Source organism: Mesoplodon densirostris, chromosome 11 (genome assembly GCF_025265405.1).
Source record: "Mesoplodon densirostris isolate mMesDen1 chromosome 11, mMesDen1 primary haplotype, whole genome shotgun sequence".
NCBI lineage: Eukaryota > Metazoa > Chordata > Mammalia > Artiodactyla > Ziphiidae > Mesoplodon > Mesoplodon densirostris.
Window position 1 is genome coordinate 81,746,344 of NC_082671.1, and position 124,632 is coordinate 81,870,975.

The window sequence follows — 124,632 nt, forward strand, 5'->3', positions numbered from 1 at the left end:
TAAAGAAAGCAAAGCAATTAGAGCCGTTTGTGGAGCAAATTCTGACACGGAAATGAAAAAGAGAAGATGTGTATGAAGAACTCAGTGATGGAGACGGGAACATGACTAGAGCGTGGGGACAGAGGTCTAAAACCCAAGAAGCTTCTGGGGTTGGGAGTCAAATCACCCAACAGCGTCAGGGTAGCAGACGACCAGCGCACTAGTCCCAGCGAGGGAGGCGGGGCAGCAAGAGCCTGTCAGGAGCCTGCGTTGCCCCGCCCCGCCCCGAGCCCGCCCCGCTCCGGCCCTCCCCCAGATCTCTTAGGTGATGCTGCAGCCAAGATGGCGCCGGCGGCGGCCGCGGCTGCCTGAGCGGAATGCTCCCGGTCCCTGGCGGCAGCGGTGGCAGCTGTGGCCTCGGCCGGGGCCTCAGGTCTGTCCCGGGCGTGAGTGCTCACGCGCCTCTCCTCCGGCCGGGTTAACCCAGACAAAGAGGAGACGGCCACGAAGAGAGGAGGCAGTGAGGAACGGGGAGAGAGCGCGGCGCCCCCCGCTTCGGCACCATGGCTGGGCTCATCAAGAAACAGATCTTGAAGCATCTCTCCAGGTCAGTCAGAGCCTCGGGCGTGGGCGCCAGTCCGCTTCCGCCCTAGTCGGTTATCAGAGGCAACCTGCGGCTTCGGGGGCGGCGGGGACTGGCAGCCGAGCGGGAGGCGACCCTCGGGCTCCCCGCTCCAGTCCGGGCAGAGGTCGCTGCCCCGGACCTCCCGTCGCCTGTGGCGTCCAAGACTGGCCTCACGAGTCAGTCCCCTGACGTGTTCGCCCCCGGACGGGTTCGTCCCTGGATGGGTTCGCCTCTGGATGGGTTCGCCCCTAGACGGGTTCTCTCTCCCGGCTGGCTCGCGGAGGAGCGTGTTGGGCTGCCGGGGGAGGCTGCGGACTGGGATCGTTGCCGACACGGCGTCTGGGGGCGTTTGGAGGACCCCTCTCGGGCGGTCCTGTTCGGAGGCTGCAGATGGTCTGTCACCTAGGTGCCCGGTGTCTGCTCCCCTCCATTCGGAGCTGAGTGGTTCCGTTAACCGAGGGCGTCTGGCGCAGTGTGGACTGTTAGGACTGAGAATTGTTTTCTCACTGAAATGTTAACCTTGTTATTGTTCTGAATTCACCTTACCTCGCTGTTCCCAGTCTGATGCATTAGAGGGTGTGCCTGTTTGCACAGTTAGGATTTGTTTTAGGTAAATAATCAGAGTTACCAGCTTTGGCGAGTTCTTTCTGGAGTCGTTTTAGCCCCACATCATTCGTACAAAGCAGTTTTTTTTGGTTTTGTTCTGTTTTTTGTTTGTTTTTTGCTTTATTTTAATTTAAGACCCATAAATTCAGGGAGTCAACATCTGTGGTAATAAACCCAAGACTTGTCATTCTTTCCATTTCGTAACGCGGTTTTAGTCAGAATCATGACTCAGTAAGGCTGGCAGTTTGTTACTGCCCCTGACTTCTCCATATTTGTCTCAAGACACAGGCTAAATGTAGGATCTTCTTTGCAAGTTGTTAACAGCGAATTCAAAGTGCTTAGTTATGGCCCTTTTCTCTGTTGTTTGTCTGTAAGTTAATGATTAATTTTAACTGATTTTAGGAAAACACTTGGGTGTGATGATATACTTTCGTAGTACAGACAATTCTTGATTTTCCAAATCGTTGTATACCACAGGTTATATAGGGAACCTATACATAGGTTATATATATTAGGGAACAAAATCATTATTTCTGTGATTCAGCAAATATTTTTCTCACTTATAACATTGAATAAGATATATTTTTTTAAAGTAACAAATTATAGCAGCATTTATGAATCTACATTTCTTAACATTATCACTAATTGGAAAGTTTCTTTTAAAATTGTCCGTATAGTACAATAATGAATTATCTCACTTTGGAAGATTTTATCTTTATTATTATTTTTTATGATTTAAATAAGATCTGACTTATCAGATGTCCTCCAGCCTTTCTCATACACAGTTCCCACAAGAAAATTCAGACCTATAGAAAATGATTTGAATTTCTATTTTCTCACTCTCCCTAGGATGATAGTACTTAGCTAGTTCCATCCTAGATGCATAGGAGAAAAGTTTGTTCAGTCATTGAGTGCCTTAGGGCATTAGAGTTTAATTCTCTTGTAGAACTCCAGTTTGGAAGGACTCTTAAAAATTAGTTGTAAAGGTAATGGTTAACTTCACAAAACAGACACATTCAGAATTGAGCCTTGAGGATTACTTTTTTGTTTGTTTGTTTTATTTTTTTAAAATCTTTATTGGAATATAATTGCTTTACAATGGTGTGTTGGTTTCTGCTGTATAACAAAGTGAATCAGCTATACGTATACCTATATCCCCATATCCCCTCCCTCTTGCATCTCCCTCCCACCCTCCCTATCCCACCCCTCTAGGTGGTCACAAAGCACCCAGCTGGTCTCCCTGTGCTATGCGGCTGCTTCCCACTAGCTATCTGTTTTACATTTGGTAGTGTATATATGTCAGTGCTACTCTCGAGGATTACTTTTTAATCTGTATGATTTTCAATAGCTGTGTTGTAAATAACAATGATTTTTTTGAGATGAGTTTTTGAAGCACTTGAGTTTTCAGTTATTTCACATTTAAGTCAGATGAACTGAAGAGCATCAAATTCATATTCTTGGTTAAAATATTAATCTTACTGCTGTTGCTGTCATTTGTCATCTCCTAAGAAAAATACAGTTATTTATAAACATAAAGGATGACAGTAGAAGAAACGAGGTGGATGTTGTGATAAATTATAGTTACTCAAACAGGAATGAACTTTTGAAATTACCTGGGTCAAGCTTAATTTTACAGGTTATTCAGTAATGAAGATGTCACTATACTGATCTAATCATCTGGAACACAGTTTGATAGGAAATACTTAGAACATATTACCTTCCAATACCTTTCTTATGGCTAGTGAATGGAACTCATGGCACCTTCTTTTTTTTTTTTTTTTTGCGGTATGCGGGCCTCTCACTGTTGTGGCCTCTCCCGTTGCGGAGCACAGGCGCCGGACGCGCAGTCCCAGCGGCCATGGCTCACGGGCCCAGCCGCTCCGCGGCATGTGGGATCCTCCCAGACCGGGGCACGAACCCGTGTCCCCTGCATCGGCAGGCGGACTCCCAACCACTGCGCCACGAGGGAAGCCCCACGGCACCTTCTTAACGGAGGACTTCCCTGACCATACTCTTCTCTGTAGCGCTCATTCTCATCTGTCATGATATATGCTTATTTATTTGCAGTTCGTTTGTCTTCTCCACTGTATGTAAATTCCATGAGGACAGGGATTTTTGTTGTTGTTGTTGTTGTTGTTTTACCAGTACGTGGGCCTCTCATGTGGCCTCTCCGGTTGCGGAGCACAGGCTCCAGACGCGCAGGCTCAGCGGCCATGGTTCACGGGCCCAGCCGCTCCGCGGCATGTGGGATCTTCCCGAACCGGGGCACGAACCTGTGTCCCCTGCATCGGCAGGCGGACTCTCAACCACTGCGCCACCAGGGAAGCCCTGTTGTTTTTTGGAGTCTAGAATAATGTAGGCACTCAACGACTATTTTTTGAATGAATGCATGAATGACAACAATGAACTGCCTCTCCCTCACATTGCTGTTTTTTTTTAACTAAGGCAAGACTATAAGCCACCAATATTATTGCAGATATTTGGCATGACCTATTTTCCTGTGGTTTTAGGGAATAATGGGCAATTGAATCATTGAATAAATGTGGTGCCGGTGTCCTGGAAAGGAAGGACTAGGAAAATGACCCTTTATATAAGGGGTCTTCCAGTAAGGAAGACTATCTAGGAAGCAACGGGAGAAAGAGAGTGCTTACTGTGAGCCTTGAGATTGAAGTATGGTGAAATTGTAAGGTTAAAACCAGGTTTACTTAGATATAGGGGCTTAAGAAACTGGTGTATTGGAAAAGTATGAAAGGGGAATTATTCTTAAGAGATTAACAAATGCTTTAAGCAAATGCTGAACTATTTGAGAAGTGTAAATCTATATACTTGTTCCCTGCCTAATTGTTTAGTTTGAATTCCAAACATCTCCTTCATTGTTAATGAAAACAGTACTGAAGAGGGAGAGTTAGTGTGTGTGTGTGTTGGATGTGGGGGTTGGAGTAGCTGCATTTTAAGAGAAGTGAAACAGGAAAAGCCTTTGAAGGAGAATTTACCCTGATCTTTCATACTATCACCAGCATAAAATATGTTTTGGAGGCTTCTCTAGGAGAGTATTTTTTTCAGAAGGAAATGGAAACTTCTAAAGAAAAGTTAGAACAAGTGTAAGAAAAGAAGTAAGAGCAGGAGCTACCTTTCAGCTCAAGGCCTCATTACCTGTTACTGTGGTATGTGTACATGCGTGCTCCAGCAAAGGCAGCGGGGGGGATTAGAAGCTCGAAGATGGGGTATATTTAAGCCAGGACCTGAAAAGGGGTGGGGAAGATTTAGATACAAATGCTCCCCACTACTCCTTTGGCTCAAGGCATATTATGCTGGGCACAAGGTTTACTGGGGGGTTGGCAGGACAGACATACACCACACCTGGGTACAGTCTTTGTATAGTTTTAAGTAGTAGTTATCAAATATGGGTGTTTTTACCCCTCAGGGGACATTTGGCAATGTCTGGAGACATTTCTGATTCTCACAACTTGGCAGGGGTGGGGGTGGGGCGGTGACTAGTGGGTAGAGGCCAGGGACACTGCTAAACATCCTACAGTACACAGCCCAGTCCCCCACAGAAAGAATTATTTGGCCTATGTGTCAATAGTTTTGAGGTTGAGAAACTGGTTTAAAGTATACACATGTATGTCAGATTATTAAACTAGGGTACCATGCCAGTTAAGATTATATTGTCTGCAGACAACAAAAACCTGTTCTGTTTAACTTAGGCTGAAAAAGGAAATGTAACAGAAAGCTCTTCGGGTGGGTCACAGAATCTGGAACTAGACAACTCCTAGGGCCTAATTGGAAGCGTTCTTGAACCTCAGCACTATTGACATTTGGACAAGACAATTTTTTGTTGTAAAGGGCTGCTCTGTGCATTGTAGGATGTTTAGCAGCATCTCTGGTCTCTACCCACTAGATGCCAATAGCACTCCCACAGTCTTGACAATGAAAAAATGTCTCCAGACGTTGCCAGATGTGCCCCTGGAAGGCAAAATTGCTCCTGATTGAGAACCACTGCTTTAGGGTGCTGTCCCATCTCTCATAACTCCCAATCTGATCTCCTGTCAAGTTTCAGATTCCTGGGAGAGAGAATCTGTTTGGCCCAGTTCTGTTTATCCATGGATCAATTAGCAATGGCAAAGGGTTATAGAGCAAAAATATGGTCATGGGGAGAACTATTTTGAGTCAGGCTTTGCTGCTCCATTTGGTGTCTTTAATAGGCACTGAACTTAATTAGATTTCAGAGGGCCTCATTTGCTATGTTAAGGAAATTGAAATTGAACTTCATCCCAGGAGGTGACTGCTAATAAAGAGTTCCTGACAAAAGAGGGACATGATCACTAAAGGTGCATGGTTATCAGTTTGGTTTGGAGTCCAGGGTTCAGGAGCAGTTGTCTGGGGTGGAAACATAGAGTCTCTAGAGGGGCTCTGATTAACTTAAGTTGAAAAGTAATGTAGAAGGATATCAGTATACCACAGAGGTTATGGGAAGGTTAGAGAAACAGACTTGCGAAGGGCTTGGATACAGGTCAGCTCCAAGGATCTAGGTAAGAGAAACTACTTGACAGTCTCAACAAGACTTGCTCCCTAAACAAAGGGGAAGGAACAAGTAGAAAGGGAGGGTGGCCTGAGAAGATTGTTAAATATTTGGAATATTTGTTAAGGAGATTAGGAAGGGTTGAGGGCTTGCATGATCTTGTGACTGAATGGCAAAGTGAAGCAAGGTTCGAGTGCCTCACAGTGTATTGATGGGATGGCTTAGGCTGTATAAGGATAGAAGCGGGGTGGGGCAGCCGATGATAGCCTGGGGAGAAAAGGAAAAAAACCCTCAAAAGATTGGAAATTTTATCTACTAGAAGAGCAGTTGAGAAGAACAAATGAGAAAACTGGAAGGATTAGATGTTTTGTCTGAAAGTGTCATATATGTTAAAGCTTAAGATTTTAGAGTAAGCCTAGTTTAGGGCAAGGTATCAGAAAAGGCCATGGAAGTGCATCACTGAAGAGAAGTTAAGGTGCATGCAATTGGAGATGAATACTACTGTGTCTATAATTGTTCTGGTATCGGACATTCTTAAAAAGGAATACAACATAGATTATTTAGACTGTTGGAAATTACTTTCTCAGGACTTCCCTGGTGGCGCAGTGGTTAAGAATCCGCTTGCCAATGCAGGGGACACGGGTCCGATCCCGGTCCGGGGAGATGCCACATGCCGCGGAGCAACTAAGCGGGTGCGCCACAACTACTGAGACGGTGCCCTAGAGCCAGTGAGCCACAGCTACTGAGCCCACGTGCTGCAAGTACTGAAGCCCACGCACCTAGAGCCCGTGCTCCTCAACAAGAGAGGCTACCCCAATGAGAAGCCTGCACACCGCAATGAAGAGTAGCCCCTGCTCGCCACAACTAGAGAAAGCCCGTGCGCAGCAACAAAGACCCACTGCAGCCAAAAATAAATAAAATAAATAAATAAATAAATATTTTAAAAATAAAAAGCTTTAAAAAAAGAAATTATTTTCTCAAATTATAATTTCATATAATTATTGACAGGCTAATTATTTACATTTTTCACTTTTAAAGTTCAATAAATAATTTTTGAGAGTTTATATGTACCAGGTTATTGAGAACTGGGCATTAGAGATACATGGTCTCAGCTCTTGGAAAATTTCAGTGATTCCTCTTCTGGCGTAAGAAGCATGAATAGGATCACTAAATGTAACCTATTTCTAGAACTGTACTGCCATATCAAATTTGTGAGATTTGGTTTACTTGGATGAGGCAGCTGGGAGAAGAGTGAGTTAAATATTACCTTTTAGGATTATAAATAAATTTACTTTTATAAGTTTGGGGATTTTTTGAAGTAGTGTTTGGTTACTTAAATTGTATTGTTTTAAAAATAATCTCCAATAATGCTGATTTACTCCAATAATGCTATATATACTAGTTGTTTATTTAGCAAATATTTACTGAGTGCTACTTTGTACCAGGTACTGGTCCATAGTGCTGGGCAAAAATCCCTGCCCTCAATGGAGTTTACATTTTAATCAGAGAAGACTGAGAGTAATTAAGTGAATAAGTGAAGTACATTATATCAAGTTGTGGTAAGTGCTGTTGAAAAAAATAACACAGAAAGGGGATAGGAAGTGCAAGGACGCGGGGACAGAGTTTGTGATTTTAAATCTAGTGGTGGAGAAGGCTTAATTGAGAAGATGTTACTTGAGAAGAGACCTGAAAGTGGGGGTGGGAACAAGTGCAAAGATCCAGAAGTGGAAGCTTACCTGTCATTTTTTGGCAAATATATCGAGGCCACCAATATAGGTGAAGTGAGGTAAGGAGTGAGGTGAGTAGAGGAAGACGAGATCAAAGAGAAAACAAGGGCCAGATCTTGTGGGACCTTGTAGTGACTTTGGCTTTTACCCTGAGTGAGATTGGAAGCCACTGGAAGGCTTTGAGCCATTGATCACTGCAGCCAAGTGGGAAATAAATAATAGGAGGGCAAGGGCAGAAGAAGGAGCCCAATGAAAAGTGATAACTATCCAGATGAGAAAAACATTGGCTTGGAGCTAGGTGGATGCGGTAGAGTTGTTGGGATACATAGATTCTAGATGTGTTTTGAAGGCAGAGCCACAGGATTTGCTGATAAGATGTGCATTGAGAAAGAGAACAGTTATGGATGACTTTGACATAAGCAACTGCCAAGATGGAGTTGCTGTTAATTAAGCTGGAGAAGATATGCAGGAGGAGCAGGCTTATGGAAGAAGATCGGGAGTTTGGCTCTGGATACATTAATTTGGATGCCTATTAAATATCTTAATGGAGGTCCCTTTTATTTGTAAGCTAATTTAGACTGCACCTCTTATAGTCGGGCAACAACAATGTCAGTGTTTTTTGTGTGTGGTTATCCTTTGGCTTATGCAATGGATAATTACAGAAAAGTGAATTGTGAGTTGAATTTTAGGGGGTGGATTTTTCTTTTTTTCTATTATGTACACTATGTGGAAGCATCTGAAATTGAGCAAGGTGCCCATTTCTTTCACATTAATTTACAACTATAACCAGATATTGATTCTTGGAAAAGTTACTTTTAGGAGATTGATTTGAAAACTTCAGGTGAAATGGAGATTGGATGCTTGGTCCATTGGATGTTGTAGTATTATAATCCTAGAATCAGAAGGTATTTGTTCCTGTCTCCTAGAAGGAGGCTATTAAAACATTGAGGTTTTTGACTTTCCCAAGGTTTAACAGATAGTGTTGAGTGGTTAAGTCACTGATCCAGCACCCTTATAATTTGATTATTCTATACTACCTGTTCAGGCTGTTGTTCCCACCTAACAGTTTGCTTTTCTTTTAGTTTTTGGCATTTCCCTTATTACTCTTTTATGGTACTTTATCATCCTCCTGCAATATCCCTTAGGAGATTCTCTTATTACTTGGGAATACTTTGACTTTGCAGTCCTTTGAAGCTTGGGAAACATAGTCTTTTTTTTTTTTTTTTTTTTTTTTCTTTTTGCTGTATGCGGGCCTCTCACTGTTGTGGCCTCTCCCGTTGCGGAGCACAGGCTCCGGATGCGCAGGCTCAGCGGCCATGGCTCACGGGCCCAGTCGCTCCGCGGCATATGGGATCCTCCCAGACCGGGGCACGAACCCGTATCCCCTGCATCGGCAGGCGGACTCCCAACCACCGCGCCACCAGGGAGGCCCAACATAGTCTTTTGACTCAGCAATTCTTTAAAGTTGGGGAAGGACAATTTCTCCATTTATTTCTTTTTACTTGCATAATTTTTTGCAATATCACTTTTTTGCAATATTGCACTTTGCCTTAATATACAGTTTCCAGTCTAAACGTTTCCTTAGTAAGTTGATCTCTTATCAGTTTATATGCTTTAAAGTCTGCATATTATGTTACTTAGGATACATAATTTAATATTTATTAAATATTGGTATTTACAAGTTGGTATTAGCTCACATTGAACGTAAGTTACAAGTGAAAGGCTTTATGACTATTTCCACAAGTAAAATATGAGCAGTTATCATATCAATACCAAGTTATTAAAACAAAATTAAGAGCTGAGCAAATTTGACTCAGGATATGGTAATTTATTGTTTGTTTGGGTTTTTTTTTCAGGCATTAGGCTTACTATTGATCTGTCTCATAATTCACTGACTTATTTTGAGACTTCTCCCAGCCAAAGAGAATGTTGTGTATAAATTTTGAATCTCTATATTAGTCTATCCTTTAAGACTTCATTTTAGCTATATGTATAATGTACTCTTTTTCTACCCCAAAATACCATTAAGAGAGGAATCTCTGGCTCCTTTTTGCCATTGCTATCATAGCATCGTGTTGTTTTCCTCTACTGTTGTCTATTTATTAAAACAAAAGCTTCATGTTTATTAGTTCCATAGACTGTCATCTCTTTAAGGGTAGAATAACCCTGATAGGCTTTGAATTCTGAGTGCAGTAACTATGCTTGTGTTATTCACCATTGTATCTTTAGCATCTGCCACAGTACTGTGGTACATAGTAGTTGTTCAGAAACATTTTTAGCTGACTGGAGAAATAGATTTATAGTACTTAGGCCTTCATAGAACACATAGGGTATAAATACATGTATTCATAAAACTGAATACATTTTTGGCAGGATTAAAAAGTTGATTCATATCCAAAAAATTTAAATTAAAACTTTTTTCTAATACTTTAGTTCTCCAATTTACTTTTGAGTATATAGATGTAGTTTATTGCTGGATCTCTTGGTTTTGTGGGTTATTTTTCATAGGTAACTTTACTCTTTAGTATTCTCTGTGAAATGAAAGGATTATAGTTTTAACTGGGCCTTTTGGCAGTTAAAATTTTGACAATTTGTATTTATAGGTTGCTTGTCTTTTAGAGTGCTTGTGCTAATTGGTTTCATTTAATGTTGAATTGTACAGTTCAGTCTTTTTATAACTTTTGTACAATATAGCTATCTCATTTTTGTTAAATATCATTTTTAATATAAAAATTTTAAAATACTGATTTAATAGAGTAGTAGTGCTACCAGTGGTAGAGAGAATGAAGAAAATCATAAATGATAATTTATCTTAGAATTTAACCAGCATTTGCCTTTAGTTAATCCAGTGTGAAATACAATTGTATTTTCTTTAAAGTGCATCAGAGCTAAATATTTTTATCATATCATTCCTTTCATCTTCCTTCCCTTAAACTTGCTCCCTTCTGTGTCCCCTGTGTACCCATTCCCTGCAGCGATCCCTGCTGGCTGTGGTGGAGATTGGTGTGCTGTGAATTTCATAATCACCCAAATGAGTACCAGAGGAGTCTAAGAAACCCTGGCAACTGACTACTTGCTTTCACCACGAGTAGGGACCTTTTGTCTGAATTTCCTGCCCTCAGGTAATTCTTCTATTCCCCATTTTTTTTTTCTTTCTGTAGATGCAAGCACTTACTATGCCCCACATAAAGATACTTGGAGAATATTTTCTGATTCTTCTTCTTTCCGTCAGGCACCGACTTCATGTTTTTTTTTTTAATTTCTTTTAATTTTTTAATTTTTTTTACCATGTAGCTACAGGCTCATGCAATTCTCTTAGAATGTCTTCTAGTATATAAGGTTTGGCAATGCACTTAAAACTATAACCAGTTTTTTCTGATGTTGCATGAGTGAGTTTTATTACTTACAGGCAGCTATTTAAATATAGTAATTAGCATTATTTACTCTTCAATGGGTTAGGCATCATAGTCTAATTTAATTAATGAGGTATGAAGGCTCTTTTGATAAAGAGGATGTTTTGATCAATTCACTGAAGGACTTAAAGAGTTTATTTTGTGTACTTAATGTTAAGTATAATATTTTTAAAATTAATTAATAAATTAAGTTTTGGCTGTGTTGGGTCTTCGTTGCTGCACACGGGCTTTCTCTAGTTGCGGTGAGTGGGGGCTACTCTTCGTTGTGGTGCTCTGGCTTCTCTTTGCGGTGGCTTCTCTTGTTGCCAAGCACAGCTCTAGGCGCGCAGGCTTCAGTAGTTGTGGCACGCAGGCTCAGTAGTTGTGGCTCGGGGGCTCTAGAGGGCAGGCTCAGTAGTTGTGGTGCACGGGCTTAGTTGCTCCCTGGCATGTGGGATCTTCCTGGACCAGGGCTCGAACCCGTTTCCCCTTCATTGGCAGACAGATTCTTAACCACTGCGCCACCGGGGAAGCCCTGTGTGTTCTCTTTTTTTTTAATTACATTTTTTATTGAGAAAAATTCACGTAACATAAATTTCGCCATTTAACCATTTTAAGGTGTTTCTTTAGTAAATTCATGATGTGATGCAACCTTCATTCCTAATTCTAAACCAGCACTGACTTTTCAGGTTATTGCTCCTGAACGGGTGGGGTGCTCCTGACACCTAGTGGGCAGGGGCCAGAAATGCTGCTAAAGTCCCAGACGAGAGAATTAATTTTCTGTCTCCAAAGTGTTGAGGCTGAGAGACCCCACTCTACACCATTAGAGCACCACACATCACATCCAAGGAAATAAACAGCCATTCAGTCGTGTCATCCCTACTGGTCTCAAGAATGTCTTTACAGCATTTTTATTTCAGTTCAGGAGGCAAAGTTCACATGTTTGGTTGTTAGGTCTTTTTAGTCTCTTTTAATATAGAGGAGTATTCTCTGCCCCACACTCAGACTTTCTGTCTGATTACTTTTTGTAAGAGTTCAGACCAGTTTTAGCACTGCATTCTCTTTCCATATTTTATTATTACCTTTTTTTATTGAAGTGTAGTTGATTTACAGTGTTGTGCCAATCTCTGCTGTACAGCAGAATAACTCAGTTTTACATTTACATATAGACATTCTATTTTTAATTTTTAAATTTTATTTTATTTATTTTTTGTACATCAGGTTCTTATTAGTTATCTATTTTACACGCATCAGTGTATACATGTCAATCCCAACCTCCCAATTCATCTCCCCCACCCCCAGCCACTTTCCCTGCTTGGTGTCCATATGTTTGTTCTCTACATCTGTGTCTCAATTTCTGCCCTGCAAACCAGTTCATCTGTACCATTTTTCTAGATTGCACATATATGCATTATATACGATATTTGTTTTTCCCTTTCTGACGTACTTCAATTTGTATGACAGTCTCTGTACTTCAATTTGTATGACAGTCTCTGAATCCATCCACGTCTCTACAAATGACCCAATTTCATTCCTTTTTATGACTCAGTAATATTCCACTGTATATATGTACCACATCTTCTTTATCCATTTGCCTGTCAGTGGGCATTTAGGTTGCTTCCATGACCTGGCTATTGTAAATAGTGCTGCAGTGAACATTGGGGTGTATGTGTCTTTTTGAATTATGGTTTTATCTGGGTATATGGCCAGTAGTGGGATTGCTGGGTGGTATGGTAGTTCTATTTTTAGTTTTCTAAGGAACCTCCATATTGTTCTCCATAGTGGTTGTATCAATTTACATTCCCACCAACAGTGCAAAAGGGTTCCCTTTTCTCCACACCCTCTCCAGCATTTATTGTTTCTAGATTTTCTGATGATGCCCATTCTAACTGGTGTGAGGTGATACCTCATTGCAGTTTGATTTGCATTTCCCTAATGATTAGTGATGTTGAGCATCCTTTCATTTGTTTGTTGGCCATCTGTATGTCTTCTTTGGAGCAATGTCTATTTAGGTCTTCTGCCCATTTTTGGATTGGGTTGTTTGTTTTTTAAATATTGAGCTGCATGAGCTGTTTATGTATTTTGGAGATTAATCCTTTGTCCATTGATCTCTTTGCAAATATTTTCTCCCATTCTGAGGGTTGTCTTTTTGTCTTGTTTGTAGTTTCCTTTGCTTTGCAAAAGCTTTTAAGTTTCATTAGAACCCATTTGTTTATTTTGTTTTTATTTCCATTACTCTAGGAGGTGGATCAAAAAAGATCTTGCTGTGTTTTATGTCAAAGAGTGTTCTTCCTATGTTTTCCTCTAAGAGTTTTATAGTGTCCGGTCTTACATTTAGGTCTCTAATCCATTTTGAGTTTATTTTTGTGTATTGTCTTAGGGAGTGTTCTAATTTCATTCTTTTACATGTAGCTGTCCAGTTTTCCCAGCACCACTTATTGAAGAGACTGTCTTTTCTCCGTTGTATACCCTTGCCTCCTTTGTCATAGATTAGTTGACCATAGGTATGTGGGTTTATCTCTTTCTATCCTGTTCCATTGATCTATATTTCTGTTTTTGTGCCAGTACCATACTGTCTTGATTACTGTAGCTTGTAGTATAGTCTGAAGTCCAGGAGCCTGATTCCTCCAGCTCCGTTTTTCTTTCTCAAGATTGCTTTGGCTATTCGGGGTCTTTTGTGTTTCCATACAAATTGTGACACTTTTGTTCTAGCTCTGTGAAAATTTTCATTAGCAGTTTCTTAGGGCTTGAATTGAATCTGTGCATTGCTTTGGGTAATATAGTCATTTTCACAATATTGATTCTTCCAATCGAAGAACATGGTATATGTCTCCATCTGTTGGTATCATCTTTAATTTCTTTCATCAGTGTCTTATAGTTTTCTGCATACAAGTCTTTTGTCTCCCTAGGAAGGTTTATTCCTAGGTATTTCATTCTTTTTGTTGCAATGGTAAATGGCAGTGTTTCCTTAATTTCTCTTTCAGATTTTTCATCATTAATGTATAGGAATGCAAGAGATTTCTGTGCATTAATTTTGTATCCTGCAACTTTACCAAATTAATTGATTAGCTCTAGTAGTTTTCTGGTGGCATCTTTAGGATTCTCTATGTATAGTATCATGTCATCTGCAAACAGTGACAGTTTTACTTCTTCTTTTCCAATTTGTATTCCTTTTATTTCTTTGTCTTCTCTGATTGCCATAGCTAGGACTTCCAAAGCTATGTTGAATAATAGTGGTGAGAGTGGACATCCTTGTCTTGTTTCTGATCTTAGAGGAAATGCTTTCAGTTTTTCACCATTGAGAATGATGTTTGCTGTGGGTTTGTATATACGGCCTTTATTATATTGAGGTAGGGTCCCTCTATGCCCACTTTCTGGAGAGTTGTTTTTTTTTTTTTTTTTTTTAATCTTTGCAGTACGCAGGCCTCTCACTGTTGTGGCCTCTCCCGTTGCGGAGCACAGGCTCCGGACGCGCAGGCTCAGCGGCCATGGCTCACGGGCCCAGCCGCTCCGCGGCATGTGGGATCTTCCCGGCCCGGGGCACGAACCTGTATCCCCTGCATCGGCAGGCGGACTCTCAACTACTGCGCCACCAGGGAAGCCCTCTGGAGAGTTTTTATCATAAGTGGGTGTTGAATTTTGTCAAAACCTTTTTCTGCATCTATTGAGATGATCATATGGATTTTCTTCTTCAATTTTTAAATATGGTGTATCACATTGATTGATTTGCATATATTGAAGAATCTTTGCATCCTTGGGATAAATCCCACTTGATCATGGTGTATGTTCCTGTTAATGTGCTGTTGGATTCTGTTTGCTAGTATTTTGTTGAGGATTTTTGCATCTATATTCGTCAGTGATATTGGTCTGTAATTTTCTCTTTTGGTAGTATCTTTGTATGGTTTTGGTTTCAGGGTGATGGTGGCCTCATAGAATCGGTTTTAGAGTGTTCCTTCCTCTGAAATTTTTTTGGAAGAGTTTGAGAGGGATGGGTGTTAGCTCTTCTCTAAATGTTTCATAGAATTCACCTGTGAAGCCATCTGGTCCTGGAAGTTTGTTTGTTGGAAGATTTTTAATCACAGTTCCAATTTCATTACTTGGGATTCATCTGTTCATATTTTCTATTTCTTCCTGGTTCAGTCTTGGAAGGTTATACCTTTCTAAGAATTTGTGCATTTCTTCCAGGTTGTCCATTTTATTGGCATAGAGTTGCTTGTAGTAGTCTCTTAGGATGCTTTGTATTTCTGCGGTGTCTGTTTTAATTTCTCCTTTTTCATTTCTAATTTTATTGATTTGAGACCTCTCCCTCTGTTTCTTGAAGAGTCTGGCCAAAGTTTTATCAATTTTGTTTACCTTCTCAAAGAACCAGCTTTTATTTTATTGATCTTTGTTATTGTTTTCTTTGTTTCTATTTCATTTATTTCTGCTCTGATCTTTATGATTTCTTTCCTTTTACTAACTTTGGGTTTTGTTTGTTCTTCTTTCTCTAGTTCCTTTAGATATAAGGTTAGATTGTTTATTTGAGATTTTTCTTGTTTCTTGATGTAGTCTTGTATAGCTATAAACTTTCCTCTTAGAAGTGCTTTCGCTGCATCACATAGGTTTTGGATTGTCATGTTTTCACTGTAATTTGTCTCTAGGTATTTTTTGATTTCCTCTTTGATTTCCTCAGTGATCTCTTGGTTTTTTAGTAATGTATTGTTTAGCCTCCATGTGTTTGTGTTTTTTACATTTTTTTCCCTGTAATTCATTTCTAATCTCATAGCGTTGTGATGGAAAAGATGTTTGATATGATTTCAATTTTCTTAAATTTACCGTGGCTTGATTTGTGACCCAAGATATGATCTATCCTGGGGAATGTTCCGTGTGCACTTGAGAATAAAGTGTAATCTGTGGTTTTGGGATGGAATGTCTTATAAATATCAATCAATTAAATCTATCTGGTCTGTTGTGTCATTGAAACCTTGTGTTTCCTTATTAATTTTCTGTCTCGATGATCTGTCCATTGGTGAAAGTGGAGTGTTGAAGTCCCCTACTATGAGTGTGTTACTGTCGATTTCCCCTTTTATGGCTGTTAGTATTTGCCTTATGTATTGAGGTGCTCCTATGTTGGGTGCATAAATATTTACAATTGTTATATCTTCTTCTTGGATCGATCCCTTGATCATTATGTAGTGTCCTTCTTTGTCTCTTCTAATATTCTTTATTTTAAAGTCTATTTTGTCTGATATAAGAATTGCTACTCCAGCTTTCTTTTTTTATTATTATTATTAGTTTCTGCTTTATAACAAAGTGAATCAGTCATACATATACATCTGTTCCCGCATCCCTTCCCTCATGCATCTCCCTCCCTCCCACCCTCCCCATCCCACCCCTCCAGGCAGTCACAAAGCACCGAGCTGATCTCCCCGTGCTCTGTGGCTGCTTCCCACTATCTATCTACCTCACGTTTGGTAGTGTATACATGTCCATGCCACTCTTTCGCTTTGTCACAGCTTACACTTCCCCCTCCCCATATCCTCAAGTCCATTCTCAAGTAGGTCTGTGTCTTTATTCCCATTTTACCCCTAGGTTCTTCATGACATTTTTTTTTTAAATTCCATATATATGTGTTAGCATACGGTATTTGTCTTTCTCTTTCTGACTTACTTCACTCTGTATGACAGACTCTAGGTCTATCCACCTCATTACAAATAGCTCAGTTTAGTTTCTTTTTATGGCTGAGTAATATTCCATTGTATATATGTGCCACATCTTCTTTATCCATTCATCCGATAATGGACATTTAGGTTGTTTCCAGCTCCGGGCTATTGTGAATAGAGCTGCAATGAACATTTTGGTACATGTCTCTTTTTGTTTTGTTTTTTTTAGTTTCTGATATTTATTTATTTATTTATTTATTATTAGTTTCTGCTTTATAACAAAGTGAATCAGTCATACATATACATCTGTTCCCACATCCCTTCCCTCATGCATCTCCTCCCTCCCACCCTCCCCATCCCACCCCTCCAGGCGGTCACAAAGCACCGAGCTGATCTCCCTGTGCTCTGCGGCTGCTTCCCACTATCTATCTACCTTACATTTGGTAGTGTATATATGTCCATGCCTCTCTTTCGCTTTGTCACAGCTTACCCTTCCCCCTCCCCATATCCTCAAGTCCATTCTCAAGTAGGTCTGTGTCTTTATTCCCGTTTTACCCCTAGGTTCTTCATGACATTTTTTTTTTAATTCCGTATATATGTGTTAGCATACGGTATTTGTCTTTCTCTTTCTGACTTACTTCACTCTGTATGACAGACTCTAGGTCTATCTACCTCATTACAAATTGCTCAGTTTCGTTTCTTTTTATGGCTGAGTAATATTCCATTGTATATATGTGCCACATCTTCTTTATCCATTCATCCGATGATGGACACTTAGGTTGTTTCCAGCTCCGGGCTATTGTGAATAGAGCTGCAATGAACATTTTGGTACATGTCTCTTTTTGAATTATGGTTTTCTCAGGGTATATGCCTAGTAGTGGGATTGCTGGGTCATATGGTAGTTCTATTTGTAGTTTTTTAAGGAACCTCCATACTGTTCTCCATAGTGGCTGTACCAATTCACATTCCCACCAACAATGCAAGAGTGTTCCCTTTTCTCCACACCCTCTCCAGCATTTATTGTTTCTAGATTTCTTGACGATGGCCATTCTGACTGGTGTGAGATGATATCTCATTGTAGTTTTGATTTGCATTTCTCTAATGATTAATGATGTTGAGCATTCTTTCATGTGTTTGTTGGCAGTCTGTATATCTTCTTTGGAGAAATGCCTATTTAAGTCTTCTGCCCATTTTTAGATTGGGTTGTTTGTTTTTTTGCTATTGAGCTCCATGAGCTGTTTATAAATTTTGGAGATTAATCCTTTGTCAGTTGCTTCATTTGAAAATATTTTCTCCCATTCTGAGGGTTCTCTTTTGGTCTTGTTTATGGTTTCCTTTGCTGTGCAAAAGCTTTTAAGTTTCATTAGGTCCCATTTGTTTATCTTTGTTTTTATTTCCATTTCTCTAGGAGGTGGGTCCAAAAGGATCTTGCTGTGATTTATGTCATAGAGTGTTCTGCCTATGTTTTCCTCTAAGAGTTTGATAGTTTCTGGCCTTACATTTAGGTCTTTAATCCATTTTGAGCTTATTTTTGTGTATGGTGTTAGGGAGTGTTCTAATTTCATACTTTTACATGTCCCTGTCCAGTTTTCCCAGCACCACTTTTGAAGAGGCTGTCCTTTCTCCACTGTACATTCCTGCCTCCTTTATCAAAGATAAGTTGACCATATGTGCGTGGGTTTATCTCTGGGCTTTCTATCCTGTTCCATTGATCTATCTTTCTGTTTTTATGCCAGTACCACACTGTCTTGATTACTGTAGCTTTGTAGTATAGTCTGAAGTCAGGGAGCCTGATTCCTCCAGCTCCGTTTTTTGTTCTCAAGATTGCTTTGGCTATTTGGGGTCTTTTGTTTTTCCAAACAAATTTTGAAATTTTTTGTTCTAGTTCTGTGAAAAATGCCAGTGGTAGTTTGATAGGGATTGCATTGAATCTGTAGATTGCTTTGGGTAGTAGAGTCATTTTCACAATATTGATTCTTCCAATCCAGGAGCATGGTATATTTCTCCATCTATTTGTATCATCTTTAATTTCTTTCATCAGTGCCTTATAATTTTCTGCATACAGGTCTTTTGTCTCCTTAGGTAGGTTTATTCCTAGATATTTTATTCTTTTTGTTGCAATGGTAAATGGGAGTGTTTTCTTGATTTCATTTTCAGATTTTTCATCATTAGTGTAGAGGAATGCCAGAGATTTCTGTGCATTAATTTTGTATCCTGCTACTTTACCAAATTCATTGATTAGCTCTAGTAGTTTTCTGGTAGCATCTTTAGGATTCTCTATGTATAGTATCATGTCATCTGCAGTGACAGCTTTACTTCTTCTTTTCCAATTTGGATTCCTTTTATTTCTTTTTCTTCTCTGATTGCTGTGGCTAGAACTTCCAAAACTAGGTTGAATAAGAGTGGTGAGAGTGGGCAGCCTTGTCTTGTTCCTGATCTTAGTGGAAATGGTTTCAGTTTTTCACCATTGAGGACAATGTTGGTTGTGGGTTTGTCATATATGGCCTTTATTATGTTGAGGAAAGTTCCCTCTATGCCTACTTTCTGCAGGGTTTTTATCATAAATGGGTGTTGAATTTTGTCGAAAGCTTTTTCTGCATCCATTGAGATGATCATATGGTTTTTATTCTTCAATTTGTTAATATGGTGTATCACATTGATTGATTTGCGTATATTGAAGAATCCTTGCATTCCTGGGATAAACCCCACTTGATCATGGTGTATGATCCTTTTAATGTGCTGTTGGATTCTGTTTGCTAGTATTTTGTTGAGGATTTTTGCATCTATGTTCATCAGTGATATTGGCCTATAGTTTTCTTTCTTTGTGACATCCTTGCCTGGTTTTGGTATCAAGGTGATGGTGGCCTCGTAGAATGAGTTTGGGAGTGTTCCTTCCTCTGATATTGTTTGGAAGAGTTTGAGAAGGATGGGTGTTAGCTCTTCTCTAAATGTTTGATAGAATTTGCCTGTGAAGCCATCTGGTCCTGGGCTTTTGTTTGTTGGAAGGTTTTTAATCACAGTTTCAATTTCACTGCTTGTGATTGGTCTATTCATATTTTCTATTTCTTCCTGATTCAGTCTTGGCAGGTTGTACATTTCTAAGAATTTGTCCATTTCTTCCAGGTTGTCCATTTTATTGGCATAGAGTTGCTTGTAGTAATCTCTCATGATCTTTTGTATTTCTGCAGTGTCAGTTGTTACTTCTCCTTTTTCATTTCTAATTCTATTGATTTGAGTCTTCTCCCTTCTTTTCTTGATGAGTCTGGCTAATGGTTTGTCAATTTTGTTTATCTTCTCAAAGAACCAGCTTTTAGTTTGGTTGATCTTTGCTGTAATTTCCTTCATTTCTTTTTCATTTATTTCTGATCTGATCTTTATGATTTCTTTCCTTCTGCTAACTTTGGGGGTTTTTTGTTCTTCTTTCTCTAATTGCTTTAGGTGCAGGGTCAGGTTGTTTACTCGAGATGTTTCCTGTTTCTTAAGGTGGGATTGTATTGCTATAAACTTCCCCCTTAGAACTGCTTTTGCTGCGTCCCATAGGTTTTGGGTCATCGTGTCTCCATTGTCATTTGTTTCTAGGTATTTTTTAATTTCCTCTTTGATTTCTTCAGTGATCACTTCGTTATTGAGTAGTGTATTGTTTAGCCTCCATGTGTTTGTATTTTTTACAGATCTTTTCCTGTAATTGATGTCTAGTCTCATAGCATTGTGGTCAGAAAAGATACTTGATACAATTTCAATTTTCTTAAATTTACCAAGGCTTGATTTGTGACCCAAGATATGATCTATCCTGGAGAATGTTCCATGAGCACTTGAGAAAAATGTGTATTCTGTTGTTTTTGGATGGAATGTCCTATAAATATCAACTAAGTCCATCTTGTTTAATGTATCATTTAAAGCTTGTGTTTCCTTATTTATTTTCATTTTGGATGATCTGTCCATTGGTGAAAGTGGGGTGTTAAAGTCTACTACTATGATTGTGTTACTGTCGATTTCCCCTTTTATGGCTGTTAGTATTTGCCTTATGTATTGAGGTGCTCCTATGTTGGGTGCATAAATATTTACAATTGTTATATCTTCTTCTTGGATCGATCCCTTGATCATTATGTAGTGTCCTTCTTTGTCTCTTCTAATATTCTTTATTTTAAAGTCTATTTTGTCTGATATAAGAATTGCTACTCCAGCTTTCTTTTGATTTCCATTTGCATGGAATATCTTTTTCCATCCCCTTACTTTCAATCTGTATGTGTCTCTAGGTCTGAAGTGGGTCTCTTGTAGACAGCATATATATGGGTCTTGTTTTTGTATCCATTCAGCCACTCTGTGTCTTTTGGTGGAAGCATTTAGTCCATTTACATTTAAGGTAATTATTGATATGTATGTTCCTATTCCCATTTCCTTAATTGCTTTGGGTTCGTTATTGTAGGTATATTCCTTCTGCTGTGTTTCTTGCCTAGAGAAGTTCCTTTAGCATTTGTTGTAAAGCTGGTTTGGTGGTGCTGAACTCTCTCAGCTTTTGCTTATCTGTAAAGGTTTTAATTTCTCCATCAAATCTGAATGAGATCCTTGCTGGGTAGAGTAATCTTGGTTGCAGGTTTCTCTCCTTCATCACTTTAATTATGTCCTGCCACTGCCTTCTGGCTTGTAGAGTTTCTGCTGAGAGATCAGCTGTTAACCTGATGGGGATTCCCTTGTGTGTTATTTGTTGTTTTTCCCTTGCTGCTTTTAATATGTTTTCTTTGTGTTTAATTTTTGACAGTTTGATTAATATGTGTCTTGGCGTATTTCTCCTTGGATTTATTCTGTATGGGACTGTCTGTGCCTCCTGGACTTGATTAACTATTTCCTTTCCCATATTAGGGAAGTTTTCAACTATAATCTCTTCAAATATTTTCTCAGTCCCTTTCTTTTTCTCTTCTTCTTCTGGAACCCCTATAATTCGAATGTTGGTGTGTTTAATGTTGTCCCAGAGGTCTCTGAGACTGTCCTCTGTTCTTTTCATTCTTTTTTCTTTCTTCTGCTCTGCATCAGTTATTTCCACTATTTTATCTTCCACGTCACTTATCCGTTCTTCTGCTTCAGTTATTCTGCTATTGATCCCATCTAGAGTATTTTTCATTTCATTTATTGTGTTTTTTTTTTTTTTTTTTTTTTTTGCGGTATGCGGGCCTCTCACCGTTGTGGCCTCCCCCGTTGCGGAGCACAGGCTCCGGACGCGCAGGCTCCGGACGCGCAGGCTCAGCGGCCATGGCTCACGGGCCCAGCCGCTCCGCGGCATATGGGATCCTCCCAGACCGGGGCACGAACCCGTATCCCCTGCATCGGCAGGCGGACTCCCAACCACTTGCGCCACCAGGGAGGCCCCATTTATTGTGTTTTTAATCGATGCTTGATTCATCTTTAGTTCTTCTAGGTCCTTGCTAACTGTTTCTTACATTTTGTGTATTCTATTTCCAAGATTTTGAATCATCTTTACTATCATTATTCTGAATTCTTTTTCAGGTAGACTGCCTATTTCCTCTTCATTTGTTAGGTCTGGTGGGTTTTTATCTTGCTCCTTCACCTGCTGTGTGTTTTTCTGTCTTCTCATTTTGCTTATCTTACTGTGTTTGGGGTCTCCTTTTTGCAGGCTGCAGATTCGTAGTTCCCGTTGTTTTTGGTGTCTGTCCCCAGTGTCTAAAGTTTTTTCAGTGGGTTGTGTAGGCTTCCTGGTGGAGGGGACTAGTGCCTGTGTTCTGGTGGATGAAGCTCGATCTTGTCTTTCTGGTGGGCAGGTCCACGTCTGGTAGTGTGTTTTGGGGTGTCTGCGGACTTATTATGTTTTTAGGCTGCCTCTCTGCTAATGGGTGGGGTTGTGTCCCTGTCTTGCTAGTTCCTTGGCATAGGGTGACCAGCACTGTAGCTTGCTGGTCGTTGAGTGAAGCTGGGTGCTGGTGTTGAGATGGAGATCTCTGGGAGATTTTCGCCGCTTTATATTATGTGGAGCTGGGAGGTCTTTTGTGGACCCGTGTTCTGAAGTTGGCTCTCCCACTTCAGAGGCACAGCACTGACTCCTGGCTGCAGCACCCAGAGCCTTTCATCTACCCAGATCAGAATAAAAGGGAGAAAAAGTAGAAAGAAAGAATTAGTAGAAGAAAGAGAGGAAGAAAGAAGGAAAGAAAAGAAGGAAGGAAGGAAGAAAGAAAGGAGGGAGGGAGGGAGGAAAGAAAGAAAAGAAGAAAGAAGGGAGGGAGGAAGGAAAGAAAGAAAGAAAGGAGGGAGGGAGGAAGGAAAGAAAGAAAGAAAGGAGGGAGGAGGGAGGGAGGGAGGAAGGGAAGGTAGGAAAAAGAGAAAGAGAGAAGATAAAGTAAAATAGAATAAAGTATGATAAAATATATAGCATTATTAAAATAAAAAAAGTAATTCTTAAAAAAAAATTGAAAAAAAAAAACCGGACGGATAGAACCCTGGGACAAATGGTGGAAGCAAAGCTATACAGAGAAAATCTCACACAGAAGCATACACATACACATTCACCAAAAGAGAACAACGGGAAAAAAATCGTAAATCTTGCTCTCAAAGTCCACCTTCTCCATTTGGGATAATTTTTTGTAAAAAGAGGAAAAGGGGAAAAAGTCTTAAATCTTGCTCTCAAAGTCCACCTCCTCAATTTGGGATAATTCGTTGTAAAAAGAGGAAAAGGGGGAAAAATCTTAAATCTTGTTCTCAAAGTCCACCTCCTCAATTTGGGATGATTCGTTGTCTATTCATGTATTCCACAGATGCAGGGTACATCAAGTTGATTGTGGAGCTTTAATCCGCTGCTTCTGAGGCTGCACAGAGAGATTTCCCTTTCTCTTCTTTGTTCTCACAGCTCCCGGGTCTCGCCTTTGGATTTGGCCCTGCCTCTCCGTGTAGGTCGCCGGAGGGCGTCTGTTCTTCGCTCAGACAGGACGGGTTTAAAGGAGCCGCTGATTTGGGGGCTCTGGCTCACTGAGGCCGAGGGAGGGAGGGGCACGGAGCGCGGGGCGAGCCTGCGGCGGCAGAGGCCAGCGTGACGTTGCACCAGCGCGAGGCGTGCAGTGCGCTCTCCCGGGGAAGCCGTCCCTGGATCCCGGGACCTCGGCAGTGGGGGGCTGCACACGCTCCCCGGAAAGGGGGCGTGGACAGTGTCCTGCGCTCGCACACAGGCCCGTCTCCGGGGTCCACGCCTTTAGCCACGGTTCACGCCTGTCTCTGGAGCTCCTTTAAGCAGCGCTCTTAATCCCTTCTCCTCGTGTACCAGGAAAGAAAAAGGGAAGAAAAAGTCTCTTGCCTCTTCAGCAGCTTCAGACTTTTTCCCCGGACTCCCTCCAGGCTAGCCGTGGTGCACTAACCCCTTCAGGCTCTCTTACTGCCGCCAGCCCCAGTCCTCTCCCTGCGCTTCCAGGATATAACTTTTTAAACTACAATATCAGTCTTCCCGCCCTCACAGTCTCCTCGCCCATCCCACCTCTCAACACTTTTATTGCAGTAACTTTTTATTGAGATAAACCTTCCATATGCAGCTCAATGATTTTTAAATAAGATTTTTATTTTAGAATACTTTTAGATTTGTAGAAAAGTTGTAAAGATAGTACAGAGTTTTCATACATCCCATATTCCATCTCCTGTATTATTATTTTTTTTTTTTGCCATACGCGGGCCTCTCACTGTTGTGGCCTCTCCCGTTGCGGAGCACAGGCTCCGGATGCGCAAGGCTCAGCGGCCATGGCTCACGGGCCCAGCCGCTCCGCGGCATATGGGATCCTCCCAGACCGGGGCACGAACCCGTATCCCCTGCATCGGCAGGCGGACTCTCAACCACTGCGCCACCAGGGAGGCCCTATCTCCTGTATTATTAACATCTTACATTAGTATGGTACATTTATTGCAATTAATGAATCAATATTTATAAATTATTATTTACTATAGGGCATATTTTATTCAAATTTCCTTAGTTTTTTACCTAATGTCCTTTTTCTGTTCCAGGAACCCATTGTGAATACCACATTGTATATAGTCATCATTTCTTCTTAGGCTCCTCCTGGCTGTGACAGTTTCTCAGACTTTCCTTGTGTTTGATGATCTTGAGAGTTTTGAGTAGTATTGGTCAGAGATTTTGCTCAGTGTCTCTCAAACAGGATTTGTATAATCTTTTTCTCTTAATTTGAATGGGTTATGGGTTTTTGGCAAGAGGACCACAAAGGTAAAGTGGCATTTTTATTGTCATTTCAAGGGTATATCTTATCAGCATATTTTATCATTTTTTATTCCAGTTTTATTGAGAAATAATTGTGCTGAAGTCATACAGCACTGTATAAGTTTAAAGTGTATAGCATAATAATTTGACTTACATACATCATGAAATGGTTACCACAATAAGTTTAGTGGACATCCATTATATTACATGCATATAAAATTAAAGAAATGAAAAATAATTTTTTCTTTGTGATGAGAAATCTTAGGATTTACTCTCTTAACACCTTTCATATATAACATACAACAATGTTAATTATATTTATCATGTTGTAAATTGCATTCCTAGTGTTATATATCTTATAAATGGAGGTTTGTACCTTTTGACTGCGTTCATCCAATTCCCCCTCCCTCCACCCTCTGGTAACCACAAATCTGGTCTCTTTTCTGTGAGTTTGTTTTTGAAGTATAATTGACCTACAGCACTATGTTAGTTCCTGTTACACAACATAATGATTCAATATTTTTATATATCTCAAAATGATCACCACAATAAGTCTAGTTAACCATCTGTCCCCATGCAATGATATTACATAATTATTGACTATATTCCCCACACTGTATATTTCATACCCATGACTCATTTATTTTGCAAATGGAAGTTTGTACCGCTTAATTCCCCTCACCTATTTTCTTCTTCCTTACCCCTCTCCCCTCTGGCAACCACCTGTTTATTCTCAGTATCTGTTTTATGGCTGAGTAATTTTCCATTGATGAGCAGGTAGGTTGCTTCCATATCTTGGCTATTGTAAATAATGCTGCAACGAACATGCATGTATCTTTTATAATTAGTGTTTATGTATCTTTTATAATTAGTGTTTCAGTTTTCTTTGGGTAAATACCCAGGAGTGGAATTGCTGGATTGTATGGTAGTTCTGTTTTTAATTTTTTTGAGGAGCCTCCCTACTGTTTTCCATTGCAACCGCACCCATTTACAGTCCCACCAGCAGTGCATGGGGGTTCCCTTTTCTACACATCCTTTCTAATACTTGTTATTTGTGGTCTTTCTGATAATAGCCATTCTTACAGGTATTAGGTGATATCTCATTGTGGTTTTGATTTGTACCTCCCCCATAATTAGTGATGTTGAGCATCTTTTCAGGTGCCTTCTGGCCATCTGTCTGCCTTCTTTGGGAGAATATCTATTCAGCCCTTCTGACTGGTTTTTAATTGGTTTTTGTTTTTGTTTTTGATGTTGAGTTGTATGAGTTCTTTGTTTTCTGTTTTAACCCTTTGTTGGATATATCATTTACAGGTACCTTCTCTTGTTCAGTAGGTGGCCTTTTCATTTTGTTGATAGTTCCCTTCACTTTGTAAAAGCTTTTTAGTTTGATGTAGTCTCATTGTTTATTTTTGCTTTAGTTTCCCTTGCCTGAGGAGGCATATCCAAAACATATTACTAAGACCAATGTCAAAGAGCATACTGCCTATGTTTTCTTATAGAAGTTTTATTTATGGTTTCCGTTCTTACATTTAAGTCTTTATTAATCCATTTTAAATTAATTTTTGTGCATGGTGTGAGGAATTAGTACAGTTTGATTCTTTTGCATGCAGCTGTCCAGTTTTACCAACATCATTTATTGAAGAGGCTGTCTTTTCCCCATTGTATATTCTTGTCTCCTTTGTTGTAGATGAATTGCCCATGTAAGTGTGGGTTCATTCCTGGACTCTGCTCTGTTCCATTGATCTATGTGTCTGTGTTTGTGCCAATACTGTACTGTTTTGATTACTGTAGCTTTGTAGTGTAGTTTGAAATCAGTGAATGTGATACCTCCAACTTTGTTCTTCTTTCTTAAGATTGTTTTGGCTATTCGGAGCCTTTTATGTTTTCTTACGGATTTTAAAATTATTTGTTCTAGTTCTGTGAAAAATGCCATTGGTAATTTGATAGGGATTGCATTGAATCTGTCGATTACCTTGGGTAGTGTGGTCATTTCAACAATATTGATTCTTCCAATCCAAGAACACAGTATATCTTTCCATCTGTTTGTGTTGTCTTCAGTTTCTTTCATCATTGTCTTTTAGTTTTTGGAGGACAAATCTTTTGCCTTCTTAGGTAGGTTTATTTCTAAGTATTTTATTATTTTTTATGCGATGGTAAATGGGATTGTTTCCTTAATTTCTCTTTCTGATATATGTGTATAGAAATGCAGTAAATTTCTGTATATTATTTTGTATCCTGCAACTTTCCTGAATCCATCAATGAGTTCTAGTATTTTTTTCTTGGTGTCTTTAGGATTTTTTTATGTATGGTATCATGCCATTTGCAAACTGACAGTTTTACTTCTTCCTCTCCAATTTTATTCCTTTTATTTTTTTTCTCTTGTCTGATTGCTGTGGCTAGGACTTCCAATACTGTGCTGAATAAAAGTGGGGAGAGTGGGCATCCTTGTCTTGTTCCTGATCTTAGAGGAAATACTTTCAGCTTTTCACCACTGAGTATGATGTTAGCTGTGGGTTCATCATATTTGGCCTTTATTATGTTGAGGTCTGTTCCATCTATACCCACTTTGTTGAGAGTTTTTATCATAAACACATGTTGAATTTTATCAAAAGCTTTTTCTTTATCTGTTGAGATGATCTTATGGTTTTATTCTTTGGTTTGTTAATATGGTTTATCACATTGATTGATTTGTGGACTTTTGAGCCATTCTTGCATCCCTGGGACAGATCCCACTCAATCATGATGTGTGATACATTTAATGTATTGTTGAATTTGGTTTGCTAATATTTTCTTGAGGATTTTTGCATCTATGTTCATCAGTGATATTGGCCTGGAATTTTCTTTTTTCTTTTTTTTTGCGGTATCTTTGTCTGGTTTTTGTATCAGGGTGATGCTGGTCTTGTAGAATGAGTTTGAAAGTATTTCTTCCTCTGCAATTTTTGGGAATAATTTGGAGGGATAGGTGTTAACTCTTCTCTAACTGTTTGGTAGAATTCATCTTTGAAGCCCTCTGGTTCTGGACTTCTGTTTGTTGGGAGTTTTTAAAATTACTTACTCAGTTTCACTACTGGTAATTGATCTGTTCATATTTTCCATTTCTTCCTGATTCAGTCTTGGGAGATTGTACATTTCTAGGGATTTGTCCATTTCTTCTAGGTTGTCCATTTTATTGATGTATAATTGTTTGTAGTAATCTGTTTTGATCTTTTGTATTTCTGTGGTGTCAGTTGTAACTTCTTTTTTGTTTCTGATTTTATTGATTTGGGCCCTCTTTTTTTCCTTGAAGAGTCTGGCTAAAGGTTTATCAATTTTGTTTAAATTTTCAAATGACCAGCTCTTTGTTTCATTTATCTTTTCTATTTTTTTTCTCTATTTCATTTATTTCTGCTTTGATCTTTATAATTTCTTTCCTTCTACTAACTTTGGGTTTTGTTTGTTCTACTTTTTCTAGTTTCTTTAGGTTGTTTATTTGAGATTTTCCTGTTTCCTGAGGTAAGCTTGTATAGCTGTAAACTTCCCTCTTATTACTGCTTTTGCTGAGTCCCATAGATTTTGGATCATTTTGTTTTCATTTGTCTCCAGGTTTTTTTCAATTTCCTTTTTGACTTCTTCAGTGATTCATTGGTGTTTAGAACATATTGTTTACCCTCCACGTTTGTGCTTTTTTTTTTTTTTCTTGTAGTTGATGTCTAGTCTCATAGCATTGTGGTTGGAAATGATGCTTGATATGTTTTCAGTCTTCTCAAATTTAATGAACTTGTTTTGTAGTCTATCATGTTATCTGTCCTGAAGAATGTTCCATGTGCACTTGAAAAGAATGTGCATTCTGCTGCTTTCAGTTGGAATGCTCTCTAAATATCAATCAAGTTCGCCTGGTCTAATGTGTCATTTAATGACAGTGTTTCCTTATTGATTTTCTATCCGGATAGTCTGTCCATTGATGTAAGTGGGGTGTTAAAGTCCCCTACTATTATTGTGTTACTGTAAATTTATTCCTCTATGTCTGTTAATATTTGCTTATATATTTAGGTTTTCCTATGTTGGGTGCATATATATATTTATAGTTGTTATGTCTTCTACTTGGATTGATCCCTTGATCACTATGTAATGTCCTTCTTTGTCTCTTGTTTCAGTCTTTGTTTTAAAGTCTATTTTTTCTGTTATAGTTATTGCTACTCTGACTTTCTTTTGAAAATCATATGCATAGAATACCTTCTTTAATCCTCTCACTTTCAGTCTGTATGTGTCTTTAGATCTCTTATTGTTGACATTGACCTTGATCACCTGGCTGATGTAGTGTTTGTCAGGTTATCCACTGTAAAATTACTCTCTTCCCCACTTTCATACTGTACATTTTGGAAGGAAGGAAGTACTATGTGCAGCACACACAAAATGACTGAGGAGTTCTGCAGTTCCCTAAGGTTTGAATATCTTATTAAGTTATTTAAAAATTTTCTGTGTGGAAGATTAATCTGTTTTCTCCCAATTATTTACTTATTCAATCATTTTTTTAAATCTGTGTAGACTCATGTATATTTATTTTATACTTTGAGTTATAATCCAATAATATTTAATTTATTTTGTTGCCCAGATTTTTCCAGCTTTGGCCATTGGGAGCTCTTTCCTATGGCTCTTGTGTCTTTAATTAATTTTATTTTTTATGTTGGTCTTATATCTTGTCACCTCGCTAAACTCATTTATTAGTTCTGGTAGTTTGGTTTTTTTTTTAAGTTTTGTAGGATTTTCTACATAGATGATAATGTCATCTGGGAAATAACACAGTTTTATTTCATTTCTAAACTGGATGCCTTTTATTTTTATTATTTTATTTTTTGCCTTACTGTGTCAGGTAGAACCTCCAGTACAATGTTGAATAGAAGTGGTGAGAGCAGACATCCTTGCCTTGTCTCTGTCTTAGGGGAAAAACATTTTAGTCTTTCATCATTAAAAGTATGATCGCAACTGTAGGGTTTTTGTACAAGTCCCTGTAGTTTTGGGGAAGTTCCCTTCTGTTCCTAGTTTATTGAGAATTATTTTTCCATGCATGGTGTTAACTTTTGTCCAGTGCTTTTTTATGCCTCTATTGAGATCATGATGTGATTTTACTTTTCATATGGTGAATTACATTAGTTTATTTTTGAATGTTAAACCAACCTTCATTACTGGAATAAATACTTGGTCATGATGTATGTACTTCTTATGTATTGTTTCTTAAACTGTGGGTCATAGCTTGCTTTGTGAAAATAGTGTAGTCAATCACCATTTTGAAAGGAGGAAATAGAATGGAAAATATCAGAGTATATTAAGCTATCACTTCGAGAAATTTTTGTTTTGTGTGTGTGTACTGGATTGTAAAGTCTATTTCTTGATCTCATATCCAAAATTTTGAAAATAACTAATTCACTTCTTGAACCTGAAGACAATGAGGCATAGAGTGGGGCAAGAAGGCAACTAGCCTTAAGAGGAGGTTGCCAGGTTAAAGGAGATACAACTCGGGTGAGAAAATGGTGTTGGGTAAGGCAGAAAGGAAATAGGAGTTTCTTTAGAAAAACCTCATTTGTTTCTTAGTTTTAAGTAGAGGAATCTTTATGGCTGCATGATGAAGCCCATGGTCTGTAAAAGGGTGTAATTAGGTGCAGATTAATAACTTAATGTTTTTAGCCAAAGGACTTGGCAGACTATCAGATTTTGGGAACATGCTCCAGTAACATGTTCTCTTGTACAACTTTACCATATGGTCTTTAGGTATTTTCTCTTCTAGAAATGTTGTTTTTAATAAACTGAAGCTGAAGCTGTTGTTAGATTTGCTTACATAAAGATTTTGGTTCTTTTCATATCTTTTCATTGCAGTAAGAACATAATCCTTGTAGGGGTGCACAGTCTTGAGATACTAGCTAGTGATTTCAATTACCAGTTCATTTCAACGGTTTTAGTTAGGCCCAACTGGAGAGAATGGAACAATGACGGGTTAAGAATCTTTATGGTATCTTTAAGTTCTTAAATGTTGGATTTGTGTTTTTCAGTTCTGCTCCTTTATTGTTTGTCAGTTGATCCTAAGGTAGTGTTCTAGTTTTAAATTTCTGAAGGAAGAAATCTGATTGAAGAGTCTAAATGCCTTGTTATTCTCTAGATCAAATCAGCTGTAACCAAGGATGTATATAACATGTCTTAGGTATGCACCTTTCCCCTATGTTTATAGCCTTTCTCTGGGAAGACAGAATCAGTGGTAACTGGGTAGGCACCCTGAGAGGTGTTTGTTTATAATAAGTTAATTAAATCAAACAACAATGATATTAATAATCAAATTACAGTATTGAAGTAATTTATTTTCTGGATGGTTACAATTAATCCTATTACATTAAAGCAATGGTTCTTAGCCTTTTCAGTGTCCAAAAACCCACTTTGAAAATATTATGAAGTATCTTGGACCCCTTGAAGCCCATCCAAGAACTTCAGATTAAGTGTGCCTACTTTAAACTTTTAAATTCAACAATTTAACATGCATTTTAAAATTCCCTGTAAAATCTAGTTTTTCATGCTATAGCATGAAATATCAGAATGAGAATGATTATTTCTAATTACAACTGTTATTTGAGGAAAATATTATCAAGTAGCATAGCTACTTTTTCCTTCTTTCTTCTTCTTTTTTTTTTTTGCCACTTCTTAAGTTTAGAAGAATAGTAGGCATTGATGTGAATCTCTAACAACCTGTACAATAATAGGAACCATAAATACTTTCAGGACAAGGTGAATAATTCAAGAAATGCATATTAGCTGATGAAGTTTTAAAAGAATGTCCCAGGGAGGGGCTGTTATCTGAATACAAAGAAGTAATTGTGGAAGAAGGTAAGTAGGTCAGAAAAGGGTTTATAAGCTATGTTCTAAGATTGTTTTTAGCACTAAGATTTTATGATTCTACCCCCAAATACTGTATTTAATCTAGAGATAGTTCATTTCACAAATCTGTTGCAGTTTGCTTTAGCAAATAAAACAACTTTATGATCTTTGTTTTTATGATACAGCTATAAAATGATCTGATGAAAGTTCAAATAAATCATGACTAAAATTTACAGTAACATCAGATATATAATTTATACCTTTCTGATTTATGATCTACTGTATACTTAGTGATTTATCAAGCCAGAAATCTTTTTTAGAAAATTTTGATCACTGGTTATGTAATGTCTCTGTGTTGTTCATATTCTTATTTAACCTGAATCTTCATATTAATAGTAGGTAACACTCACTGAATTTTCTTTTCTGTTTTTTTTTTTTTAAACAAGTCTGTTTATTAGAAAGGCTCTGGTTTTGGGGGGGGTGTTTGTTTTGTTTTGTTTTTAAACAGTGAATTTTCTGTGTTAGAGACAATTCCTGGCATTTTCCATGTTCTAACTCAGTTAATCCTCAGAACAGCCCCATGAGGCAGGTATTATTATTATCACCATTTTACAGATGAGGAAACTGAGCCATAGAGAGGTTTTTTTTTTTTTTAATAAAAATTTATTTTGGCTTTCCCTGGTGGTGCAGTGGTTGAGAATCCGCCTGCCAGTGCAGGGAATGAGGGTTTGAGCCCTAGTCCAGGAGGATCCCACATGCCGTGGAGTGGCTGGGCCTGGGCACCCCAACTACTGAGCCTGAGCTCTAGAGCCCGCAAGCCACAACTACTGAGCCTGGGTGCCAAAACTACTGAAGCCTGTGCGCCTGGGACCCATGCTCCGCAGTGGGAGAGGCCACTGCAGTGAGAAGCCTGCGCACCGCGACGAGGAGCAGCCCCTGCTCGCTGCAACTGGGGAGAGCCCACACGCAGCAACAAGACCCAACACAGCCATAAATAAATAAATAAATAAATATTTTATTTATTTTATGTTTGGCTGCATTGGGTTTTCATTGCTTCACGCAGGCTTTCTCTAGTTGCGGCAAGTGGGGGCTGCCCTTCGTTGTGGTGCACGGGCTTCTCATTGGGGTGGCTTCTCTTGTTGCGGGCTCTAGGCTCTAGGCGCGTGGGCTTCAGTGGTTGTGGCACGCGGGCTCAGTAGTTGTGGCTTGCAGGCTTTAGAGCGCAGGCTCAGTAGTTGTGGTGCACAGGCTTAGTAGCTCTGCAGCATGTGGGATCTTCCTGGACCAGGGATCAAGCCTGTGTCCCCTGCATTGGCAGGCAGATTCTTAACCGCTGTGCCACCAGGGAAGTCTGAGAGGTTAAGTATTTTTTTTGAGGGGGGGTGTAATTTTTTTTTTAACATCTTTATTGGAGTATAATTGCTTTACATTACTGTGTTAGTTTCCGCTATATAACAAAGTGAATCAGCTATACATATGCATATATTCCCATATCTCTTCCCTCTTGCGTCTCCCTCCCTCCCACCCTCCCTACCCACCCCCCTAGATGGTCACAAAGCACCAAGCTGATCTCCCTGTGCTATGCGGCTGCTTCCCACTAGCTATCTATTTTACATTTGGTAGTGTATATAAGTCCATGCCACTCTCTCACTTCGTCCCAGCTTACCCTTCCCCCTCCCTGTGTCTTCAAGTCCATTCTCTATGTCTGCGTCTTTATTCCTGTCCTGCCCCTAGGTTCTACAGAACCATTTTGTTTAATTTATTTTTTTTAGATTCCATATATATTTGTTAGCCTACAGTACTTGTTTTTCTCTTTCTGACTTACTTCACTCTGTATGACAGACTCTAGGTCCATCCACGAGAGGTTAAGTGTTAAGCGGCATTTTTCTTCTTGCAGAGCTGCGATTCTTGACTTTTCGTGCATTTGTGCTGTGTTCCCTTAAGCAAATTATAAATCTTGATTATATGGACTGACTTACTTTGTTTTGCCCTAAATTTTACCATGTACAGTCCTCTGCACATAATTTAGACTCTAATTATGTATTAACTGTAAAATGTGTCATCTAAATCAAACCTTTCCTTTCCATTTGCCTGGAAATTTTATTCCTCTACTTAGCTATTTTGTTGTTACTAATGAAAAACCTAGTAAATTTATTTTCATGTATTACATGTAATTAAAGAAGATTTTGGAAAAATGGAAGCCTGTTTGCATGTTTTAAGTTAGCTTTAAAATTGTTACATTGTTAAAAATATAGTTAACCAATAAAATATATACATCCACATTTAAAACTTATTTCATATAATACTAATGTTAAAATAAAGAACACATGTTTATTTTAAAATAATCCTCTTTACATGCCATAATGTACATAGTAATGGAACATTATTGTGTGTTCTGAATTTTAAAAATAAAAAATTCAGTAAGAATTGTGCCAATTTTATCTTTATTATGTGTTATGACTTTCTTCTGTACAATTGTTATGACTTTGACATATTCAAGTCAATCAGCTTTCTTTTTTATCTTCATTTTCAGTCTTTAACATGTCTATTTTGGTTTTATATAGGTTTCATGCTTCCATTCTCCCACCCCACTCCTATCTCCACCAAATAATTAATTACTTAGAAGTTTAATTCATTGACCTAGATTTCTACCATTTTTTTAAAAGTTTGTTTTAAAATGTTTATATAACTTTTAGAGCTTTAAATGAGTCTTTAGTGAACTGAAGAGGTTTACTTCGGATAATTATTTATTCTCTTTAGGATCAGGCCCAGTATTATAACACTTCTCAATTATAATATTTAGTAGAATAATACAATTATCTGGAGATTTCACGTGGCAATTTAGTCCAAAGAGCCTATAGCAACACTTGGACAAAGCATAGGTAGACACATAGCTAGTCCATGCCTTAATGTTATTTTGTGGATTTTATTCCCTTTGTTTACCTAGTGTACACTTATTGAAAGTGTGCTTTTCCTCTATCAGTTAAGTTAACAAATGTGACTGAAAAACCATCCTCCTGTCTCTGTTTTTGGAAGGAACATAATTATATTAATGAATGATTGGGAAATATTTGTGCAAAACTGAAATATATGTTAAATGAAAGCCTCATGTATGAATAATAGAAGATAAATAATTTGACATGTCCACGGCCTACCCAGTATAAGAAACCAACTTTCTAATAGCTGTGGATGTGACAGTTACCAATATATCTTCAGCTTCCTCTTTAAAATATTTTAATAGATGAGCAGTATTAATATGTTTTCAAGATTAGCTCCACAGCTCTGCCATTTTAAAGTCCTGTTTGGATAAGCTTGAACTTTTTTTGGGTTTTTTTGGCTGCACCCCTTGCGGGATCTTAGTTCCCTGAGCAGGGATTGATCCCACACCCTCAGTGGTGAAAGTGCAGAGTCCTAACCACTGGCTTATAAGGGAATTCCAAAGCGTGAACTTTTTTTTTTGTTAATATTTATTTATTTATTTTTTTGGTTGCGCTGGGTCTTAGTTGCAACAGGCAGGCTTCTTAGCAGCGGCTCCAGGGCTCCTTTTTTTTTTTTTTTTTTTTTTGCGGTACGCGGGCCTCTCACTGTTGTGGCCTCTCCTGTTGCGGAGCACAGGCTCCGGACGCACAGGCTCAGCGACCATGGCTCACAGGCTCAGCCACTCCGTGGCATGTGGGATCTTCCCAGACCGGGGCACGAACCCGTGTCCCCTGCATCGGCAGGCAGACTCAACCACTGCGCCACCAGGGAAGCCCTCCAGGGCTCCTTAATTGCGGCTTGCTGGTTCCTTGCACGTGGGCTCCTTAGTTGTGGCATGCAAACTCTTCGTTGCGGCATGCATGTGGGATCTAGTTCCTTGACCAGAGATCGAACCCGGGCCCCCTGCACTGGGAGCACGGAGTCTTATCCACTGTGCCGCCAGGGAAGTCCCCCCAAGCTTGAACTTTTGATATTGCTCCTGTTAAAACTATAATCAATGCCTTCATAATTTAAACTCAATAAAAAGCAGGTCAGGAGAAAGAGAACTCTTGATTGGATATCTGTTTTGTATCAGATACTTTACATATTATCTTTAATCCTCACTAAAATTTTTTGAGTTGGTATTATTTTCTCCATTTTACAGATGAGGAAATTGAGGCAGAGGGGTGTCACAGTAGGTGGCTAAACTAGAATTCAGATTTGTTTGTCTGACTTTAATTAAGGTCCATGCTCCTTGCACATGTTGTCCCTTTGGTATGAACTAAATTGAAGATAGAATTTCTTGTGAATAACATTTTAATCTTTCCGTCTTCCACTTTTGCGTATTGAAATCACAGTATATAATTTTGAACCTTGAATTTTCACCAGGCACTATAGTATAACCATTTCTTTATAATTCTCAACACGTATTGCTTGATATATATGTAGGCATAATGTATCATAATTAAAGGGATTATTGTGGACATTTAGGTGTTTTCACTTTTTTCCTTTTGTAAATATCATTGAGGTGAACATTCTTGTACCATAGCCCGTTAAGATGTTGCGTGATTTCTCCACTAATCACCCCTCCTTGTCCAACACTAAGGATATATACTCAAATGTTGTATTCATGAGTTAATCAGATTAGTTTTTGTCCATCTGTCCCTCTGTCCTTTCTTCCTATCTTCCCCTTGAATGTGGTTACAGTATTTTTTAATACAATTAGGTTCATTTGTTTCAGGTCGCTTTCAGTTTTAGGTATTTCCCCTCTTCACATTCTTTCTTATTTTATTTTTTGCATATATAGAGTATTAATATGCTTTCCAAAATCAAAACTGTTCAAAGCCAGTCCCTCTTCTTGTGTACTCTATGTGCTTCTAATCAAGGATTTTATTCCATCTGTGTCTGTCCATCAGTAGTTTTCTTTTCTCTGCATCATGGTCGTCAACATAAAAGCCTGCTGAATTTCCTCTCACCCAAAAAAGGAAAAAAACAAAAACGATTTCTCTCCTACCTCACTGGCCCTTCCTTCTTAATCGCCTTTATTGGTTACTTGGCCCCTTAGTGGTCCTTGACCACAGTCCTTGAGCCATTTCATTTTTTGTCTCCATCTTGCAATTGTAAATACCATATATAACATTGGTGATTATTAAATTTGTATCTGCAACTACTGAATAAGATTTGAATATCCAGCTACCTAATTGGTATCTCCTCTTGGATATCTAATAAGCATCTCTTAATTAAACTATTCCAAGCCTAAATTCTGATCCTTAATCCCAAGCTTATTTCTCCCTATGTCTCTGTACCCCAATAAATGGTGGTTCTATCCTTCTGTTTGCTTAGATCAAAAACCTTGGAGCCATCCTTGACTTCAGTCTGTACTATCAAATCCCGTTGGCTTTACCTTCAGAATATGTCTAGAACTGTTCCCTTCTCACCACTTCCTACTCTTCCATCTTGGTCCAAGGCAACATCTCCTCTTACCTGTCTTATTGCAGTAACCTGTCTGGGCTCCCTGCTTCTGTCCATGGCCTTCTTTCATCGATTCTCAATAGAGCGATCCTTTAAAAATCCCTGTTCTTGTCAAAAACCATCTCCAAGCACTCTCATTTTTACTCAGAGTAAAAGCCAGAGAGTTCTTAGAGTGGCTTAAAAGGCCTCACATGATCTGGCCCTTGTTATTTCTCTAACCTCATCTCCTTTCATTTTTGCCCTTGTTCATTTCCTCCACTCACATTGGCCTTGCTATTCCTCAGACCTGCCAAGCATGTTCCTACCTCAGTTTTTGCCCTTAGCTTTTCCTCTGCCTAGAGCATTCTTCCTCCAGATATTTGCATAGCTAGCTCCTTGGCTTTCTTCAGATCTTTGCCCAAATGTCATCTTTTTTTTTTTTTCTTTTTTTTTTTTTTTTTTTTTCTTTTTGCGGTATGCGGGCCTCTCACTGCTGTGGCCTCTCCCGTTGCGGAGCACAGGCTCCGGATGCGCAGGCCCAGCGGCCATGGCTCACGGGCCCAGCCGCTCCGCGGCATATGGGATCCTCCCAGATCGGGGCACAAACCCGTATCCCCTGCATTGGCAGGCGGACTCTCAACCACTGCGCCACCAGGGAGGCCCCAAATGTCATCTTTTTAATGAGGCTTTTCCTGTCTACTCTTTTCAAAATTAAAAGGTCCTCTGCTTGCACCTCCTATCTTACTTTTGCTTTGTTTTTTCCATAGTTATCAGAATCTGACTTTTTTTTTTTTCAAGAAAGAAATGAAAAATTTTATTCAAGCCAATCTGAAAATTATAACTAGGGAGATAGTCTTTCAGAAAGCTCTGAGGACTGTTCTGCCCATTAGAGGTCAAAGCACAGTTATATAAGTTTTTGAGACAAAGGGTTATACATCAAAGGGTTAAACATCAAGGTGACATTGACAGTTTACATAGTTCAACAAAGTGAGTAGTGGGTCATCATAACCCCTTACATGATTAAGGAAGGAATGCTATCTCCTAAGGAGTTTCCTTGCTGGTGCCAGCAGGAAATTGGTGTGTGTGTGTGTGTGTGTAGACATTCCTGCATCTTCTTAGGGAATATAGTTAATATATAATGCAGATGCACAATGCACACTAAGGAGAAGGTATAGTGGCTCAAACAGCAGAGAAAATTTCACGTTAAATTTTTTTTCCTGCCTTAAAATAATTTTGTTTCATCAGCAGCCTCATTGAGGAGGTAATATTTGAGTAGACTCTAAGGTGGTGAGGGACTTAGCCTTATGGATATGGTGGAAATAGTGTTGCATGCAGTAGGAGCAGCCAATGAAAAATTCTAAGGAAGAGAGCTTGCCTGGTATGTTTGGAGAACAGCATGGGGACACTGAGGGTAAGAGGTGAGATTAGAACTGTAAAACTAGTATGTTTGTTGGTGGAGGGGGGACCTTTTGACCACAGAATTAACCTTATTCATGAAATAAAAGCTACACATTTCCTATTTACACTATAACTATGTATTATAAAGTCAAGGAAGTCAGTGTTGTTCTTTCTTGGACTTTATATTATGAATATTAGAAGGAAAAGTGGTTTGAAGCTCTAATTTTTTAACTCAATCAATTGTGCAGAAATCACTTATGAACTGTATGTTAATGATTTGAATCATGTGCCTGAGGTCCCTTTGCCAGAGACTTTTTAATTTAATTGGTAGTGGTGGGGGTGGGAAGGGAGGGGGTTGTGCCTGGGCATTGAGTTTTTTAAGCGCTCCCAGGTGGTTCTATATGCACTACTCTGGTACCTGAATACATAAAAAAAGAGACAGCTTTTCTCATTCTGGCTCCAAAGTAGTCTGCTCAGTATGCTTATCATCCTTGCTGCTTCAGCTCACTGCAGTGTCTCATAACTACCTGGAACTCAACAACCACAAACCCCCTCCACAGAAATCCTGGGACCTCTCCTAGCCATGCCATTGGAGGGGAAAGGTAGGACAGGTAAGAGTTCTCCTTTACTGCCCCATTCATAAGTTCCCCACAACACCAAAAAACAAGACTGCGTGTGGGTACCAGATGACTGAAAAGTTTGTGTTACAGAATGACAATGTAAGAGGAAGGGTAAGAGAAGAGGGGAGCAAAATGTTGGCATCAATTGCCTAATAAAAAATTTTAAGAACAAGACTGCCTAATATTCAGTTTCAATTTTTGGCATTGTTGTGGTAGAAAATACCCTGTCTCCCCCACTAATCTGTTTCATTTATGTGTCTGGCACATTTTTGGCACACAACAAATATTTGTTATATAAATGAATGAATGAATTAAAGGGAGCTGAACACAAAAAGCAACAAGCCTCCAACCCATGCTTTCCTGATCCCTCCAATCTTGTTCCCCAGTGGCAGTTGCATTTACCTCATTGTTACCCTACTAGCTCTAAATTATATATTTATGCTGTTCATTCTAGATGTATCAGTGTTAGATCTTGCATACTCACTTTCTGCTAAGATAGGTAAGGATTTTACTAAATTAACCACTCCAAATTTTCCCGACCTACAATACCTAATAAATTATATCACTATTGTTAGCTTTACATTTGTGAGGTTAAATAATATACTTAAATTTGTATTTCTTATTTCAACTATAAGGAGTACCTCTTTACTTTGAATCTGACTTATTATATATTTAACTTATTTCTTAATTCTCTGTGTTCCACCCCCCAGTTAAGCTCCATGAAGGAAGAGATTTTTATCTATTTTGTTTATTGTCAAATCCCCAGTGCCTTTTATTTATTTATTTAAATTTATTTATTTATTTATTTATTTATTTTTGGCTCCATTGGGTCTTTATTGCTGCATGCAGGCTTTCTCTAGTTGTGGTGAGCGGGGGCTACTCTTCGTTGCGGTGCGCCGGCTTCTCTTTGCGGTGGCTTCTCTTTGTGGTGGTTTCTCTTGTTGCAGAGCATGGGCTCTAGGCACGTGGGCTCAGTAGCTGTGGCTCGTGGGCTCTAGAGTGCAGGCTCAGTAATTGTGGCACACGGGCTTAGTTGCTCTGCAGCATGTGGGATCTTCCCGGACCAGGGTTTGTACCCCTGTCCCCTGCAATGGCAGGTGGATTCTTAACCACTGTGCCACCAGGAAAGCCCGCCCTGCCTAGTGCCTTTTAAATGATAGGTAATCAGTTAAAATTTATTGAATGAATGAATGAATAAAATGGTCAAGGCCTTGTGGAATCAGTCCTCTCTTTGTCCTTCCAGAGTTATCTTCTGCTCCCCTGGCTCTCTTGCTACATGCCAGATGCTGATCTTTTTCACTTCCACTTTATACCATGCTCCCTCCTGCCTCAGAACCTTTATGTTTTATTCCTTCTGCTTGGAATACGCTTTCTTTCCTGCCCCCTTCTTTTCCTTGCCTAGTTAACTTCTATTACTCATCCTTTAGATATCAGCTCAAAAGTCCCTATTTCAAAGAAGATCTGGATTAAGAACCCCTACTGTATTCACTCTTCACCAACTAAACTGAACATTTCAGAAAGGCAAAAACCTTGAGTATACTGCTTGCCAGTGTATGTGTCGGAATAGTGAATCCTCAGTAAGTACTTCTTGAATGTTCCCTTCTGCACTAATATTCTGCCTTGAGGCAGTGGCAGGTCATTCCTATATGATTAGAAATGGCAGCCTCTCAGGAAACTTCATATTATTAAATGAAACATGATTGGTAGTAAGTGTGAAACAACTCAGCATCTTTGGTCAAATATGGGTTAAATACGAACTTTATATTGAGAAAGTCAGTGTGTTGACATTTTGTGAGAAGATATGAATCCAGATAAGATCTGGCTCAGGAAATTCTGGTTTAGAGTCAGTGCAGAAGCATGTGCATATTGATTCTTGTTGATGTGTAGGGCATGTAAATAACCTAGTACATTTTGTTACTTTAATATTTAATATCAAAAAATGGTAGAAGACTAGCTAATAACTCCTTTGTTAGCAAGTAGTTAACTTTTTCAGTAGTTTCACTTTTGAAAAAGTAAGGCTGGGTAAAGTCAGCAATTTTTTATTTTGTAGGGTTGTGTTAAGAATTAATATATACGAAAGTTCTTTAAAGTGCACGTGTAATTTATTGTTATTATTACTATTATCATCATTATTAGTTGTGACATTGGGCAAATAAGTTAGTTTCTCCTTACATTTACTCTTGTAAAAAGTGAGAATAAGGACTTCCCTGGTGGTCCGGCAGTTAAGACTCCACACTCCCAACGCAGGGGGCCCAGGTTCAATCCCTGGTCAGGGATCTAGATCCCACATGCTGCAACTAAGAGCCTGCATACTGCAACTAAAAGATCCCGCACGATGCAACTAAAGATCCCGCACGCAGCAACGAAGATCCCACTTGCCATAACTAAGACCCAGTGCAGCCAAATAAATAAATAAATATTTTTTTTAAAAAGTGGGAATGAAAATAGTATTGACCCTAATGGGTTATCATGAAAATTAGTAACGCATGCACTCAAAGAGAAGAGCTTGGTATCCAATAAACCCTTGGGAAATGTTCACTGTTATTTAACTATTATTATTTTCAGTCTTTTCTTTTGAGTTTAAGAACTTTCCTTTTTAAATCATTATAGAGAATTTGAGTTCTTTAATTAGAATTCAGGGTCCAGTCTCCTATGTGACTTTTGGCACTTTCATTAAGCTCTTGGCATGATGAATGGCAGTGGTAGCAGCTGCTGCTGCTACTATTTCTAAAGGGCCACCTCGTTTCCTTACCTTACTTGTATATTGGTTAGTAAAATAGGAATATCCACTTCTGTGATATTGTCTGTAGCGAAGTGAACAAAATGTTGTAGGGGATGACTCAAAACCTTGCATAGTTCCTGAAAAATAGTGGATACTAAGTATTCATAAATTTGAAAGACAGTAAGAACTGGAGCTTGGTTGTGTCTGGTTATAAGATATTTAAATGTATACCAAAAATACTGTAGACTTTGTGTAAGAGAGCTATGGACAAGGGAGATCAAAACAATAATAACAAAACCACATTGAAAAACACGGATTAGAGTAGAGCCTATCATTGTGGTTTTGTGTTTCTTAGTGCTGCTATTACATTCTTAATGCTCTGTATATTTGCAAGAACAACTCAGGGGTACAGTAACTAACACTAAAATAAATGTCAATATATATTCTCTTTCAGATTTACCAAAAATTTATCTCCTGACAAGATAAATCTAAGTACCCTTAAAGGAGAAGGTGAACTGAAGAATTTGGAGTTGGATGAAGAGGTGCTCCAGAATATGTTGGATTTGCCAACATGGCTTGCTATCAACAAAGTTTTTTGTAATAAAGCATCTATTAGGGTGAGACTTTGATATCTGTGCAAGGCATTTTCTGTTTTCATTTTATTTATTTCATCCCTATCTTTTAAAATAAATACTTTGTTTTAGGTAATTCTGAAAAGAAGCATTTTTATTAACATAATTTTAAAAGACAGATACCTTGTATAAATAATTGCATGAATGTGTGCCTTTTGAATTTAATTGAATGCTAATATATATTAATTTATAGGTTTTAATTTTTATTAAAAGTTAATATTAATTTTTAAATAAAATTGTTGATGCTTTATTAATAAAATAATTTGTTAAATTTGGTACATATTTAAATTTTTTTCACACAATTTGTTGTCAAAAGGGACAATTTAAATTTGTAGTTAGTAAACACTACTTCAAATGAAAACATAAGGACTGTTAAGTTATCTTATTCTGGACATTATACTTTTATTTGAAATTCTGCCTCTTTTCCTCATTTGTTTTTTATTTTGAGGTTTTTAAAGCTTTCTTTTAATACTATTTCTGCTTATTAAAACTTAAGCTTTCTTATTATCTTTGGCTGTAATCATACGTCGTATCACTTCCTTCTCTTAAAGATTAGGCTTAGTTTGGGAGCCTACTCAGTAGAAATACTGCATGCTAACTTTTCATAAAATTAAAATTGGGCTCCAAAGAGAAGATTGTAGAAAAGTTGCTGTATCCTTTGATGGTAACCTTTAATTTTTGTTCTATCCTCCATAAACCCAAATGTCTACAAAAACATGACATTTTTAGTGCAGGATATATTTGAACATTATTTATTTGACGTTACTTGCATTTAACATTAATGGTCTCACTTTTGTATTTGTCTTGAATACCTACAAGGAGATTGGTTGGAATTCTAGAATTTAAAAAATTGTTAAATGAACAAAACACTGATTATGCTTCAGCTACAAAATTAAAATGTGTTTTCAGAACTGGGGAAAAAAAATATTAAGAGAACCTGAAATTTTAATTTAAAAAGATGACCAAGAAAATAAGGCTAGTAGTCTTTTTTAATATAAAATAGGTGCAGCTGATTTCAAGAGTATGAATGAATTGCTCAGTTTATTATTTTGCAATTTAAGAAAAAAGTCAACTGATATAATTTGGTATGTCTATCACTATGTTAAGAGAGTATCTGTGTTGATTACTGTTTTACATTATTTTTTTAATGATTCATTTTAAAGAAAGAAAAATTTTCTTTTGTAGATACCGTGGACAAAACTGAAAACACATCCCATCTGTTTGGTAAGTACTGAATTGCTTCAGAAATAAACATTATATATGCATATAATCTAACAAATCTAATATGAAACAAAATATTAATATTTTGTTTCATAGAAACATAATCTCATGGCTTCTCTGCTAGTTAACTTTCATTCTATTTTGATGGTACTTAGTTTTCTCAGTCCTTAAATGAGAAGTTTGAACTTTAAAATGAGAGGGTCTTTAAAGTTTTTCAGGTCTAGAATATTATATTGTAAGTTGTTATATTTTATTGCATTTTTAAACTTTTTATTGATATATTATACTTTATTTATGGGATTCTTCTTTTAATAAAGTTTGGTCCAGACTTTCTGTGTTTCTGCTTTTACTGATCTAATATAATACGTTCTTTAATATACTTTACTTTTTAAGGAAAACTGATCACTTGGTCATTTATTGATTCATTCATACCACAAATATTTACTGAGCACCTCCCCTCTGCCCTGAGGGAACATATTTTTACAAGGTGACTGACAATGAACAAGTAAACAAAACAAGACAGTTTCAGATAATAAGTACAATATTAAATAGAGAATGAAGAATGACTGGAGATGCGTTAGTGATGACTACTAAGGACATTTGATCTTCCTTCAAGAAAACCTTAGACTGAGAAAGAAAGTTTTTTACTATGAGAGTATTTACTTTTTCATATTCCTTGCATTTTTCATTTTTTCATAGTTACACATCTTAAATCTCAGGTTTTAGATTGGTTCTATTTATTTTAATTAACCCAGGTTTTAATTAAAGCTCAGGTTTAAGCTTTTAGAGGTGGTTTAGTCCTATTTATTAATAAATAATCTAATTTATCAATTAATAATGTAGTACACTCTGGGATTAGCGATTATACGTCTGTAAAACCTGATGATCTCAGCAGTATATAGCTACTTTTTATAGTTTTTTTCTCCTGTACTCCTGTAGTAGGCTTTTCCACCAGATAATAAGTGCCTTGAGAAAAGACTAAGCACTTTTTTTTAGTATTTCTCTTTTTAGACCTCTAGAGAAACATTTAAAATGACTCTGCTTACTTACTGTTTTCTTTGCTCCTAAAGAAATGAAAGAGAAAATAGTCTTAAATAATATCTACATAATATACATAAAATAAAATATTTAATGTTTACATTTTTAATATATTTTTATTAGTCCTTGGATAAAGTAATAATGGAAATGAGTACATGTGAAGAACCACGAAACCCAAATGGCCCATCACCCATTGCAACTGCTTCGGGACAAAGGTAAGCTATTTTCCATTAATCTGTATGACTGGCAAAGGGAATTTTTTTTCCTGTTATCTGCAGTAATGGGACATAAAGTAAAATTTCCTAACTTCAGTTTCTATTTTAGTCACTTCTCCCATCAAACATTTTACAGTTTCAGTAAATACGTTGCAAAAGTAGCAGAATTGATTTTTAGCCTCTTTTATTCATCTTGCTTTCCTTGATATTAAATACTAATGATCAGTCAAATGCAGAGCAGTAGCAGAAAATGAAAGAAGAGCTTAGGCATTCTAAATCAGATAGTCTCTTACTTGGTCTCTGAATACTTTCTCTGTATAACATTTGTTCTATGCATCAGTGGAATTTTAATGACTCTTAAGAGTTAAGTTGATGCCTTAAAAAATTATAGACCTTTCGGATTACTCTAAAATTCATTAAATATAGAATGCTCACACTTTACACAGATTGAATTTTGATAGATAAAAATCAGATGTTAATAAAGTAGGAGCATAGGGAGCATTTCACAAAGCTGCCTTGAGAAGTTAGAATAGTTCTTAAAAAATAGATCTTCAAAAACTTGCCTATTAATCTTTGCGTTCAGTAAATTTGGATCTTGTATTATATATCATTTCCTCAAAACAGGTTTTCTGCACTATTTTTGGATGGTGCAGCTATTCATGTAAAACATTTACATTGATTTTAATGTGATTAGTGCCTCCTCAAGTTGTACAACATGGCAGCCCTGAACATTTACAGTATTCTAGGTGCTGTATAAAACCAGTGATAAACTCTTCCTGAGAATGAACATGCACATACAGATACACACACATACTCTCTTTCTTGCACTCTCATATTTCCCTCCTCTTTCACCAAGGTTGAGCCACCATTTATTAATGCATTCTGTGAGAATACCTGCAGTCTGATCAGTGGCTTTTCGTGTGGGAATCAAATGGTGATCCATCCACTGCTGAGAGTTGACTGAAGGCCAGATTTATCAGATATACAGTTTATATTTGGACTATATGTAATAGTAACGGGGAAAAGGTAGTTTACATATTTTCCAGCAATTTGAGATTTTAAAGTTTAGATTATGATTTCAGGTTAGATAGAGTAGGTTGGAGCAGTTGATCTTAAAATTGGCTAGACTCAGAAAAATTGGAGAAAAAGTTGAGATGTTTATTAGACTATTAAAAGGACAAAAGAAGATCAGGAAAGTTGCTATAAACAAATGATCTATTTTAATTAGGTGTGGCAGAAATTAGGTATTTTCTTATTGTATGCTAAGTGTAGTTGATAGTGTTCTTCCCAATTCATGTTTTTATAGTATCAACAAGCTTTATAATTTTGGCTTTGTAATCATATGATGGTAATCCTTATATTGTATGGTAGTATGTTAATCTATTTCTATGTTTTCCAGACTTGCCTAATTGTAGCAATCATTTAGGGTGCTTATGAAATTCACAGAGTTTTTTAGGCTCCTCTTTTAAAATTATGATTCATTAGGTCTAGAATGGTTATCAAGAATATGAATATGTATTTTCAACAATTCTTTATAGTCATGCAATTTAAGGAAACACTGATCTATTTGATTTTATTTCTAGCTAAGAGATTAAAAATAGAGGGAAATTAACAATTAATAGGGTGGCCCTTCCTTCTGTGCAGAACCTGTAGGCTAACAATGCTCCCACAGATTGATGGTCTAGGAAACTTTGTAAATTCAGAAATTTGATTTTATCACTTCACATGAAGGAGATAAACATCTAAGTGAAGATTAACCAAACTCAGAAGAGACTTATTTGTAAACTGAAATTTCATTTATAATGGATGACATAAACCAGAAACATGTAGACATTAGTCATTGAGTCCGCCTTCACCCTTCTGATGGTAAATTGTCCAGTACAATTGTAGCACTTTTTAATGTGTATAGATTAGAGTAGATGGATTTGGATATTCCAAAGGGTATTCCCAGATAATTAGTATAGAAATATTCTTCCAACTCCAGGAATATTTCTGTCTAAGTGACCAGTATTTGTCCTTAGGATCACAGCAACTCCTCCCTAGGATGCTGATGAGGTCTTCCTCTTCAATTCTCAATTTTCTAAACCCCAGGTAGACAACCACCTTTTTTTTTTAAATAACAAAATTACCTCAGTCAAGCCAAGGACCGTATAAATTACTACACATATACCACTTCACTTAAGGACCACAGCAACCTTTTGAAATAGGTATGATTTTCATTTTACAAATGATGAAACTGAGGCTCAGAGACTTCCAATAGTATTAATAATAATATACTACTATTTATAATACTATAAATAACAGTTATATCTTTTTCAGTATCATGAGTCCAGAAATGGGCTATGTGGTTCATATGCATTATTTCATGCAATCTACATATAACCTACAAAGTGTACCTGATTTAAAAGATGTCATCTAAATTTTAGAAAAGATGAGTAATTTTATTTATTCATTAAGATAGTAAATCAAGAAGCATAGCAGCAGGTATAGAGGAGCAGTGTGCATGATCATTAAAAATGATGGCCTCACTTTTATGCGTGTTGGCTTTGAAATGTGTGAGAGGCAGCCAGGTAGAGCTGTCTGGTGGACATTTGAATTTTACAGTCTGAAGTTACAGCAAGAGATCTGGATAGTGATATAGATTTAGGAATAATGGTCATAATTGAAGTAAGGTGCCAATTTGGCAAACTTTCACCACCACCCTGCCAAAATATACTGATAGTCTATATTCAAGTCATACTGTACTTACCATTCTTGAAATGTGACCTTTACTTTATTATTCTCCATGTCTTTGCTCATGCTTTTCCCTATTCTAAGATTTCCCTTCCTTTTCATCCCTCCTTGAGGAAAGTTCATCTTTCTTTCCTGGATATATTTCTCATTAACTATAAACAGTTTCTTCCTCTACCAAGTGTACTGATGATTCCTTTTTAAAAACACTTAAGCAAAAAAAAAAAAAAAAACACTTAATTACAGACTGCCTCATGTTTCAGTTGCTAGGATATGTGTTTTTTTTTCCTACCCAAGTAACTTGCAAACCCTGTAACACCACTACTCTACTTTGGTTTTCTTTATGTCCTAGCATCATTCCCATTGTAGATGCTCAATACTTGCTGAATTGAATTAGAGAATGTGAACTTTTTCTGACCTTATTTCTAAATTATGAGATTATATTCCACTTGGCCTCTGCAACCTTCTTTGTGTCAAGAATTTAGCCCTCTTACTTACTTCGTTGATGCCAGTTGTCTGCACTAATGCTTTTTGAGAATAGGCAACTTTGGAAGGTGATTATAATAATTTAGAGAGTAACTTCCAATTTTAAAAACCTTTTATCATTTTGAGAAGAACATTGTTTTTTTTTTGTAACTTACATGTAACCAGACTAGATTATTGTTTTAACAAAAATGTGTTTTGTTAAACAAAAATGAATACTATTATGGCAGTTTGTGTACTTGTGTGAGAATATTAACAAAACTTTTTCACTTCTAATGATTTTATTTTGGTTATAGTGCATTATATTTTGTTCTGCTTTGTTTTCCCAGTGAATACGGCTTTGCTGAAAAAGTAGTTGAGGGAATTACTGTTTCTGTAAATTCCATTGTCATCCGCATTGGAGCAAAAGCCTTCAATGCATCCTTTGAACTTTCCCAGCTACGGATCTATAGTGTAAATGCGAACTGGGAACATGGAGATTTAAGATTTGCTCGTATTCAGGATCCACAGAGAGGAGAGGTAAAGATTTTTTCCTTTTCTTTCTTTGTTTAAAAGATGTTTTAGTCATTGATTATACAATGGTGTGTTAGTTTCTGCTTTATAACAAAGTAAATCAGCTATACATATACATATATCCCCATATCTCCTCCCTCTTGGGTCTCCCTCCCACCGTCCCTATCCCACCCCTCTAGGTGGTCACAAAGCACTGAGCTGATCTCCCTGTGCTATGTGGCTGCTTCCCACTAGCTATCTATTTTACATTTGGTAGTATATATAAGTCCATACCACTCTCTCCAATAAAAATGTAAAAAAAAAATTTTTTTTAAATTTTTTTAATAAATAAATTTTTTTAAGTATATTTAAAATAATTACTTTTTATGGTTGCTTATATTCACATACTACTAGATTTACTTTTGCCCTTTAACTATACTTTTCTCTGTACTGCTTTTAATCATTTAATTGTATAATGTGCATATTTTAATGTTTTTACTGTAATATTTCAACTTACAGAGTTAATGAGTCCTATTTTAACTTCTTAGCTTCTCAGAATTGAATTTTAAATATACATAACTAAAATATGTTTTTAAAATTCTTCTTGGTTACATAATTCAAGTGTTCTTTGTGCTTTATATTAAAATTAAATTACTTAGAATAAAACTGTTAACAGCTTTACAGATGATGAATATAATTATGAAGATGTGTTACTGAATTTGGAATTCTACAATTTACAAAAATTAAAGCATAGTGAATAGATCTATAATGTCATATGAAAATTAGTGAAGAGATACATTTTTATAATAATTTTGTTTTTACAAATCTACATTTTTCTTATTCTATTTTGTGTAAGTGAAGCTAATCTCTATATTCTCTTTAGGTTTTGACCTTTAAGGAAATAAATTGGCAGATGATTCGAATAGAGGCAGATGCTACCCAAAGCTCACATCTTGAAATTATGTGTGCTCCTGTTCGATTAATAACCAACCAATCAAAAATCAGAGTCACACTTAAAAGAAGAGTAAGTCAACAGGGTTACCTTTATGATTTATGTGGTAACTATTAGAATTGATGAGAAATTTAAAATTATTTTTTAGCTGAAATATTGGCTTATTAAAACAGTGCAAAATAAAAGGAAATATAGTGCCTCAAGCAATATTTGAAGAAATCTAGTGTAATGATAACATTTTTTAGGTTTCTAAGTTTAATATTTAGATTTTTTTTATGTGACTTTATTTGGAAATAGGGTCTTTTTAAAAAATTAATTAATTTAATTTATTTATTTTTGGCTGCGTTGGGTCTTCGTTGCTGCATGTGGGCTTTCTCCAGTTGCCGCGAGTGGGGGCTACTCTTCGTTGCGGTGCACAAGCTTCCTTATTGTGGTGGCTTCTCTTGTTGTGGAGCACGGGCTCTAGAGCACAGGCTCAGTAGTTGTGGTGCACGGGCTTAGTTGCTCCGTGGCATGTGGGATCTTCCCAGACCAGGGCTCGAACCCATGTCCCCTGCATTGGCAGGCAGTTTCTTAACCACTGTGCCACCAGGGAAGCCTGCAGATTTTTATTTTTGATAAACTGAATAGATTTCTCAGTTACCAAATATTTATTGAACATGAACCGTTTTATAATTTTATTTCTCCTTATTGAATCTTGCTCAGGAGTGGGTAAACGGTAAAGTCTTCACTATTAGTAACCAAAACAACTAGTTTTAGAAGGTTAAGATATGACTGGTAATTTAGATAAATAGGGACAATAGCTACTTAAGGATGTCAGTATTTGAGAGTCCACTGTAGATTGTGATGAAATTTAATGAGGAGGAGTAATGACTTTTTTAAAAACTTGGCTCAGTTAAAATCTCAACAATATGTTTTCTAGTACCAGACACAAATCACTGTACTAAATTAAATTGAAAAGAATTTTTCAGAGTATGACAATACAGATATTCTAAAATGTGAAATATGGTTAAAATAGCATTTCAGTTTTTAATTAAATTTTTTTTTTAAGATTTATTTATTTTTGGCTGCATCGGGTCTTAGTTGAGGCATATGGGATCTTTCGTTGTGGCGCACGGGCTTCTCTCTAGTTGTGACGTGCGGGTTTTCTCTTCTCTAGTTGTGGCGCGCAGGCTCCAGGGTGCGTGGGCTCTGTATTTGTGACCTGTGGGTTCCAGAGCACTGTAGTTTGCGGCGCGTGGGCTCTAGTTGAGGCGTGCGAGCCCGGTAGTTGTGGTGCATGGGCTTAGTTGCCCCACGCGTGTAGGATCTTAGTTCCCCGCCCAGGGATTGAACCAGCATCCCCTGCATTGTAAGGCAGGTTCTTTACCACTGGACCACCAGGGAAGTCCCTTTAATTAATTTTAATTCCCCTTTTTCTACTAGAATTACAGTTGACCCTTGAACAACACAGTTTTGAACTGCATGGTTCCACTTATATGTGGATATTTTTCAATAGTAAATAGTACAGTACTACGTGGTCTGAGGTTGCCTGAATCTGTGGATGTGGAGGAACCTTGGATACGGAGGAACCTTGGATACAGAGGGCCGGCTATAAGTTATATGCATTAACCCCCGCATTGTTCAAGGGTCAACTGGGGTTGAATTAACATAGGTAATTATATGATTTATTAGCTATAAATGAAAAATTAAATTATATAAATACTTGTACCTATATAACTTGTTCCTGTTAAAGTACAGGATTCTGTCAGTCTTTTTTACCACTGTATCTCCAATACTAGGAGATATTCCTTCCATATTATAGGAACTCAATAAATATTTGGTGAATAAGGAAGGATCCATATTTAAACCATTGAAAAATTTAAAACTTTTAAAAGATACAAGTGCATTATAAGTTTTATTTCTTGTCTTAATTTTATGAATCATTTTTTTCCTGACAGTTAAAGGACTGCAATGTCATTGCAACAAAGTTAGTTCTAATGCTGGATGACTTATTATGGGTTTTAACGGATTCCCAGTTGAAGGCTATGGTACAATATGCAAAATCTCTTAGTGAAGCAATAGAAAAATCAACAGAACAAAGGAAGAGTATGGCTCCTGAACCTACACAGGTATGCTATTATATGTTAATAGGAAAAACACTTCAGTTTATATGTAAATGGTTTAAAAATCAGAATGGTTGGTTGTTTTCTTTATGCAAAATAGATTATAATACTTTGAGTCCAAGAATCTTCTTATATATCTTATTATATTAATTTTACCTACATGGTATCTATATGAAAGCATATATTAAATGTATTTCTGTCTATATAGTGCTTATCTTGTTTGGAGGTCTGTGCTTGGCATCAGAGTTACTGATAACATAAAAGTATTTTGATGTTATAAATACTTCTTTTCAGGAAGTTAAAAAAATACAATTTAAAAATTACTAAAGTAAGTGCAAAAGGTAAAAACCTGGGTAATTATAGTTAAGGGAAAGAATGTAAGGATTAATATTAAAATAGGAAACTAAAGCCCTAGGGAATTGCTGAAGTTGAACACAAAACTGTTAGAATTGTCTGATGGCTGGGACGAAAGTGGGGGAAGCTATTTATTGATCACTTTCTTAAAATCAGACGCATTACTAGTTTTTTCTTAAAAGAAAAAGATTTTCTAATCTTTCCTAGTAGTAAATTCTGAGAATTTGACATGAAGATTTTTGTAGAAGGGACATTGAAAATCCCAATGTGTAGCGTCTTTTGATAATTTTATAAGTATGATTGACTTTTTATATCTATCCAATAAAGACTTAAAGGATATTGTGAAACCATACTTCTATCAATTATTTCATTAGAAACAGAGTAATTACATCTTAGATATATAACTTGGTGATCTGGCTGGTGCATGGGCTTTCCTGTTACTATCAAATTGGCATTGTTTACTGCCTGTCTGCTTTGTCATAAGGTGCAGGGCTACATGCTGTGGATGTAAAAATAAATATTGCCTGATCCTGCCCTCAAGGATCTCAGTGTAATGGGGAATCAAATATAAAACAAATCATTGCAGTTCAACGTATATGCTACAGTGCAAAATTAAAAATGGGGATGAGGAGATTATAGAAGCACAGAGAAGTTTTAATCAACTGCTTGTGGAGTTTGGAAAGGTTTCACAAAGAGGATAATGAAGTTAAGTCTTAAAAATGAGTAGAAGTTTTCAGGTGAGGGAAAGGGTATTTTGGATGAGGAAATAGAATCTGCAAAAGTATGATGGTGTTAAGGAGCATGGTATTTTCTGATAAAAATAAGGGGTTTGGTGTTCCTAGAGCATTGTTTTTGAGAGTGAGGTGCACATGCCTTGTGAATATATGACAACTTTCCAAGCTTTAGAAAAATTGTTTCACATCTTCCATTTTGATGTGTACGCTTCTTAAATTTGGGCTACTGAGAATGTTCTTGTGTTAAGTTGTCAGACTGGTTCTCCCTTTCCATAATTACTCGTATCCTAGTATCCTACTTTACAAATGAAAGGCATTCTTCTTACTCATCCTCATTCTTACTGTGATGGATTTGTTGGGGGTGGGGGGTTGGGAAGGGAGGGTTTGGACTCAAAAACCTCTGGAAAATAAGACAGGCAATTTGAAATATTGCTGTCCATGTTGGAAGTGAATGACCCATGACAGACTAAAAATTAGGTGATTCCCACTTCTTTGCTTTCAACACATTTGAAGGAAGTTTAATAAATGTCAGCTGCTAGACTAATTAAAAATAATTTTTTACAATAGATCACTTTGTGAATCCTGGCATGTAACTTGAAAGAGTTCAAAGAATCGTGTCACATTGCTAAAACAAAATTCATTTCATTCTAATCTACTTATTTATGTGAACAAACTTTCCCAGAGCTTTAAACGATAAAAACAGAGAATTGATGGTGAACCCTGTATCATTCTACCAATAATTAATATTTATCCAATAACATGTCTTCATAATTCTTCAAGGGAACCTAATTTTAAAAGTTTGATGAACAGAATACTGGACCATAGTGTAGAATAGAGTTTTCCTAGGCAGGTAGCCTGAGTTTAAGCAGAAGTAAGTGGCAACTAGACATGATGAGCATTATATGTTTACTTTTCCTATAGGCATGCAGAAGCCAATGGAAGTTTTTAAATAGGAAACAAAAGTCAAGTATGACATGGTGGTATTATAGAGGGTAGACTGAAGAGTAGGAAGATTGCGATTCTGGGGGAGGGGTGGACTTGGACCTCTGGTAATGGTTTGAAAGAAGAAAAAACAAGCCAAATTGGGGAAAGACATCTGAGTCTTTCACCAGTTGAGGATAAAGAAGAGAGAAGAATTGAGAACTTTTCAAATAATTGGTAATTCCATTAGCCAATAGAGTAAATGCAGAAGGAAGCAGGTTTGATTAGGGGAGGTAAGGCTGAGAAAAGGTAATAATGAGTTCCATTTTGGAGTGGGAAAAATAATTAAAGAAGTACGGGAGATAATATTTTACAATATTACCATCATAAACATAAACACTAGTCTGTTAAGGCTTGCAATAAGGATTTATGTAGTTTAGGATGTCATTGACAGAGATGGTAATTGAAATTAAAGACCAATAGACAAAGTGTTGATGTTACTGTAGCTCTTCCTTGTGCAATATGTGGATATGTTTATATAAAATAGAATGTAGATTAGGAAGCTAGATAAAGATACAGATTAGGAAACTAGGAACAAGGACAAAATTCTGTAATCCTACCACCATAACAAAACCAGTGTTAGCATTTTGAGGTATTTCCTTACAGATTTTTTGTCTAAGCATCTGCATTTTTTCCTAGTTTTAGTAAGGATGTAGTAGCAAATGGCTATAGTTTTCTTCCATGTCATTAGTATTTGTAATTAGTATTTTTTGTCACACCATAATATTTTATGGTAGATGTACTTAACCATTCACATTACTGTGGAGTTTCTTTCTTGGGTAGTAGTTGTCACGTCACTACTTTAGTTATCATACAGAATGTCCTGATCACTTGAGGTACCAAGAGAGTGCATTAGAGAGTGAAGTAGGTGACAGTTTTCCTTTGCTCAACTTTATAACTTGAGAGCTTTACAAACTTGAAAATTAAGAGTTTTTTAAGATTATTCATGAGGCAAAAGAGTTTATAGTGGCCCACTTTTCCCCCCACAAATGGCATCCAAAAACCTAAATCTACCTCAGTATGAAGAAAAGTGTTTGTAGGGAGATTAATGCTTATGTTTTTATTTGTATCAGTATTTGTCTTGATGAAAAAGAGGATACATGATTAAAGAAATACAGGAGATTGTTTTCTTTCAAAACAGTACCATCATAGACATAAATAATAGTCTGGAAGGCTTTGAAAGTAGATGGGGGAAAACATAAGAAAAAGTGATTTTTCTGATGGAAATCAGTTTAACGGTTAATTAGTAAAAAAGCTTACTTGAGCCCCTAGAATTTAAGCCTTCACAACTATATTTCATCTTTGCTTTTCTTTAAATACTGTGGGCCCCAATCATTTTCATTGATAGATTCTCATTTACCGAGTACACTTTGAAATTCTTTTACAGTATGACCATAGTTCTTACTATTAAGAATATATGGGCTTCCCTGGTGGCGCAGTGGTTGAGAGTCTGCCTGCTGATGCAGTGGACATGGGTTCGCGCCCCGGTCTGGGAAGATCCCACATGCCGCGGAGCGGCTAGGCCCGTGAGCCATGGCCTCTGAGCCTGCGCGTCCAGAGCCTGTGCTCCACAACGGGAGAGCCCACAACAGTGAGAGGCCCGTGTACGGCAAAAAAAAAAAAAAAAAAAAAAAAAGAATATGTATATTGTGTACAAGCTATATGTATATAGTACTTTAATTTTCTGTAAATAACTATACTTTTAATGAACTGTTCTTAATTAGAAAATTTTAAAATATTTTTAATAAAAAATCTTGTCTTCATTTTGTTAATTGTTACCAGAGTTTCATGTATAGTTCTATGGCTAACGTACATATCATCTCACAGTATTCTTATGTATGCAGAGTTATTTTAGGCTGTTGGAGGTTCACAGATGTCTTTATACTTCAACAGTATTCTGTTTTTTCTCTTTGGGGAGAAAAGAATGTGAACTCACAATCTGTTATAAATCTTTTCTGCTTTCTGGCTTCTTCAGATATCCAAGTTCAGAGGACATACCACACCTCTTAAGAGGCATGAGAGCACGTATAGTACTAAATAATATCACAAGTGCTTTTACAAAGTAATGATTTATTTCTACAGGACATACAATAGTGTATATAGCTGATGTATACAGGGCTCACATTTGTTTTCTTTTTCAATATATAAAACTAATATTTAAATAAGCTTCCTTTAATAGTTAAAAATATATTTTCTAAAACAGGAAGGGCTATAAATATAGCTATTCAAATATTTATTAAAACATATTGGGTTCATATTCAAATTATTTACAGTTCTCCAGTTTTTAGGTTTTAGTTTTATTCCTACATAATTCAGAAAATATTTTAGAAAACTGAGTTACTGATACAAAAGAAAATGTATTTGCTTATTTTTTATGACTTTATTACTAAAAATATTTAAGTTTTTTTGAGTGGGGAATGTCAAATATTTAACTTGCAGTGCTAAGGCAGTTTTGAATCTTTTAGAGCTCTACAGTAGCCCCATCTACCCAGCAAGTGAAGACACCACAGACTTCAAATGCTCCTGATCTAAATGATGCAATTGTGAAACTATTCAGTGACTTTGATGTTAAAGAAACCTCCCATCATTTAGTGATTTCTCATCTAGATCTACACATATGTGATGATATTCATGCTAAAGAGAAAGGTAATAAATAATAAAAGCTGCTATTTGAAACTATTTTTGGTTTTTCTAGAACTTACTACACATCTGGATTGTTTATCATATGCAATATATAGTCTGTACTCTTAAGATAACTAGTCATAATTTTATCATTCATTGAGGTATGTAGATGACAGGTGTAATTTTAAGCATTGTATATTGGTATAAAATTTTATTTTGCTTTGATAGTTAGTACCTCAGCATAATTAATTGTTAGCTGTCAATGCTAATGGTAAAATTCGTTTTTTTTTTCACGACTGACATCCTGAGAGGTTGATGAAAAATTAGACTTGCCTTTGAATTAACTTTTTCATAATTTTGAAATTGTCTGTAAATTAAATTTTAGTCCATACTCAATTCATAATTATTTGCACATGTATTTTCACTTGATCTTAGCCAAAAGGCCAAAAAGCAATGCACATGTATTTTCAGCATGATGGTTTATCTACATTTTTCTGACCCTATGTGCATATAAACACAACTATGTGGCTGTTTAACATTTCTTGTGTCTCCTTACTCCAGATCCTCCCTAAATTTGGTCAGGAAGCTAAATCCCAGTTAAGAAGGTTTTTTCTTTCCTTTTAGCTTTTGCTTCTCTTATTTTTCCCTATTTAGTAAACACAGGTAATGGGGTTAACAGCGAGCTGCTCTTGGTCACTTTGAAAATCTATGGTTCCATACTCTAGGTGCTGGGCATTTCTTTTTCTCCTCCAGAGAGTGTCTCTGGCCCATAAGTGTTGGAAGGATTCATCAGGTAGTCCTGCCTCTAGGACAGTGTTTCTCACACCTTGGTGAGCATGAGAATCAAGCTGAGAATCTTTTTTAAATGGAGACATCCAACCTGGAGCCTCAGACCTGAATCAGAATTTATGTCTATGAAAGTTGTTGCTCTGAATTTTTAAAGCTGAGAGAGTGAATATTGACACCAACTCCTGTAACTTCTGTTGCTCCTATACTTAGCAATAGAAGTTACCTTGCCTTCTCAGAAAGGGCAGCCAGATATCAGCGACCAGATAAAAGGGTGGAACAGAAAAGGTAAGGAAGATTTGGAGTTTGGAGAGAGATTTGCTGTCTTTTGTTTGTCTACCTTTGTGTCATTTGGCTTGTAGTTGGCATCTTCTGCTTTAGTGATTTGAAAGGAAAATCAAAAAGTTAAACAAACCAAAATAACAAAATGAGGGGTCAAGGTTAAGTGATCAGCAAAAAACCAGAAGTGTTTTCTCAGCTCTTTTATATTCCTCCCTCTATATTCCCTCATAGAATAAGCTAAATGATGTTATTTAAGGAGAAAACCCCTCCACCAAAATAGCTTCCTCATCTTAAAGATCTATAATCAGTTCTCTGCTATTCTAAAATCCAGAAGGGTCTGAAATGCTTTTTCATAAGGTTGTAAAGAATTCATTTGCTGGCAAAACTTCATCTAAATGAGCACGTTGCTATTTATCATCTTTCTTATACCCACTTAGTGTAAATACTTGAGTTTTGCTGCAGAATTACTATCTTTTGTTACTTAGTGCTGCCTCAGAACCTGCTGGCAGTGTTGTGTTTTTATACATACATATATATGTATGTATACACAGATGTACGTACATTACTTTAATAAGATCTAAAACAGTTCTGAATTCTGAAACATTTGGCTCCAAGGGTTTTAAATAAGGGATTGTAGATCTGTACTAGAAATTCTGCCGGTTGAGATAAATTACAGTTAACAAATTAATATAGAGAGTGTGTACATAAGTCTGTACTAATTTGTATTTGATTTGTCTATGTTGTTTTAATGTTTGATTTTTCTGTTGGAGTTACACTGGCTTTTCATCTACTTCGGATTTCTTTTTTACCTTTTTATTTTTTATTTTTATTTTTTCTTCTAGTTTTATTGGGATATAATTGACATACAGCACTGTATAAGTTTAAGGCAGACAGCATAATGATTTGACTTACATACATCATGAAATGATTATCACAGTAAGTTTAGTGACCATCATCATCTCACGTAGATACAAAATTAAAGAAATTAAAAATAAATTTTCCTTGTATGAGAACTCTTAGGATTTATTCTCTTAACTTTCATGTACAACATATTGCAGTGTTAATTACATTTATCATGTTGTACATTATATTCCTAGTACTTATTTACCTTATAACTGAAAGTTTGTACCTTTTGACTGCCTTCATCGCATTCTCCCTTCCCCCACCCCTTGCCTCTTGTAACCACAAATCTGGTCTCTTTTTCTGAGTTTGTTTGCTTTTGAAGTTTAGTTCACCTACAGCACTATGTTAGTTCCTATTACACAACATAGTGATTCGTTATCTCTGTACATTTCAAAATGATCACCGTGATAAGTCTAGTTATGATCTGTCCCCATACAAAGGGGGACATATGTATGTAATTATTGACTATATTCCCCACACTGTACATTTCATACCCATGACTCATTTATTTCACAACTGGAAGTTTGTACCACTTAATCTCCCTCAACTATTTTTCTTCTTCCTCTATCCCCTGCCCTCTGGCAATCACCTATTGACAAATACTGTATGATTTCACTTATATGTGGAATCTAAAAAACAAAATAAATGAACAGACATAACAAAACAGAAACTGAGTTCTAGATAATTCCAATCTTTTTTTTTTCTTCTTGGAGCATCATTTATTTTCAATGAGGAGTCATTTAAAACATGATTTTTGTATTAAAATATAGTATTACAGTTTGCAGAATTCAAGAACATTTACAAAAGAAAGCATGAAATTTCAAAGGCATTTGTCACTAGTACCAGAGAACCAGGGTTCTCATACTTCTGCCATTCTTGGGTATTTTACTGGCAGAGTTTGAGCAGCATAACTAGATTTCTGGCAACTCCAAATCTTTGCAACTTCTATCCACTGTGCCTTCAGTTGCTCCTGAATCTCTTCTCAGAAGTTTTATAAGCATAAGCGTATTTGTCCAAAGCACAAGTAAATTTAATTAAGATTATGTCCACCAAAATCAAGGAACTCTTCATTTGAAATATTATTTTTAAAATTATCCCCAATTAAAGGACTATTTCAGCATACTATCCTGGTTAATGACACATGTCTGAAGTCAGATTGTCTGGACTCTCTACCATGCAACAGCTGTGTGACCTTGAATGAGTAACTTAACCTCTATGTTCTTCAATTTCATTGGCCCTTCATAAGATTGTTACAAGATTTAAATGGGTCAACATTTGTAAAGCATCTAGAAAATTACTTGGAATATAATAAGTGGTACAAACCTTGTTGTACAGAGCCCTAAAGTTTTATTTTTCTAAAGCTTTATTTTCAGGTAGAAGGAATATGGCTATCCATATAAGGAGTTTCATAGCCTCACCTTGAGGTGATAACCTTGGGTGGAATATATCTATCGGTCAACTTTCTAGTGATCCAACCTTTAGTAGCATTAGAAGGGAAGGCAAAGTGCCAAAAAAAGAGAACTTCTAACCCTAAAGAGCTGTTTAAGGGTGTTTTGACATCCCAAAAAGCAATAGAAAGACTAGGACAAATGGAAGCCCTGCCAAATAGCATTTATTTCAAAAATGTGAGAGACGTGATCTCTAAATTTTATTTTGAAGAATCACATTTTAAACAAAGGGGCAAACATTAATGCCACATTCTATTCACTGGCATTTAAATAAGACCAACTACATTTACTTAAGGGTGTTTTGGGGAGGTTGTTTTATTTTTTGTCTGATAGATTCTAAAAGCATAGATTCTATTCCAAATACCATATCTAAGAAATTATCTAAGCTTCTGCCCAACTAGATGACAGAAGCTTATTCTAAGAGCGAGGATCCATGCTTTTGCTCTATTATGATATACCCATAATTAAATGGCAGTAAAAAACTAGCAATCTTAAGTTTTTCTGATAAGCCTGGCTTAGTAATTCTCAAGCTTTTTAGTCTCAGGACCACTTTACACTCTCAAAAACTATTAAGAACCCCAAGAGCTTTTTTTACGTGGATTATATCAATAAATATTTACAGAATTAGAACATTTGAAATGGAAAAAAATATATTTTTTTAGATACTTCCAATCTTAACATAACTATGTGACTTTAGAAAACTTACCTAACCTAGTAGATTCAATTGCTTCTTCAACAAGAGGCAGGATGATATAAGGCAGTGGTTAGGATTTCCTGGTTTCAAAACCAGCCTTACACTAACTGATTGTATGACCTTGGCCTATTTACTTAATTTTCTTATCTAGAAAATAGGCATAATATTAATGGTATCTATTTCATAGGGTTGCCATGAAGAGCAAATGAATAAGTACACTTAAAAAATATAAAACAATGTTTGGCATATGGTTAGATCTGTAAATATAAAAGTTCTGCTATTCTTGTATCCTCACCTTTTAGCTTAGTACCTTGCAGGGGATAGGGGCTCAATAAATACTTACTAGGTTGAATTGCATTTCTTCCTTTTAAAAAAAAATTTATTTATTGTCTGCATTGGGACTTGGTGTGGCACGCAGGATCTTTCATTGTGGTGCACAGGCTTCTCTCTAGTTGTGGCGTGCAGGCTCCAGAGCACGTGAGCTCTGTAGTTGTGGCATGCAGGCTCTCTAGTTGTGGCGTGAGGGCTTAGTTGCCCTGCAACATGTGGGAACATAGTTCCCGGACCAGGGATCGAACCGGCGTCCCCTGCATTGCAAAGCGGATGCTTAACCACTGGACCACCAGGGAAATCCCTGAATTGCATTTCTTAAAATCCTTATTGTATTAACCTTGGTAACAGAGAGACAGTTATCACTGCTTGGACTGCAGGTATGGTAAATGAAATGTTTCTTATATTTGCTTAATACTTCTTTCTCTGTCTCTCTTTCAATTTCATCTTTTTCTTTTCCCAGAGTCAAACAGACGTATTACTGGAGGGGCTATGCAACTGTCTTTTACACAGCTAACTATAGATTATTATCCTTATCACAAAGCAGGTTTGTATAACAGTTTATTTAAAAGATGTAAATCTTGCTTTTAAATTATATAGCCAATTTATTTTGTTTTGTTGTTATTTTATTATTTTGTTTTAATTTTTTAAGGAGAAAAGAGATCAAGGCATTTATTATCCACCGCCCCGGCAGTATCTTACCAAGAAAATATAATTGCCATGGAAAATATTCATGCATCTTATGTTGAGGTTTATATAGATTATTAGTAAATATAATTGTTAGAAATTGAAAATATTGTAAACTGATTTAAAACGTTAAAAAATTAGAATATAGAAGACATATATTTGTGCTATTTTGTTAATTATGACAAAAGCAAGTTATTAATGTTTTGAATTTTTTTTTTTTAATGTTTTGAATTTTTTAATTATATATATTCAAAAATCAAAAAAGAAAATAAAGCAAAAGGATAACAGTGATTTTAGTTAAATTGTAGGATTCCAGGAACCTTTTTTTAAAAACTTTTTTGTATTTTCTAAATTTCATCAATAGTTAGGAGTTAATAGGTTCTTTAATAATCACATATTGATAGGCACTTTCCCCCCAAAATAATAAAAACAAAAATATGGATGTTTATGGCCAAATTAAGTAATTGGACCTTATACCCATCTCTGCATTTTGGTGATATGTGGCTTTTTATTTTTTAATTCATACAAATAAGAAAAAACAAATAACTATAATGAGTTTTCTAGAACTTTTAAAATATGATAAAATTTTTCTCTTCACAAATTTCAATTTCTCAGTGTTTGTCATTTCCTGGTAGAATTTAAAGGTTGTACTATTTGTTTAGAGTTTTGTTTGAAGGGCTTTGTCTTACAGTCTGACCTCCTGATTCATAAGTGACTTACATATACTGAAAATAATTTGTACCTTAGAAATCATTCCTATTTAGAAGGTAAAACTTTTAGTCATAAAGTGGGTTTTATTTTCTTAAACCTTTTATGTAGATACTCCTTTTCTTAATTGCTACAGATAAACCTAATAATCCTGATTTAAAATTTTTCCTCCAAAAATCCTGTATGTGATATATATATACACATATACATACATATATGTGTGTGTGTGTGTGTGTGTGTGTGTGTGTGTGTGTGTATGGCTGCAGTTACTCACTTTACAACAAATCTCTGATGAAGAGACTTTTTCCTGTATGGTATTTACTGGGATTCTATTCAATGGAGGCATGCCAGGGGTTGAGCATTCAGTGAAGGTTGACCAGCATTGCTGCTTCTTATTGAAACTTCGAGTGATGTTCTACCTAAGATGGGTTCTAAACAGAAACCCTCCCAGGTTATTTGCTTTTGACACTCTTTCTCTCCATTCTAAATGTTTTACTCATATTTTCTAGGAAGATTAATGTTGTGGTAGGTGAAATCTTCAAATTTATTGGAAGATTAAAGAATCCCTTGAGAAAATGAATATTTATCATTAGAAGCTCTGCTATAATGGAATAAATGAAAAGTGTGCATGTTTCAGTGAAATACTTGTTATTCATTTTACAGGAGATAGTTGTAATCATTGGATGTATTTTAGTGATGCAACAAAAATAAAAAATGGTTGGGCCAACGAGTTGTTACATGAATTTGAGTGCAACGTTGAAATGCTTAAACAGGCTGTAAAGGATCATGATGTAGGTTCACCTCCTAAATCCCCAACACATGCCTCTCCCCAGCACACACAAACAGGTATTTTACCTCTAACAACATTATGTCATTCCCCTAATATTAATTGGGTGTGTGTATGTGTGTGAATGTGTGTGTGTGTTCCCCATATGATATTTTCTGTAAATAAATATGGTGTTTAATTAATGTCTAAAAAGCCTGTACCTCATTCGGATCATAGGCTTATAGATCAAAGCACTTTTTATATTAATATTACTAATAAAAGTAATACCCATGTAGAATAATTCAGACTCTTAAATGACAGGTGATTTCTCTTTTTAACAAGAATTCCACCCAAAAGTTATTGTATGAGAGTTTCTTCAATGTGATATAAGTATGATTCCCATTTAAAGAATAATTATCACAAAATAAAAGAGTAATCATCATAATAACTTATGTTCTTATATCAGTTTATATATAAAGTATTTCCACATATGTTACCTTGTTTGAGAAATTAGGGTTCATCTATATTTCTAGTAGCTGTCTTAGTAATAAAAGAGTGACTGGTAAAAATAATTTTACTATAAATTAAAAGGAATTTTTGTTTCTCACAGAGAAAGACTCAACTCTGAAAGGGACTTCCAAAACGCCTACAGTGTTACCTCAACAATCCAAAGTTAAGTTAATGTCTAGTTCTGTTGTGGTTAGACTTGCAGATTTCAATATATACCAGGTATGTTTTATTTCTTAAATTAAATCTTCTGATAAACACCTTTAGAATCTCCTGCAAACAACTCTTATAAACCAGTACCACCATTTTATTTAAAAACATCTTGAACAGTTTTGTGAAATGACTAAATTAGACAGAATAGAAAATACCAGTTCATTAATTTTCACTTATATGGTTACCCAGAATTAGGCAAACTGTGAGGTTAAGGGCACAGTTTGCCAGACTGCCAAGTCTGCACAAGACTTCTGACACCAACTGTAGTTTCTGGGGTTTCCCTAAACTACCCTCAGATTCGAGAATTTACTAGAAAAACTTAAAGAACTCGCTGAAATCAGTTATACTCAGAGTCACATTTATTACAAGGCAGGAATACAAGTTAGAACCAGCCATAGGAAGAGAGAACAGAGTGGAGTTTCAAAGGGTTCCAAATTCAGAATTTCCTTGTCCCTAGGACACATTAGCCTCCCAGAATGAACATGTAACAATATGTATGAAATATTGCCCACATAGTTGAACTCAGTCTCTACAGGTGGTCTTAAACACTACTAAGACTATCAAGTGTGGTCAGTCCCATTCTGAGTCATCTTGTGAGCATAAACTATCAGCTGTGGTCTCAGGGGTCTACCATGAATAGGAAATTCCAAGGTTTTAGAATTATCTCCCAGGACTTTCCCAGCAGTCCAGTGGCTAAGACTCTGCCTTCCATTTCAGGGGGCATGGGTTCGATCCCTGGTCGGGGAACTAAGATCCCACTTGCCATGCGATGCAGCCAAAAAAAATTTAAGACGAAAACATGCAAAAAAAAAAAAATGAATTACCTCCCAAGAGTAGGGACAAAGGCCAGACCTCTCTTTGTAGGCCAGATTCCTTATTTCACAAAGGTCTTAGTGGAATAAACTAAAATACGATTTTTGCTTAATTAACTACTAAGTATTGATTATGCTGTGAACATAATTTTATAGCTAAGAACTCTGTCCTATTTATACTAACATTCTTATTCAGGCTATAATCGGTACAACATGGTCTAACATCACTATCTTTGAGACCAACATGGTAAAAATATGACCCCTTTTTTTTTTAAGTAAAGGATTTCAAGTATGTATTATCATTTGTGAATTGTTCTTGTATATTTTGATAAGTCTGTGTCTTTGAGACTTAGTTTTATCTGAAAAGTTTTCATTTTACTCAGTAGTTTTCAACTGGGGCCAGTTTTGCCCTCCAGAGGACATTTGGCAATGTCTCAGGACAATTTTTGTTGTCACAGCTGGAGGGGGTTGCTGCTGGCATCTAGTGGGTAGAGATCCGTGTTGCTGCTGAACATTCTACAATGCACTGGACAGCCCCCATAACAAAGTTATCTGGCCCCAAATATCAATAGTGCCAATTCTGAGATACCCTGATTTAAGAGTTACTTTCTTATTGTGAAATTGCTTCTTTCTTTATGTTCTCTATATAATGCATTATATTTGAATAAATTCATATGGAAATGGGGAAGGGGAATCACCCATAATCCCATATGATTGAGAATGAAATACAATAAAGAAATCCCACATACACGAATACATCAGAACAAAACAAACAAAAGTAACTGGAAGAAAATAAGATAGTATGTTCATCCCAATTTGAATAACTTTTTAACTATTAAAAGAAAAAGGAAAAAAGCTATTGTCTACTATATAAAATAACTTGACACTCTGGAGTTGAAAAGAATTTGTTTCCATGTATGCAGAGAAAAGCTTCTTATTAGACAATGTAAGGAACTGACTTCAATTTATGAAGACTGTACAAATGATCAAAGGTTTGATTAGCAATTTATTCAAGGGGAAACAAGTAAAACATTGAAGAGTCATTCCACTTCACATGAGAAATATACATGTTTGTTGAGTGAATGAAAAAAAATAACCTTGAGATATATCCCTGGGTCTGCTAAACAAGCATAAATAAATGAAACTGATAAAATGCTATTGTTTGAACTTTGGAGAAATTAGTATACAAGTTTTTGATGTGATTATAGATTAGCTGTTTTGGGCAGAGAGTGAAAAATGTGTAACATGAATCTTAAAACTAATAGTCTTTTTTTTTTTTTTTTTTCTTTTTCTTTTGCGGTATGCGGGCCTCTCACTGTTGTGGCCTCTCCCGTTGCGGAGCACAGGCTCCGGATGCGCAGGCCCAGCAGCCATGGCTCGCGGGCCCAGCCGCTCCGCGGCATATGGGATCCTCCCAGACCGGGGCACGAACCCGTATCCCCTGCATCGGCAGGCGGACTCTTAACCACTGCGCCACCAGGGAGGCCCTAATAGTCTTTTTGGAAAAATAATTTAAGAGCTCAAACTATTTGACAGGAGCATTTATAGTGTACTGTTATTTTTAAATTAATTTTTATTGTGATAAAATATACATGACATAACATCATTTTAATCATTTTTAAGTATACAGTTCATTGGCATTAAGTATGTTCACATTGTTGTACAACCATCACCACTGTCTGTCTCTGTAATTTTTCTGTTATTCTAAACTAAAGCTCTGTATATAATTATATTATTTTTCATAATAATGAATTATGGTAAAGAACTATTATAAAGTACATAGTTGGGAAGCAGTCTAGTCTTGAGGACTTGTATCTGTGTCCTGACTATGCCACTTAACTTATTTGTATTGTCTTACAGAAATATTCTGTTATTGTAAGGCTCAAAGTAGTAAGTTTGCAAAGAAAATTGTACAGAGTTGACTTTGTAATTAATAAGAATCTAAAGAGGTTATAGTTTTATGAATAAGTTAATTGGTATTATTTTAAAATAATTTAATATGAAATTAAATATATGATAAAGATTACATTGGCAATTAATTAATTATTGGAAGTAGTTTTAAGAGTTTGAAGTACTGTCCATGTTGCATAAATTCTTTGGAAAGGGCTTTGTTTAGTGTTACTTCAATAAACTTAATTAATTTTTCAGGTCTCTACAGCAGAACAATGTCGTTCTTCCCCCAAAAGTATGATTTCTTGCAATAAAAAATCCCTGTATCTTCCACAAGAAATGTCAGCTGTCTATATAGAATTCACAGAATATTACTATCCAGATGGAAAGGATTTTCCAAGTAAGAGAGTTTCCTTTTTTGTTATTGTTTGTCCATTACTTGGGAAGTTGATTTTTTCTTGCTAAGTTTTCAAGTATTATAAATGTGAAAAAAGAAAAAAGTCCATTGTTCTTTGCCCTTGTAATCATTGTGTTTAGTATATAATTCTAGTATAGCATTTTTACTTACTTATTATTTGTTCATATGTTCTTTTCCCTTACTAGCTTGTAGCATCCTTGATATCAGGAACCATGTAGTATTCATGCTTCATTTTATCCCCGAGGTTTGACTCATTTTTTTTCTTAGTAGCTGTTGTTAAATGAAAGAATGAATGAGGGTTAGGTTATTGTAGAATAAGGTCATTTTTTTTTTCTTCAGTAAAACTTTAATTTTCAGCTACATAAAACTCTGTTCCATTAAAAAATGAATAGTGAAGTTATCCTTTTAGTTATAGAGAATTTGGGAGGCTAGGTTTTGATACCCAAATGTATACCTTGGACAACTTTTGGCACTGTCTTTTGTTAGAAACATTGAATTACATGAATTTTTATTTGTAAGCTACTTTATGATTATACATTTGTATTCTTTGCTATTGTCTCAGTTCATCTAATTCTTCAAACTAAAATTTACCTTTGTTTATGTGGTACCTTTTTCATTATTTTGGTTGAAAATCATAGTTGAGAAAAAGTGTTTAAATGAAATAGGTTATATTATTGGAGGGAAAAAAATTTTTTTAAGTAGAACTTCAGATTCTTTGACCTACTTAGCTCGTTTGTTTAATATTCAGTTAATATAGGTTTTTAGTTTCAAAGGGAATTTCTGATGCTCATGCCTTTGTTGTTAAATAAAAATATATATATCCTTTGGAGAAAGAAATTACTTTGGAGAAAGAGATGTCAAACTATTTTATCATTTTAATCCTCATTTGTAATGACCTTTTAGTATCTAATCTCCTCACCATCTTCATGCTTTTCAGTATTCTTTTGTGTATTTCAAATTTGTTTTCTCTTCTACCTCCTTGACTGAAACAGTGAGAAAATTAAGATAGGTTAAGGCATTTGCTCAGCACCTTATGAAAAATAAAATGGCACAGCTGAAACTCAAGTATAGGTCTTCTAAATCGAAATTCTTCCTACCTTTCCCCCCCAACTATATTTCACTGCCTCCCCAGGTTATTCACAACTATTTACCTGTAATTGGATAATCCCATTGTTTCCAACACCCATCCCCCAAATTGTTTTCCTTAAATAATGTCTCATTCATTGAACTAGTAACTTTTCTTCAGTCTGAAGCCTATAGTTTCCAGGATTTCAGACTTCTAATCTAGGTTTATTTCTATCAGTTTTGTTAACATGCACCAAGGGAATTATAATCCCATTCTATAATCTATATGTTTTTTTCTGATAAAAATATAAAACTCCTTCCCAGCAATTTAAATCTTAGCCACCTAGGAGTGAAATTGGTTGCTTACCTTTAACTGTTTTCAACTTTTTATTATGGAAATTTTCAAACAGATATAAAAGTAAAGAACATAGTATACTGAATCCCCGTGTATAGGGATCCATTTTCAGTCCTCACATTTTGTCTTTCTGTTAAGCGATCCAACTTTAAAAATATATAACCTTTTTTTATAATTGTAAATGTAACATACATTCATTATATTAAAAAAAAATGCCAAAAATTTTAAAAATGCCTGTGAGCCTACAATTTAGAGACAACTTCTACTAACATAAGTGTATCAGTTTGCTAAGGCTGCCATAATAAAATACCACAGACTGGGTGGTTTAAACAACAAATTTATTTCCTCACAGTTCTGGAGGCTAGAAGTTCTTGGTCAGAGTGTTGATAGGGTTGTTTCCTCAGATACCTCTTTCGTTGGCTTGTAGATGGCTGTCTTCTCACATGGTCTTTCCTCTGTGTGTGTCCATTTTTTAAGCTCTTCTTATGGCACCTGTCATATTGGACTAGAGCCCACCCATATGAACTCATTTTTACCATAATTGCCTCTTTAAAAGCCCTGTCTCCAAATACAGCTAATTCTGAGGTATTAGGGGTTAGAACTTCAGCATATCAATTTTGAGGGGATGCATTTCAGACCATAACAATAAGTATAGTGTTGTTAGTCCTGTTTTTAATGTATGCGTTTCTTTAACATATTTGATTTACATCCTGTCCTTTTCCCTTAATGATCCTAGTTTCTACAAGTTCATTTTAAATATCTTTAATAGCTATATAATAATCTATTTCATAAGTAGACCCCTGTTAGAAACTGCAAGTAGATCTTTCTGCTGCTTAGTGTACCAGATTTCTTCCTCTATCCCAGATATGCAGTCAGGGTTCTTCTATCCTGGACTACATTTGCTCTCTAGTTCTCTCTGTGGCTGCCATCATCACTCAATCTATATTTGAGATTCCCTCCCCTTTCTTCCCTTGACATGATCGCTTCAGCAACCCACTTCCTTACTATCCTCAGAGATAAGCACCTCCACATCCCAGTAAGATGTTTCTGTTTATGTATATAAATATATATATATTTAAATTTATTTATTTATTTTTGGCTGCATTGGGTCTTCATTGCTGTGCGTGGGCTTTCTTTAGTTGCAGCGAGCAGGGGTTACTCTTCGTTGCAGTGTGAGGGCTTCTTATTGCGTTGGCTTCTCTTGTCGCAGAGCATGGGCTCTAGGCGTGTGGGCTTCAGTAGTTGTGGCACACAGGCTCAGTAGTTGTGGCTCGCAGGCTCTAGAGCACAGGCTCAGTAGTTGTGGTGCACGGGCTTAGTAGCTCCATGGCACATGGGATCTTCCCGGACCAGGTATCGGATCTGGGTCCCCTGCATTGGCAGGCAGATTCTTAACCAGTGCGCCACCAGGGAAGTCCCAAGAAGGTAAAGTTTTTGAAGTTTGCTTCTTGGTAACTGTAACAATAGGAAAAGAAATCAAAACAATACCTCTTATTTATACAGTTAGTTTTAGATTAAACTGCATTCTTTTTTTTAACATCTTTATTGTAGTATAATTGCCTTACAATGGTATGTTAGTTTCTACTGCATAACAAAAAAAATCAGCTATACATACACATATATTCCTATATCTCCTCCCTCTTGCATCTCCCTCCCACCCTCCCTATCCCACCCCTCTAGGTGGTCACAGAGCACTGAGCTGATCTCCCTGTGCTATGCAGCTGCTTCCCACTAGCTATCTATTTTACATTTGGTAGTGTATATATGTCCATGCCACTCTCTCACTTCATCCGTGCTTACCCTTCCCCCACCCTATGTCCTCAAGTCCATTCTCTACATCTGCATCTTTATTCCTGTCCTGCCCCTAGGTTCTTCAGAATCTTTTTTTTTTTTAGATTCCATATATATGTATAAGCATATGGTATTTGTTTTTCTCTTTCTGACTTATTTCACCCTGTATGACAGACTCTGGGTCCATCCACCTCACTACAAATAACTCAATTTCGTTTCTTTTTATGGCTGAGTAATATTCCATTGTATATATATGCCACATCTTCTTTAGCCATTCATCTGTCAAAGGACACTTAGGTTGCTTCCATGCCCTGACTATTGTAAACAGAGCTGCAGTGAACATTGTGGTACATGACCCTTTTTGAATTATGGTTTTCTCAGGTTATATGCCCAGTAGTGGGATTGCTGGGTCATATGGTAGTTCTAATTTTAGTTTTTTAAGGAATCTCCATACTGTTCTCCATAGTGGCTGTATCAATTTACATTCCCACCAGCAGTGCCAGAGGGTTCCCTTTTCTCCACACCCTCTCCAGCGTTTATTATTTGTAGATTTTTTGATAATGGTCATTCTAACCGGTGTGAGGTGATACCTCATTGTAGTTTTGATTTGCATTTCTCTAATGATTAGTGATTTTGAACATCCTTTCATGTGTTTGTTGACAATCTGTATATCTTCTTTGGAGAAATGTCTGTTTAGGTCTTCTGCCCATTTTTGAATTGCGTTTTTTGTTCTTTGATATTGAGCTGCATGAGCTGCTTATAAATTTTGGAGATTAATCCTTTGTTAGTTGCTTCATTTAAAACAATTTTCGCTCCCAATCTGAGGGTTGTCTTTTCGTCTTGTTTATGTTTTCCTTTGCTCTGCAAAACCTTTTAAGTTTCATTAGGTCCCATTTGTTTATTTTTGTTTTTATTTCCATTCCTCTAGGAGGTGCTTCAAAAAGGATCTTGCTGTGATTTATGTCATAGAGTGTTCTGCCTATGTTTTCCTCTAAGAGTTTTATACTGTCTGGCCTTACATTTAGATCTTTAATCCATTTTGAGTTTATTTTTGTGTATGGTGTTAGGGAGTGTTGTAACTTCATTCTTTTACATGTAGCGGTCCAGTTGTACCAGCACCACTTTGTGAAGAGGATGTCTTTTCTCCATTGTATACTCTTGCCTCCTTTATCAAAAATAATGTGACCATAGGTGTGTGGGTTTATCTCTGGGCTTCCTATCCTGTTCCATTGATCTATATTTCTGTTTTTGTGCCAGTACCATACTGTCTTGATTACTGTAGCTTTGTAGTATAGTCTGAAGTCCGGGAGCCTGATTCCTCCAGCTCCGTTTTTCTTTATCAAGATTGCTTTGGCTATTCGGGGTTTTTTGTGTTTCCATACAAATTGTGACATTTTTTGTTCTAGTTCTGAGGAAAATGCCCTTGGTAGTTTGATAGGGATTGCTTTGAATCTGTAGACTGCTTTGGGTAGTATAGTCATTTTCACAGTGTTGATTCTTCCAATCCAAGAACATGGTGTATATATCCATCTGTTTGTATCATCTTTAATTTCTTTCATCAGTGTCTTATAGTTGTCTGCATACAGGTCTTTTGTCTCCTTAGGTAGGTTTATTCCTAGGTTTTTTATTCTTTTTGTTGCAGTGGTAAATGGGAGCGTTTCCTTAATTTCTTTTTCAGATTTTTCATCATTAGTGTATAGGAATGCAAGAGATTTCTGTGCATTAATTTTGTATCCTGCTACTTTACCAAATTCATTGATTATCTCTAGTAGTTTTCTGATAGCATCTTTAGGACTCTCTATGTATAGTATCATGTCATCTGCAAACAGTGACAGTTTTACTTCTTCTTTTCCAATTTGGATTCCTTTTATTTCTTTTTCTTCTCTGATTGCTGTGGCTAAAACTTCCAAAACTATGTTGAATAATAGTGGTGAGAGTGGGCAGCTTTGTCTTGTTCCTGATATTAGAGGAAATGGTTTCAGTTTTTCACCATTAAGAATGATGTTGGCTGTGGGTTTGTCATATATGGCCTTTATTATGTTGAGGTAAGTTCCCTCTATGCCTACTTTCTGGAGAGTTTTTATCATAAATGGGTGCTGAATTTTGTTGACAGCTTTTTTCTCCATCTATTAAGATGATCCTATGGTTTTTCTCCTTCAGTTTGTTAATATGGTGTATCACATTGATTGATTTGCATGTATCAAAGAATCCTTGCATTACTGGGATAAACCCCACTTGATCGTGGTGTATGATCCTTCTAATGTGCCATTGGATTCTGTTTGCTAGTATTTTGTTGAGGATTTTTGCATCCATGTTCATCAGTGATATTGGCCTGTAGTTTTCTTTCTTTGTGACATCTTTGTCTGGTTTTGGTATCAGGGTGATGGTGGCCTCGTAGAATGAGTTTGGGAGTGTTCCTCCCTCTGCTATAGTTTGAAAGAGTTTGAGAAGGATAGGTGTTAGCTCTTCTCTAAATGTTTTATGGAATTCACCTGTGAAGCCATCTGGTCCTGGAAGTTTGTTTGTTGGAAGATTTTTAATCACAGTTTCAATTTCAGTGCTTGTGATTGGTCTGTTTATATTTTCTATTTCTTCCTGGTTCAGTCTTGGAAGGTTGTGCTTTTCTAAGAATTTTGTCCATTTTATTCGCGTATAGTTGCTTGTAGTAATCTCTCATGATCCTTTGTATTTCTGCAGTGTCAGTTGTTACTTCTTTTTCATTTCTAATTCTTTTGATTTGAGTCTTCTCCCTTTTTTTCTTGATGAGTCTGGCTAATGGTTTATCAATTTTATTTATCTTCTCAAAGAACCAGCTTTTAGTTTTATTGATGTTTGCTATTGTTTCCTTCATTTCTTTTTCATTTATTTCTGATCTGATCTTTATGATTTCTTTCCTTCTGCTAACTTTGGGTTTTTTATGTTCTTCTTTCTCTAATTGCTTTAGGTGTAAGGTTAGGTCGTTTATTTGAGATGTTTCTTTTTTCTTGAGTTAGGTTTGTATTGCTATAAACTTCCCTCTTAGAACTGCTTTTGCTGTATCTCATAGGTTTTGGGTTGTCATGTTTTCATTGTCATTTGTTTCTAGGTATTTTTTGATTTTGTCTTTGATTTCTTCAGTGATCTCTTGGTTATTTAGTAGTAGGTTGTTTAACCTCCATGTGTTTGTATTTTTACAGATTTTTTTCTGTAATTAATATCTAATCTTATAGCATTGTGGTCAGGAAAGATACTTGATATGATTTCAATTTTCTTAAATTTACCAAGGCTTGATTTGTGACCCAAGACATGATCTATCCTGGAGAATGTTCCATGAGTGCTTGAGACAAAAGTGTATTCTGTTGATTTTGGATGGAATGTCCTTTAACTATCAATTAAGTCCATCTTGTTTAATGTATCATTTAAAGCTTGTGTTTCCTTATTTATTTTCATTTTGGATGATCTGTCCATGGGTGAAAGTGGGTTGTTACAGTCCCCTACTATGATTGTGTTACTATCGATTTCCCCTTTTATGGCTGTTAGCATTTGCCTTATGTATTGAGGTGCTCCTATGTTGGGTGCATAAATATTTACAATTGTTATATCTTCTTCTTGGATCGATCCCTTGATCATTATGTAGTGTCTTCTTTGTCTCTTGTAGTAGTCTTTATTTTAAAGTCTATTTTGTCTGATATGAGAATTGCTACTTCAGCTTTCTTTTTTTTTTTTTTTTTTTTTTTTGCGGTACGTGGGCCTCTCACTGTTGTGGCCTCTCCCGTTGTGGAGCACAGGCTCTGGACGCTCAGGCTCAGTGGCCATGGCTCATGGGCCTAGCCGCTCCACGCATGTGGGATCTTCCTGGACCGGGGCACGAACCCGTGTCCCCTGCATCGGCAGGCGGACTCTCAACCACTGCGCCACCAGGGAAGCCCTTCAGCTTTCTTTTGATTTCCATTTGCATGGAATATCTTTTTCCATCCCCTCACTTTCAGTCAGTATGTGTCCCTAAGTCTGAAGTGGGTCTCTTGTAGACAGCATATATATGGGTCTTGTTTTTTTTTTTTCTTTGCGGTATGCGGGCCTCTCACCGCCGTGGCCTCTCCCGTTGCGGAGCACAGGCTCTGGACGCGCAGGCTCAGAGGCCATGGCTCATGGGCCCAGCCGCTCCACGGCATGTGGGATCCTCCCGGACCGGGGCATGAACCTGTGTCCCCTGCATTGGCAGGCGTACTCCCAACCACTGCGCCACCAGGGAAGCCCTGGGTCTTGTTTTTGTATCCAGTCAGCCAGTCTATGTCTTCTGGCTGGAGCATTTGATCTATTTATATTTAAGGTAGTTATCGATATGTTAGTTCCTATTACCATTTTCTTAATTGATTTGCATTTAAACTGCATATTTTTCCATTAGTGAAGCAATGAAAGATTTTTTTCTGTCTCTCCAAATGTGTTTGCTATCATCTACATGTAGTATCACTTTAATCTTGTAAATAACATTGCAAAACCTTTTAATCTTAATTTAAGAAGATTAAAACTTGGTTAAAATGTATTTTCTTTTCTCAGGGAAGATTTAGAACTATCAGTTTTTTAAAAATCTTAAAAAAATTTTTTTCTCCACAGTTCCATCTCCCAACCTTTATAGCCAGCTGAATGCTCTACAGTTTACTGTGGATGAAAGAAGTATTCTATGGTTAAATCAGTTTCTGTTGGATTTGAAGCAGAGTCTTAATCAGTTTATGGCTGTGTACAAGTTGAATGACAATTCAAAATCTGATGAGCATGTTGATATTCGAGTCGATGGCTTAATGCTAAAGGTACCATATAAACAAGTGGCTGTGAGAACAAAACCATTTTTACAGAAGAAAAGTTACTTCCAGGATTTAAGATGGGTGCTCAAATATAAGTCAACTTCATTGCAATATTAATTTTGATTTTGAAATTTGAATTTTAATTTCAGTTTTCAATTATGGAAACTTTAAGAGGCTGCTTCCCCGCCCTTCCCCACCCCTTCTTTCTCTACTTTTCTTCTTTTTTTCCCCCCTGCTCATCCATTTGGAGGTAAGCAGTAGAAATAAATTTAAACGTCTTTTTTTTTCTACTTCTTACTGGAGCTGATAAAAATTTTTTAAGAAGGGTAAATAATACAGTGACACTTTTAACTTATATCTGGGTTTTATTTGTTACATTTATTCTGTTATTAATATCCAAAGATAATAGAAAGTTGTGTTTTATTATAGCCAAGTAGTTGATAATCAGAATTCCATGGATATTTAAACTTTAAAGGAAGGAAGCTAAAAAAAAAAACAGTGTAGTGTAGTAAATAGAATAAGATTTGGGCATGGGTGAATATTTCAGTTTCTAGCTCTGTTGCTGATAGACTAAATTTATATACCCTTAATTTCTTCTCTGTAAAATGAGATTAATAATACCCAACAGTTGCATTGCAGAAATGTTTTAAAGATCATTTCAAAGACCTTAAAATATTCAATATAAAGTGACACACTTTATAACATTTATAATTATAATTTAAAACACAATTACATAATGATATTTACATTTTGTGAATATGGGCAGTTTCAGTTTTAAAACCAGTCAGTTTGAACTCTTTGTTGTGAATATTTTGAGGACTGGGCTTAATCATCTGTAGAAAATAATTTTACTAAATCGTTTGACCTATACTCCTAAGTTTATTTTATTAATAGTTTTCTCCCAGAAAAGTGATTCTAATGACAGTTATCTAGTCATTCCATTTACTTATCTAGTCATCCTCCAAATCGCTTGGATTTAAAATATCGTAACAAAAAATTATCTTTTCCAAACTTTGTGCTTTCTTATTTACTCAGGGCGTATATATACTCAGGGCATAGTAAGCATTTAATAATTGATTTAATTCAGTTTTCTTCCTTTTATTTTGTGATATATTGTCTAAAAATATGTATATGTGTGTTATGTACTTTATTCTTTATTTATGGGGCTTTTTCCTTTGGTTCTGTTCTTAGTTGTTAATCATTTAAGCCTTTTTCATTTGGTTTAATAAGATTTGGGAGGGAGAGTATTTTATGTCAAGATAGAAAATTAGTGTTTTGGGGCAATGTCAAAAAGAATTCCTGAACCAAGTCATGCTTTTGATTATTTTATCTTCAAGATATATGGATTTGTAAGTCAGACTAGATTAATGTTTTTTCTCTTCTAGTTTGTCATTCCTTCTGAAATGAAATCTGAATGTCATCAAGATCAACCACATGCAATTTCTATTCAGAGTTCAGAAATGATTGCTACAAATACAAGATACTGTTCAAACTGTCGACATTCTGATTTAGAAGCTTTGTTTCAAGACTTCAAAGATTGTGATTTTTTCAGTAAAACATATACCAGTTTCCCCAAATCTGGTGACAATTTTAATCTTCTGCATCCAATCTTCCAGAGACATGCTCATGAACAAGATAGCAAACTGCATGAAGTTTATAAAGGAAATGTTACTCCTAAGTTGAATAAATACACTCTTAAAACTTCTGCTGCCACGGATGTTTGGGCTGTGTATTTTTCTCAATTTTGGATAGATTATGAAGGGATGAAAAGTGGAAAAGGACGACCAATAAATTTTGTAGATTCTTTCCCTCTTTCCATCTGGATTTGTCAACCAAAAAGGTATGCATTGTCACAAAAATTGCTGCAGACTTGTAATCAGATATCTCTAAATACATCACAAAGTGAGTCTAGTGATCTGACTGGCCGATGGAAGCGGAAAAAGCTCTTGAAGGAGTATTATAGTACAGAGTCTGATCCCTTGACAAATGGTAGTCAGAAACCTTCAGATACATTTTTAAGATTTTCCTCTTCATCATCAGATGCAGATATTCATGTCCTGGTTCACATTCATAAACATGTCAGTATGCAGATCAATCACTACCAGTATCTGCTCCTGCTTTTCCTCCACGAGTCACTTATTTTGCTTTCAGAGAATTTAAGGAGAGATGTAGAAGCTGTGACTGGCAATCCAGCTAGTCAGACATCCATTTGCATTGGAATTTTACTTAAAAGTGCGGAAGTGGCTCTTTTGCTTCATCCAGTAGATAAAGCAAATAGTCTTAAGTCTCCTGTTTCTGAAAGTGTGAGTCCAGTGGTTCCTGATTATTTGCCTACAGAAAATGGAGAATTTTTGTCTTCAAAAAGAAAACAAGTTAATAGTGGTATAAAACAAATTAGAAGTGTAACTGTTAATCATATGTCAGACAACAGATCTATGAGTATTGACCTTAGCCATGTCCCTTTGAAGGATTCTTTGCTTTTTAAATCAGCTAGTGATACAAATCTGCAAAAAGGTATTTCTCTTCTGGATTATTTATCAGATAAAAATTTAGGGAAAATAAGCGAAGATGAAAGTAGTGGAGTTGTTTGCAAAAATGGCTCAGGAGAAATTGGATCAGAAACAAGTGGCAAAAAGGATTCGTCTTATACAGATTCAAATAGTGTCTTAAACTACAGAGAAGACTCAAGTATCCTGTCATTTGATAATGGTGGTAATCAGAACATACTTTCAAATAGTTTAACTAGTAAAGGAAATGAAACCATAGAGTCGATCTTTAAAGCTGAAGATTTGCTTCCAGAAACAGTTTCGCTCTCTGAGACCATGGAAATCAGTAAAGAAGAAGCACCCACAGTCAGAACACTTACATCACAGTCATCTTTAAGGTAACAACTGACTATTAGAATTTGGGGTGGGGGGTTTGTTTTATTTGTGTGTGTGTGTGTGTGTGTGTGCGTGTGCGCACACACATGTGCATGTACTTATGAGTATATTTGGGCTTTGGACAGAAAACCATGATAAATGTGGCATTGTTAGAGTTAACACATGGAAGAGTAGGGTTTTCAAAATATGAAAAGCTTATATAATTTTAAAAATTGTGTATACTATATAAATATATATTTATTTTGTTTGAAGTATTCTTTAGAAAGAATTCTTTTCCTTTTATGTGATGATTTTCTGATAATTTTGTTTGTTAACAGTAGAAAGCCTAAGGAACGTTGCCCACCCAGCATGGCTCCACTCTCTGTTTCTTATAAGAACATGAGAAGAAGCCCCTCACAAACCTCACTGGATACCATTTCACTTGACAGCATGATATTGGAAGAACAGTTGTTAGAAAGTGATGGAAGTGATAGTCATATATTTTTGGAAAAAGGTAAAGCAATACAGTTTAAGAATTCATATTATATATACACAAATCTTAGAAGTGGTGTTTAAGTTTTTTAATTTATATTCAATAATCAATCACAGCCCAAAAAGACTTATTTATTTATACACACATACATGCACAATACAAAGAGCATTGTACCTAACTTTCTAATGGTTGTTTCGTTGCTTCTTTTAACCAGATACTCCTTCCTTTTTATGGACGACATCCAGCAATTATTTATATACAGTCATTTAGATCACAAAGCAGACAACATTAATTCTACTAGCCTCTATCACAGGGACTCCTATATCTGGAATTTTGATTAGGTAGGCTTAATTTGCATGATGAATTCTCAACTATGTGGTCCTATGACTGGAATTTTTCCAGACTGGATCTGTTGGTTCCCATAACCAGAATTCTCTTTCATACATGATAGTGTATGATGGAACTACATGATTCCCCTATTTTATTCAGAAGCAACTAATGCCGTACAGACCACTAGGAATTACTTAGTATTAGATGCATCCCCATCATTAAGGCATTGGGGACTTTGTGAACAGGAATAAAACCATGTACCATAGCCAGAGAATAGTTGCCACAGACCCTAAAGCATAACAGACCAGAGGCAAATGTGAATTACTTTTTATATGAAGAGTAATAAACCTATTGATGTAGTTGAAAACAGCTTAGGTAAGGAATGGCTCATAGCTTTAGAAACTGAAGCTTAGAGAAATGAATATACAGTCAGGAAGTAATAGAGGCAGATTTGGAACTCAGCTAGTCTGACTCAGGAACCTCAGTTTCTAACCAACCAGTATGCTAGTACTCCAGACTTGGGAAATGATTACTATATGTAAACTAAAAGCCTTAACCCAACACTTTTATAGGCAATTCATAGCAGTCCCCTTTCCAGCATACTTTACCAGTTAAATGTAGACAAGTTACTGATATGGGTCATAAAAATCTATTCTAGATTCACAGATAGCTCTATTGCCTAGTTCCCTTGCCCCCTTATGGTATAAAATTCTACTTTAATAGAGGATTTCTGTTTTGTGATCAAATGATGCTTCAAAAACAGTGCTCCTGTAGAAAATAACTCTACTTACTCGTAAAAAGCATCAATGATTTTCTTCTTATTTCTGAAAATTAAATAATTAATAAAAGTGACTACCACTCAATGTGGAGAACTTGGAAAATATAAACAACTACAATTTGGAAAATAAAATAACCCAAAAGTCCCACAATCTAGAGATATCAATTATAATTTATCTTATAAATGTATATATATGTATATATATACACACATATATGTATATTTGGTATTACATCATATATATGGTTTTTTCAACCTGCTTTTTATCACTTGTCTATATTAAATTGTCATAAGAATGTACCCTGACCTTTTAATTGTTTCCCTGATACTGGATGTTTAGATTGTTTATAGTTTTCTCACAGCTATAAAATGCTATAATTATATCATTGTTCATAAATTTTTGTCTTCATTTCTAATAACTGTCTTAGAATAGATTCCAGCAGTAGGCTGTTTTTAGGATCTTGAAAAATACAAGGGCATTAATTTTATGTGTAACACTTAGATGATATGTGACTGTACATTCGTTATTCTCCTGAACTGTAATAATTTTCTGTCAAAGGAATTGATTTTCATTGGGAAAAGACTTGTTTTTTCTGAGTTCTCTTTTGTTTTGTTTTAATTTTACAAGAAATATATGAATACTTTCTCTTTTAAAAGAAATCAGGTGTCATGGGAATATCTAGAATATCACTTTAATACCACCCTTACTCTGCCCTGATACCATTCCCCATTCCGGAAGTAACTACCATTGACTTTTGGTATATATTGACATAATTCCATACCTTTTTCTGTGTGTTTTTATATACATGTATTTTTATACATATGCACACTAATGCACACATATATATACACATACACAGGTATATTGTGAGTACATATTTTTGAATATACGTGCATATTTATAAATGAACAAATGTGTAGCTGGAGTACCACTCCACCACAAGCTTCTAACTAGTCTCCCCAATTCTCTTCTTGTCAATTTCTTGTTCATACTTCATCCCACAGGCAGAATATTCTTTTAAAAATGTATATACTAAAAAAAAAAAAGTATATACTATCATGTCAATTTCCATTTCAGTCCTGATAACTTCTAACAACTATAAGGCTATTAAGTTTAAAAAACTTAACATTGCTGACAGTTGCTCCATGTGATATGGCCCCAGATTACCTTTTCTGCTGTTTTCCCACATGTTTACTACACTTTAATTATACTATAGTATATTTTAGTCTTTCTGTCAATCTCTTCACTCTGACAAACTTCTTTAGCCTTTGTACCTGTGCCTAGAGGGCTCTTTTTTCTTTCTGTTTACTTTAGCTTAAATATTACTTAAATGTTACTTAAATATTACTTTAATATTACTTAAATATTACTTTAAATATTACTTTGTCTTAAATATTACTTTAAATATTACTTAAATATTAAATATTACTTTAAATTACTTTAAATATTACTTAAATATTAAATATTACTTTATCTTAAATATTACTTAAATATTTAATATTACTTAAATATTATTTTTTAATATTAAATATTACTTAAATATTTACTTTATCTGCTTAAATATTACTTTATCTGTGAAATCTTAACCTCTGACAATGTTAGGAACTCCCTGTGAAATGGGAGTTTATTATCTCCTCATACCACAATTGTATTTATGCATTTTCCCTGGCCCTAAAGATAATTTTATTCATCCATTCAATAAATAATTTATTAAGCACCTACTGTTTTGTCAGGCACTGGGTTAGAACCTAATTATATAGTAGTAAATATAATAATAAAAAATTATTACAAAGAAAGACAAATACTATATGATGTCACTCATACGTGAGATATATTTTTTTAAAAACCCAAATGAAAACAGAATAAAAACAAGCTTATAGATACAGTAAACAGATTGGTGGTTACCAGAGGGTAAGGGAGTAGGGGAATGGTCAGAATGGATGAAGGGAATCAATTGTATGGTTATGGAGGGTAAACTAGACTTTTGGTGGTGATCACTTTGTAGTGTATACAGATATCAAATTATAATGTACATCTGAAAAGAAAGAAATTTTTAACCAGCTACTTGGAAGCTGCATTCAGCAGAGTGTTCTTTCAGTGAATGGAAGTGATACTCATTCTATAATGCATGCACTGAAGTGTTATGAAGACATAATAAAGATGTTTTTAACAACAACAACAGCAACAAAGTAAAGCTTTGTAAAATACTATCACTTAAGGAAAAGGATTTAGTGAAAGAGTAACTTGATTGCTTGTATCATTCAGTGAATTAATCATTTTGAAATCATTTTCAGAATTATTAGCTTTTTTTAAATATAAAATCAGAATCCATGCAAGATTGAAGTGAAAAAAAATTGAGGCTTCGTTTTGTGTCTTTGGTTCTTCTGATTTTTCTAGATTCATTTTCAATAATTATTTTTATAGTATTTTTTTAAAGTATTGATGTGTTATGGACACAAAATTTTTTTAAAATTGCCTTTTACCACAGACAGTTTGAGAAATATTGAAATATAGCATGTTGAGAAATTAAGGCAGGTCGATAAGGATGGAGAACAATCACATTGACAGTAGTAGCATTAACTTCATGTAGATGAAGAACCGTAGGATACTGAAAAGGGAAATGAAGTGGTCAGACTGGGACCACTGAATGTCAGGTAGAATAGAGGAGGCAAAGCTGGCTGACCAGGAACCTGCTAGTAACACCAGCACCACACCTGCAATGGGAAGAACACAGATTGTGATTGGCTGTGGTAGATTTCTTTTCATACCATCTAAGTTTAGGGCTTAGTATCTCTAACATTTTATTGTGGAAAGTTATTTCTTATTATTTGCTAACTAGGCACAGTTTAATTTTTCTTTGCTTATTGTCTTTTAAACATGGCTGTGCTTGAGAAAGTGTTGAAGAAATAATCTGTTTTGGTTAGATAAATGTAACATTGTTGGACCATGTGTAAACTGATTTTAATTTAGTAGTTTACTTCTGTATTATTTCAGGTATTAAAAAGAACTCAACTACAAATTACCAGAGCCCAGCAGATCGGGCAAATGCCAGTGCAAACCTACAGAATTATGGTGAAACCTCTCCAGATGCCATCAGTACAAATTCAGAGGGTGCTCAAGAAAATCATGATGACCTGGTAATCTTTTGAGACACTCTATGAAGAGAAATGCCACCAACTTTATCTCATATTCAATATGTACACATTTAAAGACATTAATATGTAAAATGAATTGACTTAGATTGTGGGTGATTTACTTTGCTCTTTCTACTCTTGAAATTTTTCCTTTGCTCTTACTGAATCGTTTTTCTCTGAATTTCACTTTTCTAAATTTTTTTTTTTGTATTGAGGAGGGACGGTTCTATGTTTCTTTTTTCAATTCTTTATATTTTGATCTTAGTTCAATTTAAATATACTTTGAAAAAGTTTGATAGTAAAGATGGTGGTCAGTCCTTATGAGGGGTTGTCTACAAAAGAAATGTTACTGGTTTATTTTAAGCCATCTTCACCCAGTGAAACATTCTTATGGATGACTTAGAAAATAAGTTCAGCATTTAGTGAAAATAGTTTCACACAGAAATGTCATATAATTAATCTTTGTGACCTAAAAATATTCTCTTGACTAAGTAGGAAGAAAGGAAGTGGAAGTTTATCACTGTAGTGCAATAACTGCTTTCTGTTGATCACAAATATATTTTTGGTTTATTAAGTCACAATTGTATTTTTAGAGGTTATAGTAGTTTCCTGTCTTATTTCCTAAATTTTGTTTTGAATTATTTGGTATACTAATATTATTTCTGCAATCCTTATTAGATGTCAGTTGTGGTGTTTAAAATTATTGGTGTTAATGGAGAAATTGACATCCGAGGGGAAGATATGGAAATCTGTCTTCAAGTGGACCAAGTGACACCAGATCAGTTAGGCAATATCAGTCTACGGCATTACCTTTGTAATCGTCCAGTAGGTAAGACTTTAACATAATTTAAACTTTTTTTAAAATTAATTAATTAATTTTTGGCTGAGTTGACTCTTTGTTGCTGCACGGGAGCTTTCTCTAGTTGTGGCGAGCAGTGGCTACTCTTTGTTGCGGTGCGCGGGCTTCTCATTGCGGTGGCTTCTCGTTGTGGACCACGGGCTCTAGGCATGCGGGCTTCAGTCGTTGTGGCTCCTAGGCTCAGTAGTGGAGCACGGACTTAGTTGCTCCGAGGCATGTGGTATCTTCCTGGACCAGGGCTTGAATCTTGCATTATTTATAATGCAAATTATTTAAATTTGCATTATTTATAATGCAAATCTCTTGCATTATAAATAAATGTCATTTTCTTTGAATTCATTTATATCAAAGACAGAATGGTTGATGCGTCATATGGGTAAAAAACAAAACAAGTTTAGGCTTCCTCGGTGGCACAGTGGTTGGGAGTCCGCCTGCCGATGCAGGGGACACGGGTTTGTGCCCCGGTCTGGGAAGATCCCACATGCCGCGGAGCGGCTGGGCACGTGAGCCATGGCCGCTGAGCCTGCATGTCCGGAGCCTGTGCTCCACAACGGGAGAGGCCACAGCAGTGAGAGGCCCGCGTACTGCAAAAAAAAAAAAAAAAAAATAGAGTGATAAAGTAATCCTAAAAGGTCAAAGTTAGTTCCACACTAGAATAAGTGTCAATTTTTGTATTCCATTATCTTGCTTATAAGCAAACATTTTCTGAGTCTGGCATGTTACTTGATATTTGGTAAAATCACATATCCTGTTCTTGTGGTTTTTCATTCTAAAATCAACACATTCACTTAGACATAGAAGGATATAAGCAACAAAAGACACAGTGTATGATGAGGAATACCACATTAAACCATCCCTTTCTCAAACTTTATGTGGAATTATCACTCACGGTTTTCAGTTATTTAAAGAAATGAATTTATTAAAATAGTTATACTAAGAAATTTAAATGACAATGTTCTTTTGAAAAGTCACTGAACTGGAATATTTTTCTTTGCTATATACACAGAATGCTATATCTGATATATAACATGTTGAAATACATATAGTCCTGCATGATATCAAATAAGTATGCTATCACCTCACATCCTGGGAATTGCAAGTAATATGTCTATAAACCAGCATCATAGAAAAAAATTGGCTCCTGGCTTTTTTCTATGTGTAGGCCTTGCAGTTTACAATGTATCTCCTAAAAAAAAAATTCAAGAATTTCATATTAGCAAGTGTAAATCCCAATAGAATACAAAATGGAGGAAGATAAGTATATAGTTGGAAAGGTTTTGTAGTCAATGAAAAATCAACCAAAAATGATTGAATGTAAAATTTCAAAATCTAGACCCTATTCTATACCCAACACAAACACTTTTTTTCACAGTTTTTTACTTCTTTTTATAGCCCACTTATTACCATGTCCACTTATTACTTTGTTTCATGTTGTTCCTTACTGGAGAAATCTTTTTTTTTTTTTTTTTTGGTATGCGGGCCTCTCACTGTTGTGGCCTCTCCTGTTGCGGAGCACAGGCTCCAGACGCGTAGGCTCAGCGACCATGGCTCACGGGCCCAGCTGCTCCACGGCATGTGGGACCTTCCCAGATCGGGGCACAAACCCATGTTCCCTGCATCAGCAGGCGGACTCTCAACCACTGCGCCATGAGGGAAGCCCAAAGAAATCAATTTGAAGTGCCTTATATGTATGGGTTATACAGTCAGTGCTGTCTAATACCTTATTTTTTCACAGCTGTCTTGGTTGTTTAAAAATAAACAAAATAACAAGAAAGAAAGGAAAGGAAAGGGAAAGGGAATAAAGGGAAAAGGATAAAAAAATAGCTTGAACATTTAAGACATTAATAAGCCATATGAACAAAGATTGTATTTGATCTACAGTTTATATACACTGTCACTCTGACATGAAGAGTTAAAATTTCAAAGTTGGGGCTTCCCTGGTGGCGCAGTGGTAGAGAGTCTGCCTGCCGATGCAGGGGACACGGGTTCGTGCCCCGGTCCGGGAGAATCCCACATGCCGCGGAGGGGCTGGGCCCGTGAGCCATGGCTGCTGAACCTGCACGTCTGGAGCCTGTGCTCTGCAACAGGAGAGGCCACAATAGTGAGAGGCCCGCGTATCGCAAAAAAAAAAAGAAAAAAAAATTGCAAAGTTGTTTTTGCTTTTGTTTGTTTTTGTTTTTCTATAATGGGTGGACTTTGGATTCCTTTAATAGGAAGACCTTAATGTAAGTTTCATGGCATAAAAGGTAATAAGCAGGAGTGATTTTTGACTAAAGAGAATTTTGTTTCGTTTTATCTCTGTTCTAAATACTCTTTTTTGTTTGAAATTATTTATGGCTGTCAGCTCCCTGGAGTGAGGTGTGTGTGTGTGTGTGTGTGTGTGTGTGTGTGTGTGTGTGTGTGTGTGTGTGTGTGTAGATAGACATATATAAATATATAGATAGATAAAAGGCAAAATAAAGTCACATTTACCAAGTTGTTTGTTTTCAGTTGCTCTTACTGTTAAATAGACAAGTTAGTTAACTCTTGTTTTTCTTGGTACAGGAAAGAACACTAACCATCATCAGTTTGTGACCATTTCTTTTACCTTCTATTTTAAAAAATTAAAATATCGAGTTCTTAATTGTTTAAAGAATTCCTTGGGAGTCTTTTTTTTTTTCTTCCCCCTTTGACAGCTAAGTCCCACGTGGCTTGTGGGATCTTAGTTCCCCAACCAGGGATTGAACCCAGGCCCCGGTAGTGAAAGCACCGAGTCCTAACCACTGTACCATGAGGGAATTCCCTAGGAGTATTTTTGATCTTTTCTAGTATCTATACCATTTATTTAGTTTGAATTGTTAATAAATAGTGCTAACATTAATTAAATATCAATTTTTACCTGAAATAAAAGTTTTGAAAACAACTCTCCACTTTATGTTGCTTGTGGAGATCTATCCTTGGTGCATAAATATACATATCTTTAATTTCTTGCACCTTTCTCCCCTTCACAAATATATATACATTTGACTTCTGTAAGACTAGAGTATTCACACACATACTGAGGAAAATTAAACATCTTTCCATCATGAATTTGATAAATGGGGTCTTCTTATGAGTGCCCATGGGACAGATAACTTTGACCCTCAATAACTGAAGCAGCTTCACCTTTCCAGAACAGTTTGTTTTTAACTCACGTGTTCTATGAATTGTGTGTGAAACTGATCATATTTTTCTTTTTGCTGCTTGGAAGTTATTTTTGGTCTACCTTTGGCACAGAAAATTAAATAATGTATTTTGAGTTAATAATCTTTCCACTTATCTTTACTTTTCCATTCCCTACTTATTTTTTTATTTTATTTTTTACATCTTTATTGGAGTATAATTTCTTTACAATAGTGTGTTAGTTTCTGCTTTATAACAAAGTAAATCAGTTATACATATACATATGTTCCCATAGCTCTTCCCTCTTGCGTCTCCCTCTTGCACATACCATGTGCATGTTTTCTCCTATTCTTTTTGGAGCTAGGTAATGTAAAATAAACAAAATAGTTACAATGAGGGCCAATTCACTTAAGTAGTTCCACTAGGAACTTTTATTTTTAAAGATATTCTATGGGTGTTTATTGAAATTCAAGAAATTTGTTTTGAACTCGATGATTTATAGCTCTGTAAGCCACCTCAAGTTCTTTTTTGGAACAAGGCCAAGACATAAATAAATGTATATATATATATTTCCTTTGCTATAATTTTAGTATCAAGTTTGTCTTCTAGTAGTAACATTTTAATGGGGTCTTCTCTATTTACCTTTCCAGTTATTTAAGGGCCCAATTTTAGTGAAGAATGTACAAAACTTCAGGCTTTTGTCACTACTTGAGAAATGGCTTGAGTCACTTTAAATGCCATGACTGTTTCTTCATCACAGTTGTCCATTATATTATAAATGTATAGATATGTACACGCTCAACATATCTGAGTTATGCATCATCAGATTTATATCATGGCATGTTTTTCCATGTAACCAAAAAAATAAAAAAAATATATAAAAGTATAGACAAGACAGGGCTTTCCTGGTGGCACAATGGTTAAGAATCTGCCTGCCAATGCAGGGGACACGGGTTCGAGCGCTGCTCCAGGAAGATCCCACATGCCGTGGAGCAACTAAGCCTGTGTGCCGCAACTACTGAAGCCTGCATGCCTAGAGCCCATGCTCCACAACAAGAGAAGCCATCGCAGTGAGAAGCCCGCGCAGCACAACGAAGAGTAGCCCCTGCTCCCCGCTCGCCGCAGCTAGAGAAAGCCCACGCCCACCAACGAAGACCCAATGCAGACATACATACATACATACATACATACATACATACATACATACATAAATAAATATTTTAGAAAAGTATAGACAAGACAGCGTTATTGCAGTAGAAGATTGTCTATAAAAATGGAAATTGGGAAAATTAAGGTTGGGTACATGTGGTATATGTACTGTTGTAAATATCTTAAATTAAGAGCAAATATTAAAAGTTTATTATTGCTTTAACATTATACAAAGTGACAATACCTCTTAATGACCAATAATTGAGAGTGACATTTTTGAGTAGTGCTACAAAGTTATAATTTTTATTTGTTCTTTTTTCATAGGTTCAGATCATAAAGCTGTAATTCATTCTAAATCTTCTCCTGAGATTACTCTGAGATTTGAAAGTGGGCCTGGTGCTGTAATACACTCTTTGCTTGCAGAAAAGAATGGCTTTCTGCAGTGCCATATAGAAAACTTTAGCACTGAGTTTCTTATATCTTCTCTTATGAATATTCAACATTTTTTGGAAGATGAAACTGTTGCAACAGTGATGCCAATGAAGATACAAGTTTCTAACACAAAAATAAATTTAAAAGTATGTTAACAAATATTTTTATATTTTCATGTTATAAATGTTCACTTTGCCTACCTGGACTTTGATTCATGTCTAGAAATATGAACTTGTTGGTCTTTGTGGTGATGATGTAGAGGTTTTTCATAGAAAGTAGAAAATATCAAAATAAAATGAGCAGTTTTCTCACTGTATGAACTAAAACATGTTAAAGATATATTTCAAACTCATTAAGAATATTATTGGCTGAAGTAATGTATAAGAAAATGATTAATTGAAAATGATTATTTTTATCTTTTACTTTAATAACAACATGGCAATACTATTTCTCTTTCCTGTAGGATGACAGTCCTCGTAGTAGTACAGTATCCCTTGAACCAGCTCCCGTAACTGTTCATATTGATCATCTTGTGGTAGAGAGAAATGATGATGGCTCTTTTCATATCAGAGGTATATATGAAAACAGTTTAAGTGAACATTTAACTGAAATATGTCATTATTAGTATGGTGATTATTTTTTTTTCACTCATACTTTTTATATACTATTTTATATGTGTATGCATATATAGTAGTAGATGATTTAGGGACACTGTGAGTACATTGTGATAAAATATCATCCATGTATGAACCTCACGCTCAGGGATAACTCATCTACAATTGATTTAGTATCTGTTCTACAAATGTGTTTTGAATGAAGTCTTTCCAGGGTTATCTCAATCTTCTTTTCAATGAACCCTTCTCTATAACTTGATGTGACTTCTTAATATTCTTGAGTACTTATTCTCCATACATTAGTTACTTATAGTATATTGCTATGTATTTAGTTCTGTTTTAGTGCTTGTATCTCCATTCTAGCAAGATTTCTAAGGTCTCTAATGTAAGGACTGTGTCTTCTAAGGTAGTATGGAGTAGTGGAAAGAGCTTGAGTTGGTAGACCTAGGTATTCTAGTCCTAACTTTGTTAGTAGCTACTTGAGGGTGAAATGTGAGGGACTGATAACAGGCAAACCAGAAAAATCTGTAGCCAGAAACCATGAAAGAGAAGACTATTGCTGAGGTAGAAGCAGTTTGTGGGGCACTCTTGACTGAAGAGTCCTTCCTGTCTGGAGCTGGGGAACAGCTACAGCAAACATAGAAGTCAGGCCAACAAAGATCAAAATGTCATCTTAATTACTGTTAAAAGCTCGGGTGAAGATAGCTCAGGTGTGAGAAGTTAGGTTTGCTGTATGGCTCTTGCTCCCAGATGCTTTAGATCCCAAAACTGCAGGTCTGTCTTACACAAAAGCAGAACAGAGTGCTCCAGTGCTTCAGAGTGCTGAAGAAAAGTTGAGACTTTTAAAGAAATATAATTAATATCCTCAGACAGATGATAGGATCTTGAACTCAAAACAAGAACAAGCTTTATTGGAAAATAACCAGTTAGAAATCCTTGAAAATTAAAAGCCTGATCTTTGAAGTAAAAAATAGTAGGTCACCTAAAATCTATCAGCTCTACCTTCAAGAGATATCCAGAGTCAGACCTGAATCATACAGTATGTAGCTGTCTCAGATTGGCTTCTTCTTGTGTGTGTGTGTGTGGTACGCGGGCCTCTCACTGTTGTGGCCTCTCCCGTTGCGGAGCACAGGCTCCGGATGCGCAGGCTTAGCGGCCATGGCTCATGGGCCCAGCCGCTCTGCAGCATGTGGGATCTTCCCAGACTGGGGCACAAACCTGTGTCCCCTGCATCAGCAGGTGGGCTCTCAACCACTGCGCCACCAGGGAAGCCCTCAGATTGGCTTCTTTCACTTAGTTATATGATTTAAGGTTTCTCCATATCTTTTCAAGGCTTAATAGCTCATTTCCTTTTAGAGCCAAATAATATTCCATTGTCTGAATGTTCCACAGTTTATTTCACCTACTGAAGGACATCTTGGTTGCTTCCATATTTTGGCAGTTATGAATAAAACTCCTGTACACATTCAAGTGCAGGTGTTTGTGTGGACATAAGTTTTCAGCTCCTTTGGGTAAATACCAAGGAGTGTGATTGCTGGATCTTATGGTTAAGAGTACGTTTAGTTTTGTAAGAAAATGGCTGTACTATTTTACATTCACCAACTGTGGATGAGATTTCTTGTTGCTCTGTGTTCTTGCTAACATTTGGTGTTGTCAATGTTCTGGATTTTGGCCATTCTAAATAGGTGTATAATGGTATGCTGTTGTTTTAATTTGCATTTCCCTGATGACATATGATGTACGCATCTTTTCATATGCTGATTTGCCATCTATATATCTTCTTTTGTGAGGTCCCTCTTAAAGTCATTGGCCTCAGAGAGAGATTTCATATTGATAAAAGATCCCCCCAAACATACCTCAGTCATAAACCTTTATCCATCTAACAACATAACTGAAAAATATAAAGCTAACCTATTTGAAGTAAAGAGAAATGGAATCATATCATATTGAGATGCTACAATCATAGAGAAACTTTTACATGCCTCTCAGAGTACAAGTATAGATACACAAATATAAATATGTGTGTGTGTATATATATATATATATATATTTGAATTCAACAAATGGGTAATTTCATATACCCATAAAACTTCTCTATTAATTCAGTCTCAAAGAAAATATCAACAGATTCCAAAACATAGAGTTCATGCAGGCCATTTCTCTGATATCAGTGCAATAAAGTTTGTCATTGACATAAAAATGTAGCAGAAAATAAAATATTTTTAAAATTAATTAATTTATTTTATTTTTGGCTGCATTGGGTCTTCGTTGCAGTGTGGGGGCTACTCTTCGTTGCAGTGCGTGGGCTTCTCGTTGCAGAGCACGGGCTCTAAGCACACAGGCTTCAGTAGTTGTGACACACAGGCTCAGTAGTTGTGGTGCATGGGCTTAGTTGCTCCGCAGCATGTGAGATCTTCCCAGACCAGGGCTCTAACCTGTGTCCCCTGCATTGGCAGATGGATTCTTAACCACTGCGCCACCAGGGAAGTCCCAAATAAAATATCTATACTTGACAAAATTTAAAACAATCCTTGCTCTAACTCTTGGGGATTTATTGGCAACTGAGTGAGATTAACTACTATTTGCTAAAGAAGACAAAAACAAATATTTCTTTTACATGAGAGGTTTATAATATCTGAAGAAAAATATCTACTTGCATACATATAATGGAGAAATAAAGAATTAAATAAACATAATTTAATGAGTAAAAACTAATTTAAAATCAAGGTGCTTTGAAAAAATTTTCTCTGTATTTTCCCCTATATTTCTTACCTATATTTTACAATTAGTCAAATATCAATACATATTTTACCAATTGTGAACTGTATTTTAATGTAGTAGCTAAGGCAAAAGTGAATCACTGGTCCAGCAAGGGCATATATTTGCATGAAGATCATTTCAATATGGAAACTCCATTTGGATTTGTCTTTAAAGTTGTATGGGTTAAAAAAAAAAAATCACATATGAGGGACTTCCCTGGCGTTCCATTGGTTAAGACTCTGCACTTCCATTGCAGGGGGCACAGGTTCTATCCCTGGTCGGGGAACTAAGATCCCACATGCCCCATGGTGTGGCCAAAAAGAAAAAAAAAAAAAAATCACATATTTATCTTTTCAGAATATGTCACATATTTATACACTTCATTTCTTACATTTTTGAAAACTCTTGCTCCTTATCAAATGTTTTACATTTTAGGAATATAATTTTTCTTATTTCATGTTTTTACAGTGACACTTGGATCTTTTCAGCAAAGCCATTTAGGTAGTGATGAAATGTTAGAGAAAAGCTTATCCTAGATTTTCTTTAAGTGGGCATCAAAACTCAGGGTATTATTTAAATTTAGCAGCAGTACTCATGTACATAAAATTTTCTTTTTAAGCATTACTTTTAAAAAATATATTTATTTATTTTTGGCTGCGTTGGGTCTTTGTTGCTGCGCACAGGCTTTCTCTAGTTGTGGCCAGTGGGAGCTACTCTTTGTTGCTGTGTGCGGGGTTCTCATTGCAGTGGCTTCTTTTGTTGCAGACCACGGGCTCTAGGCGTACAGCCTTCAGTAGCTGTGGCACGCAGGCTCAGTAGTTGTGGCTCGCAGGCTCTAGAGCACAGGCTCAGTAGTTGTGGCGCACGGGCCTAGTTGCTCTGCGGCATGAGGGATTTTCCCAGACCAGGGCTTGAACCCATGTCCTCTGCATTGGCAGGCGGATTCTTAACCACTGCGCCACCAGGGAAGTCCTGTAAATTGTTGATGTACCTTTCAAAAGCTCATTGAGACGATGGAAAATTTTGTTGTGTTATTCACGATATTAGCATTGTACAAAATTTAAGACAATTTATTTTAAAATAGTTTTCCATTGTCTCTGGGAAGAACAACATATTTTCAGCATAAGCAAGTATGTTTTGTTTTATACAGAGTATCTCATGTTTTATTTCAGTGTATACCTAAGAGCAATATCATGAAGCAGATTACATTATGTTATTTTTCTTATGTGGAAATGAATTGCACAAGGGTCTTGAGTGTTTGATGTACGTAATGTAACACATAGTCTAATGTACCGCACATAAAGCTTGTATGATAATGTATCATAATTATGACTCAAATTAATATATTAGCCATGATAAACAAGTATTTAACAGTTTCATTTGCTTCCTAGAATTTGAAGCACTTTGGGTAAATAATTTGAATGGCCCTACTTTCTCAAGTAGCTCTTTAAGAAATTTTCAGGTATGGGCGTTCCCTGGTGGTCTAGTGATTAGGATTCGGTGCTTTCACTGCGTGGCCCAGGTTCAATCCCTGGTCAGGGAACTGAGATCCTGCAAGCCATGTGGCACAGCCAAAAAAGAAAAATAAGGAAAGAAATTTTAAGGTATGCTGTTTTTCTCCCTTAAAACAAATTTATTTAGCAAACAGGAGTATTCAGAATAATCTGACTAGTAGGTGTTTCAAAAATTAGTTTTAGGTGTTTGTTGCTGTGATAATAGCAGCTTACCTAATATTTTTCTTTACTCCTTCCTGCTCTTTTAGTGTACCATGAGGTATACTTACAGCTGCTCTGGATGTGATTAAATAAAGTTCATCATGAAGGAATAGGTGTTTTTTGTATGTATGTATGTATGTATGTATTTATTTATTTATTGCTACTTATCATAGTACTCCACACTTCTTGGGAAAGACTAGTTTTTCAGTACGGAGAAAGTTAAAATAATTTTTCAGAAAATTACAAAGGTATACTACAATTTCTTGTTGCTCCAGTGAAATATAACTAATTGAGTAACTTAATAACACTATTATAAGAGAAAAAGACAGAAAATGTTTGTTGTGTATGTGTTTGTGTGTGTGTGTGTGTGGGGTATATATATATATATATATATATATATATATATATATATATATATATATATATATATATATATGGTATGTGTGTATATCCTATGCCATCTGTTGTTAATTACTTTTAGTAGTAGTGTCCTGTCTCTCAACATGTCTTGCACCCAACACACCTAGTACCTGGCATACTCCCATCTGAGGCAGTGGCCATTGTGGCATTGACTCCCAGCAAAAGTGTTGTGAGGGAGTACCTCCCAATAGATTATATTGGAATGTTGGGGGTAGGATGGGACATTGTATATTTAACGGTCTGTGATGAACAACTCTTTGCCATATACAGCCTTAGAATCATTGCCATAATACTTCCTCACTGGGAATGAGGGAAGAATTTTTAAATTACTAAACCTAAAGAGAAGTGTAAAACCTAAACCTGGAAGAGTGCCTGTTGACACTCAGAGAAGACAAATGAATAGACATCTTCTGTCTGAATAAACGGAGAACTGTTAAAACCTCGATTTAAAGTCAAATATTTATTGAACACCTACTGTGGTACTAACAGCAATTAATATTTGAATAATGCTTTCCAGTTTGTAAAGTTCTTTTATATTAAATATTAACTCACTTAATTCTTACCATAACCCTTTGAGATAATTAAGGCAAGTATTCTTATCATCTCCTTTTTGCAAATGAAGAAATTAAAGTTTAGATAAATTGAATGTCTTGTCCAAGGTACAAGATCTAGAAAGTAACTAGCAGAGCCTATGCGAGGGGAAAAGTGTACATTGTTGTAAGATGCACATTTCATCCATGAGGGGCATGGATTTGTTCATCAAAATTTGTCTTAAAAACTAGAAAGGAGCTCTTTTAAAGTAAATAAAAGGAAATATGTCTTTCTATAGTAATAGACTATAATTTCCCCATTGTCAGTTACAGGTTCTCTCCTTTCCTATCCCTTTCCAGTCTCTCCCATCTTTACTCTTGCTTCTTCCTGCCTCTTCCTCCCCATTCCTCCCCTTCTTATCTCTTCCTTTTCCCTTCCTACCTGCTCCTCCCTACTTATCTCTCCCTCTTTTTTTTTTCTAATTGAAGTATTGTTGATTCACAATATTATATTAGTTTCAGGTGTACAGTGTAGTGATTCAGTATTTTTATAGATTATACTCCATTAAAAGTTATTACAAGATAATGCCTATACTTCTCTGTGCTATACAATATATCCTTGTTGTTCATCTATTTTAATCTATTTTATACCTAGTAGTTTGTATCTCTTAGTCTCATATTCCTCATTTGCCCCTCCCTGCTTTCTTCTCCCTCTTGGTAACCACTAGTTTGTTTTCTATATCTGTGAGTCTGTTTCTATTCAGAGCAGCACTCTTTACAGTAGCCAAGATATGGAAGCAACCCAAATGGATAAAGAAGATATGAGATATATATATATAAACACACACACTGTGGAATATTACTCATAAAAATATTACTCATATTACCGTAAAAAAGAATGAATTCGGCCATTTACAGCAACATGAGTGTACCTAGAGAATATTAAGCTTAGTGAAATAAGTCAGACAGAGAAAAAGAAATACTAATGATTTCACTTATATGTGGAATCTAAAAGGTACTACAAATGAGTGCATATGCAAAACAGACTCACAGTTAACTCTCTGTCTTTATCTCCAGTTACAGCTACATCCCTCTTCCTCTTTTCCCATCCTCACTCCTCTGTCTCCTCCACTCTCTAGCTCTCTCTCCTCCCTCCTCCTCTATTTCATTCCTTCTTTTTCTCTTCCCATATTTCTTCCTCTTCTCTTCTTTCCCTCTCCTTCCCTTTTCTCTCCTCATTCCACCTCCCAGTGATTAAAATAAAATGGGTTTCAGAATAGTTTGGTCAGTGTTTTTTTCATTATTCTTAGGATCCCATGAGTAGTGAGATATAGGCTAAATAAAATGGGCCTTGGGCCCTCTATTTTCCTCACTACAGCCTATGTAACTCAGCTTTTTTTTTTAAGTTCATATTAGCATTCTATGTCAGATTTCATTTAAAAGAAGAGTTTTGCTCCTCTAAAAGTTTGAAAACCAAAAGTATGTTATAAATTTGTAATCAAGTAGAATTTTAGGGGTGTTATTAATTTTTTGAGGTTGAAAGAGTGGAGAATTTGGCTTTTCCATGCATAGTACTTTAGGATTTCTCTTACAGTCACTGCCAAGCTGAATCGTATGCTAGTCTGAACCAATACAACAGTTTTTGTAGTTTTTTTCCTAGTTAATACTACTAAAAACATAATCAGTACAGGACAATATTGTAAAAAGTAGTTTCTGATTTGAGACCACTGTAATATAATGAACCCAAGAACAGACCAAAACTCAACTAGATGTCATTTATCCATGTTGATGGAACTATTCCATTTTTATATATACAGAATAGGGGTAAACTTGATAGAACCATTATGGAGGGTAATTTGGCAATATGAACAAAAGCTTTAAAAAATATTTTTGTTCTTTGACTTAGCTAACCCCTTCTGGAAATCTTTTTAAGGGGAAAAATTATTTTGAGCAGTATTACTCTTTTGTCTGCTCAGTATAATTTGATATGGTGAACTGCCTTTCTATCATGACTGTTGCATGTGATTTTGGTGGACTTAGCAATCATATGACCCTATCACAAAAATGGAGATGGGACCCAGCAGGGCCAATGAAAAGACTTCAGCCCTTGGGACACTGAGTGATACATGAATGGACTGTGACCCAAGCATTCTGAGTCTTTTTTTGTGAATTGAAAAGGACACTGAGAGAGAAGGGGTCACAGGCTGTAAAACTTACTTGTTTGGGGTCACCAGAGGCTACCCTTGCCATCATATGACTGAAATAACCCAGAAGAGAAGAAAAGTGGACCTGAGAAGTAGAGAGAGTCAAGTTCCTAAATTGACACTCCTGAGGCCATCATATGAATTCCAGTATCTGGCTCTACCTGAAGCACCATCACTTGTTTTTTTTTTTTTTTTTTCTTTTTGCGGTATGCGGGCCTCTCACTGTTGTGGCCTCTCCCGTTGCGGAGCACAGGCTCCGGATGCGCAGGCCCAGCGGCCATGGCTCACGGGCCCAGCCGCTCCGCGGCATATGGGATCCTCCCAGACCGGGGCACGAACCCGTATCCCCTGCATTGGCAGGCGGACTCTTAACCACTGCGCCACCAGGGAGGCCCCATCACTTGTTTTTGATTACTGATTTAAACTCTTTACGTGTTGTATTTGTGTCTATTTCTTACTGAATCTATTTTGGTAGCTTGTGTCTTTGTAGGAATTTTTCTCTTTCATCTAAGCTATCTAATTTATTGGTATACAGTTCTTCACAGTATTCCTTTACTATTTTAATTTCTGTTAGGTTGATAGTAACGTCCCTTCTTCCATTTCTGATTCTAGTAATTTGTTTCCTTTTTTATTTTTTGGTCCATCTAACTAAGGTTTTATCAATTTTATTCATCTTTTCAACAGATGAGCTTTTGGTTTTGATTTTGTTCATCTTTTCAATGAATGAGCTTTTTTGTTTTATTGACTTTATTGTTTTTCTGTTTCATAATGTCTTCCTACTAATAGAGATACTCATTTTTAAATTAGTTTTTCACAAGAGAACTTAAGATTTATCAAGTATTTAGAAATGTTATCTGAGTATTTATTTGTTGTATTAGATTCTCAGATGCTTAACACTAGAAATGATTTGAAAGAAGATGTCAGAAGTGATTCAGTGCTGCTTACCAGTGGAAAGTGTGATCTGAAAAAACAACACAGTGTCACTCAAGCCACTCAGACGAGCCCAGAGGTTCCTTGGCCTTCTCGGTCAGTCAACTTTCCCGAGTGCTCCTTTGACTTTACTAGGGAACAGGTAATGGAAAAACTAGTTCATTCTCATTCAGTTTCAGCAATTAAAATAAATATTAAATAGTTAAGACATTATTTACTTATTTAACGTTTGTTGAGTGCTTGTTATATGCCAGGCACTGTGTTAGATGCTGTTGATACAGTGTTGAGCAAGGTATGGACATTCCCAGCCTTCACAGAGTTTGTAGTCTGATGGAAGATAAAGGAGTAAATGTGGGACAGTGCCAGTTTCTGGAATCTACGAAGGCTTCTTGGAAGATATATTCATTTTGATGTCTTATTTTTAAGTTGCGAAAGTATTGTTATATTTCAGAACTTTGGAAGAATATTTTAAAACAACTCTATCATATTGTAACCTCCTACAGAGCTGTCAGTATTTTTAAATTTTTCCTCCCAGGCTCTTTCCATAATTTTTCTAAACAATTACTATTCTAGTGTATATAACTATTTTTTTTTACTTAACATTGTTTAACAGATATTTTCCATATTGCTATGTATGCTTCGTATATGTATTTTATTTGTTTTTTTAATTCAAGTTTAGTCGATGCTTCATATTTATTGTTAGTGACAGATTAATATGGGTGTGGATGTATTGTCATTTCTAAAGGTTCCTCTTAACATTTGTTAATATTTGAGTTGCTTCTTATTTTTTGCTGTTATCAAATTCTGTCTAGCAGAATTTTAATTCTCTATAATAGAACCACAGAATGAGTTCATTCATCTGTTTAACAGGATTTGTTGGATGTCAACTCTAAGCTAAGGATATAGAATTTAACAGTATACCACTCCCTGTCTACTAAGAAACTCAAAGTTTAGTGGGAAAGACAGGAGCATGTAAATGGTAGTCAGAACATACTGTTTCATGTGTTATATGTACTAGAGTTTGGGAAGTATAGTGAAATACCCAACTTGGTCTGTAAGGCAGGCATTCTTAAGCTGGTACTAAAAGGTCTGAGAACTCTTTGAAATTGAATGAATTTATTTTAATATATCTGTGTAAATGTGTTTTCCTGTGGAGAAAGTTTTATCACATCTTCCTGGTTAGGTGTTAGGGAGTGGTTCTAAGAGGATAATATGCTTGAACCGAGTCTTAATGAGGGGAGACCTATTGACATCTAGATGAAAATGTCTAATGAGATATTCATAATGTGGGTCTGGGGCTCAAGAGAGAGGCTTGTGCTGGATCAGGCTATCTATAGTTATTGGAGCCACAGGAGTAGATGAGATCATCTAAGAGAGTGGCTCCAGTGATAAGAGAAGGCGACCAACTATGGAATTTAATAGAATATGAAAAATTTAAGGGCTCTTAAACAGCTGAGGAAGAGATGAAAAGTCCATAGGTAGAGAGGGATAAACAAGAAAGAACTGTAGCATAAAAGGCAAAAGAGGAGAGAGGCTTAGCAAGGAGTGGTGAAGTCAGCAGCATCTTAAGAGAAATTGAAATTAAACAAAATCACTATTAGATTTGGAAATTAGAAGTTAATTAGTGTTTTGAATTGCTGGGTCAAAACTTACGGACATTTTTAAGTGCTTGGTATGTGTTTCCAAATAACTTCTCAAAGCAGTTTTCGGCTTAAGTGCATCCTCACCAGCATTGGGTAATTTTACTGACTCATGTGTCACACCTTTGATACTGTATAAATAGTTTGTTTTCTGAAAATGGTTAAGTTTTCTTATTTTCCAAATTTATCATTTCAGCTCATGGAAGAGAATGAATCTCTTAAACAGGAATTGGCTAAAGCTAAAACAGCTCTTGCAGAGGCTCACTTGGAAAAAGATGCTCTTCTCCATCATATAAAGAAGATGACAGTTGAATAGCAGGAGTGGCAGTCAGAAACTCAAATTATAGCTCTGGAGTATGGTGGTTATATTTATACTGTGATGTTACCAATTAGTGGAAGACTTTCCTTTTCATGAAAAGACAATAAAATGAAATAGAATGTGATGCAGTGGTGACTATTCCAAAGCCAGTTTAGAAAATACTAGGTACGGGCATTACAATCTTTTGGTTGTTTTGTGTTTTGGAGTTTAAACCCTCTTTTAAACTGGTGTGATATAGGGAAGTTGACGAATACTGTAAAATAATTACCTGCCTAATGAATAGAAGATGTCATTTCCTAATTTTGATATTACATTATAGGCATTTTTTAAAAAGAAAAATTAAAATCTATGTGTTCCCACTATTTATCACTATTTGTTAATAATTTACTATTATTTACAAAGATTCAGATGCTTTTAGGGCTAATGTAAAATAAAAGGAGGCTTACATTTTAAATGTTATTAAAATTATGTACTTAAATCTATATTTAATTACTGTAAAAAAAAAGTCCAATCAAATTAATAAATATCTAATGGCTCGGTTTGAAAATTCTAGAAAATCATCACCCTACTGCACTTATGAAGTAACTTGAAAATGTGAAAATCATTTTAAGTGATGGGTAAACTGTGTAAGTTGAAGCTATAATTTTCAACAAAGAAGATGGCACAAATGTTAAAATAAAAAGCACAAACTGTAAAAAAGCAAGACATTAGAGTATATGGCCAGCTGATTTAAAAAGCATTATTTGTACATTCCTTTAAACATTTATTGTTAGAAGTAAAAGAGTAATTTAACTATCCTACTAAATTTAGCAGCATTTGTAACTATAAGAATTTTAACTAATACTATTTATATTAGTTCTTCACCTTCATCTTTCCTCTATTTAAGGAAGGGTATGTTTTCAGAGAATTTTCTTTTCACATACATAAAACAATTTCATACCATTCCTGTAGTATCACAACAGGTGGATGTTTGCACATGTCAAATTTATAATGCTAGTTTTGATTAAAGTTCTATGTGACTTATATATTATCTTCTATAATAGGAAAAACTGGTAAATTTTGAATTCTATTTTCTAGGGATTGTTAAGTTTGAAACCAACATGAGAGAGAATCTCAATCATGCATTATGAAATAAAAGTTTATGAGTATTTAAGAAACAGAGGCTTTTAACAATTTAAAATATATTTCTGATAGAATTAAACTAAGTGGGGTCTATTTTAAAATTCACATTCTTAAACATAAATATATCCAAGATAGAACATGAAATAGCTGGACTGCTCTTTCTTTAAGATACTTGAAAATTTTCTACTTTTCAACCACGTTCGGACACTTTATGGTGCTTTGCTTGTTTGGTATGACTTATATAGCCATCCCTCTATCTAAGTACTTGGAAGGAAATACATGTTTCATTTTACATTAAGTGTTGGAGTGATTTTAGATTTTATTGAAAATGGTACTGGCTTTTTTTTTTTTTTCCTATAATGTCCATTTTAATTAACATTATTTAAAATACAGGCCCTGTTTTGGGAGCTAAGGATACAGCAAAGAACAAGTTAAATTGTTATTATTTTACCTCAGAGTGTTTTAAAAATCCTGTTAAACCATTTTAATCTAAGACTATTATATAGTTTTAGATTAAAAGCAAAGGTCTAGGGCTTCCCTGGTGGCGCAGTGGTTGAGAGTCTGCCTGCTGATGCAGGGGACACGGGTTCGTGCCCCGGTCCGGGAAGATCCCACATGCCGCGGAGCAGCTGGGCCCGTGAGCCATGGCCGCTGGACCTGCGCATCCGGACCCTGTGCTCTGTAACGGGAGAGGCCACAACAGTGAGAGGCCCGCGTACCACAAAAAAAAAAAAAAAGCAAAGGTCTAATTAAATATTTTAAATGTATAGCTTATATCCTTAGTAGAGTACTTTTGATCTGTAGGTATATAGTCAACAAAAGCAGTCTCTATTATAGAAAAGCAGGATTGATGGGACATTAACTTCTTCAGAGCTTGCAGTGTTTCTCAGACTTGAACTATTTGCTCTATATGAATTTTAAATTTATGATGTATTATAATTATTTAGTGTTATAGATGCTGAATGTTTTTCTTATTTTCAATTTATTTGGCCTTCTCAAGAAAATCATATAAATAGTAGAGATGATAATTAATGTGGATCTGAACATTCTGTATGCTTTGTTAGATTTTTAAAAATTTATAGTGATTACTATTTTTATAGAGATTTAAAATTAATAAAACACTTCCAAAAGCATTATGTAATTCCCACAGCAAACCTGGGAGGTAGGTATTATTCACATTTTAAAAGTTAAATAAAAACCTTAAGGTTCAGAAAGAACAAGTGACTTGACTGAAATCACAATAACCTGCTCTTTTACTTAAATCCCAATTATATGCTTTTATTTTATCTTATTCCTTATTTCACAGATTTTTACTGAGGTGGGGAAAGGAATCACTTATTGGTCTTTTATCTGCTTTTCTTTTAAACATAAATAATAATACTTTTAAAGTGTGTGTGTGTGTGATGTATGTATTATTCAAACTATTTAAAAGATAAGGGGAGAACCTTTAAGTTAACCACAACCTTTTTAGCTGTGTGAGAAATATAGGAATCAACCTGTAATAAACTTAACAGAGTTTTTTAAATGACCACAAATTAGATATAAAGTTGCCATGTCTTTGCTAAATCCCTAGCAGAGATGTTAGTAATCAGGGGAAGAAAATGATATTTGTGTTTTCCTTTTTAATTTTACATATGTGAAAAACATTTTCTTGGCATCTTGTTTTCTTTTTTCTTTTCTCATTTTATCCTAGAATTCAAAAGATCACCATGTGACACTAGTTGTAATGAAACATTATTTTTATTTAAGCCATGTAAGAATGGCTATATAAGATTGCAGGCAAATATATGTGAAAAAATTAACCAGAAGCTCCTTTTGGATTTTTATTGTAGTTATTGTTATTCAGTACTTGTCAATACAGGGGTTAAAACTTCCTCTTTAAGTTTTTATTAATGTATCCAATCTAAGGTACCACCATCACCCTGGTTTCCAAGCTGGTAACCTAGAACTCCTCTTAGACACCTTCCTCTCCCTAACTGCAACCCCCCACCCCCAAATCAGTTCACTACTGCGTCCTGTCATTTTACCTTGTAAATTTGTCTACTTCTCTTCACTTAACCACCTTCCTAATCTAAGCTACCATCAGCACTTTTTACCTGCATTACTGCAGTTGACTCCTAACTGGGCTTCCTAAGCTACTCTGGCCTTCCTGATTTATTTTAATAGGCAGGGAGAATTCTCTTTTTTGAAGTGCAGTTTTAATCAAGGCAATCCACCTACCCCCAGATTCACCTCTAGCTTAAAAAACATTAATGGTGTTTCATTGCTCTTATGATTAAAACAAAAATATGTTGCCTATGAGATTATGTATTAGGGCCACTATTTATATTATAATTCTGAACGTTGAAAAAGTTAATGTCTCAAAACATTAAAACAATGACTGGCACATCACCTTAAAAAGGATTTAATAGAGGTTAGTATTATTACTTCTTACTTTCATTTTGCACCATGTTTCACTTTCTTTGTGTTCTACCCTCATTGCACTTTAACTGTCTGCAATAACTGAGAATCAAAGTGCCTCTTCCACCATAGGAACCTTTGTTCATTCTATTCCTTTGGCTTGAAGTACTTTCATCGCTTAGTTAATTCCTGTTTGTCTTTTGGATCTTAGCTCATTCATCACTTCCTCAGGGAAGCATTCCCTAATTTCTTTCACCAGAGTAAGACCCACTGTTATACATTATCACGCGAACACATACCACTACTTAGCATTGAACACCTGTGTAATTTTATATGTTTTTGATTAATGTAGACCCTCTACATTGTAAACTCCATGAGGACAGGAATTGTGTGTGTTTTTGTTGCCACTGTTCAACTTTGTATTCCTTGTGCCTCATACAGTGCCTGGCACATAGTAGGTTCTCAGTAAATTTGTTGAAAGAATAAAATGAATGGATGGGGTATCAAAGATGTTTTTCAGATATTGAGTTCTTCCTCTCAGTTGGATTGAGGGGAAATGGAACATAGGCATAAACGTTGGAGGTGGTATTTATTAAAAGTGGCAGACTCCTTGAGTCCATAGGGAAAGAAAAAGATGGAGAATGGATAAATTTGCCATATTATGTCCTTCTGAATTTTAAATACCTGAAATTCTAGATGATTTATCACAAATCATCACAAAAGAGAAAATTAGCACATCGATTCATACAGCCACTGCAGTGCCAGAATGTCATCTGGCTTTGATTGTAACATATGGTGTTGCAGCTGTTGAGATCTGCCAGTCCTGTCAGCTAAACAGAATGGAAATAAGGCCAAAAAAGTACTGGCTGAAATAGTTTTCAATATTGAGAAATTGATACACAGGATCAGTTGTGCCTAATTCCTTAAGGTGTTAACAGTCTCATTTTACCTTGCACCCAGGGATGCTAAAGAGAATAAATTTTGAGCTATGTTTCAATTTCCTTTTAGAATAAAATACCCAAAGTTGGAATTATGCAGGATATATATAGAAACATTAAAGAAGTAATGTTTTTAAACACTGATTTCTTCATTAAATTATAATACCTCACATTTTAAAAGAAATTTGCTGCTTTTTTGAGAAGTACAATAATTAAGGTAACATGAAGCAAAAATGTAAGCATTATGATTTTTTTAAACCATTAGGTATTATCTAATAGATCATTGTACACTGGAAGGAAATTCATGTTAATGTTACAATATTGAAATTCAATATAAGTGCTGCCTACACTACTGGGCTGGTAGGTCTGAGGATTTGAAACTCTTATGAAAAAAATTTTAAGACGTATGAAATCAACTAAATGTCTTTTTTTTCTATTTGTATAGTATGATAGTTTTTTCTAGTCTTAGAAAAAAAAATGCATCACTAAATCACCAAGAGGAGTAATCGGGGTTTTAAAAGATTTTGAAACCATTTAAACTAAAAGGTAGTAGTAAATAATTTATACATTAGGTTTTATTTTCACTTTGCTTGTGTCACCAATCAAAAGTCAATTCATTCTTTCCAATAACTTATATTAAGCTGATTGAATGGTAAGTAAAATTTCTCATTCTTGACTTTAATTCTTCACTTTTACTGAAGACATATTTGATTGTTTAGGTGAAGAAATATACCTGAGCGTTTTGAAGTTTAAGAGAGTACAGTGATGTGATTAACCTTCTTCTTGCAACCACTTAGGAGAATTGTTTTATTGATGTAACAAAAAACTCAAATACTGAATTACAACCATCAAGACTGAGAATTTTAAAAATAAAAAAGAGAGAGACCTTCAAGATGGCAGAGGAGTAAGACACGGAGATCACCTTCCTCCCCACAAATACATCAGAAATACATCTACATGTGGAAAAACTCCTACAGAACATCTACGGAATGCTGGCAGAAGACCTCACACTTCCCAAAAGGCAAGAAACTCCCCCACATACCTGGGTAGGGCAAAAGAAAAAAGAGGAAACAGAGACAAAAGAATAGGGATGGGACCTGCACCTCTGGGAGGGAGCTACGAAGAAGGAAAAGATTCCATACACTAGGAAGCCCCTTCACTGGCCCAGACGGGGTGGCAGGGGGGAAACTTCGGAGCCACGGAGGAGAGCGCAGCAATAGGGGTGCAGAGGGCAAAATGGAGAGATTCCCGCACAGAGGACTGCTGCCAACCAGCACTCACCAGCCTGAGAGGCTTGTGTGCTCAACCACCGGGGCAGATGGGGGCTGGGAGCTGGGGCTTAGGCTTCAGAGGTCAGATCCCAAGGAAAGGAGTTGGGTTGGCTGCGTGAACACAGCCTGAAGGGGGCTAGTGCACCACAGGTAGCTGGGAGGGAGTCTGGGAAAAAGTCTGGATCTGCCCAAGAGACAAGAGACCACTGTTTTGGGGTGTGGGAGGAGAGGGGATTCAAAGCACCGCCTAAATGAGCTCCAGAGATGGGTTCGAGCCGTGGCTATCAGCGCGGATGCCAGAGATGGGCATGAAATGCTAAGGCTGCTGCTGCAGCCACCAAAAAGCCTGTGTGCAAGCATGGGTTACTATCCACACTTCTGCTTCTGGGAGCCTGTGCAGCCCACCACTGTCAGGTTCCCATGATAGAGGAACAACTTCCCTGGCAGAACACACAGCACGCCTCAGGCTGGTGCAATGTCATGTTGGCCTCTGCTGCTGCAGGCTTGCCCTGCATTCCGTACCCCTTCTTCCCCCCATCCTGAGTGAGCCAGAGCCCCCGAACCAGCTGCTCCGTTAACCCCATCCTGTCTGAGCGAAGAACAGATGCCTTCATGTGACCTACAGGCAGAGGTGGGGCCAAATCCAGAGCTAAACCCCAGGAGCTGTGCAAACAAAGGAGAAGGAAATTTCTCCCAGCTTGGGAGCAGCTGTAGACTTGTGGTTTGCTTTCTGCATCTAATGTGCTTCTGGTTTTATGTTTATCTTAGTATTTAGAGTTTATTATCATTGGTAGATTTGTTTATTGATTTGGTGGCTCTCTTCCTTTATATATATATATATATTTTTTTTCTTTTTCTGCGTGTGTATGTATATGCTTCTTTGTGGGATTTTGTCTGTATAACTTTGCTTTTACCATTTGTCCTAGCATTCTGTCTGTTCGGTTTTTTTGTTGTTGTTGTTTCTTTTTTTTTAGTATAGTTTTCAGTGCTTGCTTTCATTGGTGGATTTGTTGTTGTTTGGTTTGGCTGCTGTCTTCCTTTTTTCTTTCCTATTTTTTATTACTTTTCTATTTTTTATTTTATTTTGTTTTGTTCTTTCTTTCTTTCTATTTTTCTCCCTTTTCTTCTGAGCCGTGTGGCTGACAAGGACTTACTGCTCCAGCCGGGTGTCAGGCCTGTGCCTTTGAGGTGGGAGAGCTGAGCTCAGGACATTGGTCTACCAGAGACCTCCTGGCTCCACGTGATATCAAACGGAGAAAGCTCTCACAAAGATCTCCACCTAAACGCTAAGACCCAGCTCCACTCAACGACCAGCAAGCAAGAGTGCTGGACACCCTATGCCAAACAACTAGTAAGACAAGAACGCAAACCCACCCATTAGCAGAGAGGCTGCCTAAAATCATAACAAGGTCACAGACACCCAAAAACACACCACCGGACGCAGACCTGCCCACCAAAAAGACAAGATCCAGCCTCATCCACCAGAACACGGGCACCAGTCCCCTCCACCAGGAAGCGTACACAACCCAATGAGCTACCATCAGCCACTGGGGACAGACACCAAAAACAATGGGAACTACAAACCTGCAGCCTGTGAAAAGGAGACCCCAAAGACACTAAGTTAAGCAAAAAGGGAAGACAGAGAAATACGCAGCAGTTGAAGGAGCAAGATAAAAACCCACCAGACCAAACAAATGAAGAGTAAATAGGCAGTCTGCCTGAAAAAGAATTCAGAGTAATGATAGTAAAGATCCAAAATATTGGAAATAGAATGGAGAAAACACAAGAAATGTTTAACAAGGACCTAGAAGAACTAAAGAGCAAACAAACAATGATGAACAACAATAAATGAAATTTAAAATTCTCTAGAAGGAATCAATAGAATAACTGAGGCAGAAGAACAGATAAGTGACCTGGAAGATAAAATAGTGGAAATAATTACAGCAGAGCAGAATACAGAAAAAAGAAAAGAATTGAGAACAGTCTCAGAGACCTCTGGCACAACATTAAGCAGACCAACATTTGAATTATAGGAGTTCCAGAAGAAGAAGAGAAAAAGGGGCTGAAAAAATATTTGAAGAGATTATAGGTGAAAACTTACCTAATATGGGAAAGGAAATAGTCAATCAAGTCCAGGAAGCACAAAGAGTGCCATACAGCATAAATCCAAGTAGAAACATGCCAAGACGCCTATTAAACTATCAAAAATTAAATACAAAGTAAAAATATTACAAGCAACAAGGGAAAAACAACAAATAACATACAGGGAATCTCCATAAGCTTAACAGCTGGTCTTTCAGCAGAAACTATGCAAGCCAGAACGAAGTTGCAGGACATACTGAAAGTGATGAAAGCGAAAAACCTACAGCCAAGATAACTCTACACAGCAAGGATCTCATTCAGAATTGATGGAGAAATTAAAAACTTTACAGACAAGCAAAAGCTAAGACAATTCAGCACCACCAAACCAGCCGTACAACTAATGCTAAAGGAACTTCTCTAGGCAGGAAACACAAGTGAAGGAAAAGACCTACAATAACAAACCCAAAACAATTAAGAATGGTAATAGGAACATACATATCAATAATTACCTTAAATATAGATGTATTAAATGCTCCAACCAAAAGACATAGACTGACTACATGGATGCAAAAACAAGCCCCGTATATATACTGTCTACAAGAGACCCACTTCAGACTTAGGGACACATACAGACTGAAAGTGAGGGGATGGAAAAAGATATTCCATGCAAATGGAAATCAGAAGAAAGCTGGAATAGCAATTCTCATATCAGACAAAATAGACTTTAAAGACTATTACAAGAGACAAAGAAGGACACTACATAATGATCAAGGGATCAATCCAAGAAGACGATATAACAATTATAAATATTTATGCACCCAACATAGGAGCACCTCAGTACATAAGGCAAATGTTAACAGCCATAAAAGGGAAAATCGACAGTTAACACAATCATAGTAGGGGACTTTAACACCCCACTTTCACCAATGGACAGATCAACCAAAATGAAAATAAATAAGGAAACACAAGCTTTAAATGCTACATTAAATAAGATGGACTTAATTGATATTTATAGGACATTCCATCCAAAAAACAACAGAATACACTTTATTCTCAAGTGCTCATGGAACATTCTCCAGGAGAGATCATATCTTGGGTCACAAATCAAGCCTTGGTAAATTTAAGAAAATTGAAATCATATCAAGTATTGTTTCTGACACCAAAGCTGTGAGACTAGATATCAAATACAGGAAAAGGTCTGTAAAAAATACGAACACATGGAGGCTAAACAATACACTACTTAATAACCAAGATATCAGTGAAGAAGTCAAAGAGTTAATCAAAAAATACCTGGAAACAAATGACTATGAAAACATAAAACCTATGGGATACAGCAAAAGCAGTTCTAAGAGGGAAGTTTATAGCAATACAATCCTACCTTAAGAAATAAAAAACATCTCAAATAACCTAACCTTATACCTACAGCAATTAAAGAAAAACAAAAAAAACCCAAAGTTAGCAGAAGGAAAGAAATCATAAAGACCAGATCAGAAATAAATGAAAAAGAAATTAAGGAAACAACAGCAAAGATCAATAAAACTAAAAGCTCTTTCTTGGAGAAGATTAAAAAAATTAATAAGCCATTAGCCAGATTCATCTAGAAAAAAAGGGAGAAAACTCAGATCAATAGAATTAGAAGTGAAAAATGAGAAGTAACAACTGACACTGCAGAAATACAAAGGATCATGAAAGATTACTACAAGCAACTATATGCCTGTAAAATGGACAACCTGGAAGAAATGGACAAATTCTTAGAAAAGCACAACCTTCCGAGACTGAACCAGGAAGAAATAGAAAATATGAACAGACCAATCACAAGCACTGAAATTGAAACTGTGATTAAAAATCTTCCAACAAACAAAAGCCCAGGACCAGATGGCTTCACAGGCGAATTCTATCAAACATTTAGAGAAGAGCTAACACCTATCTTTCTCAAACTCTTCCAAAATATAGCAGAGGGAGGAACACTCCCAAACTCATTCTCCAAGGCCACCATCACCCTGATACCAAAACCAGACAAAGGTGTCACAAAGAAAGAAAACTACAGGCCAATATCACTGATGAACATAGATGGAAAAATCCTCAACAAAATACTAGCAAACAGAATCCAACAGCACATTAAAAGGATCATACACCATGATCAAGTGGGGTTTATCTCAGGAATGCAAGGATTCTTCAATATATGCAAATCAATCAATGTGATACACCATATTAACAAATTGAAGGAGTAAAACCATAGGATGGTCTCAATAGATGCAGAAAAACCTTTCGATAAAATTCAACACCCATTTATGATAAAAACCCTCCAGAAAGTAGGCATAGAGGGAAGTTACCTCAACATAATAAAGGCCGTATATGAGAAACCCACAGCCGACATCGTTCTCAATGGTGAAAAACTGAAACCATTCCCTCTAAGATCAGGAACAAGACAAGGTTGTCCACTCTCACCACTATTATTCAACATAGTTTTGGAGGTTTTAGCCACAGCAATCAGAAAAGAAAAGGAAATAAAAGGAATCCAAATTGGAAAAGAAGAAGTAGAGCTGTCATTGTTTGCAGATGACATGATACTATACATAGAGAATCCTAAAGGTGTTACAAGAAAACTACTAGAGCTAATCAATGAATTTGGTAAAGTACCAAGGTACAAATTAATGCAGAGAAATCTCTTGCATTCCTATACACTAATGATGAAAGATCTGAAAGAGAAATTAAGGAAACAATCCCTTTTCCATTGAAACAAAAAGAATAAAATACCTAGGAATAAAGCTACCTAAGGAGACAAAAGACTTGTATGCAGAAAACTGTAAGACACTGATGAAAGTAATTAAAGATGATACAAACAGATAGAGAGATATATCATGTTCTGGATCGGAAGAATCAACATTGTGAAAATGACTATACTACCTAGAGCAATTTGCAGGTTCAATGCAAGCCCTAAGAAACTACCCATGACATTTTTCACAGAACTAGAACAAAAATGTCACAATTTGTATGTAAACACAAAAGGCCCTGAGCAGCCAAAGCAATCTTGAGAAAGAAAAATGGAGCTGGAGGAATCAGGCTCCTGGACTTCAGACTATACTACAAAGCTATAGTAATCAAGACAGTATGGTAGTGGCACAAAAACAGAAATATAGATCAATCGAACAGGATAGAAAGCCCAGAGATAAACCCACACACCTATGGTCACCTTAATTTTGATAAAGGAGTCAATAATATACAAGGGAGAAAAGACAGCCTCTTCAATAATTGGTGCTGGGAAAACTGGACAGCTACATGTAAAAGAATGAAGTTACAACACTCCCTAACACCATACACAAAAATAAACTCAAAATGGATTAAAGACCTAAATGTAAGGCCAGACACTATAAAACTCTTAGAGGAAAACATAGGCAGAACACTCTATGACATAAATCACAGCAAGATCCTTTTTGACTCACCTCCTAGAGGAATGGAAATAAAAATAAACAAATGGGACCTAATGAAACTTAAAAGCTTTTGCACAGCAAAGGATACCATAAGCAAGATGAAAAGACAACCCTCAGAATGGGAGAAAATATTTGCAAATGAAACAACAGACAAAGGATTAATCTCCAAAATTTACAAGCGTTTCATGCAGCTCAATATCAAAAAAACAAACAACCCAATTGAAAAATGGGCAGCGGAGCTAAATAGACATTTTTCCAAAGAAGGTATACAGATTGCCAGCAAACACATGAAAGGATGCTCAACGTCACTAATCATTAGAGAAATGCAAATCAAAACTACAGTGATGTATCACCTCACACCAGTCAGAATGGCTATCATCGAAAAATCTACAAAGAATAAATGCTGGAGAGGATGTGGAGAAAAGGGAACCCTCTTGCACTGTTGGTGGGAATGTAAATTGATACAGCCACTGTGGAGAACATTATGGAGGTTCCTTGAAAAACTAAAGATAGAACTACCATATGACCCAGTGATCTCACTACTGGGCATATACCCTAAGAAAACCATAATTCAAAAAGAATCATGTACCACAATGTTCATTGCAGCTCTGTTTACAATAACCAGGACATGGAAGCAACCTCAGTGTCCATCAACAGATGAATGGATAAAGAAAATGTGGCACATATATACAATGGAATATTACTCAGCCATAAAAAGAAACAAAATTGAGCTATTTGTAGTGAGGTGGATGGACCTAGAGTCTGTCATACAGAGTGAAGTAAGTCAGAAAGAGAAAAACAAATACCATATGCTAACACATATATATGGAATCTAAAAAAATTAGTTCTGAAGAACCTTGGGGCTGGACAGGAATAAAAACGCAGACGTAGAGAATGGACTTGAGGACACGTGGAGGGGGAAGTGTAGTCTGCGACGAAGTGAGAGCGTGGCATGGACATATGTACACTACCATAACTGTTGGGAGGTGGCCGCATAGCACAGGGAGATCAGCTTGGTGCTTTGTGACCACCCAGATGAGTGGGATAGGGAGGGTGGGAGGGAGAAACAAGAGGGAGGAGATATGGGTATATATGTGTATGTATAGCTGATTCACTTTGTTATACAGTGGAAACTAACACACCATTGTGAAGCAATTATAGTCCAATAAGGATTTTTTTTAAAAAATACTGGAAGTCAGTGATAGAGTCTTGGTTGAATTCGGGTCCTTGTTTTTATTTTTTTCTTCTCTTTTTCTTTTTTGGCAAGAATATTTTATAGGTGGCTCTGTATACTTCATATTATATCACAGCAAATGCACATAAAGCCTGTTTACCCCACTTTTAGTAATACTTACTTTCCTTAGTGGATTAAAATTCTCATAGCCTAATCTCTCAAATTTATACTTTCTCATCGACTTTTCACCTAATGGCTTTAGTAGTGATTGGTGGTCCCTGCCTATATCCATTATTTCATTAGAGATTTTAAAATGGTGATGTTGTCATTGTATAATAACATTGTTTTATTACATGTTTCTTCTATAATAAAGTAACTGTTGCCCACAAATAACAACAGCAACAACAACAAAACGTCTAGTGGAGTGTTCAGCATCTCTGCACCTGAACCATTCAGCTGTGATGCACACCCACATTCAGCAAAATGAAATCCCTGAAGATAACTCTCTTCCTTACACAAAGTTAAGAACCATCTACTGTGGCTTGATCATCTCTTTACTCTGAGTGTGTGTTGTAGGGGAGGTGTGATGGGTTTTAGTTCCTTCGCTAAGTAGATTAGGAGAAGAGTAAAGAGGGAATGATTATAGATAAAAAGCAGAAGAAGTTTGAAGACTGAGGTGTTTGCCAATCCACTGTTCAGAGTTCAGAGAGGTGAGGAAGAACCAGGACAGGAGACCAAGAAGCAGTGACAGAAGGAAAACCGGAAATTGGTGCCCTAAAAGACAAATGAAGAAATTGTTTAAGAAGGAGGGAATGGTTGGCTATGTTAAATGCTGCCCAAAGCTCAAAAAAGTGGGGAGTGAAAACTGACAATCAGATTTAAGGATAAGGACATGTTTGGTGACCTTGAAAACAGCTTCAATGGAGTAGTGTGGACAAGACCTTTTTGAAATGGGGCACAAGAGAGAATGAAAGGTGAAACATTGGATAGAATGAGCACAGACAACACTTTCAAGGAGTTTTACATCAAAAGGTAAGCTAGCTATGTAATTTACAATCCAAACGAACACATTTGAAAAGTGTACTATTAATAATTAAACCAAGATTTAATTAAATAATTAAGTGTAAACTGCAACTGTCATGGCAAACTGAAATAAATGTTATTTTGTGGAGAAAAGGAGAGACAGAGGGCTATGGCTGGAAGAGAAGTGGAAGAAAAAGTGGTGGTTGATTAGTTTTTTTAAGAAGGGAGAAATAATAGCTAATAGAAATGATCTGGTAGGGAGGGAAAGTTTTATGATAGAGGAGGGAAAGGACATTTTTAGAGCAATTTCTTTGATTAGGGAAGAGGGGATAGTATATTGTGTAAAGGGAAAGGCTGGTTTTAGCCAAGAGCATGGCTAGAAGGCAAAGAACATGGGGACAAACTCACGTAGATGAGATGATGTCATGGGAGCTTGTGGAAATTTTCTTATGAAGGTTATTGTAATAGTGAGGACATTTACTAAGAATGAGGATTAGGGAGAAGTTATTGGAGATTTTGAGAGAGAGATATGAAATAGTTTTGTTTTTTTGTTTCTGTGTTTAAAAGATTTATTTATTCATTTATTTATTTATTTATTTATTTATTTGGCTGCGTCAGGTCTTTGTTGCAGCTCTCGGGCTTCTCTCTAGTTGTGGTGCATGGGCTCCAGAGTGCGCGGGCTCAGTAGTTGCGGCACACAGGCTGCTCTCTAATTGTGGCCCACAGGTTTACTTGCCCTGCGGCATGTGGGATCTTAGTTCCCCGACCAAGGATCGAACCCACATCTCCTGCATTGGAAGGCAGATTCTTAACCACTGGACCACCAGGGAAGTCCCTGAAATAGTTTTTTGTTTGTTTGTTTGTTTGTTTGTTTTGCGGTACGTGGGCTTCTCACTGTTGTGGCCTCTCCCGTTGTGGAGCACGGGCTCCAGACGCGCAGGCTCAGCGGCCATGGCTTACGGGCCCAGCCGCTCCGCGGCATGTGGGATCTTCTCGAACCGGGGCACGAACCCGTGTCCCCTGCATCGGCAGGCGGACTCTCAACCACTGCGCCACCAGGGAAGCCCCCTGAAATAGTTTTATAGGAGAAAGAATGAATGGAGTAGAGAAAGACAATATGATTGCAAGCACCATTCAGGTCCAGTTGCATTTAATCACCATGTGTTTTAAGTAAGATCGATCAACATGGTTGTGTGTTTTTCTTAAGCCACATTTTACTGTGCAACTGTGGTCATGAAGAAAGCTGAAAATGGGATTTAATCAGGGTTTATTGTTTAGCCAAGTACAATAAAGTAAGAGAAAGGGAAGGGAACTCAGAGTGTATGCACGGGAATGATTTCATCATTAGGCCATTTAATAACTTTTATCATGATGTCATCATCTGACCATATATATCAATAGTTTAACCCAGGATATTGGTGTCATAGGGCTTCTGTAACAAAATACCACAAACTGCGTGCTTTAAAATAACAGAAATGTATCGTCTCACAGTTCTGGAGGTTAGAAGTGTGCAATCAAGGTGTTGGCATGGCCATGCACCTGTTCTAGCTTCTGGTGGCTCCAGGCATTCCTTGGCTTGTGGTAGCATAATTCAAATCTCTACCTCTGTCATTGAATGGTTGTCTTCCCTTTGTGTGTCAGTGTTCAGATTTTCCTCTTTTTGTAAGTACAACAGTCATATTGGATTAAGGCCTACCCTAATGACCTCATCTTAACTTGATTACACCTGCAAAGCCCCTATATTAAAATAAGATCACATTCACAGGTACTGGGGAGTACTAGGACTTCAATATATCTTTAGAAAGGACACAATTCAACCCGTAATACCTGAGTAGAGAGAAAGAAGTAAGGACATGAGGGGGTAAGAGACGATAAAATAGTGGTAGGATCAATGGATTGTAGATCCCAATAGTACTGAAGGGTGTTTGGAGTTGGGATTCTAGAAATAAGGTAATGATTGGAGGATGGGATATTTGAAATTGAGATTATGTAGAGATTAATTAATGGTAATGAAAGATCTATTAATAAAATGATTTTAGGAATGAGTAGCTAACAAAGAGTGAAATGCAATGTCATTGTAAGAGGGGAGACCAGAGAACTGAAAGGGCAGGGCGTTGGATGGTTCATCAGTGAGAATCTTAAAATCCCCAAGATTAACGACAGGAGGAGTCTTAGAGTGAAGTGATCCAGGAGCTAAAGTATTCAAGGATCAAGGAGGAGTAAACTGTGGGGTTGGAAGGTAATGTCAACGAGAGTGGGTAATGGATGCTGTGGTCTGATGGTACAAGATTCAAAGGTGACTTTTTCAAAAGAGGAGAGAGGGAAAATGTTCTGGAAGCACTAATAAATTACAGAACACCTACCCCACCTCCAGGCTCTGTGATATGAAGACTGTGGAAGGAAAAACTGCCACTACTTGAAGCAGGGGCCTTAGGAGAGAGACGGGTTTCAGTAAGATAAAGTCAGTAAAAGGAATATTTAAAGAAGACATTAAGGAAATATGATTTTGCTGATAACTGAGTTCCAGAAGGACTCACGGGGGAAAGGTTTTGGGTGCTGGAGAGGGATGGAAGATTGAATCAGGAAAGGTGATGTACAGATCAGTATAGGGATTAATGGCTGGAGAGTGAGGGATGTGTAAGGAGACCATGGCTTGTGATGAATGACATAAATAGGGATCAAGGGTATAAGGATGTTTGTTCTTTTGGTCCCAGAGATAAAGGCAGTGGTGAGGCTATGAGTCTTAAAGGAAAGAGAAGTGTAGTCTTGCCTGGATCCCATAAGATTTGTAAGCTCCCATTTGATTTTGGCTGATGGATAATACACGGAGGCTTGCAGAGCATGGTCTGGCTCTAACACATGGACTCTCTCTTGACTGCTTTATAGCAATTATCAATATTCAAAATAATCTTGTGTATTCATTTGCTTGTTTACATGTTTTCATTCTTCCACACTAGAAATTACAATCTTTGAGGGCAGGTTTATTGGCTGTCTTCTTCATTCTCACAGCACTGAGAGAACTGAGCTTGGCACATAGCACTCAATAACTATGTCTACTGGTGAAAATATCAAAATTCCATTCTCTCAATCTAATGATGGGTTTAAAGCCTTCTGAAGACACTCCTTCAATTAAGCCCCATCTCCCTCACATCTTCAAACTCTTACTATTAGATCATTTATCAGCATTCAAACATACTTGTGGAGACTTCCCTGGTGGTCCAGTGGTAAAAAATCCTCCTTACAATGCAGGGGACAAGGGTTCAATCCCTGGTCAGGGGACTAAGATCCCACATGTTGTGGGGCAACTAAGCCCGCACACCACAACTACTGAGCCCCACGTGCCCTAGAGCCTGCACACCACAACTAGAGAAGAGAAAACCCACATGCCACAACTAGATAGAAGCCCACGTGTAGCAACGAAGAGCCTGTGGGCCACAACGAAAGATCCTGCCCACATGCCTCAATGAAGATCCCACGTGCCAGCAACTAAGACCCAATGCAGCCATAAATGAATGAATGAATGAATGAATGATACATCTTTTAAAAAATATATACTTGCATCTCCCATCCTTAAATTAAAAAACAAAAATCTTCTCTTGAGCCTTTGTGTCTCTCCAGTCTATCTCCAAGATATTGTTCCAATCTTCTTCATGGCCAGACTTCTCAGAAGAGTTATCTAAAACAAGCTGTCTCCACTTCCTCACATTCTCTTTATTCTCAATTCCACTGCAACCTGAAGTTCCACCCCCACCAACACTAGTCAACTGCAACAGTTTTTGTTATCATTAGCCTCTATGTTGCTATATCTAATGAAAATGTGCATGTCTTTAACTTATGAGACTTTTTGCAATTTTTGACACAACTGAATACTCCCTTCTTGCTCTTGGCTTCCATGATTCCAACACTCTCCTGGTTTTCCTCTTAATTCATTGCTTGTTTCTTTTATATCTCCTTTGTTTTCTTCTTCTCTATCCCACCTTTGTGTGCTGGAATTTCATTTTTCTTTTCTTAGGTAATGCCATTCATTCACTGTAGTTTTAAATATCTTCTATATGCCAAGACTTCCAAAAATATATCTCCTGTTCAGACCACTATTCTGAACTTCTTAACATCTTCACTTGGATGTTTTATAGGCATCTCACACAATGTTCAAAATAGAGCTCTTGGTCCTCCTTTCCCTTTCTCTTCTCCCCACGTTAAGATGCAACATGATAATCTTTTGGTATCTCTCATTTTAGTAAATGGCACTACCACCCATTCAGCCAAAAGTTTGGATCTTTGTTTCTCCAATCTCCCTCAACTTATCCTCATATACATGCAATCCATCAGCTTGTCCTATTGAGTCTCTCTACACATATTTCCAATTTATCAATTGCTTACCATTTTTATTTACACTTCTTCCCAGTCCAAACAATATGATTTCTTACCTTCAATAGCCTCTCAGTTTCCATCCTTGCCCTGCCTCCCATCTGCTGTTTTAAAGAGCAACCAGAATGATCTTCTTAAAATAGAATGCAGATATGTCATTCCTCTACTTAAAATATATCACTGATTTTCAATATACTTAAAATAAAACTCCAAATCCCTAACATGGCTCATGAGACTCAGCACAATCTGACTCCTGCCTCATCTAACTTGTGTTTATCTCCAGCCTTAAAGAAATGTTCCCATGTTGTTCCTTCTGTCTTTAATGCTCTTCTCCCAATTCTTCACTTGTCTAAATATTGTTTTCAGGTAGCAGCTTAAATGTCATTTAAGCCTTTGGTTTTTAATATAATTTGCAGAGATTCTTATCAAAAACAAGTAATTAGACTTAACTTTGTTTTACTTGATTACCAGCTCTTTCATAACATGATTTCCCCTTTTTGAGTTGTTTTGATTCTTCTCTCGGTCATCTGCAATATTTTCAAGAAAAAATTTCATGACAGGTATATGGGTAGTATAGTTTTTCGAAGTATTTTTATGTCTGAGAATATGTCCTCATAAAAACTCATAGTTTAGTGGGTTGGTGTTTTTTTTTTTTTTTTTTTGGCTGCGTTGGGTCTTCGTTGCTGTGCGTGGACTTTCTCTAGTTGTGGTGAGCGGGAACTACTGTTTGTTGCGGTGCACGGGCTTCTCATTGCGGTGGCTTCTCTTGTTGTGGAGCACGGACTCTAGGCGCGCAGGCTTCAGTAGTTGTGGCTCACGGGCTTAGTTGCTCCGCGGCATGTGGGATCTTACCGGACCAGGGCTTGAACCTATGTCTGCTGCATTGACAGGTGGATTCTTAACCACTGTGCCACCAGGGAAGCCTTTTAGTAGGTTTTATTTTCGGGTTACAATATTTTTTCCCTCTCATGAAAGAGGCACTGTTCAGTGCCTACCCAATAGCCATTTCCCCTTCTTCCTTATTAAGAGAACTCTGGTTTTGTTTGGGTAATCTATCGTTCTCCACCCAGTCACGCACTATACTAAGCCAACTGCATTGCCCTTATAAGTGATTGGCTTAGGAAAGTGTATGTGACACAACACTCACCAGTGAGATTCTTCTTCTGCTTGATGTTGTCATGTCTACATGTAATGCCTGGAACTTCAGGACCACCTTAAGAACAAGAGGATGATTAACTCAGGGCGAGACTGATCCCCTGAGCTTGGCAAAGAATGATGGAAAGAACTTAGGTCCTTAAACTACTAAATTAACCAATCTCAGAGCCAATTTAGAAATTCTTATGTGAGATAATAAATCTGCTTTATTGTTTATATTAGTTATGTTGTGTTTTCTATTTCTTGGAACTAAAAATTTCCTGGTACACAACTTTATATGTTATTCCATTGTTTCTTCAGGGAAATATGAGGTCAGCATGATTCTTGTTCCTTGAAATATAACTTGTTTTGTTGACTGATTAGTAGAAATACTTTTTAAAAATATTTATTTATTTATTTATTTGGTTGTGCCAGGTCTTAGTTGCGGCATGTGGGCTCCTTTGTTGCAGCTTGCCACCTCCTTAGTTGTGGCATGTGAACTCTTAGTTGCAGCATGCATGTGGGATCTATTTCCCTGACCAGGGATTGAACCCGGGCCCCCTGCATTGGGAGGGTGGAGTAGTCCTATTCACTGCACCACCAGGGAAGTCCTGCTAGCAATATTTTTAAAAATATCTAAAATTTTAAAATGTCCCGACAGCATGTATAGACGTTGGTCTCTATTTTTCTTGGCCCTTGGCATTTTAACTTGGCAGATTCAATTCTAACACTGAAAGTTTTCTTCAGTTATTTCAGTAATTCTTGCTTCTTTTCCTGATCCTTCTGCTGATTTTGCTTTAAATTTATGGCCACCGAACACTCCTAAGCCATCAGGGCTGCCTTCTAATCCCTCTGTGTTCACAGGTCTACTCTTCAACTATTTTATGCTTCCCTCCTCTTTCCACAAACCTCCAACACTCCTTCTCCTCTCCTTCCACTCAAGCCCATGACTTTGATTATTATTTCACTGTGAAGATGGAAATAATCAAAAGAGAATTTCTACAGTTGTTGGTCTTCTCTGTCCATAGTCACTTCCTAGGTGATCCCTTCCAGTCTCATGGATTTAAATACCACAAATGCACTGACTAGTCCCAGCTTCATATAACTAGCCCTAACTCTTCCCTGGACTCCAAACTCATATATTCAACTTCTGGGTATTTCTTAGTCTATACTTGGCATCACTAGGCTTACCATGCACAGAGAAGGAGACATTTTGATAATTTGAGATTAGTACCTTTCATCAAGATTTTCTATTTTTTAAGTGTAGAATTACGTGATATTTAAAAAATAATTTTGTTTGGATGCCATTATTTTTTACTTCATTTATTTTCTTTCTTCCCATTGTATGATTTCCCAGAGAAAGGTTTGAGGTTGTTTTACTTTAAAAAATATATTTACTAGTCACAGTCATTCAGGATCTATGTTAGCCATTTTCAGATGTGTAATTTAATAATTTTGGTGAAAAAAAATTATTTTTTCTTCTAGTGATCATTTGAAAAGATGTTGATAAAATATATGCTTTATTTCTTCTATAATTTTACCAGCTTTCAGTATCATGCTTATTAGCCTTTAGCTTCTGCAATCTATTTTTTTATGTTTTGAAAATGGAAACATCTGTGCATCTTCAGTCTTCTGGCAAGTCTTGTGTTCTTCTCCATTTCTCAAAATTACTGACAATGATTCTATCATTACATCACCTAGTACTATGTTTTATACCCATGGATGTAATTCATCCATGGCCGAAGACTTTAACCAGTTTAAAGGAACTATGTGTATTCTTACTATGCTTCAATTGTCTCATAATCAGGTTTATTTAACCCTCTTAAATTTGAAATTTTTTCTTAATGAATATAAGCAGCACAGTAGTTAATAATAGTTTACTGCCTCAAACAATAGGCTTTTCCATCTATTTTTTCCACATCCAGTAAAAATATCCAAAATGATCTAATTATCATTTTTGTTTTAAACTGTAGTAAAGAATACATTTTAAAGAAAGATTAATCATTCTTTTTGCCTATTATTGTATTTAAATTTAGATAAATTGTATGTTTCAATGGAAGTTATCAAACATGATTTTTTTTCTAAACATTATCCCATTCTTCAAGATTAAAAATGAAAGACTTCATAAGGATAGACATATAGATCAATGAAACAGAACTGAGAATCCAGATATGGACTCACACTTATGTGGTCAATTGATTTTCAGTAAAGGTATCAAAGAAAGTCAATTGGAAAAGAATAGGCTTTTCAAGAAATGTTTTTGGAATAACTGTATATCCACATGGAAAAGAAATGAACTTTGATCTTTCTTCAAACCATACACAAATATTAATTCAAAATAGATCACAGACCTAAATGTAAGGGCAAGAACACATACATCCTACAGAACAAAGCATAGGAGAAAACCCTTCATGACCTTGGGACAACACACAAATAGCATGAACCATAAATTTAAAAACTGATAAGTAGACTTCAAAAATATTAAAATCTTTTGCTTGTTGAAATTATTAAGAAAATGAAAAGACAAACTACATCTTGGGAAAAATATTTGTAAAGCATATATCTGAACAAAGGACTTGTGTCCACATCTAATTAAGAATTTTTACAACTCAATAATGATATAAATAACTCAGTTTTAAGAAACAGGAAAAAGATCTGTACAGGTACTTAACAAAAAAAGATGCTCAACTTGATTGGTCATTAGGGAAATGCAAATTATAACCACAGTAAGATACTACTATACACATGTTAGAATTTCTTAATTTAAAAAGACTGAAATGTCAAGTGTTGGTGAAGATATGGTACAACTGGAACTCTCATACATTGCTAGTGGAATTGCAAAGTGGTGCAGGTACTGGAAAACAGTTTGTCAGTGTCTTAAAAATTGAAATGTACACCTACTACATGACCCAGCAATTTTACTCCTACGGGTTTACCTAAATGAAGTGAAAATATATGTCTACACAAAGATTTGTACCCAAATGTTCATAGCATCATTATTCATAATAACCAAACAATAGAAACAACTCAAATATCTGTCAGTTGGTCCACGTATAAACAAAATGTGGCATATACATTCAACAGAATACAACTTCAATGAAAGCAGAATAAACTACTGATATACAGAACAATGTAGAAGTATCTGAAAAGCATAATGATAAGTAAAAAAATAAATGACACAAAACACATATGAAATATGAACATGAAATTCTGGAGAAAGCAAAAACATAACAGCAGAAAGCAGATCAGTGCTTGCCTTGTGGCTGGGGGTGAGGGACAGCTTGATCACAAAAGGGCATAAGGGAATTTGGAGGGTTGATTAAAGTGTTCTAAAACTTATTTCTAGTTGTGGTTGCACAACTCTATACACTCAATAAAACCATACTACTTTACACTTAAAATGAGTGAATTTTATGTTATATAAATATGCTTCAAAATGATCTTAAACATGTATACTTTAAACCTTAAGGGGGGTTCTCTTAAAAAAAAAAGGATTGCTATGCAGCAAATAACTTGTTGCTGATAAGCATCAATTAAAAATGCCTAACGATACATATTCTACAAAACATAATTAGCTCTGTGCAGTACAGTTTTAATATTTAAAAATCTTAATCGTATTGTAAATAATTTGATACCTATCATGATTTGAGTAACAGACAATGAATTGTGGGATTATGAATTTAATATAATAGTAAAGTTTCCAGTAAAACTCATTTATTTGGAGTTTAGTTGTCTCTTTATCTCATATGTCTATAACAAATTCAGGAATCAAAAATGTATTTGTACAGCTAATTTTGAGATCACAATGTCTATACTTTAAAATTATAGATATATTTTTAAGGGAAATGTTGGTTAAGTCACCTGAAAAATATAATACATTATTTGCCAAAATTAATAGAATAATTTACACATGGAATAAAAAAGTATAAATGAATAAATCTATATTTAGTTATTTATTACTTTTCATCATCTTTGTCTCCTCTACCTATCTTCATCTACTATTAGAAGAAGAATACATTTTTTAATTTACTTCTTGCTCTGGACCAAAACTTCTCTATGTCCTTCCACGTCTCTACAAATGACCCAATTTTGTTCCTTTTTATGGCTGAGTAATATTCCATTGTATATATGTACCACATCTTCTTTATTCATTCCTCTGCTGATGGATTGTTGCTTCCATGTCCTGGCTATTGTAAATAGTGCTGCTATGAACACTGCGGTGCATGTGTCTTTTGGAATTATGGTTTTCTCTCAGTATGTGCTCAGTAGTGGGATTGCTGGGTTATATGGTAGTTCTATTTTTAGTTTTTTAAGGAACCTCCATACTGTTTTCCATAGTGGCTGTATCAATTTACATTCCCACCAACAGTACATGAGGGTTCCCTTTTCTCCCCACCCTCTCCAGCATTTATTATATGTGGAATCTAGAAAAATGGTATAGATGATCTTGTTTGCAAAGCAGAGATAGAGATACAGACATAGAGAACAAATGTATGGATACCATGGGGGGAATGGGGGGTTGGGAGGAATTGGGAAATTGGGATTAACACATATACACTGTTGATACTATGTATAAAATAGATAACTAATGAGAACATACTTTATAATAACAGGGAGCTCTTCTTAATGCACTGTGGTGACCTAAATGGGAAGGAAATCCAAAAAAGAGAGGATATATGTATATGTATAGCTGATTCATTTTGCTGTACAGTAGAAACTAACACAACATTGTAAAGCAACTATTCTCCAATAAAAATGAATTTAAAAAAAGAATTAGGAGGAATATAGGAAAATGGGAAGATGAAATACTACACCTCTTTAGTCCTATAAGATGGCACCTCTGCTAGATCTTTACTCCAAAACATTAGTGGACATTCATTGGACAATTTACTTGCCAGTATATAGGCAAGAATTATTCTGCATTGCTATCAGTTATCTAGAAGTTACAGAGATCTGAAATAGCTTACAGGCAACAAAAGGAACAGAACCTCCACATAATCAGAATCACATAACCCAGAAGAGTATGCTCTAAACAGTGCAAAGTTCTCCATTAAAACACATTCCCCCCTCTACAATCCTAAGAAGGGGATATTTACCCAGATGAGCAAAGATTTTGTTCAGATAAATTCATTTTTTTTTTTTTTTTTTTGCGGTATGCGGGCCTCTCACTGTTGTGGCCTCCCCCGTTGCGGAGCACAGGCTCCGGACGTGCAGGCTCCGGACGCGCAGGCTCCGGACGCGCAGGCTCAGCGGCCATGGCTCACGGGCCCAGCCGCTCCGCGGCATATGGGATCCTCCCAGACCGGGGCACGAACCCGTATCCCCTGCATCGGCAGGCGGACTCTCAACCACTTGCGCCACCAGGGAGGCCCCAGATAAATTCATTTTAAGGAAGTTCCTGAAGGAAGCAGTGAAATTATTCATTGGTTCATAGAATTGTCTTCCTGGGAAAGAATTCCCTGGAGTAAACTTAAAAGTCATGTTGACACAGGTGACCTCAGTTCCCAGTACCAGTATTTAAGCTGTATGGGTGTGGGTGGTCTCAATTTTCTATCCCAGGATGGGGGTGAGGTGAGGAACCCTGTTATCCTCAATTCCCCCTCTCTTCATATTTGAAATGCCTCATCCTTCTCTTAAGGGCCTAAGATTTTGGAAGCCAAAAGCCAGGAAGAGAACTTGAGGTTATTTATCAGATACCTCCTTTGAGCAATGGGATACTTTATTTATTTATTTATTTATTTATTTATTTATTTATCATGGGAGATGGGTTGCTGAAGGTGAGGAACAAAGGGAAGAGGAGGGAGAGGAGGATTTTTTGTTTGTTTGTTTTATCTTACCACATTCTTACAAGTATAAAGTGGTGTATATCTAGAGAAGAAGGTTATACAGTGGAGTGAGTTTTAAATGTTTTATGTGGGGGGTGTTTTTAATGTGTTGATCTCTTTCATAGTGTTTTTAAAAATTAACTATTTTAATAATTATTATTTTAAAAATAATAAATAATTACTGAAATAATTTTTAAAATAATTATTTTTTAAATTAATTATTTTAATAATTAATTTAAAAATTAATTAAATTTTGCTGCTCTGGGGCTTTGTTGCAGTGCGCAGGCTTCTCAATGAAGAGCACAAGCTCTAGGCATGCGGGCTTCAGTAGTTGTGGCGTGTGGGCTTCCGTAGTTGTGGCTCACAGGCTCTAGAGCACAGGCTCAGTAGTTGTGGCGCACAGGCTTAGTTGCTCTGTGGCATGTGGGATCTTCCCGGACTAGGGCTCGAATCCATGTCCCCTGCATTGGCAGGTGGATTCTTAACTACTGTACCACCACGGAAGCCCATTTCATAGTGTTTTAAGAGAAGTAGTTCACTGAGTCCCTACCTACCCTAGCAGTTTGAATGTCTCAGTATTTTCTTTCCCCATCCTTCCCAAATTCCCTGGACTCTCTGGAATTTTCTCTATGCTGCTTCCATAATTATAGATACTAGAAAATAATTTCATTTTTTTCTTTTTTCTAGACTCTAGGTGTTTACAATGTTTTTCTTAACAAGTTGGGCTGCAGTAATCATCTTTGCTTATAGGTTCCTTCACCTAAAACAACATATTCCAACCAGGAAACATACAAGTAAAATACTTCTTTCAGTTCGCATATTCTGTAAATGGTTTAATTCTTTGTTCTCATTCATTCATATTCTTAGAGCAAACATATTT

The 124,632-nt window shown here is 36.4% G+C and overlaps 1 protein-coding gene across 6 annotated transcripts; it reads left to right on the forward strand.

Moving 5' to 3' along the window:
• The first annotated feature begins 302 nt into the window (after positions 1-302).
• On the forward strand, positions 303-101,788 carry BLTP3B (bridge-like lipid transfer protein family member 3B). Of its 6 annotated transcripts, XM_060112212.1 has the most exons (23): positions 303-586; positions 10,435-10,581; positions 40,385-40,534; positions 42,134-42,296; positions 43,497-43,535; positions 44,694-44,785; positions 48,328-48,517; positions 49,374-49,514; positions 51,383-51,553; positions 56,082-56,262; positions 61,145-61,228; positions 62,740-62,922; positions 63,453-63,571; positions 66,523-66,664; positions 74,487-74,680; positions 76,060-77,558; positions 77,874-78,049; positions 82,132-82,274; positions 82,950-83,100; positions 87,745-87,998; positions 88,316-88,424; positions 96,974-97,167; positions 98,862-101,788. In XM_060112212.1, the coding sequence occupies exons 4-23, from the start codon at positions 42,234-42,236 to the stop codon at positions 98,979-98,981; spliced, it is 4,245 nt and encodes a 1,414-aa protein (XP_059968195.1). In that variant the 5' UTR covers positions 303-586; positions 10,435-10,581; positions 40,385-40,534; positions 42,134-42,233; the 3' UTR covers positions 98,982-101,788. The 6 variants fall into 6 exon arrangements, with proteins under 6 accessions (XP_059968195.1, XP_059968197.1, XP_059968196.1 ...); XM_060112214.1 differs by lacking the exon at positions 40,385-40,534; XM_060112213.1 differs by lacking the exon at positions 10,435-10,581.
• Positions 101,789-124,632: the final 22,844 nt, after the last annotated feature.

What these genes read in the sequence shown, in the direction of transcription:
- BLTP3B (XM_060112210.1), top strand. Translation starts at nt 543, where the DNA reads ATGGCTGGGCTCATCAAGAAACAGATCTTGAAGCATCTCTCCAG. An exon ending in AAACACATCCCATCTGTTTG is followed by an intron (nt 43,536 to 44,693) that starts GTAAGTACTGAA and finishes TATTTTTATTAG; the next exon opens with TCCTTGGATAAAGTAATAAT. An exon ending in AGATGGAAAGGATTTTCCAA is followed by an intron (nt 66,665 to 74,486) that starts GTAAGAGAGTTT and finishes TTTTCTCCACAG; the next exon opens with TTCCATCTCCCAACCTTTAT.